At 53.2% G+C, this 117,345-nt stretch overlaps 5 protein-coding genes and 1 long non-coding RNA gene across 11 annotated transcripts; 4 read left to right on the top strand and 2 right to left on the bottom strand.

The window, feature by feature from the left end:
• The first annotated feature begins 25,904 nt into the window (after nt 1–25,904).
• Nucleotides 25,905–36,350, top strand: KCNA10 (potassium voltage-gated channel subfamily A member 10). Of its 2 annotated transcripts, none has more exons than XM_053963923.1 (2): nt 25,905–26,026; nt 34,641–36,350. In XM_053963923.1, exon 2 carries the CDS (start codon nt 34,715–34,717, stop codon nt 36,263–36,265), a length of 1,551 nt encoding a protein of 516 aa, XP_053819898.1. In that variant the 5' UTR covers nt 25,905–26,026; nt 34,641–34,714; the 3' UTR covers nt 36,266–36,350. The 2 variants fall into 2 exon arrangements, with proteins under 2 accessions (XP_053819898.1, XP_053819899.1); XM_053963924.1 differs by lacking the exon at nt 25,905–26,026 and adding an exon at nt 31,497–31,566.
• Nucleotides 36,351–41,199: 4,849 nt separating this feature from the next.
• LOC128799535 (embryonic pepsinogen-like) lies at nt 41,200–45,783 on the bottom strand. The gene is given in 10 exon segments (XM_053964024.1): nt 41,200–41,395; nt 41,583–41,681; nt 42,205–42,349; nt 42,827–42,911; nt 42,914–42,939; nt 43,282–43,481; nt 44,343–44,461; nt 44,873–44,990; nt 45,230–45,392; nt 45,728–45,783. Coding segments are annotated over 10 exon segments (1,149 nt in total). The 3' UTR covers nt 41,200–41,257.
• Nucleotides 45,784–51,714: 5,931 nt separating this feature from the next.
• On the top strand, nt 51,715–55,177 carry LAMTOR5 (late endosomal/lysosomal adaptor, MAPK and MTOR activator 5). Its single transcript, XM_053963960.1, has 4 exons — nt 51,715–51,792; nt 52,990–53,051; nt 53,556–53,673; nt 54,855–55,177. Exons 1-4 carry the CDS (start codon nt 51,758–51,760, stop codon nt 54,913–54,915), a joined length of 276 nt encoding a protein of 91 aa, XP_053819935.1. The 5' UTR covers nt 51,715–51,757; the 3' UTR covers nt 54,916–55,177.
• Nucleotides 55,178–57,133: 1,956 nt separating this feature from the next.
• On the top strand, nt 57,134–71,148 carry SLC16A4 (solute carrier family 16 member 4). 3 transcript variants are annotated; one of them, XM_053964188.1, is made up of 9 exons: nt 57,134–57,365; nt 57,827–57,942; nt 58,950–59,082; nt 59,808–59,951; nt 60,883–61,044; nt 61,566–62,111; nt 65,062–65,363; nt 66,385–66,478; nt 70,848–71,148. In XM_053964188.1, the coding sequence occupies exons 1-9, from the start codon at nt 57,356–57,358 to the stop codon at nt 70,988–70,990; spliced, it is 1,650 nt and encodes a 549-aa protein (XP_053820163.1). In that variant the 5' UTR covers nt 57,134–57,355; the 3' UTR covers nt 70,991–71,148. The 3 variants fall into 3 exon arrangements, with proteins under 3 accessions (XP_053820163.1, XP_053820164.1, XP_053820162.1); XM_053964189.1 differs by having other exon boundaries at nt 57,824–57,942; nt 65,155–65,363; XM_053964187.1 differs by having other exon boundaries at nt 57,824–57,942.
• Nucleotides 71,149–80,348: 9,200 nt separating this feature from the next.
• Nucleotides 80,349–88,833, bottom strand: RBM15 (RNA binding motif protein 15). Of its 3 annotated transcripts, XM_053964200.1 has the most exons (3): nt 85,892–88,833; nt 85,339–85,574; nt 80,369–81,541 (listed from the first exon to the last, which is right to left on the bottom strand). In XM_053964200.1, exon 1 carries the CDS (start codon nt 88,769–88,771, stop codon nt 85,955–85,957), a length of 2,817 nt encoding a protein of 938 aa, XP_053820175.1. In that variant the 5' UTR covers nt 88,772–88,833; the 3' UTR covers nt 80,369–81,541; nt 85,339–85,574; nt 85,892–85,954. The 3 variants fall into 3 exon arrangements, 2 of the variants coding, with proteins under 2 accessions (XP_053820175.1, XP_053820176.1); XR_008434786.1 differs by lacking the exons at nt 85,339–85,574; nt 85,892–88,833 and adding an exon at nt 84,955–85,332 and having other exon boundaries at nt 80,349–81,541; XM_053964201.1 differs by lacking the exon at nt 85,339–85,574.
• Nucleotides 88,834–91,321: 2,488 nt separating this feature from the next.
• On the top strand, nt 91,322–105,909 carry LOC128799653 (uncharacterized). The gene is made up of 3 exons (XR_008434787.1): nt 91,322–91,509; nt 100,798–100,983; nt 105,349–105,909. It is a non-coding gene; the product is annotated as an uncharacterized LOC128799653 (long non-coding RNA).
• The last annotated feature ends 11,436 nt before the right edge of the window (nt 105,910–117,345 follow it).

Raw genomic sequence — 117,345 nt, 5'->3', positions numbered from 1 at the left:
GATCCCTGCCGAGCCCAGCCTGGCTGGTCCTGCTGTGCTCACTGACCTACTTTCTGCCACTTTCCTTGCCGAGTGTCGCCTCTCTGGCAGCCAAAACCCCACAAAACCTCTCATGGATCCAGTCCGGAGCTCACAGAGACCCCCGAGGTGGGCATGGTGATGCTCTCCATCATGCAAGGATCACACTGCACAACTTGCAGGGGCTCCTCTCCCTGCCGAGCAGCTCAAGCTCTCCAACTCCTACTCATTTCATCGAGTAAGGAGAGGGATTCAAGTGCCAACAAAGCACTACCTTGTTCTCCTGGAAAGCTCGGCATGCTCAAACCCCATTACAGCCCATCGTGTGTGCCCCAGGGAGCAGCAGGAATTTTTAGCCCTCCTGACTGCCCATCAGCAAATCTGCTTCCATTTGGCAAAGTGGGCACTCGGATCCTGAAAGCACTTCCTGGGCCGGGGCTGGAGGAGGCCATTAACTGAGATGCTGAGAGTGGGAAAGGGAAAATGATCCCAGAGCCAGGGATGCTGCCGCCCTCCCGGTGGTGCTTTGTGGCTTTCTGTGGTGGTGGGGCTCAGGTGGGAGCTGGTGCTGAGTTGAACCAGCACTGCTGCAGTTCTGGTGATTCCAAAGAGCCTTAACCAGGCAGCTGGGTACAAAACATTTGCAAGGGTGGGCGTGTGAAGTGGGGCCCCCACAATCTATCTTTAGGTAACCTCTAGGCAAAGGTTTGGAGCTTGCACAGCTCTGAGATGAACATTTATCCTGCAGCTCTGGAAATCAGGCCAGGTCTCTCTTTCTCCTTCCCACTTCCTCCTTGCTCCTTCTTCTCCCTCCTTTACATTTGTGCTGGGTGTTGAAAAACCTATTCCTGGGAGCAGCTCTGTCATCTGCACCTCAGCACCCCAGTGTCCAGGGTGGCAGAAAGGGGGATTAGGCAAAGGAGAGCAATATTTGGGTGTATAAAATATGAATCTGTGCTTTTACAGAGGCAGAATTGAGTCTGCTGAGCCCCCACATCTACAGAGCATTAGGGCAGACAAATAAGATCCAAGGACTAAAGCCAGCTCTACCCAAATATTAGAGCTCTCCCAGTGCTGGGGCCCCTTGCTCCAATGTCACCACAATTTCATGGAGAAAGCACTTGGTGCTTTCCTCAGCCTGGAGTGCCGAGGTCCTGCTTGGACATCTCAGTGCCCTGAGCCTCCCTGTGCTGGGGACAAGCCACAGTGAGACTGCCTCAGCCTTTTAATCTAAAAAAAAATAGTGGGACAATCTGGGCCCAGGGGATGTGGGAAGTTTTTTCTCAAAGGCTCAGCAGAAGGTTTACCCCACTTCTGCTCTCTGTGGCTGCTGTTGCTGGGCAAAGCTCGCTCACCGCCCTGGGTGAGCCCAGCAGCTGTGGGCGTTGATCCATCCCAGAATTCCATGATGTTCCACAGAGGAGTCTTTGGGAGGTTGTTGGTTTAAAGGATGCCTTGCTGAGTTCACAGAGACCCAAGGGGACAGGGGCTGCAGCCCCCGTCTTTGCAGAGAAACCCCAGGGCTGGCGAGAGCTCAGAGTTTGTTTTGCTGCTTCTTTAATGCAGCTGAAACCCGCTCCTGGCAAGAGCTGCGCCGGGGTTTGGGGAGCTGGGGATGCCAAGGTCATCCTGCTCCTCACATCCGCACGGAGCCCAGCCTGGCACAGCCCACCCAGAGCTGCCATGCCCTCCCTGCCCCCCCAGCACCTCTCAGGGCCGCGGGCACAGAGCAGGGTCAGGCCCCAGGGATGTGGTTTTACCCAGCGAGAGGTGAAGGTTTGGGGCGGGCAAGGGAAGCAGAACAAATCTCTTGTGCCAGGCACCTGCTCCCTGCCTCCACAGAAGTGCCAAGGGCGCAGCGTTTGAGAGCGGAGCCTTTTCCGCTTAGGAGCGGGGTTGTCTTCCACTGTCCTTTTATCCTTGGCTAATTAAAGGCAAATCTCTGCTGAAGGAACGCAGTTCTTCATAGCTGAGCTTTAATAACTAGAAAGTGGCTGCAAATGCTTGGAGGCAGCTGCAGAAATCCTGGGCAGAAATAGCATTTTTATCTTGCAGCTTACCAGCTTTGGCTGCAGGGATAATAAATTTCTGAGTTGTAGAAGGAGGCAACAGAGGATACAGCCCCGTATTGTCCGAGTTTACAAAAGGATCAGTTGGATGGATCAGCTAAACTCCCAACTCCTCCCTGAGCAGGACAGCAGGGATCCCATGGCAGGGGACTGGAACAAGGTGACCTTTCAGGTCCCTTCCATCCCAAACCATTCTGTGATTCCATGAACCATGCTGAGGTGCCACCAGTCCCTGGAGGTGCTGTGGGGAAGGGCTTGAGTGAGTTATGTCCCAGAAAACAAAGGTGTTTGCTGCTCTCTGAGCAGCTGGTTCTGGATCCAAGTCCTCTCATCCCAAGGAGAGCTCTGCAGGCAGCTGGATCCCATCTGGAAGCAGCATCACCCAGCTCCAGTTGTTGCAAGGGAAGGTGAGGGAGGCTGGTGCCATGTCCCACATGTTGGGGGAGATGTTTAAGATAGATCCTGTGGAGCTCAAAACCAGGCTGGAAGGTGGAAAGCATGAAGGGAAGATGGATCATGACTCCTGCTTTCCCCTTTTGCAGCAGCTGCTCTCTGCCCCCTGCCAGCCCTGCACGGTGGGAGCTCTCTGCTCCAAACCTTGTTTTTTATCCCTGTGGGAGGACTGGGCAGGAGCAAGGGGAAGGAGCAGGGCTGGAAGTTGATTTTGCAGTTTCAGCTATCTAAACCCAAGCAGTCTGGTCTGCTGGGGCCACCTGGGGCTCAGTGTGCTCCATGGAGAGACTGGCACCTCAGAGGGATGGAGGGCTGAGGCTCCCCTTGGCTGTTGGCCTCCCTCCAGCAACTGCACAGATGGCTGCAACTTCTTCCACTTGCAGACTAGTCTGATCCATGCTCTTGAACATTCACATGCTGGTTGTTTCCACTCTGTAAAAGGCAGAAGAATTTAACCCTGAAGGACCTCCATCAAACCAGAAAGAAGGATGCCCTGCACTTGTATAACATCTCCCAGCCAGGCAGCCCACAGAACTTTAGTCACAAATGTTTTTAAAGGTTTTGGGTTACTATAATGCCCTGAAACCCTTAAGGATGAAAAAAACCCCAGAGCAATGGACCATTTGGTATAACAGGGCATAATTTCATGAAGACAGACACCAAAAAAAAAAAAAAAGGATGTGGCATCCAGTAAGACTGGCAAGGAGCAGGCACAGAGAGTAACTGTTATTATTCTGATGCTGATGTTGTGTGGCTCTTACACGGTGCTTTTCATTAGGAGCTCTAAAGTGCTTTAGGAAAGAAGAGACTCAGATGTCTGGGCCGTCTGCAGTGATTTCAGCAGAGAGGGCAGGCGATGGTCTGATGCAGAAGCTCTCACTGCAGTTCACTGGTTGCAGGGCAAGGTCCTCCTCTGCTCAGCTCCTAATGGCATTTTAGTTATTCTTCAGCTTCCAGAAGTCTCCCCGTGCTCCACACAGGGATGTGGTCCTGACAAACCAGTGCAGAGCTGGGGGACACCCCTCCTCATGAGCATCCCCCTCCCCTCCACCCCCTCAGCATTCCCATTCCACCTGCAATGAATGCAGCAGAGATGCTAAAACCCAGCATTTCTGATCCCTGCAATAGCAGCCTTCCCATAGTGGGAGGAGGCACGAGGTCCCTGGGGGAGGACACGTGGAGCACCAGCCCAGAGGGGTTTGTGCTGCGCAAGGACGGAGACAAAGGGCACCGCGAGCGCTCCTGGCACAGCTCTGCGGCACAAATTCTCCTCTGGTTTTCCTCCCCCGGCTCTGGCCGGGGGCCAGCAGGTAACAGGAGCTGCCCTCCACCGTGGCCCTGCCTGGCTCCCAGACACCCTGGGGCAGCAGCAGCTCCGGCCTTGCATTCCCCCCGAGGGCAGGGAGGAGCTGCTGGAGGAGAGCTGGGTTCCTGCCCTGGCTGGGGGGAAATACTGCTTGGGAAAGAACAGAAGCACAGCCCGGGGTGATCCTGGGGGCTGCCGATGTCCAGCTGGTGGGGGAAGCAGCCTGGATTGGAGGGACAGCACTGGAACTGCCCCTTGGGGGACTCTCTTGGGGGGTTTGTAGTGAGCTCAGCCTCGGCCTGGCCTCCCCCACCTGTGGGGACTGAGGCTTTTGGCTGCCTTTGCCATTTGGCTCCTGAAAGATTGGAAAATTGCTCTGGTTGGCGGGGGGTACCCCAGACTAGGCCACATCCATGGGACATGTGCAGGACACATTCCTGCACGCAGGAACATAAAAATATCCCAGTTAAATCCCAGTGAGCACTGGTTTGAGATCCCTCCATTCCCTAGTTCAGCCATAGTGATGTTAAAGGGGAAAATAACCCATGGGTTTAACTGAGGTGGTTCCCTGGTGGGATAGGGGCACTGTGACCATGGTGGGAATTGTCACAGGGAGAAAACAATCCCTGTCAGCTCCAGAAAGAGAAGCCAGGACACCTTTGGCCTACTGGTGGGAAAGGGTTTCCTCAGGTGGGCTCTCCCTGGCAGGGGCTCGGGGAAGGCTCGATCTGGCTCTGCTGTGAAATGTGGCTCCCTCATCCTCTCCCTTCCCAGCAGCATCCCAGGAACTCGCCCTCTCCCTCCCCAGCAGCAGCCGCAGAAGCGCCGGCTCAGCACAGCGCTGCAGCTCCACGGCTCGAGGATTAGCCACTCATTTGCCATAAATAGAAAATGGGGGGAATGTGTTTTAGTGTATGAAATATAGCCCGAGAGGCCGCTGATGCACGGGAAGATGAGCGTGTCCTATCGATCCCTGTCCTCATACCGCTCCCTGCCTCCCTCCCGGCAGAGGTGACCCGCCCGCCCTGTGCTGACCCCGGGCCCGACCCTGTGCCGGGAGCGGGGGATTTATCACCCTGGTGGTGCTCCTGGGGAGGGAGGAGCCCTGGAACCGGGCTCTCCACCGGGCTGGTCCCCCCGGGCACGTCTCATGGGAAGCATTCCAGGAGGGACTCTCCGATCTGTCTCGGTGTTGAGAGCCCCGTCATGGTCAGCAGAGAGAAACTCCTCCGCATGATTCATCCGGCTTAATTTAGCCATTTGCCTCGGGGTAAGAAGAGGAAAGCCTGAAAAGGACCTGGTTGTCTGTGTTTGTGGTGGAAGGAGTCAGAGGAACAAGCCCAGATGGACCATAGATGCCCACTCCTGGTGCAAGGGATACCACTCAGACTTCCAGGGCACCAGTGCCTGGAAGACCCTTATTAAGACCTAACTGTGTGAGGTGGGATGACTTTGACACGTGTCCAGGCAGAGCAGAGCTGAGATGTGGAGTTTCCATGCCTGTAACTGCTTCCCATCGCCAGCTCCATGCCTGGATCCATATTTTCACAGTGGAGCCGTGAGGACATTTCCCTCCACACTTTCAGCCAGTGCCTTTCATGCCCACAGAGAAGAGAGGAGACCCCTCTGGATGCTCCTTTCTGGGCTGCGTGCCTTTGGCGTGCTGGGATGTGCTTTCCCGGCCGCCTGTGCTCGCTCCGTCTGCTGCCGTGGCGCCGCGCCCGCCCGCGCTGCGCCCGCTGCTTCCCCACGGAGAGCTGCTGCCAAGCCAGGGCGAGTTCAATGGGCAACCAGCACAGCACTGCAGGTGGCCCCAGCAGACCAGACTGCTTGGGTTTAGACAGCTGAAGCTGCAAAATCAACTTCCAGCCCTGCTCCTTCCCCTTGCTCCTGCCCAGTCCTCCCACAGGGATAAAACACAAGGTTTGGAGCAGAGAGCTCCCACCGTGCAGGGCTGGCAGGGGGCAGAGAGCAGCTGCTGCAAAAGGGGAAAACAGGAGTCGTGATCCATCTTCCCTTCATGCTTTCCACCTTCCAGCCTGGTTTTGAGCTCCACAGGATCCATCTTAAACATCTCCCCAACATGTGGGACATGGCACCAGCCTCCCTCACTTTCCCCTGCAACTGTTGCTGTTGAGGCAAGGACGGGAATGAAGAGACTCCATCTTCAGAAGGCAAAGAATGAGTGTTTATTCCAAAGTACATCTTTCTTTTATAGAGAACGTCGTGAAGATTAATTCCATTGGTCTTAAAGTAAAAACATTTTACTTGGTTGGTACACTGGACTTAGGTCAGTGTGGTAGAACATGTCTATAAACAACATGAACAGAAAACAAGATAATAGATTGTTTACATTCCTCCCGGACGTTTTCCCAGGCTTAGCCTGGCAGAAATCTTTCTCTTTTCTCTCTGACTGAACTGAGAATATCCACATGCAACAGCTGGAGCTCGGTGTGGGCACTGGCCACAGGCCTCAGTGTGGGCATGGGGCACCGGGTTTAGGGGACAATAAAGTCCTTGTGTGGCTCTGCAGGGTGGCACCTCTTGCACCAACATCCACGGACCAGCTGAGCTTGTTTCCCTGAATCCTTTCACCAGGAATGCACAAAACCAGGTCTTGTTGAGGCTTTGCTGTTCTGCATGAACGAGCTTCCCTTGTCTGAACTGAGCTGGAGGGTTGATGTGGAGAAAGGCCTCTGTCTGTCGGCTGCACACGATGGTGCTCCTGGCAACACGGCCTGATGAAGTTCTCCTGGGAATGCCCTGGTGTGTGAGAGATGAAGAGATGAGTCAAGGGTTCCGTGTTCCCATCTTTCCCCACCCCAGAGTCATCTTCTCGTATCCTCGAGTCATCCCTGCTCGGAGCAGCGTTTCTGGTGCTGAAGAGGAACCCAGAGGAGCACCAAGGTCCCACCATGGCAGTGTGAGGGTCAGCAGGGCTTTGGGACAGCTCAGTGCTGCATCTTCTGGGCTACTGAGCTTGTTCATGTCCAAGCACACAGCTCAGACAGCCTTTGGTTCCCAGCATCCCTCTGGTGTTCCAACCCTGCACATGTCCCTGGATTTACTCCAGTTTTATGCCTGATGAGGCTCAGGCCTTACGCTGCCAGTTAATGGACCTTAAAATGCCTGGAGATCCCGGCCCTGCTTCCCTGGCTTCACCCAGGGTGGAGTTCTGCTGCAGGGGAGTGATGGTGGGAGTGTAGGTGCCCAGATCCCATGGGATTTGGGATGCTCATTCCTTTGGGTCCCCTGGGAGTGGGGAGGCTCAATCCTCTGGGTCCCATGGGAGAGCCCAGGCTCTGCCTGGAGGTGAATATCTTGCACACACTTCCACGCAGACTCCTACGTAGGGGCCACAGGATGTCCTGTCCCATTCCTTGCTCTCAGAATATTGGCTGAATGCCCACGGGATTTGCCTCATGGCCACACCTTCCCAAGCCAGGGTGTGTCCTCTCCACCAGATCTGTCTACAAGAGGATTTCTGCATCCAACAGAGGAGGAAAAGACATTGCAAGGGATCTGGTGAGACATCTGCAGGGAAATCAGGGTGAATCCAAGCGTCTCAGGAGTGAAGAATTTCTTTCTCAGCATGTCCTGGTGATGTTTCCACCCTGGAGCAAAGCCATTCATTTTTAGTGACTTCCTGGTTAGGTCTTAAAAGCATTGGGAAGGACTGGCAGATTTTCAGTGGCCTTGGGAGAGACAAGAAGTCTCATATGGTTCTTCTTCCTATTGATCTGGCCCTCCAGATAAGACTTTCCTTCAAGACTATTGCCTTGGCTGTCCATTTTTCCTCCCAAAGCCTCCTGCACGGACGTGGCTCCAGCGTTCTGCTCATGCTCCCATCTGCTGTTTCCATCAATAAAGGATGAGGGCATTGATCAATCACTTCCCTCCAACTCCAACTCTCTCACCCCTGACCATCTGTTGGCTTAAATGGAAACTTCTCCAGACTCTCCTAGGTGATACCAGATTGCAATTCCCCTTGGAACACAGTGGGAATGTTTAAGAATCAGGAAAATCTCTCCCTCCCCTTTGCTCATGTGGCTTTGACATGGGGCTGGTTTTACCCTTGCTCACTCACATACCCATGGGATCCCATTCCTCCCTGGAGTGGGATGAGGAGGTGGCAGTGGGGTGGATGTGCTGACCCTGGGGTCCTCCTTGTTGGGACTTGGCCAGGGCTGGGAGTACACAAAGGCAGGAAAGGATATTCTGCCTCTTTTCTTCTCCCTGGAAGGTCCTGGGCAAGTTCCTTTAGCACAATCCTCCCCAAAAAAAAAAGGACTCGGTGTCCTGGGAGGCTTTGAAAACCCCACTCCTGCAGTGAGTCACAGCCTGGGGGTGGGCAGGAGCCTGTCCTGGGCTGTGGCCCCCATCAGCCCCTGCCAGGTGTGCTTGCTGCGGGGGGAGGACGGGCCGGGCCAGCAGCCCCGGAGTCTGTCCCCTGTCCCCCTGCGTCAGCCTTGTACCTCTCACCACGGCTCATGTGCTGCATCTTCCTATTTAGAGGAAATCCATAAACCACTTAGTACAGAGCGAACCCTCCGAGGCCTTCTGCGGACAATTGATCAGCCAACGCTTTCAGCTCAGTGATTTCTTTTTTTTTTTTTTTGCCCCTTTTCTCTGTCTTTCTCTGTTTTTCTGAAGCCACCTGGGCTCCCCTTGAGCTCCATCCTGCCCCACCTTTTGTGCAGTGGTACAAAGGCCCACAGCTCATGTCCCTGTGCCCAGCAGGCTCTGCCCATCAGTCCTGGGATTCTGGGGACAGCTGGAGCCTGCTCAGCAGCCACAGTCCCATGGAATGGGAACTTGAGCTGCTGGTGGGCTCTGGAGCACCTGATGCAATCTCTGGGCCCAGAGGGGGTAAGGTGTCCCCGTGGGGTGCCTCAATCCACACAGGCTGGTCAAATCTCACCAGTGCACCAACCCTTCCCTCCCTCTTCATTTCCAGAGGTGGGAGGACAACCAAGAGCTGGGAAACCACTCCCGGCTGCCCAGCTCTTCGGTGCTTAGTCCATCTGCGCACTCTCCTTCTCCTTGGCAGGCTCCAAAATCTCTGTGGGTGAGTGGAATAAGCCAGGAGGGCAAAGCCCAGCGAGCCCCAAAGGTTGGAGATGTTGCCACCAACCTCAGAGGGAGGACAAAACCCCGTCCAGACAACCTGGACCTGCACCTACACCCAGGAAACCTCCACATCTGGCTGGGACCTGCCACAGCTGCTCCAGCCACAGGGTCTGGTGCAGATTTGTGCCATCCCTGAGCAGGGAAATGGGAAAATATTTATTTTTCTTCACAGAAAAAATGATGACTCATTGACTCAAAGCTTTTTATTGCTGTTGCTGTTGTGGGAAACATATTTTTTTGATTAATATCTTGGCTTGGGAATGGAGATGAGGAAAAAAGATTTGAAGTTATCAAAGCATCCCATTGGGAAAACAAAATCTCTTTTGTTTCAGATGTTAAGTTGGTTGAGAAAAGGCTTTTAAAAGGTTAAACTGAGTAAAGAGCTTGGCTTAAGAGCAGCAGTCCTTCAAAAACTCAACTGCAAATTGCTTTGGTGTCCCAAAGTCTTCATTTACTCTGATTCCAGTGGAGGGGGGCAAAGAGGCACCACAGGTGGGAAAGCTGTTCCATGGAATCCCAGAACGGTTTGTGTTGGAAGGTACCTTAAAACTCATCTCATTCCACCCCCTTCCATGGGCAGGGACACCTTCCACTGTCCCAGGTGGATCCAAGCCCTGTCCAGCCTGGCCTTGGACACTTCCAGGGATCCAGGGACAGCCACAGCTGCTCTGGGCACCCTGTGCAAGGGCTTCCCCACCCTCACTGGGAAGGATTTCTTCCTGATATCCCATCTAAACCTACTCTTTTCCAGTTAAAAATCATTCCCCCTTGTTTCCAGACCAGAAGTTGTCTTTAAGAAAGGATTATAGGGTTATTATTAGGATTATTCCTCTGTCGAGGTACCTTGGACCTGGTTTTTATCCAAGGATGGCCCCAAGGCCTCTGCAGTGATGGAGCTGTAGATCTCAGGGGGTCACAGGCAGGATTTGCTGGTGCTGCCTGGTCCCTGCTCCTCTGGTGACAGCTCAGGGACTGGGACACCCCACCAGCCTGTGGAGCAAGAGCACAACCCCTCCCCTCCTGGATTTTTTTTTTTTTTTTTTTTTGACCTTTCACTGGAGGATGATGAAGGAATTGGCAGTCAGAGCTCCTGGGGAGGAGGACCAAGAGCACCACGAACACATTTTCATGTGCTGGTGCAGGGAGACGAGGAAGAGCAAAGAGCACTTGGTGCATTTAAAACTGCTCTTGCAAAGCTGGAAAACCCCATGTCCTGGTGAAACCCACTGAAATCCCCAGGGGGAAAATGCCCAGAGTTCCAGCAGCTGAGCACATCCCCAGAAGGGACTCAGAGCCCTGGGGACAGTGGAGGTGTGGGGACAAGGTGGCTGTGGGACACATCAGCTTAGGACCAGGAGTCCCCATCTCTGCAGCCACAGTGGCAATAATTGCTCCAGCAGTTACTTGGTGTCTTGGTTTGAAAAGCCAGGTGTCTGCTAAGGAAGGCAGGACCCTCCCTTGAAATGGAAAATGTAAACACCCTCCCCCTGAATTATTATAATATTGAAATTAAGGGGCTCTCAGGCAAAGATATGGAAATAGGAATAACAGTTCTTTACTAGGAAAACTAAAAATACAAATGCAATAGTACCAAAAAAAAAAAAAAAAAAAACCAAAAAAAAAAACAAAACAAAACAAAACAGTGCCAGAGTGAGAGCCTGCCCTGGCAGGCTGTGGGTCAGGGAGGTGGCAGCAGTGCCATTCCATGGGGGCTCAGCCCTCCTGCAGTGCCAGCTGTGCTTCTGCTGGAGCAGGATCCTGGACAAGGCTGGAGTTTTCCTCTGGAGCTCCAGGGCTGCTGGAGATGGGCCTGGGCTTCCTCTGGGAATGCAGTGGGGCAGAAAGCTGCTCCTCTGGGAATGCAGTGGGGCAGAAAGGTGCTCCTCTGGGAATGCAGTGGGGCAGAAAGCTGCTCCTCTGGGAATGCAGTGGGGCAGAAAGCTGCTCCTCTGGGAATGCAGTGGGGCAGAAAGCTGCTCCTCTGGGAATGCAGTGGGGCAGAAAGCTGCTCCTCTGGGAATGCAGTGGGGCAGAAAGCTGCTCCTCTGGGAATGCAGTGGGGCAGAAAGCTGCTCCTCTGGGAATGCAGTGGGCAAAGGCTGCTGTGCTGTTCCAAGGTCAGATTGGATCCAGGTAGGAATGCTTGGCTGCTCCCCTGGGCACAGCCTCTCCCCATGGGATGATGGAATTTTCTCAGCCATGCAGGGACACTCAGTGGCCATGGACAGCAGAGATCTCCTGGAGGGAGGACTGGCTGTGGGAGAGATAAAGAAAACTGCCCAAAGAACAGCAGAGAACTGCCCCAGCTCTGACAGATGGGGATAGAATGCACACCCCCATTTCCAACCTAAGACTTTTGGGAAGGGCTGTGGGGACGCTGAAGTGATGCTGAAGCTGGAGAAGACGCAGCCACTCAGCAGCTGCCCAGGGCCGTGCTGTTCTCCACAGTGCCAACAAAACCAACACAAACCCACTGCTGGGACGGGGATTGTCCCTGGAGGGGGCTCCTGATTCCTGCAATGAGCTCCCAGATGTTCCCAGTCCACTGGGATCAGGTAAATAACTTGGGTCCAGGCTGGATGCTGCACTGGGAGCTGGGAGATAGCCCAGGATCACATGTCTCCGTTTTAATGTCAGATGTTGTTTTCTTGTTTTCCAGGTGGAGAGCGGGACGCAGGGAGTTGCAGACCAGAGGAATTTGCTGATCTTTTTTTTGGCAATCATAAATTGGAGTGAAATTCCACTGAGGTTTTGAGCCAGGGGAAGGCAGCAGAGGAGAGGGGAGGAGAGTTGAACCATGTCCTTTGGATAGTCCTGTTTTTTGGTTTTTTTTTTTTTTTTTTTGAAGGGCAGAAAGGCTTGGATATTTGCTCATTATAGAGATATAAATTAAGTTTTTCCCCGTGGAGCTCTCTTGTCCCTTCCCCAGTGCACACAGAGCCAAAAAATTATCCCCACGGCATCTGCCACCCATCCCCAGCTCATCCCCCTCCACGGCTCTGCTCAGGTTCATCCTCCCCAAGTTCAGCTCTAGACATCTTGGAGCTATTTAAATATTTACAGCAGACGGTGGTAAGAAAGATTGAACCATGAATTATTCACAGCTTCGCTTTTATCTTGGCAGGGGCTGCTGTGTTTAGCAGGGAGGATTCCTCTGCCAAGGGATGGGCCGTGGTCGGGAATGCGGGGAGGGAGGCAGGGTCTGGGGGTGGGCGAGGGGAAACCGGGTGGGCACAGTCAGGGCACGGTGAGATGAACCTGGCACCGGTGCCAGAGGGGTTTTTCCCTCCTCCCGTGCCTCAGTGGCCGGGGATGGTGCCCGGGAGGAGGCGCTGGGGCCGCGCTGACGTTCGGAGCGCGTCAGAGGTGTCGGGCTGTGGCAGAGCCGCTGGCACGGGGGCAAACCCCGCTCCGGGCTTGTCCCTCGGCCCGTGTGGCCACCAGCAAGGAGGTGACTTCCAAAGGGTTTATATCCCACTGAGCTGCCGTGGCGTTGGGCATCCCTGGCACCAGGTGGGCTGGGAACTCACCTGTGTGGCTGGAAAGGCAGCGGTTTCTGCAGGTACCGCTGGCCTGGGGAGCGTGCTGCCAGTTCCTCCGTGCTCCTGCTCCCTCCCGAGCGGTTCTCCCCGAGGAAGCTCGCAGAACGCATCACACAACACCCTGCAAGACACTTTTTCTGGGTCCCCAAGGGCTTCAATTACACCCCTGAGGCAGAAATAAGTGTTCCAAATCTCGGCTGCAAAAGGGGGCTGAAAAATCCTCCGTGCCTTTCTGTGCCTGGCAGCCTCTCCCGTCAGGGCTGACTCCCACCAGCCTGCAGATGGATTTTGGCACAATTTCGGATCCCAAGAGGAGCAGGTGACATAAAACGGAGTTTTGGGAGGGGAGGAGTGGGGGTGAAACACACTGGAAAAGAAAACCCACAGTCCTGCGTCTCCTCTCGCTGGGCTCGGGGCTTGCTCTCAAACTGGTGCCATCTCCTTTGCGTCCCAATAAACCTGATCCGGGACCAGTGTCACCAGTATGGCAGAGCCCAGGAGCATCCCCCACCGCGGCCCTGCATCCCAGAAACTGCGGCTGAGGAATTCCGGCGGTGCCGGCTGCGGCACTGCGGAGCTGGGAGCGCGCAGGACATCCCCGAGCCTCGGCTCCCGCCCCATTCCCATCCAGCATCCAGCCCTCTCCTCTTCCCAGGCTGTTGCATGTTCCCTGCCGCTCTTGGGTTTGCAGCTCTGTTTCCTCCGCCAGCCCTGATGAGACCAAAATTTAAATTTCGAGTTTTAAAGTAAAAAAAAAAAAATATCGAGATTTAAAATTAAAAAATAAAATTAAATTAAAGAAATTAAAATTTCGGGGTTTTCGAGCTCCTGCGTGCCCGCGGAGGCTGCAAATCCTTGCCGAGCAGCACGGGAGGAGTGGGCAGGCAGCAGCCGCTCTCTGCCCCTCCAGGGCCACTTTCCGTTATTCATCCTTAAAACTCCCCTCGAAGTCATCCCTGCCCTGGGAGCCAGCCCGACTCACCGGGATACCCCAGGTGGGTCTGTGGGAATTGGAGCCCTTGACCCCACTCCCGCCCGCACCGGGAGAATGAGCCCCCCATGCCTCAGTTTCCCTGTGTCCGGAGCAGACACCTTCCAAAGTTCTGGGGGATTAGGTTTACTTATTTATTTATTTATGTATTTACTTACTTACTTACTTATTATCAATTTTATTTAGAATTAATTTTATTTCTTATTTTTTAACATTTAGGTTTGTAAAAATAGGATTTTTAATCCCAACTTTTAATAAATTAAATCCTATGTTAAACAAATAGATAAATTAATTTTAAAATTAATTAATAAACTATTTTTTTTGAAATTTAATCCTAATTTTTAATAAACCACGGGATTTTTTAGCTTTTCCTGGGAGAGAGTTTCCTTGTGGATCCCCCCTGGAGGAAATTAAAGGCTAGAAGATGGAGCATTTGGATGCCTGCATCCCAAATTCTGGGGACTCTTAGGGAACAACACCATTTCCATGCATGGTGAGCACCATCAGAAGATGAAGGATTCCCTGTATTTTTGCAGATGGGAAAAGCTGAATTCCCCTGTTTGTGCACGAGTGGGCACATACCACCTCTGGGGCTTCCCTAGGAGGCCATTCAGCTCTAATAACAATAATAAAAAATAGTGGAGGGATTCTGCGTAGTTAATCCCAGAGAGATCTCCCAGCCAGGGCTGCGTTGCAGGGGGGTGGGAGAGAGGGATCATTCCTACTTAGCAGATGGAGAAATGAGGTGTCAGGAGCTCACTGGAGGAGGAGAGAAATTCCAGAGGTTGCTCTGAGGGTTTGCCCAGCCTCACAATGAAGGGCTGGCTGTCCTTTCCCTGGGAAAGACCTGTAATTATTTCCTTGCTCCCAGAGGAGAATTAGTCATTGCTGGCTGAAAAAAAAAAAAAAAAAAAGAAAAAAAAAATTCTTATTTTGTCTTTTCATTCCAGTGAGGATGGGGGGAGCCCAAGCCAAGAGCTGTCCCTATCTCCAAACCAGAAGAGGTTTGATGTGGGATTTCAAGGGGATCTCCCCCTGTGGCCCCTCCAAGTCAACCTCTGACTTCCCAAATTTCAGCCATTTGTCCCAGCTGGCATTGACTGGGGAATAGTTTTAATATTCTGCTTAGAAGTCTTTTCCAAGAAGCCCCCTGGAGCTGGAGGGATGCTGGTAGGTTTCAAGGTTGAAAAGGTCTGACATTGCGGCGGTGTTGAGCAGGGTGAAAATGAGGGGAAAATGAGTGTTCCTGCCTAATCCCAGCAGGATTATTCGTCAGGGAGCTACTTCCCACTTGGGAATTGCTTCTGGAGGGTCGCCAGGTTCAGCTCTCCAGGGGGTGCAGCACACCTTGCTGGTTTATGGGTGCAAACAGAGCCCCCAGAGCCCCCAGGAATGAGCCTGGAGCTGCCCGTGGAGGAGAGCAGGGATGGAATGTTATCTCCAGACCTTTTCCACGGCACATCTTTGGGAATGTGGGCCTTGGGGCCTGTGCTGCAGAGCCCTGCCTGGTTCTGCAGGAATTTACTTGGGGTTTGTGGGGCAGAGATGATGGGCCAACCCCCAGCGATGAACCAGCATCTCCATGGATGGTCCAGCATCTCTGTGGATGATCCAACATCTCCATAGATGATCCAACATTTCCATGGGTGATCCAATATCTCCATGGATGATCCAGTATCTCCATGGATGGTCCAGCATCTCCATGGATGATCTAACATCTCCAGGGATGATCCAGTATCTCCATGGATGATCCAGTATCTCCATGGATGATCCAGTATCTCCATGGATGGTCCAGCATCTCCATGGATGATCTAACATCTCCAGGGATGATCCAGTATCTCCATGGATGGTCCAGCATCTCCATGGATGATCTAACATCTCCATGGATGATCCAGTATCTCCATGGATGATCCAGTATCTCCATGGATGATCCAGTATCTCCATGGATGGTCCAGCATCTCCATGGATGATCTAACATCTCCAGGGATGATCCAGTATCTCCATTCATCATCCAACATCTCCATGGATGGTCCAGCATCTCCAGCATTCCTTTTCTCCCTCTGAGTGAAGCCGTGGGGACTGATTTTCTTTTCTCCTGAAAATATATCTGAATCAGCCTTACTGTGTGGAAGCTGAGTGCTGTAACCACGTTCCACTGGGAAAAGAAATCCTCATGGCACTCAGGAAAAGTGGTTTATGCACTGTGTTTTGAAATGCTTGGGAATGCGGTCACAGGACATCGGGAATATGGCACAGGTGAGACGGGTACTGAGCAGAGCCAGGGGAAGTTCAGGGAGCTGTATTATCTTGCACACGAATTTCATGATTTCCCCACTTCAGGAACTGGCAATGGAGAATGGGAAGGGAGGATGCTGCAGCCTGGGATCTCTGGGGTCAAACTGTGAGTCCAGCCTCATCACCTTTTCCTTCCTATTTTCTATCCAGTTCCTAAATTCTCACCCAGATTTTTACCCGATTAGCAGGAAAAACTGCTCATTTGCATTATCAGGGGATCTGGAGCCTTCCACAGCCCTGGATTAGTCGGGCACCTGAGGAATGAGGTGATAATCTGGTGAGCAGCTCCACCTGCCTGAGATTGGGAAAGGACCTTTGGCAAAAGGGAAACCAGTTTGGGAGCATCCCTTGGGCTTCTGGTCTTACTGGGACAGCCAGGACGTGCTGGTCTCGGGGTGGAGCAGGTGAGTGAGGCCAGGCCGAGCTTAGCGGGAGGAGTCGGGTTTAGGTGGTTAGGCAGGAATAAAAGCCGGGATGTGAGTGTGGGATCCGCGTGTCTCAGGCAGCGGTGCCGGCGATGTTGTGACAGCTCTCTGGCAGCTCCTGTCTCAGCGTCCTCCCCTGCGGGATGCCGGGAGGGGGAAGGAGGATTGTTAATGGAAGGGATGAGGAGAGGTGGGCTCCCGTGGGTTGGTTTGTTTTACACCAGTGAATTTCACTGTCTCGTTTCAGGGCACGCACCGTGGAGTTGGGGGTGGTGCTGCCTGCGGAGCTGGAGGGAGCAGAGGAGGAGTGGGGGGCTGGAAAGGAAAGTTGGGGGCAGCAAGGAGAAACCAGCCCCTCAGGAGCCAGCTGCAGTTAGGTAAATTAATTAAATTTTTCTTTTTACAAATGCTTATTTTAAAATATTTTACCCCAGGAAGGCTGAGGGGTGGAAAGGCCACTGGGGTGATGGATCTATCAGTGCCCAAGAGCTCCTGAGGATTTATTCATGTTAAAGTGTCACCTCTGCAGCCCAAGGGACAATGCAAAGTGAGTGGGTTTTCCCATTTTTCCCACAAAGAGGGTAAATTTTACAGAGGACCCTTGTCCCCCCTTCACTCCCAGGAGCAGCTGTTTAAAAGGGCAGGATTTAAACATCACACGGGGGATGGAGAAGAGGGAAGGGCCGAAGGAGGGTGGAGGGGCTCTGTCTGTCAGGACTTTTCCCATCACTCGTGCCCATCGGAGCGCGCCCAGGCCGGGCTGACGGAGCGGGATGTGACAGCTCCTCATGAGGACGTGCCCAGCTCGGGGACTTCTCTCTCTCGGCTTTTGCATCTCAAGAGCAGCGCTTGGAGAAAGAAAACAGCATTTTGGGAGGAGGCTGGAAAGCCTCGTCTCCACTGAGACCCTTCCTGAGCTGCATCTTTGCCCTTTGCATCCGGCCTCCGTCACAGGAGGGAGCTTCAGCGAGCCCCTCTGAGCTCTGGAGCAGCAGAAGAGTGAGGGTTTGGAGCGATTTGAGGGGGAAACGGGACCTTTGCAGTTCCTGCAGCACCCAAACATTGGTGTCTGTCACCAAGAGTCCCCTCTGCCCCTGCTCCAGAGGAGTGGGGTGGAGAAAACTCCGGTATGGGACAATTCTGGCTTTCCATCCCAGAGTGAATGACTTAGAGAAACAAATTTTGATTTGAGGTTCAGCATATGAAAGAGCTGTGAATCAGTATCTTGTTGCAGCACCTGAGAGCTGGTGCCAAATCCCTGGGACACGTTGATCCTAGATCCCTAAATGTGGTGATTTTTGGCAGCAGAAGGGTCTCTCCCTGTGTTTCCACCCTTGCCTTCCTCCCCAGAGCAGGAGCAGCAGCAGCACCCTGCTGCATGGCTGGGGCCTGGCAGGTTTCCAGCTCTGCTTCCACTTTAATCCTCATCTTTTTGACTCTAAGCAAGAAATTGCCCCTGCAAGCTGTGCCAGCCCCTCTGCCAGGGGCAGCTCTCCTCTTCGGGGTTAATTTTGGGGTTTGGAAAATATGCTGAGATGCAGGGAACAGAGTGGATACCTGTTCCTGTGCAGTTATATGATATTTATCTACGTATCAACGTGCATGTAAGTGTCATATTGAAATTCACTTTGATAGGTAGGTGTTTCCATTCTCTTTTGTCTCTGCCCACAAGAGGGACATTTCTGTCACATTATTTATCTCTTCCCTAGAGAGCTGCTGAAGCAGCTCCCTCCTCACTTTTGCCATCAGCTCAGTAACTCCTAATCTATCTGAGGCGAAAATTTTCCCCCAAAAGATGAGTTCCCTACATCCTCAGGTTCAGTCCTTGTTGCAGTATCTCTCTGCTCCCTCCCAGCAGCCAGAGCCAAGCCCTGCTGTAGCTGATGTCCCCTCGAGCCCTTTTGCACCCACACCTGGAGGGGTTTTGTCACTGGGAACAGCCTGGACCCCCCTCAGAGCCCGGGTGTGAGTTGGAAAGGGGGATTTAAAGAGCAAAGAGGTAACTGGAGCCTTTCAACCCCTCGTGGTGCAGCCCTAAATAAAACACAGGCACCACTGTCCTCTTCTGGCTGGAGCTGTTATATCACACCGAGATCTCCAGGAGCCTTTTTTTGGGGTGAATTTTCCGTGTTCCATCCCTGCAGAGGGTGGGGAGGTCCCTCTCCCTCAGCAGCACCGCCCTGAGCTTGGGGCTGGTGCAGATCCTGGGGAACACGAGGTGTACCTCGGGCTGTCCCCAGTGCTGATGAGCTTAAATCATGATTGTGGTGAGCTGTGCAAACCCTCCTGGATGGAGCTGCTGTGCTTCCCTCTCCCAGACAGCGGCACTGTTGGATTTAATTCCCGGAATTCCCGGTACTAACTGTTTTGTGATTTTTTTTTTTTTTTTTTTAGTTTACGGTCCACTAAATCTTCTCAGAAGGGGCACAAATTCCCCTGCAAGGTGAATTTAAGATTACTGACAGAAACTTTAATTTTCTTGGTCATTTTTTCAGAGTCACCCGTGGCCAACAAGACCCAGTAAGCACAGAGCAGACAGAAGCTGCTGCTTCGGAGGCACCAGCAAACACTTTGGGAAGTTACCAGGCTGCAGCTGCTGCAGGGACCTGATTTGGAGACTCAGCTGGAGAGCCCTGAACAGGCAGAGCTGTGGATACGAAGAGGAGCAAAGCTGCTCCTCCCTTGCCCCGTGGGAGGGGGTGTTTGGCAGCCCAGCCCTCTTGTGCCTCAGTTTCCCTACTTATAATCCTGCTTTGGACAGGGTTTTGTGATGATGAAGTGATGCCATGCTTGGCCTTGTGACTCCACGGAGCAGAATATCCACTCGGGGTGGATGTTGGCTCAGGGAATTTTCCCCTCCAGTGATGCTGATTCCAGCGAGGGCCCCAGAGCCTCCTCCTCACCTTCCTCCTGGCTGACCCCAGCACGTGCAGGGAGAAGAAAGGACACAGCAGAGATCCCAATTTCCCATTTTCCCCCTTGCTCCTCCATCTTTCCCTGACTTTCAGGGGCACCAAAGGGAAAACATTTAATTACCAACTTCCTCCAGCGTTTTGTTTTCCATCTGTGACTTTTTGCTGCCCTGATCATGAAAAGAAACCATTTCCCTCTCCTTTGCTTCAGCCCAGGGCAGCTGTGGCTGCCCCATCCCTGGAAGCGTCCCAGGCCAGGCTGGACAAGGCTTGGAGCAGCCTGGGACAGTGGAGGTGTCCCTGCCATGGCAGGGGACTGGAGATGCACTTTAAGGTCCTTCCCAACCCAAATTAATCTGTGATTCCGCATCCTTTGGCTGATAAAAAATGGACAAACAGCACCTCCCTCTCCCCCCGCGATGGAGGAGCCTGCTGTGGGGATTAAATTAGGGCTGGAGCTCGATGCTGCGGTGTCATCCCCGTCCTGGGGTGAGAGGCGGCTCTCCCCAGGGAGGGAGCAGCGCTAGGAGAGAAGTGCTGGGGGTTTCCTATTACTGATACAGAATAGCCCGATTTTGGTGACCAGGAGCTGCTGTGACGCCGGCTGGGGTTATCCAAACCCGCCCAGAAGGTGACAGGCATGGAAAAGGAGCCTGCCCGGAGCTGGACCCGCAGCGAGTCGGACACTGAGTCGCAGAAGCTGGAGCTGCAGCGGGGTCGGTGCGGGGTCCGGGTGATCGGTGACGGTGTTTGCAGACAGTCTGATGGGGGGGGTGGCGATCAGATTGCCCAACCCCACCCAGGCACGAGGGATAGCATAGCCCGGCCCGTGAAATCAGAGCGGGCAGAGAAAGTGATAATGGGAGATTAGAGACGGGGGAGTGCTGGGGAAAGGGGCCCCGGGGCACAGGGACCATCGTCCATCGCCAGGGGCTGGGATGCTGCTCCTGGCTCTGCCCTAAAAGCTCCTCACCTCCTCGGAGCTTTGGGGACGTGGCCGTGCCCAGACCTGTCCGAAAGCAGGAGCGGGGAGTTCCCCGTGTGAGCGTTCCGTGCTGTCCGTGCTCCCGCGGCTGCCGGGAGCCGGCCCCGGGCCACAGGGCGGGTGGGATCCGAGCGATTTAACAGAGCACACACTCGCCCAGCCTTTGGCTTCTTCTGGCACGCTGCGTGTGGTTTGGAGCTCAGGAGGGAGCATCTGCCGGGAAGGACCGCGCTGGCGCAGCGATCCCGCAGCCCAGAAGGGAAACGGGGCCGGGAAGGCGAGAGGGGAATTGCTGTCCCAGCTGAAATAGGAGCGGTGGCGGTCCCAGCCCGCAGCAGCCCCAGCAGCTGCTGCGTTATCCCGGCTGGAAATGCACTGCCAGGGCAGATCCGTGCCCTCCCCGGGCTGCGCAGCGCTGGGGCGGCGGCGGAGTCGCGCAGGGGACGGGGACATCCCCAAACCTCCTTTTACGAACTTAATCTCAGCTTTCCCTTCTCCTGGTCTGTACTTTGGGGGTGTTGGGAACCCGAAGTCCCAATACACGGAGGCGCCCCCCTTTTCTCCCTCTCCATGCCCTCTCCCAGCTTTCCCCGGCCCTCTCCGCCTGCCAGGGAGCCGCTGGAGCGTGGCCGGCGCGGAGCTGCTGGTGCTTGGCCGCCCTCGCCACGGGCAGCTCGGGCTGCTCCCGCCGGGCCGGGCAGATGGCAGGCAGGGCACGGCACGTCCTGCAGAAAGCCACGGTGGGAAGCTTTTGTTTTGCTGCCTGGAGCTTTTCTTTCAGGTTTCCAGGGCATCAAGGGGTCTCTGGGAGCGGGAGAAGAGTCCAACCTTCCCCAGAGAGGGCTCAGTGCCTGGTCCTGCTCTGGGATCACCCTGGGACAAGCTGGATTTGCCTTTGAAGCTTTTGGTGATGGGTAAACACATTTAAATTCCTGCCAAGTACAAAAATAAGAAGAAAGAGGCAGGGGGGACAGAAAGCAGAGAGCAGGGGGGTGATGAGGATGTCAGGGTGCAGTGAGGAGGGAGAAACCCAATCCAGCCGAGTGGGTGCATAATTTATTCCCCCATTAGCTATTAATAAGCTGGCCCTTTGTATCAAGTCTCCTGACGTCCTTGTAACAACTTCAGGCCTTTCTGTGGAGCAGCACCCTCCGAGGGTGTTCCTGTGCCACTTGGCCATGCGAACATGATTCTTGATGTGTCCTGCGCCTTCGTTACCACCATTCAGCAGAACCAGTAATTAATGAGATTCCCATGGCTGCAGTGTAACAGGAACCCCTGGGAAATACCCACAGCAGTGCCACCTCCGAGGGTGCTGGGCTTGCACAGCCCTGCCTGGTGCTTGAAGGATGGGCTTGGACTTTGGGGTTTCCTCCTGAGTTGGGTTAAAGCCGAGTGGCCAAGCCATGGACCTTTCCTCCAGCACCTGCTGTCCCTGATTTCTGTGGGATTGGGTGTGATACTGAACACCAAAGTGTTGGTCAGCTCAGTGTGGCAAGGAGAGGTTGGGGGAGACCCATCCATGGCCACACTGCAGCCTCCAGCCTGTACCTTCCTCCTGTCCTCTTCCCCCAGAAGCAGATGGGTTTAACACATCCCACATATTCCTGGGATAAAGCTGACCAGGACACCACCCCATAGGCTGGGAAGGGGCCATCAGAGCAGCCAAAATCTCCTACAGCACCAAGAGGTGCTCAGGAAATGAGGTGGGTCTTGGCTAAAGGGATGACCCTTCTGCATCCTTGGGGTTTTGGTCACCTCTTCCCCAGCTCTGCCTGGGGCTCAGAGCTGATGTGGGGCCCCTTTTCCTGTTCCCCACAGTGTGGGGTGCTCAGAGCTGATGTGGGGCCCCTTTTCCTGTTCCCTGCAGTGTGGGGTGCTCAGAGCTGATGTGGGGCCCCTTTTCCTGTTCCCTGCAGTGTGGGGTGCTCAGAGCTGATGTGGGGCCCCTTTTCCTGTTCCCTGCAGTGTGGGGTGCTCAGAGCTGAATGCAGGGCTCCTTTTCCTGTTCCCTGCAGTGTGGGGTGCTGTCTCCTGGAAGTCCCCTGAAAAGCTCCCAGGGCCTCTCTGAGACACAGACAGGTCTAAAGTCAACTGGTCCCCAAAGTTTTGGCCTCATGGCCCTAAAGCATTGCACGGGGAAGAGGTCAAGGCCAGGACCTGATCCCAAAGCCATGCAGCGCCCATTGAAGCCTTGGCCAGCCTTGGTGGGACTGAACTACAGCCCACACCTGGGCAGGTAAGAGCTCCTGGACACTTGGGTATCATTTGGTCTTAAAATGTAAATGTTGCTTCTTAAAACAGGCGTTGCTGCCAGGGGGAAAGTCCTCAGTGCCAGGGGGACTCCCTCCCTCCACGGGAGTCCTGCCCACAGAGCAACAATGGGATAAATCTGTTCCCAGGTTCTGAAGGGATCACTGGGGGGACTCGGGGGGTTGGGCTCTGGGAGGTGTAACCCCTCCCTTGGGGGTGGCTGCTGGGGGTTCGGGGTGCTTTGGGGCTGAGTTCCGCCGTGTGTGAAGCTGCACCCCAGCCCTGTTTGCAATTTCTTCCCGTGTTTCCTTTAAATCCAAGGGCAGCCAGGCAAGGTAGGGTTTCACTGGGGTGTAGGATTTCCGAATCTGAGTCTTTCCTGAGACAAACTCTAATCCTTACCTGCGTGTCAGAGACGTGCAGGGACCTGCCATGTCCAGAACCCCCGGGATCCTCCTCTTGCCTGAGGAAGGGCTGTAACCTGGGCTGCCTGACCAGGGCTGTGGGTGAGTGACTGGTTTTTATTGTGTTTTCTGTGCTTGTAGACACCACTGATGATATCATGGAAATGCAACTGAGCCCAACACCCAGCTGGGGATGTTCCCACCTATATTAAGCCATTTATTTTACTTTATTGTCATTAGGATGTGGAAGAATCACCTGGTTGAAAAGGTTTCCATTTTATCTCCAGCTAAATTGGTGCTGGGTCCGTGGTTTTAGACCAACTTGTGCTGATACAGGAGTTTTGGCTGCTCTTGGGTCGGTGCCCGACCCCAGACAGAGACATTCTGTGCTTTGAGCATTTGCAGCCTCTCTTTCTCTTCCAAGACTTAAATAAAGTGGTTACTTTTGGCTGTGATCTTTTTAATGGGTTTGAATGTTTTGCAAGGCTTCCATTAGAAAATCCTCAGCTGCTGCAATCTGCTTTATGGGAAAGTGTGCAAGGAACAGCGAGGACATCAAAACACTCCGAGGAAATATTTGTTGCCTTCAGCCTGCTCCAATTAAACTGTGAGGACCTGGAGTGAAATAATTCATCAGGATTTCTGACGGGCTGAAATCCATGGCTGCCAAAGAGTCACTTAAATTCCAAAGCATTGGGAGCATCCGTTGCATGGGGATGAATTAAACTGGGAGGGGATGGGGTGCAGGAAAGATGATGTCAGGTTTAGGCTGTAATAATAATAATAATAATAATAATAATAATAATAATAATAATAATAATAGTTAAAGGGATGTCTCTTTTTACGCTGGCTTGGGAATAAGAGGGACATTTTAGGTGACCTCAAAGAGGGAATGTGGGAATTCCCAGTGCACAGTGCTCACTCCAGTGACAGAGCTGGGTGTGGGGAGGGAATATTGGGTCAAAACTGCTGCTGGTTCCATGGATTTGGTACAGTTTGTACTTAGTGGTGAGGAATAACCTGATTTTCTGAGGGTCTGGTTTAGGATGCCCTCCCTGGTCCTGCGGGTCAGTGCAGGAGCCAGTCCTGGTGCTGGCTCAGCGCTCACTGCTCTACCAATGCTTCCATCCTCCAAATAACTGGAAAAGTCCATGGAAAACCAGGCACTGGGGTAAGGGATGGGTGGCAGAGCTCAGAGGGATCAGAGGCTTTGCTTTGGTTGAGGTCCAGCCAAGCACCACCCCAGGATTACTTGGTGAGAACTGATTTGTGTTTGCTGTGTGATGAGTTTCACGGCCTCAGCAGAAGGCAGTCTCTAGAGACTGCAGAAATTCAAGCCAAACAAAGCCTCAAGCAAATAAAGCTGAATTTTTGATGGGAGAAAAAATGATTGTCTTGCTTGATTCTCAGAGAGATAGGATTGGGGCTCCTGGGTTGAGGTGTTCCAACCCCAAAATGGCTTAAAATGGCAGCTTTTATAGGCAAGGCTCTGTGCCTGTGCCCTGTGACTGATCTCCCTTTGCATCCCAAGGTGGAATTCAGCTCCTGGGATGCAGCTGGGAAAACTGTGGCTTTGGCCTGGCTGTGGAGCGGGGACCAGGCCAGCCCATCCTGGGCAGCTGTGGATCCCCAGGCTGCATCTCTTTGTAAAGGTCATGGGAAGGAGATTGGGAAATTGCTCCAAGGCAAAATCAGCTCCAGCTTCCTGAGAGAGCCTGGGGCTGCCAGGGGAAGAGGGACCCACGGGGAGGCTTTTTGCCTTTTTTTTTTTTTTTTTTTTTTTTTTTTTTTTTTTTTTTGTGATCTTTTTTTTCCACAGTTGGGGTGGATTTTCCAGACCTGATTTTCCAGGATTCCTTTTATTTCCTTGGGTTTTCTCTGGAGCAGCACCTTTGGAAGACCCCAACCTTGCACACTCCACTGCCTCTGGAAGGGCTCAGTGCAGGCTGATCTCAATATTTTCCTATCCCAGTTCAGCAGCACAGCATGGAAACCTGCCCCAATTACACAGGCTGGAATAAAGCTTGAGGGAAAACTCTGCATCCCAAGATGCTGGCAGGAGGATTCAGGATGCAGATGACTTTTGGAGGTCAGTCAGGAAATGCCCTGGCTGGTGCTCCCCCATTCCTGTGTGTCCAATCCCTTTCCAGGGTGATATTTTTGCCTTTTCTTGGGAAGTTTTGGGGCAGGGAAGGAAGGCAGAGCTCAGTGACACTGGGGGAACACGTGGAAAAGGAAATAGTTGTGGTTTCATTAAATCCTGCTGGAAAAACGGGCAGAGGTTTAGAACAGCAGCTGGGTTGCCTCAAGTGGAGGTGGTGGGTGATGCTCACAGTCCCGATGGATCATTGGAATAACAGAGGGGTTGTGGCCACATCCAAAGCTCTGCCCAGCATCTGCTGAGAGCTGCTCTGGGCAGCAAGGCACAGCCAGGACCCACAGCTGTCCATCGAGGTGTGACAACCCCCACAGGGTCTCATGCATGAACAACTCACCCTGGCCATAGAAAAACAGGATGGGAAAAGCCCTGAGGAGGCAGCTCCAGCTCCTGGAGCTTCAGCACTTTGGGAGCTCAGTGCTGGCAATCACAGCTCCGGGAACAGAGGATTTTCCCGTGTGCCAGAGAAAAGCCAGACTCGGGTGAGGAAGTGCCTGGACAAAGGGCTGGAGGGGCCTGGGTGCCTCCACCCGCCTGGTGCTCGGTGTGTGTCCATGCTGGCTCTGGGAGCACTGCAGGCTCCTGATTTTCCAGCTTTCCTCTCTGTGGGTGCAAAGAACCAGGTCCCTGTGAACCCTGTCCTGGCTGCCTGTGCAGCGCACCCCAGTGAGCAGCCCTGCTCTGAGGGGACAGAAAGGGTCACATCTGGGCGTCACCTCCTCTTCCTCTGCTCCACGCTGCTCCTTCCTCACCCTCACTGGGAAAGCAAAGGCCTCAGACCCTTTTGTAGACATGAAAGAGGTGCGCCGGAGCCCTGGCTGCCGCTGCTGCTGCCGGGCAGGACCAGCGAGGGAGCAAAAACCCATTTCAGGCACAAGGAGAATGAGGGCAAGGAGTCCCACCGGGCTCACGTGGGTACCGGCATCGCCTTTCCGCAGGAGAGGCTGGAGCATCCCAGCGCTGCCCGCCAGAGGCGGAGGGGCAGCTCCGCCGGGCAGCCCCCGGCCGGCGCAGCCGAGGGAGGCGGCGATGGGAGCACGGGCACCCCGCACGCCGGAGGAGGATGAGGACGATGCCAAAACCGGGTTTGTTGCTCCCCTCTTGGGCTCAGCCGCCGTCGTGGCCGGGGGAAGTTTGGAGGCAGAGGAGAGGAGAGTTTTGTGGGTGGGTTTGGGGCAGTCGGATGCTGTTTTTCTCTTTTTTGGTGGGTGTTTTTTGGATGGTGGTGTCCAGGGGGAAGTTCAGTTTGTCCTTGGAGAAGCAGGGAGGGTGAAGTGCTCCTGGGCACGGGATGAGTGCTGCGAGGAACCCCGGATTTACGAGGAGTCAGAGGCTCTCACTGGCATCATCTCAATCACTTTAAGTCCTAATTACTTATTGTGGGTCCAAATTCCCACATCCTCTCCCGGGGGTACGTGGGGGTTGCTGGGCTGGGCTGGGGGCTGCCCTGAGCTCTGCAGTGGCTCTGGCTCAGCACATGAAGCCACAAGCCTGGAGTGACACCGGGACCCCAAAGCTGCCACCGGCTGCTTTCAGTGCTGCTGTTGCAGAAACCGGGATCAATGCAGGATCTGTCTGACCCGATTAGCGGCTTCCTATTGCTTTCCATTTATATCTTCTCTCCACTTTTGGCTCCGGCCGCCGACCTCTCCAGGGTTTGCTGCCAGTGCAGATTTTGAGGGGGACAAAGTCCTTTGTTCATCCCTAGGAGCAGACCGAGGTTACAGCACCGAGCTCTGGATGCTGGCTTGGGGGCGGGGGAGCAGGTGGAGGGGGGCGGCTCTGCCTCTATCCCAGCACTTTGGGACAGGCTGGGAAAGTTTCCCATCGATTTGGGATCGGATTCTTTATCGTGTTACAGGGCAGTAAGCAGGAGGGGGGCAGCGCGGGGGTGGCTGCCTGCCCCGGCCCCAGGCAGGCGCCCGGGCGGAGCCGGGATGCTCCAGAGGGAAGAGGTCACTCCACGCACCTCCTTTTTCACACCTCTGCTGGTTCAGGCTGATCAAAGCACTTTCCAAGCGCTTTGTGTCCGTGTGTCCGTTCGTCAGCCACTTCCCAGAGTGTGCCCAACACTTCGCAGCAGCAACTGTTCCGTGAATCCCAGGGGGACAGAACCCCAGCCCCCAAAGAGCCCACTCAGCATCCCCAAAAAGCCACCGCAGCACCTCACAGCCCAAAATCCATTTCAATCTTTTCCTGAATCAGGCTAAACCCCGGCTCGGAGTGCAGGGAAGATGAGCAGGGCTCAGCAGCAGCCAAGCCTGGCCCGGTCCCAGGCTGTCCCTGTCCCCGTCCCCGTCCCTGTGCCTTGGTTGAGCAGCCGGCACCACCGCAGGGCTGATTTCAGCCCATCTGCCTTTTCCTGCTGCCTGCGCTGGGCTGTGGCAGCTTCCACAGCACACCCGGCGCGGGACCCCGCCGGCTCCGTCCGAGCAGGAACTCGCCCTCGCTGGTTATTAAATTACATCCTGACCCGGTTAATCCATAGCTGATTAATTTTGGACTCCATGGCTGGGTATAAGAAAGGGTTCATCTGTCTCGTGGTGTGTACTGTACGTACTGAGCTCTCTGATAATCAGATTTTTTTTAATATAAAAAAATAGGGGTGGAGAAATCAGAAGGAGGTATGAAAAGTGGGGAGGGCTGTAGGGTGGACACGTCTCTGCCTGCCGTGGGGCCAGCAGTGATGGACACTCCATCCCAGCACCGGGAATCCAGCTGGGGATCTTCCTCACGTGCATCTTGTCCTGGAGAGCTCCTGCCTGGCTTTATGGCACATCCACCGCTCTGGGGAAACTGAGGCACGGAGATGGAAGCAGCCCACAGGAGCTGGTGGCTGCTTGATCAGGCTTATAATTTGTTTCCTGGTGCGATTTCATGGAATCCTGGAATGGTTTGGGTTGGAAAGGATGTTAAAGCCCATCCTGTCCCACCTCTACCACAGACATGGGCACCTTCCATGATCCCAGGGTGTCCAAGCCCTGTCCAGCCTGGCCTTGGACACTGCCAGGGATCCAGGGGCAGTCACAGCTGCTCTGGGCACCCTGTGCCAGGGACTCACCACCCTCACAGGGAAGAATTTTTCCCAAATACCTCATCTGAACCTACTCTCAGTTTAAAGACAATTCGTGTGTTTAAATGGTGAGGTTCATCCTGCCCCTCCTTGCCACAGACAAACTTTAAGCTCTGCTTTTAGAAGCAAAGAGGTTTCAGGTCTGGCTGCTCCTAAGCCCTGGGCTCTCCTGGGGCTGGAGAAACCCTGGGATTGCTCTGAGCCACACCATTATTTCAGTGTATTTTGGCCCCTTTTCCATTTCTCCACTATTCCCACAGTCAGGACTCGAAAGCAGAGGCAGCTTTTGCCAGACCCCATCATCCCCTGGAATATCTGAACTATTCTTTCCTGTATTTCCATCATTCATAAACTACCAGCACCTCCCCTCCTGCTCATTTCCACACATTTGCTTGGAATTTAGAGTTCAATTTGCAAACACCTCTCCTGAGGAGGAGGATGAGCCACAAGTTTTCGCAGCAAACCCAGCAGCTCCTCGTTTTCCTTCCAGAGATGATTCCTGCCCCGCTCCATCAGTGCCAGATGCCCGGGGCACCTCCCTAAGCCTCCAAGGACACTCCGTGCTGGAATCAGAGCTCGAATATTAATAACCCCAGCCCCAATCGAGGGCGTTCAAGGGTCTGGGGTGTGGTTTTACATACTGCACCCCCCAAAATCCAGCCCTCCTGATGCTGGGGGACTGTTGCTAATTGAGGGGCCCTTCAATTAGCTGGAATGAGAAATAGGAAAAATTCCCTTGGTGGAGAAGCCGCGGAGCCACCTGAGCTCCATCCCAGAGCCGCGGGGCTGGAATTACCGAACCCCAGGTAATTAGCGCTGCAAAGAGAGGACAATTAGCAGAGGCTCATTAGTGCCCTGAGCTGCTCCGTGGCCCGAAGCCGGTGCCGGGCGCACGGCAGAGCTCGGCTCACACGGATTTCACAGCAGCCTCTGCGGGGCACCGTTCTGCTCGGGAATTCAGGAAAAGCAAAGGAAGTGTCACTGCCCGGTTCCACTGCAGGACAGGACCTGCAGGACCCCTCCAGCCTCATCCTTGTTCCCACCGCGCTCCAGCTCATCCCATGCCAGATCAAAGGGAAGGGCTGCGATGAGCTGCTCAGTCTCCTGCGCTATTTCCCACAGGGAAAATTAAGCTCCCCGTCCAAACAATAATTCAGGGATCTGCTGCCAAAATTCCTCCTCTGCCAGCTAATCCCTCTCTGGTTTTGGACAGGCTCGGGGGTGTTTTATCTCCCCTCTGGTGTCAGAGCTGTGCGTGCAGAGCTGCTGAGCAGTGATCCCGTACCAGGACTTGCTGGATTCTGGTGCATCCCGGATGCAGGACACCCTCAGGGGCCAAATTTGTCTGTGGGATAAATCCCAGCAGAGCCGGTGATTCCAGGAGCAGGAGATTAGAGGGAAAGAAATGCCGGACGAGTGCCTGGGGCAGCCTGGCTGGAGGGGGGAATTGAAATCCTTCGAGCCAAGAGGGTGTTTGAAGTCACCTTGGCGGAATACAAAGGCAGAACCTTCCCGGGGGTGTCCGGGGTGCAGCCGAGCTCCCCAGAGATGAGGGAATTGTGTAACTGTCCCGTTTCTTGCAGGCAGTGATGTTATTCCGGGCATCTCCCCCGTACCCGTCTCCCCTGGACCACAGCACTGCTTTCACCCCAGGGATATCCCCGTTATCAGAGGGCTCTTGCTAAAGCTCCTCAGCCCTAGCACAACCCAGATCTGCTCCTCTGGATGCTTTTCATGCTCTGCATTTCCCTCAGCCCTAGCTGCTCTTTGCCCGGGTGCGGGAAGTGACCCTGGCTAGCTCCGAGTAGATTTGGGGAAAAAAAAAAAAAAAAAACCACCAAAAAAGGTCGGATTTTGCCTACAACTCCCATCACCCTGTGGTCAAAGCCCTTCCAAAGCTGGGTTTGGAGGAGAGATGGACATAAGCTGAATCGAGGTGCCAGGAATATAAATTTAATTATTTTTTGTTAATAGATGCCCTCGCTGGGATGAGGGTAAATTTAAGCACTGTAGTTTGTAGGGGTAGAGAAATGGTGTATAAAATGATAAAACCTCCCTGCAGGACCTGATCAAAGGTCTGGATAATCTCCTGTCCCCTTTCCATCACAGAAGGCTGTGATGCTCCAAGCCGGGCTCTCCTCCGGGACAGGGAGGTTTAATGTGCTCATTAACGTCATGAGAGGAGAAATAGCTCAGAGGACAGAAGAGGATGCTGGAGGGGGGGAAATCGAGGTGAGCGAGTCCCTCAAGAGCAAAGGAACGTCACCCGAGGAGGAATTCAGGAATTCAGGCTGAAGCCTGCGGGTAGAAATGTGCCACCTCCTCCTCTGCCTTTCTCCGTCCTAGGAGGGCAAGGAGGGGACGGAGGAGGAAGAGGAGGGTGGGAAGACAACCTGGGTGAAGGTAGATCCAGCCCTGGCTGAGGCCAACGGGGACGAAATCACTCTGGAGTACCCAAGGCGAGATGGCCGTGAGCAGTAGCAGGCTCCGGAATGGAAAGAAAATAAAAATAGAGAAAGAAAACACAAATCCCTGTTATTTTAACGACTCATGCCAACCTGCCTGGTCCTGTCCCCCCAGGGTGCTTATTTATTTATTAATTAATTCCTGGAGGTGACAAGCCCGCTGGCACCGGGGTCGGAGCCAGCATCCAGCTGCACCCAGGCGTGAGGAAGGGCCACGTCCCTCCTCTCCCTCGTCCCTCACCGATGCCCTTTGCTGGGCTGTGCCAGCTGTACCCGCTGCTGCGACTGGCCCCAGTCACCCCGGGGCGGGGACGGAGATGTCCCACGTGGTGGTGGTGGCACTGTGGCCGTCCCCTCCTGGAAAGGCGCCCGCTGTCCCCACGACCACAGGCGAGAGGTAGGTGGGCAGCGGGGGATGCTCCAACCCTTGGGCTTTCCCCTCCCCTCCTCTTTTTAAAGCCATTATTTTATAGTAATACTAAAAAGAGCCCTTTCGCCCGCTGTAAATCCCTCTCCCGGTGCCAGCGGTGTGCGGGTCCCTGTCCCCCCTCTCCGGCTCCCTCCCGGGGACCAGCTCAGACCTCGCCACGTCACGGACAAGACTGGTCCGCGCTGGACCATGCGGAGCATTATTGGGGATTAAAGGTGGCATCCGCCAGAAGGGCACGTCCTCCCCCGTCTCGCCGCCGGCGGTGGGGGCAGGAGGTGGGTGGCCGGGTCCCCCCTCTCCGGGCGAGGGGGAGTGGGGAGAGGGTGTCCCCAGCGCGCCACCAGGGCTTTCCCATGGAGCCCCGGCTGATTTCTGGGCTCCCAGGGGGATGGCGGGGCCGAGGCCCCGCACGGTGCCGGATCCCGCGGCCGCGCCTGCCAAAGCCCGGCCCCGGCTTAGGCGCGGGGCTGCCAATTCCCCGGTGAAGCCAAGAGAGAGGAGCCTTTCCAATGACATTGTCTGCGTTATCCAAAGGCGCCTTTCAAGGGTATGGCTGGACTTTTTTGCTCATCTCCGCTTTCCCTACACATCCCTGTCTGTGTTTAATAACTCTCTTCCCAGATGCAGAGAGCGTTGCCGCTTCCATGCCCTGTCCAGGTAAGTCCTCGTAGGCGCTGGCGTGGGCGGGCAGAGGGAAGAATCTCCTCCTTTCTCACCCCTGGAAGGGATGATGGGGAGGGAGGGGACAGGAGCGGGGAGAAGAGGTTCAGCATCTCCAGTAATCTGGAAAAACCTTGGGACTGGACATTGTTCACCGCAGGGTGGTCAAAGGAGGGGCTGGAGGAGGGGATTGCAGGTGGGAAGGTTTCACTGGATGCAGAGAGCCTGGTGGAGACCACAGCCCCAACCCACTGGGATGTGATGGGTAAAACACAAACTCTCCCTCCAAATGACCTTTCTCTTTCACCGTTGCTTTCCCTCGTGTGGTTTTTTGTTATTATTATGATTTTCCACAGGCAGGGATTTCCGCTGAAGGATATTAGTTAATCAGATTCTGAGAAGCAGATGTTGGGTGATTTAGGAGGAAAAAATGAGGCAACTTTCTAGTTCAAGCCTCAGCTGGAGCTTGGAGCACAGTGCAAAGCTTAGGGAGGATGTTTTGTGGCTTTGGATGCACCGTTAAATTTTGTTCTTAATTAAAAACGAGACAGATAAGGTGGTTTGGGGTCAGGTGGGGCAGCTCCTTCCAGAAATGGGACAGATGGACATCAGCATGCTCTGGGGCTGTAAGGTAAGGAAAGGAACCTCAGAGCCCTGCATCACATGGGAAACTGTTCCAAGGACTTGAAATGGAGCTAAAGTGCTCTGGGAATTTCATGGTCAGCTTTAGCTGCTCAGCTTTGTTCCACTGCCAAGAGGAGTTCCTGTACCTGTGGACCCCTCTGTGTCCTTCCCCTGGCTGGAGGTGTGGTGTCAGCTCACCGTGCCACTGAACACTAAACTCTGATTCAAACTTTATTTTATTCTGATTTAAAAATCAGCTTGGGATTTATATTAAGAAAAAACAAGAACGCAAGAAGGGAATGATGTGTGCTGCTTTTCTTCTTTCTTGTAATATTTATTTTTCCCTTGAAAGTGCTTTATCTGGGCCAGGTTTGTTGCAGCATCCCTTTGTAGGCCTCCTGATGCTCCTGAAACCAGGGTTATCCTCACCTCTGGGCTGCTGCTCTGATGCCACAAATCATCCTGCCAACACCAGCTCCTCACAAAGCCACCAAATAGTCCAGCCTGGGATGAATCCAGCCCCATGGAGAGCAGCTGCACCTTGGGCATGTCCGAGCTGGACATGGCTGGGGCTGGAGGACTCAGGTTTGGAGTCCTTGAGGCTCCCCAGCTTTGCCTGAGGTCACTTTGAGGACACAACCATGCTGCTGCTGCTGCTGCAGACATTAGTTCTGTTCCTTGCCCCAGCCACTCCTCTCTACATGTCCCCAAGAGGGAAATTCGGCACGAAGCCAGCCTGAAGCAGCTCTATAGGGCTGGATTTCTAAGAACAGCCAAGCTTTGTGAGTTTAGTTCAAGCAAAGAAACCTGGTCTGTAAATAGCTTATGATAAATTGTAGGATTTGTCCCCAAATCCAGAATCTCTTCCACTGAGGAGAGAGAGAGGTTGAGCCTTGTCTGGGACACGGATGCTGGGTCCTGTATGAACTTCTGCTGTCGGGCCTGTAAAGCTGAGAGGAGGAAAGAGAGGATTTGTAGCAAGTCAAGCTCTTCATGCCCATTTCTGCAACAGATTGGGGATTTTGGCTTGTCCTACCCCAGCTGTGTGTCAGCAAGGATGGATCCTCGGCTTCCGGGGAGGCAAAACCTCCAGCACCCCAAATCACCCCAGCGGAACAGGGAGCTCGAGGCACCGGGGGCAGCTCCAGCCCATGGGGGGATGGGTCCCTGCCCAGCACTGGAAACAAACCCAGCACTGGGGACTGTCCTCATCACAGGACTGGCCCCAGCGCCACTGCTGCTGCTCCGTGGCCTAAATTGTGTTGCTATTCCTGGCAGTTGAGGGCATTTGGGTTTTTTGTCTCCCTCTCTCTGGAGCTGGCTGGGTAAGAAAGCCAGAGTGCCCTTGGTGAGCAGCGGTCACGCAGAGCAGCTCCACGTGTCCTCCCGTGGTGTCTCATGTCTGGGAAATACATTTGGAGGGGAAATAAATCAGGGCGCTGAATTTACTTGGAAAGTTCATTCTGGGGAAAATCTCCACAGAGCTGTTCCCTGTTAACACCTAATTTCTCTCTGTGCTTCTCCCTGAGGCAGGACAGGTAATTTCCCAGCTCCATAACTTGGCCTGGTCCCTGGGCTCCTCTTTGACTTTGCTGAGTTCAGAATGATGTCGGTGTGTGGGGAGATGTGTGCCCGGGAATATTTGGGGATGTGGCGACTGTTCCTGAGCGCCTCTCAGAGCTGGGCTGGGAAAATATCCACACCTGAAAGGTGCTCTCCAAGGGATCCCAAGGCTTAGTCCTGAGCTTAGTCCTGAGCTTCTTCCTGGGGCTGGGAATATCAGGTCTGCTGTGGAGGAGGACTAGGAGAGCACTGGAAGGTGTCACCCCATCCTCTGCCTGCCCCAAGGCAAGGGGTCCTGTTCCTACCGCTCTTCCCAGACCAAAGGGGTTTTCCAAGGCTGGTGGACATTTCTCCTTCTGCCCTGCTTCCCCCTGGGCTGCATTCCCCAAATTCCAGAGTGGTTCCTGCTTGGGGAATTGTTTCCAAGCAATGGTTGACCTATCTGCCATGTGCCCAGGACCTCCTGGAGTTTGACCCAATGCCTCTCCTGCCTGGATTAAGGGCTGCTCTTAACTTGGGACAGCCGTGTTTAAAACCTCCAAATCCTGCTCGGAGCTTTGGATCTGCACCTGGAAACGGATGAAAGGACCCCTTGCTCTGGGATCACTGGGGAGAGGCTGGGTGGGACACCTGGATTCACCCCCATCCTCTGCTGCTGCCTGACCTTTCATCCTTGGGTTCTGTAGGTGGTTTGGGGAGGTTTAACAATGGCAAAGCCGTGCCAAAACGCTCTGCAGGATCCAAAGATGAGCGACTTGCTGGAAGTCATTTTGCTACTCAACGGCATTAATGCTTCCATTAAAAAACAGAGCAGGATTGTGTGGCCTCAGGTTTGTTTTACCCTGCATGTGCACAGTTCAGCTCTGTGTCCCTGTCCCTTGCAGATCCTCCTAGCGTGGGAAAGGCGCGGGCAGCCGGCATCGGCCGCGGGGATTTCTGCTGCTGAGCTGATTAGCGTATGATGGACGTGGCCAGTTGGAAGGAGATGGAGGTGGCACTAGTCAGTTTTGACAACGCTGATCAGATCGTGGAGGATCCCTGCTACTCCAACGACCTCAGCCCCGCCGGGCAGTCGCGGAAGGGCCACCCCAGCTGCGCCAACCTCCTGTCCAACCTGCGGATCCTCATCAACAGCGAGAACGCCAACAATGAGACCATCTTCTCCAGGTTCTCCGCCGAGTTCAGCGATCACCTGGTGGGGGAGAGGGTGGGCATGGATGAGGGGGACCAACGAGTCATCATCAACATCGCTGGGCTGAGGTTTGAGACATGGCTCAAGACCCTCGACCAGTTCCCCGAGACCTTGCTTGGGGACCCGGAAAAGAGGATGCGCTACTTCGACTCCATGAGGAATGAATATTTCTTTGACAGGAACAGGCCCAGTTTTGATGGGATCCTGTACTATTACCAGTCTGGGGGGAAAATACGGCGCCCGGCCAACGTCCCCATCGACGTCTTTGCTGATGAAATCACCTTCTATGAGCTGGGTGATGAAGCCATGGACCAGTTCCGGGAGGATGAAGGGTTCATCAAGGATCCTGAGACCCTCTTACCAACCAATGACTTTCACAGGCAGTTCTGGCTGCTCTTCGAGTACCCTGAAAGCTCCAGTGCAGCCAGAGGCGTAGCTTTGGTCTCCGTCCTGGTCATTGTCATCTCCATCATCATCTTCTGCATGGAGACCCTGCCGGAGTTCCGGGAGGAGAGGGAATTTAGGTCCACCCAGGAGCTTTCTAAGAATGTGACAGACACCTTGCTGTCCCACAGCACCTTCACGGACCCTTTCTTCGTCGTAGAGACTGCCTGCATCGTCTGGTTCTCCTTTGAGCTCTTTGTCCGGTTCATCGTGTGCCCCAGCAAGACCGAGTTCTTCAGGAACATCATGAACATCATCGACATTGTGTCCATCATCCCCTACTTTGTGACGCTCACCACCGAGCTGATCCAGCAGAGCGAACTCAACGGGCAGCAGAACATGTCCTTGGCCATTCTGCGGATCATCCGCCTCGTCAGGGTCTTCCGCATCTTCAAGCTCTCCCGGCACTCCAAGGGGCTGCAGATCCTGGGGCAGACCCTCAAGGCCAGCATGAGGGAGCTGGGCTTGCTCATCTTCTTCCTCTTCATCGGCGTCATCCTCTTCTCCAGCGCCGTTTACTTCGCGGAAGTCGATGAGCCGCAGTCCCATTTCTCCAGCATTCCCGACGGCTTCTGGTGGGCCGTGGTCACCATGACCACCGTGGGCTACGGGGACATGTGCCCCACCACGCTGGGCGGGAAGATCGTGGGGACTCTGTGCGCCATCGCGGGGGTGCTGACCATCGCGCTGCCCGTGCCCGTCATCGTCTCCAATTTCAACTATTTCTACCACCGGGAGACGGAGAACGAGGAGAAGCAGATGCTGCCAGGGGAGGTGGAGCGGCTGCTGGCCAGCGTGGCCACGGGCAACGGCAGCATGGAGTCACTCAATAAGACCAATGGGGGTTACCCTCGAGACAAGGCCAAAAAATGATGGTTGAGGCCCTGAGGGACTGGGCACAATCAGGTGGGATTGGCTGGAAAACACATCCAACACCTGCATGATTTTTTTTTTTTTTTTAATAATGTGCTGCTGCTTTTTTTTTTTTTTTTTTCTAGACATTTTTCAATCTCTGATTTCCTGTGGCTGTTCAAATAAATACCATCTTTCTTATCTCTCTGCCCTGCCCATCGGTCTGGTGTTTTTTATTTGATGCTCATCTGCTTGACATTTGTTTTCTCTGTCCCTGGTGTCAGAGTGGAATTCCCCACATGCAGAGATTTCCCCATTTACTGGAGAGGACAAAGGGCAAAATGACATGAAATGCTTGGCTTGGTGGCACTCAGCTGTCCGGGGATGAAGGTGGGTCCAGCTCCCTGCTTTGCTTAACCCAATTTAAATAGTTCCTCCCCACTCACCACTTCAGATCTGGGGGTCTGACAAATTCCCAGACCTGCGACAGCTCTGGCTGAAAAATAAGCTGGCAAAAAGAAATGAGAAGGGGTATTTTTAGCTGGATGAGTCCCCTGGTCTGCCTGACTAATTAACTTTGATGGCACAGCAGGGTGGGCAGTCAGGGATGGACCCAAGGCAGCAGGGGGGGATTTGGGGTTGCTGGCCAGGCACAGAGGCACAGCCACCCCAAAGGTTCAGGGCACTGCAGCTCAAAGCCCACCGGGGCTTCTGCTGGAAAACTGAGCTCTGAGAGAGGGAATGGGATTTCTCCTGCAACACATGCTCGTTATCTGGTCTACAAACAACCCTGGGGACGAGCCACTGTGACCTTGAAGCTTTTATTGTCACTTCTGGTGCTGCAAAAAGGGCACAGAGCAATGAGAGCCAGCATTTCCTGACAGCTCCGTTCCCTGTTGCAACAAGGAACTTCTGCTTTCCTAAAATGCAAATTTCCAGTGGCACTTTGGATGGGAGCAGCCAGCTCATTTTGCCATTCTCTCCAGTGCCAGCAGGTTTTCTGAGAAAAACATTTTGTTCCCACTTCACTGTTTCACTCGACTTTTTTTTTTTTTTTTTTAAGTTTCTGCCTTCCATTAAAACCCCAGCTTCTCATGCAGTGTGTCATCCACTCCGATGTCCCACACCTGGTGCACAGATGTCTCATCTCCTGACGGATCCCCGTGATCGTTACACAGCGTGCCAGCGTCCCTGGTTTGCAATTTCATTCAGAAAGCAGTGGTGGAACAGGGGTTGGATTTATTGCTCCTGCTCTGTTGGAAAATGTGGGTTTGGGCTCGCTGGGATTTTCCCTGTAGCAGAAATCCCACAGCCCTGGTGGGAGGGGGTTGTTATTTTGCTTTTAGGGGATTCTGTGCCCTGTCTTTCTGCAATGAGGTGTTTTGCACCCCAGGAGATGGATCTGAGACATGACCACTACAATTCCTTTTCCCTCTGGGACAAAGCCCACTTACCACCTGCTCTTCCTGTTGGTTTTTTCCCATCCCTCCACCATCCTTTCCCCCTCCCTTGCAGCCCTCCCGCCATCATCTCAGGCAGGAGGAACTGTCAGGGCTATTTAATCTCCTTCCCACTGTGTCCAAGTTCTGTCATCTGTGGGGACGCTTGGAGAAAGCACAGCTGGGCACAGCTGGAGGAGGCACAGCTGGGAACAGCTGGGAACAGCACTCAAACATTCCCAGCTCCTCTCTTTTCACCTCTCACTTCTCTCCAGCAGCTCTTTCGCATCACTATTTTTATTTCATAGCAGGTTCTTTCTCCTTTTCTTCTAGAAAACTTTATTTCTTTTTCCATTCTTTTGTATTTTTATTGCTCCCCTCCCAAATTCTCTCCCAGCCTCTCTAATTGGAAACACTTTTGGTGGTTTTTCCTTGGGAAATCACCATGAAAAACTCTGATGAGAAGGTTTGGGCTGGGAAATATTCAGCCTGATCAGCCATGATCAGCACATTTCCATTCCTCCTGCAAACATGGACTGTAATGGTGCTGGGATGGGTGGATGGATGGATGGATGGATGGATGGATGGATGGATGGATGGATGGACGGACAACCTGATTCTTATAAACTTGTAAACTATCCTCAAATAAAAGAATAAATGCTTCAAAATCTGGTATGCAGAAAATATTGTCTATTTGGACTCAACTTTTTTTTGTTCCTGGCTTTGTGCTGCTCCATGGCAATGCAATTCCAGCAGGGAATCTTGTGTGGGAGAGCTGAGACATGGGGCAATATGGAATCCCAGAATGGTTCGGGTTGGAAGGGACCTTGGAGCTCGTCTCATTCCACCCCCTGCCATGGGCAGGGACACCTTCCCCTCTCCTGGGTTGCTCCAAGCCCTGTCCAGCCTGACCATGGGCAATCCAGGGAAGGGGCAGCCACAGCTGCTCTGGAAAACAGATAAATGCAGCTCTCCAGCTCTGTGAGATGAGGACAAACTCTGCAGACTGGCTCACACCATGGTGGGAGACCAGGTCCAAGGGGGATCCCTGACTGATGCCATGGGAAGGGGATCAGAGGCATTAAACCTCTCCAGACACACCAACCTATTTCCAGTTTGCCCCGAGGAGGAGGAAAACCAGGCTATGAACTCCCAGTGTCAACACTGATGAAAACCTGCAGGAAACCCCATTTTCCTGCACAATTTGCAGCTTTTTCCCTTCCCAAACACAGGCCCAAAGCTCAAAGCTCAACAAAATCCATAGAAAGCCCTCAGTAACTGTCCTGTTCCAGAGTCAAGCCCTAATGAGCCAATCTGTCATGTCCTTCTGCACAGAAGGTGAATTCCCTCTTCCAATTTTTTACTGCCTCAGAAAAAGCTAAAAGAAGACAAGAACCCTCTTTGCTCCACCAGAAAGGTGTCCTGACCATGTTTTATCCTTGGAGCAAGACAAAACCTGCGGCCAGGTGTGAAATATTTGCAGGCAGGAGTGACTCCCTCCTTTGAGCTGAAATTCCCGAGAATCCCAGAATGGTTTGGGTTGGAAGGGACCTTAAATCTCACCCAGTCCCACCCCCTGCCATGGGCAGGGACACCTTCCACTTTTGCAGGTTGCTCCAAGCCCTGTCCAACCTTGGACGCTTCCAGGATGGAGCACCCAGGATCTCAGGTTTGGAGCCACGAGGTGGCACTCCAGGATCGGCATTTCCCTGCCACGGGAAATGCTCCCCGCTCTCCAAGGAAGCTTTTCCTTGGTTTATTCCTTTATTGGAATGCGAACCCTGCTGCAGGAAGGGCTGCCCCGGCCAGGGGGATGCTCCCGTGGAGGAATCACTTTGCAGGGAGGAGGATTTAGGGCATGGAGGCAGTTGGTCCTGCCTGGAATAGGGAGCAACGCGCCACTCCCACCCCGCTGTGAAAGGACAGGTCCAGCCCCTGGCTGCTCCTCCAGGTCTCGTCCGTCCTGGCAGGGCTGATCCCTGCATGGCTGATCCTCGGAGTCACCGTTCCCACTGCACCTGCCTCATTTCTTGTTGCTCATAGTGATGCCTTGTGCAGGCTGACCCAGAGCAGAGGCTGGACAGAGCTAAAGAATAAAGCAGGGATTTATTAGGAGGCCTCAATGGATCCACCTTGGGCAGCACAAGAGCCCAGCCAGGGCTGCACCCAAGATGAACCAAAATGGTCACAAAATGCACAACTGGCCAGGGGGTCTCTCACTTTTTAAAGTCCTGCTCCATTTGCACACTGGAGTTCATTTTCCAATTCCAGCTCCAGCCCATGCACTCCCATCCTGTTTGTTTGTCTCTCTCCAGCCCACGTTGTTTGTGCTCTTGGGCCTGAGATTTGGATCATTTGTCCTTGGTCCCCAGCTGGAGAAGGAATTGTTTTGTCTCCTGCTCTGTGCACAGAGCTCACCATCCCATTATGTGAAGCCCAGACCCACACACTAAAGCAGCACAGAATCTGAAACATAGAAAAGCTAAACCTGAGGCATCAATAGTAATGAGAAAATTCCTGTGATGGAGCTGAGGGCAAGTCCCACATGCCCAAAATCTGGGCCTGGGTCGTCACTCTTGTGCTCAGGCACAAGGGATTCCCACCAGCTGGGCTGGGAATCCCAGGGATGTGTGATCCCAGGGATGGGGGGCAAATCACACTCCCACCATCCCACATCACATCCTCCTCTACAGTCAGCTCAGTTTTTACAGAGTGTGAGCAGCAAATAATTAATTTCCAACCCAAATCACCTGGATCTCTCCCTCCACATCCCTGTTCCTGCTGGGTATGGAATCTCCAGGCCCCACCAGTGGTGGAGCCTCATTTACCAATAAATAAATAAATAAAGTCCCGTGTCCCTCAGCACTGCAGAAATGAAGACACAGCAGGGGCTTGGATCTCTCTCCTGGCTTCCTGCTGAGCAATTCCACTGCAGCTGCTCCTGGGAAAGAGGCAGCCTCCCTTTTAAGGGGTTTGGAGGAGGTAATTTCCTTCACAAACAGAACTGTGCAGGTTCTGTGCTTCTGTAAAAGCCTCACTGTGGGAGGCTCTGGGTGAAAGCCTTTTCCTGCCTGCTTGGGTGGTCCAAGGGAAATCTCCAGCTGAGCCATATCCTCCTGGGGGAACTCCCTGCCCTGGGGTGGCTTTGGGCTGTCAGACACCTTGCAGGGAAAGTGGGAACAAGCCCTGTGCCCAGGGATGGGGAGCTACCGGGGCAGGAGCTGGTGGGACGTAGTTGTGGGTCTGCAGGGGTCTGCTCTGGGGTGGTTTGTGTCTGGGGTGGAAATGTGGGGATTCCAGAATCACCCACTTGTGTAGCCCCAATAAAAGAGCCAATCTTGGCTTCCACCCCTCAGCCCTGCAGCGATCACAGCTCTCAAGGGCCCTCAGCAGAACTGTGATGACCAAACGGTCCTTGGCCACCACAAAGCAGCTCCTTCCTCACTCCTGTGACCCCATCAGAAACAAACACACAGCCAGCAGCTCAGAACCACCAACACTTTATTTGTGCCAAAAGCCGTGGTCGGGGTCTGGGTGTGGACAAAACCCCAGCACCACTCCCATCGTGGTGGATCTAAACAGCCTTGGCCAGCCCAACGCGGTTGTTGGCCCGGTCAAAGATGCTGTAGTACACCCTGATGAAGACGTCTCCCAAGATCCAGAGGTCCCCAGAGGTGTCCTGGAAGCTGCTCATGCAAGATTCTTGGTTCTGCTGCATTTGAGCACGAGAAGGAAATCGGGGAAGTGCGGGCTGGAATCTCTTCTTGCGTTGCCCTGGAGGCCTGTGGCCATCCATGTCCCAAGGGAATGGGAGAAGCCAAGGTGGCCAGAGCCACTGGAGAGAACAGAAGGACCTTGAGAGAGGCTCCTGCAGCCAGGAGCAGCTGGTTCCCACTTACCTGCTCGGTGTAGGCCACGGCAGACAGGGGGTACTGGACCCCATCGATGACAAAGATGACATCGGGCATGGCAGGGATGGAGCTGCAGTTCACGCTGTGCTGCAGGGAGCAGAGGGAAGGGGCTCGCAGCAGGGAAACACGGCCAGAGGGTGAGGAGTGAGGGGAGACCTCACTGGGGCCTTCAGCCTCCTCCCGAGGGACAGCGGAGGGACAGCTCCGATCTCTGTGAGCAGGGACAGGACCCAGGGAAGGGCTGGAGCTGTGTGAGGGCAGGGTCAGGCTGGAGATCAGGGAAAGGGTGCTGGGCACTGCCCAGGCTCCCTGGGGAACGGGCACGGCCCCGAGGCTGCCAGAGCTCCAGGAGAGTTCGGACAACGCTCTCAGGGGTGCCCAGGGTGGGGTTGTTGGGGTGTCTGTGCCGGGCAGGGGTTGGACTCGATGATCCCCATGGATCCCTTCCAGAATCCTGTGATTCTCTGTCTCGCTGACATGAACCAGAGAGCCCCAGGGTGTCTCTGCCGGGGTTGCCCTGAGCACAGGATGGTTTCCCTGAGCGTGGCAGCAGCCTTGGCTGGGCTCTGCTGTGCCAGCTACCTCCAGGGCCAGCAGGGCAAGCTCTCACCTCTCCATACTCGCCCTGCCTGGCCCCAACTGCACTCTGGATGTTCCTGATGCCCGAGGGTGGCCCGGCCACGAGGGAAGTGCCGGTGTCGATGATGGCCTGGCAGCCACCGGCGCACGCGACCTCCTGGCTGTTCACAATGATGCTGTGGGGAGAGACCAGCCAGGGGCTGTGAAATAACCAATGGGCCTTAGGGATGGTTTTTAACTTCTTTTATAGGAGTTAAAGCTGGGTAACCCCAAGTGCTGCCTGGGAGCCTTTTCCTGTCTGGAGCTGCAGAGCCAGCCGGGAATGCAGCCACCATTGCAGACACGGGCACTGAACACATCCCAGAAACTGGGACCTACTCCAGCCCAACAAAGGAGGTTTTGACCCATGGTTTTGCTCTCCTCATCACCAGAGACATCCCCTAAATCACAGGAACTAGGCTGTGCCCCAGGCACAAAGCATCCTCCTTTTGGGTGTCAATTACCAAAGCACTACAGAGTTGTCCCCTTATCCCTCTACATCCCTCGGCCCTGGGGTGGGGATGTCAGTGGAAGCCTCTGGTGCTGAAGGGCCCAATGTCTCTTTAGAAGCCATGCTTTGAGGTGGCCAGAGAGCAACAGAGCTGGCTTGTCACCTGTCCATGGAGATCTGCCAGTAGCCCTGGTAAGAGACAGGGATCCAGTTGATGGGGCCAGTGAAATAGGACTCATCGATGCCCCGAAGATGACCACGCTCCCTGCTGCCTCACTGGATGATGCAGGAAAGAAAAACAAGGGAGATTTGCCATGTGGTTCAGTGCAGGGCCGTGTGTGCCAAGGCTGGGACGCTGATGGTGCCACGTCCCCCCCTCCTCACCACAGCACAGCAGCAGGGCCGGGGCCTTTGGAACCAGGAGCCATGTGCCTGGGAACTGCTTCCCAGCGAGCCATAAGCCCTGTGGGGAGGCTGGTGGCCCCCAGGCCTTGCACATGGTGTCACAGACACAACATCCCATGGCAGCAGTGACAAGGGACGAGCCAGAGCCACCAGCAAAGGCCGTGCATGATGTGCGTCCCCCCTTCCCCAGCCCCGCAAGCCCAGGTGGCTCACTGGGACAGGTAGACAGAGAAGAGGTTCTCCTGCAGCAAGCTCTGGTTCACCAGGTTATCAAAGACCGGCGTGATGCCATCAGCAGCCAGGTTTGGGTATCCCAAGCCCAGGATCCCATCGAATTGGACGTCGACGAAGAACCGGCCGGGCTCGGCGGTGCTCAAGCCGAAGAGCTGGTTGGTGTCCACCAGAGAGGCCACCTGGGGACAGGGAGGTGCCATGAGGCCTGGAGCAGGCACTGGGATTCTGGTGTTAATCTGGTGGGGAAGGAGCAGGGGGTCTCCTGCTGCAGGTGGAGCAGGAGCTTCAGACAAAGGTTATTAAAGAAGCCTAAAAACCAAGGTAGGAGGGGCTGAGAGGGGCCCTGGCTTTCTGAGCCCCTCCTCAGAGACAGGAGTCTGGAGGCTGCTGGAGCCAATCTTACCTCAGAATATCAAGGGTTTGAATTCTGCAGCCTCGTCCCACAACTTTTAATGATGGCAAATCACATGCGTTTAATAAAATACGAGATATTTACCAGGAAAATGAAGAGACAAAAGATAACGGGTGAAAGATCTCCATCAGAATTACTGCACAGGATAAAACTAAAGAACTACAAATAGGTTCCAGCATAACATAAACGGTGCACTATAGCAAGGTACCTGAGTTAAAGCTGCTAGCAAAAGGAATAGGATTGATTAGAAGTTGGATGTAACTTGCCACCAAAACAATGATAATCTGCACAGATTCCTTCATTAATCCCTGAAGTGGTGTCCCCAGCCACAGGAGAAACCCCACACATTTCCAGGAAAATGTGCAGAGGATTTCTGCTTTGTGGAAGTTTGGTGTGGCTTTTAAAGCGAGTGTCTGTCAGTCACAAATCCAGCTTATCTGGCCAGATCTCACTTTAACAGTGAGATGTTCACAGGCAGCTGGGAGATGTCAGCCCCGTGTTGACCCCGTGGCTCCAGAATAAAGGACTACAGGACAGCTTGTCCTGCTTGGGTTCCCTGGTTAGCAAACAGGCCAGCTTAGGGGCTGGGATTTCCCCAGAGCCCCAGCCATGCCATGGGGACACTCACGGTGACGGTGTCGGAGCCCACGATCCCCTCCATCTCGCCCGTGCCGTAGCGGATGGACAGGCTCAGCCCCGTGCTCTTGTAGGTGGAGGACTGAGAGGGGTCAAACACCTGGTGGGTTTCTGGATAAGTGGAAAAACACGGAATTAAACCTTCGGGCAAGGCCAAGCCTAAGGGAGGTGTGGGAGGAGGAGTCCTGCTGAATTGCTGTTTATCACCCTGCCTTCAGGAATAATTCAGCTGTGAGCATTTGCTGCTCTCCCTTCCCCTCCTCCAGCAACCAGGGATCCACAGGCATTCCCATCCCCCGTGGGCAGATGGGGAAACTGAGGCACCAAGCAGTAATCACATCACCTGAGGAATGCAGCTCTGGGCAGCCCCTACACCCCAAATATTCACCAGTGCAGCTCATTGCACAGCTGCCATGGCCCCAGCTGGGTGATCCCCTCTCCCCTGGCAATGAGACCCAAATTTTTGGGCTCGGTGGAGCTGTTAAAAACCAGGACGTGCAGCTGGGCCTGGTTTCTACTCACGGCAAGCCAGGCTGGGGCAGGACACAGAGGGGACCCAGAGGTCGGAGGAGCCGGTGTCGAAGACCACGCTGAAATCCTGAGGGGGGGTGCCGATGGAGATGGTGCCGTAGTATTCCACCTGGGGGCAGCCAGGCCAGGGATGGATTTGGAGGCATGAAACCAAACCTGGAGCTTCCCCAGGCTTGGTCCCCTGCTTCCAGCAGAGCTCCCGGGGGACGTTTCTTTGCTCAGGGCCACCAGCGTGGGCAAGGAGGGGTGAAGGATGTGAGCTACAGGCTTTGGGATGAAGGATTTGGGTTTGGACATCCCACAGACCTTGCCAGGGCTGTGTCCCTGGGGATTGGAGCCCGTACTCACGTCGAGGGTGTTCAGCAGAGGCTCAGTGGCAACCCTGGTTCCATTGGGAAAAGCATGCGGGAATTTGGTGCCGATGTCGTAGTGGTGATGCTGGAAGAACTGGTGCAGCAAATCCTTCTCCCTGAGGACATCTCTCAGCTTCTTCCCCCTTTCCAAGGGCAGCCTGGCACAAACAACAAGGAGAAAAAAAGAAGGATGAGATGAGATTTTGCTGCCTGCAGCTCCAGCGAGCAGTGTTTGACACCTCTGATGTTCTGATCCAACAGCAGGAGCACAGGAAACTCCTCCAAAACTCTAAGTCAGGGATTTCCTCTAAAATCCCAAAACAACCCTAGAAACCAGCCCCTCCCAGGCATGCCCTCGTTCTCTGCACCCCTGGAGCAGCTTTCTGCAGCCTCAGACCTCACCTCTGCTCCCCAAAGCCATGAAAAGCCTCCAAATTCTCATTTCCCCCTCACTTGTCCCAGTGGCCCTGGCAGTGATGCTGCTGTGGCTCACCTGGTGACGCCCTGGCAGAGAGCAGAGGCAGCACAGAGGAGCACGAGGAACCACATCCTGCCAGGACAGCCAGGGCCAGGTCCTGCTGGTTTATAAAGCCCCTGCCCACCCCAGCTGCCGTGCCAAGAGCAGCCAGGACCAGCGGGAGCTGCCCCCTCCCCTCCTTTGGGCACCCGGCCAAGGCAGGTGACACCCAGGGACCCAAGGACACAGCACACACGAGCCACACGTCACCTGGCAGGGGGAGCTGTCCCCTAATGGCACCCATGAGCCTCTCCTGGGGACCCCGTGCTCCCCACTAGATCCCAAATCCGAACTCTCCATCCTTTAGGCCCCAAATCCTTCATCCAGACCAGGCACGGCCTGGCTGTGGGCATGGATCCAGAATTCCAGGATGATTCATGTTGGGATTTTAAATCTCATCCAGTCCCATCCTCTGCCATAGACAGGGAAATTCCACTGTCCCAGGCTGCTCCCAGCCCCATCCAGCCTGGCCTTGGACACTTCCAGGGATTCAGAGGCAGCCACAGCTGCTCTGGGCACCCTGTGCCAGGGCCTGCCCACCCTCACAGGGAGAATTCCTTCCCATTATCCCATCCATCCCTGCCCTCTGGCAGTGGAAGCCATTCCCTGTGTCCTGTCCCTCCCTCCCTTGTTCCCAGTCCCTCTCCAGCTCTCCTGGAGCCCCTTTAGGCCCTGGAAGGGGCTCCAGGGTCTGCCTGGAGCCTTCTCTGGATGTGGCACTCAGTGCCAGGGTTTAGCTGAGGTGTTGAGGCATGGGCTGGACTCGATGATCTTTAAGATCTCTTCCAGCCTGGTGATTCTGTGAATTCTGTGAGTTCTCCTTCCCAGGTGAGCACCCCCAGCTCTCCCAGCCTGGCTCCAGAGCAGAGGGCTCCAACCTTGGGAACATCTCTGGAACTGCTCCAGCAGCTCCACATCCTGATGCAGCAGACCCCAGAGCCAGAGGCATCATTTTGGCATCACTTTGGCCTCTCAGCGTGGCACCCAAGGCCCCTGCAGGGAGCACGGGGCTCTGTTTGCAGGAGTGTCCCCGGGCTGGCACGGGAGGGGCCCCTGCGGCTGCTGACGCCCGTGACCCCCCCGTTATCTGTGACCCCGGCGGTGCCGCGGGATGCAAACAGGACAAGGTGACCCCGCGGGCTGTGCCCGAGCTACGGGACCACCGCACGGCGTTCCGGCCCCTCCGAGCTCCGGCATCGCCGCCGCGATAGCGGCTCCGGAGCCGCCCGGCGCCGGGCAGCGCGGAGCGAAGGGCGCGGGGGATGCGGGACGCGGAGCCCTGACCGCGTGTCCCACCCGCTCCAGAGCCCCGGCCTCGCAGGAGATTTGGCCTCCTTGTGGATGGAAGGGAAAAGACTACGGATATTTTCATTTCTTTAATTTGAATTGTTTAATTTCCTGCGGGAATTGCCGCTGCTGTGAGGATGCTGTGGGCAAAGCCACTCCCAGTTTGGGGACTGGGATGTCCCCTCCACTGCAGGGACACAGAGCGTTTCCACAATGGAGGTGGCTCTTGCAGTGCAGTAAAGCAGGAATTTATAATGATTTATCATAACTTATAATCATTTATAACGATTGATAATGATTTATATAATAATACAACAGCTTACAATGATTTTTGTGCTGAAATTATCCAGGTGGTTTGTAGAGGACTGGGAAGTGGTTGGGCCATGGCAGCCAAAAATGCAACGAGGCTCATCCCAGTTTGGTGTCAGGAAGGAGTTCAAGATGGATTTGAAGTGTGGGAAGCCACCAGGATGAATTGTAGGAACCACTTTTCAACAAAAAAATTGCTCAAAAAAAAAAAAAATTTAAAAAAATTAAAACAAAAATTTTAAATTAATATAAATTATTGAAATAATAAATATATTAATGATATTAATATATAATGTATAAGGGATACTATTATTTCTAAGAAACTAAAAATATTATTATGTATTCTGTATTTTAACATGATATAAATCCATAAAACTCCTGAAGTCCAGTGAGGAAGAGACTAGAGTAGAAGAGAATAGAGAATTGAATATAAGGCAATTACATTACAAGAGAATTACGATATAAGATAATGAGAATAGAATAAAATAATAGAATGGTAAGAGAATTATAGACTAGAATAATTAGAGAGGAGAGAGGAGAATTAGAGAGGAGAAAGAGAAGAGAAGAGAAGAGAAGAGAAGAGAAGAGAAGAGAAGAGAAGAGAAGAGAAGAGAAGAGAAGAGAAGAGAAGAGAAGAGAAGAGAAGAGAAGAGAAGAGAAGAGAAGAGAAGAGAAGAGAAGAGAAGAGAAGAAGAGAAGAGAAGAGAAAGAGAAGAGAAGAGAAGAGAAAGAGAAGAGAAGAGAAGAGAAGAGAAGAGAAGAGAAGAGAAGAGAAGAGAAGAGAAGAGAGAAGAGAAGAGAAGAGAAGAGAAGAGAAGAGAAGAGAAGAGAAGAGAAGAGAAGAGAAGAGAAGAGAAGAGAATATTCCCCATGCTGTTTGGAAACCATCCATGAAATTATTTTAGGTGTGGAATATTCAGACCAGGATGTGGCATGTGTGGGTTTGTGACACTTCAGCTGTGTCCTGGTCACATCCCAGCTCGATCCCGGTCCCACCCCAGCCCCATCCCAGCCCTGTCCTGCTCCCATCCCAGCCCTGTCCTTGTCCCATCCCAGCCCTGTCCTGTTCCCATCCCAGCCCTGTCCTTGTCCCATCCCCGGCCATGTCCCGGTCCCATCCCAGCCCTGTCCTGATCCCAGCCGTGTACTGATCCCATCCCAGCCCTGTCCCGCTCCCATCCCTGTCCCGCTCCCATCCCTGTCCCGCTCCCATCCCATCCCATCCCTGTCCCGCTCCCATCCCAGCCGTGTCCTGATCCCATCACATCCCTGTCCCGCTCCCATCCCATCCCTGTCCCAGTCCTGATCCCAGCCCTGTCCCATCCCATCCCTGTCCCAGTCCTGATCCCAGCCCTGTCCCATCCCATCCTTGTCCCGCTCCCATCCCTGTCCCGCTCCCATCCCATCCCTGTCCCGCTCCCATCCCCGCCCTGTCCCGGCCTCTCCCATCCCGTCTGGCTCTCGCAGCCGGTTTCACCTTGGAGCAGAACATCAAACAGAGCCGGGCACTCGCACGTTCGGGCCCCGGGGGGCTCCTGGCTCCGTTCCCGGGGGAGGCGGCTCCGGGGATCAAAGAGCGCCGGGGCTCCGGTCACAGCCCGTGACTTTCCCTGTCCCTGCTTTGCGTCTCCAGGGAGAACTTGAAAGGATATTTCCTAGGATATTTCACATTTCCTAGAAGTTAAATTATATTTCCTAGGATATCTCCTATTTCCTAGAAGGTAAAAGGATATTCCCTAGGATCTTTCCTAGGATAATTCCATTTTACTAGAATTTAAAAGGATATTTCCTAGAAGTTAAAAGGATATTCCCTAGGATATGTCCGATTTCCTAGAATATTTCCCATTTCCTAGAAGGTAAAAGGATATTCCTTAGGATCTTTCCTAGGATAATTCCATTTTCCTAGAATTTAAAAGGATATTTCCTATTTCCTAGAAGTTAAAAGGATATTCCCTAGGATATGTCCTATTTCCTAGGATATTTCCCATGTCCTAGAAGTTAAAAGGATAATTCCTAGGATATTTCCCATTCCCTAGAATTTAAAAGGATATTCCCTAGGATATTTCCTATTTCCTAGAAGGTAAAAGGATATTCCTTAGGATATTTCCTAGGATATTTCCTAGAAGTTAAAAGGATCTTTCCTAGGATATTTCCATTTGCCTAGAATTTAAAAGGATATTTCCTATTCCCTAGAAGTTAAAAGGATATTCCCTAGGATATTTCCTAGAAGTTAAAAGCATATTTCCTAGGATATTTCCTATTTCCTAGAAGGATATTTCCTAATCCTAAATTAAAAGGATTTTTCCCAGGGGAAAAAAAAAAATCCTATTTTTTTTTTAACAAAACCCCCACTTCTGAGCTGCTCTCAAAGAGCATTTAGGGGAGCAAAACCTGTTGGTTTTTTGTTTGTTTGTTTGTTTGGTTTTTTTTTTGTTTTTTTTTTTTGTTTGTTTGTTTGTTTTTTTTTGTTTGGTTGGTTTTTTTTTGCTTTTTGTTTTTTGTTTTTTGGGAACTTCTCCATCACCTTTATTATGGACAGCTCCAGTTCACAGTGTGGAGTGAAGCCCAGCCTGCTCCTGCAGTGGGGGTTCCCTGGATGAACCCAGGGATTTCCCACTGAATTGTCACCTCCCAGAGCTGAATTCCCACTCCTGCGCCCTGGGAGTCTCCGGGATGGGAAGTGAGGGTGCTAAGAAGCTGCTAAAACGTTTTGTTTCTTTTTGTTGTGGTGAGGTCTGCTGGGAGAAAACAATTCGTGATATTTTCCACCCGGAGATGTCCAAAAATGAAGCAAAACCCCCCAAATTTTTAGCACTTTCTGCCCATTTCCAAGCTTGTGGAAGGCCAGAGGCACATAAAATAAAGTAGCTTAATAAAAGCTGCCTTAAAATAAAATAAAATATATAAATATATAAATATATAAATATATAAAATAAATAAAATAAAATAAGGTAGCTTATAAATGAGCGAGCTTAAAATAAAAGGTTTATTTTTAAACCTTTTAAAAATAAAAGGTTTAAATAAAATAAAATGAGGTAGCTTAATAAACGAAACCCAAACCATAAAATTATATATTTTTGGGTAGTTTTATGAATTATTGTGGGGGTTTTCCTGGATTTTCTCCTCTCTCTATTGCCATGGGAGCCCTTCCTGGGGGGTTTTGGGGAATCCGTGGTGTTCCCAGAGCCACGTGTGGGTACCACAAACTCACCGGCCTGGGGATGCAGCCTCCCCTCAGCGGGATTTTCTCTCACAAATAAAAAGCAAAAAATCCTGATCTTAAAAAAAAAAAAAAAAAAAAAAAAAAAAAACCAAAAAAACCAAACCGAACAAAAAAAAACCAAAAAAAAACCACAAACAAACAAACAAAAAAAAAAAAACAAAAACAGAAACAAAAACAAAAACACCCAAAAAAAACCCAAAACAAAACAAAACAAAAAAAACCCAAAAAAAACCCCACCACAACCCAAATAAATTCATCCTGGTCTTTTTATTTTCACCAAGTTTAGGACATTTTTGAGGGGGGGAAACAAGAACAGGGAAGTTTTTGCCAAGCCTCAAACACCAAACCCCAACGACTTCACGGGGGATGGGAGCACAGAGTCTGCCCGGGGGGCTTTACAAATAAATAGAAATAGAAATAAATAAATAAAATAGAAATAAATAATAAATATTAATATAATAATATGATATGATGTAATAATGTAATGTAATGTAATGTAATGTAATGTAATGTAATGTAATGTAATGTTATAATATAATATAATATAATATAATATAATATAATATAATAATATAATGAAATATATAGATAAATAGATACATAAGAAATAAATAGATAAATAAATAGTAACAAACAAACAAACAAATAAAAATTGGTGATGTTTGAGCACCAAACCCCCCAAACCCCACTGGCTCCACTGCCCCAGCTCCCAGCTCCACAGATTTTCCAGGAGCAGCTCTGCAGACACCCCAAATTAAACTCTGTGATTAAGCCCTGCTTCCCTTTTTTGTTTTTTTTTTTTTTTTTGGTGTTTTTCTGCTGTAAATGCCGATTCTTCTTTTATTTCCTCTCTTTATTTCTCCTTACCGCGGCTGGCGGTTGCTGCAGGCAGCCCCAGGCGCTCAAGCGGCACCCGAGGCAGGGCTGGCTTGGGGGGGCGGGTTTGCTGCGAGCCCCCAGAGCCGGGCACGGTGCCGGGGGGGCGGCGGCGGCACGGGGGGGTCCGGGGGTGTCCGGGGTGTCCGGGGGGGTCCGGGGGGGTCCGGGGGGTCCCGGTACCGGCGGCGTTTGGGGCGTCCCGAAAGCGGGGCAGCCCCGCGGAGCCGAGCGCGCCCCGAGCGCTTTTGGCCCTGCGGAGCCGCCGTCGCGGGGTCACGTGGGCGGCGCGGAAGTGGAGGCGGGCGGCGATGGAGGGAACGCTGGAACAGCACCTGGAGGAGACGTGAGGGGACACGGGGGGATATGGGGGGCACGGGGGACATGAGGGGCACGGGGGACACGGGGGGACACGGGAGACGTGAGGGGACACGGGGGACACAGGGGGCACGGGGGGACATGAGGAGATATAGGGGGACACGGGAGACGTGAGGGGACACGGGGGGCACGGGGGACATGAGGGGACACGGGGGGATATGGGGGGATACGGGAGACGGGGGGGGCACAGTGGGGATATGAGGGACATGGGGGACATGGAGGACTTGGGGGGGACACGGGGGGATATGGAGGATGTGGAGGAACACAGGGGGATATGGGGGACATGTAGGGGCTCGGGGACGGGGGGACACGGTGCCACAGGGACGTGGGGGGACACGGGAGGGACATGGGGGGATATGGGGGACAGGGAATACGGAGGACATGGGGACATATGGGGGAGACGGGGGATATGGGACATGGGAGGCCATGGAGACACGGGGGGAGATGGGGGACATGAGGGGACACGGGGGGAGATGGGGGATATGGGGGGACACGGAGGGACTCGGGGACAGGGGGGCGCGGGGGATATGGGGGGCACAGGGGGACGGGAGGATATGGGGGATATGGGGGACATGAGGGGATATGGTGACACGGGGACGTGGGGGGACAGGGGGGCACAGTGGGGATATGAGGGACATGGGGGACACGGGGGGGACACGGGGGGATATGGGACATGGGGAGATGAGGGACACGGGGGGTATGGGGAACATGGGAGGACATGGAGACACGGGGGGAGCTGGGATCACGGGGGGAGCTGGGATCACGGGGGACACGGGGCCGGGCCGGGCGCTGACGGAGCCGGGGCTGTCCTGGGGCTGTCCTGGGGCTGTCCTGGGCTGTCCTGGGCTGTCCTGGGCTGTCCTGGGGCTGTCCTGGGGCTGTCCTGGGCTGTCCTGGGCTGTCCTGGGGCTGTCCCGGGCTGTCCCGGGCTGTCCTGGGGCTGTCCCGGGCTGTCCCGGGCTGTCCCAGGCTGTCCCGGGCTGTCCCGGGCTGTCCCGGGCTGTCCTGGGGCTGTCCCGGGCTGTCCTGGGGCTGTCCCGGGCTGTCCCGGGCTGTCCCAGAGCTGTCCCGGGCTGTCCCGGAGCTGTCCCGGGCTGTCCCGGGCTGTCCCAGGCTGTCCCGGGCTGTCCCCGCTGCCGTTTGTGAGCGCCGCTGTCGCCCCCAGCATGAAGAGCCCGGCCGTGGTGGGCGTGCTGTGCACCGACTCGCAGGGGCTCAACCTGGGCTGTGAGTGAGGCTGCCCTGGGGGGTACCGGGGGGGCTCCTGCCACTGCCCGCTCCCTTAGAGCCCCCCCGGGCTGGGGGCTCCAGGCCCTGCCCACGGGGGGTTGGGGTGCCCCAGGCCCTGCCCACGGGGGGTTGGGGTGCCCCAGGCCCTGCCCCTTCCCTTTGAAGGGCACCCCCGGCCCTACAGCCCCCCCCGGCTGGGGGTACCCGGGGCTGCCCTGTGGTACCAGTGCCACTCTGGGGACACCTGCCCTGCCCTGCCCCTGCCTTCAGGTGTCCCCAAGGGCCACCACCTGCCTGTCCCTACCGGGGCCATCTCTTCCTGACACCCCAGTAGGGGATATTTGGTGGAGGGAGAGGAACCATTTGGGGAGACACTGAGTCAGCCCCAGGGAGGGAAATGGGCCGGGCAGGGCCAACCCCCTCGGCCTGGGGGGCAGTCAGGCCTGTCCCAGAGCACTGCCCTGGCACAGGGGGTTCATCCATGCCCTCCCACCCCTGCAGGCAGGGGAACCCTGTCGGATGAGCACGCTGGCATCATCTCAGTGCTGGCCCAGCAGGCGGCCAAGCTCACCTCGGACCCCACGGACACGCCCGTGGTGTGCCTGGAGTCGGACAGCGGGTGAGGTCCCAGCCTGCAGCTGCTGCTGGCCCCACCTTTGCCTTCCCCCAGGCCTGGGAGCCTCCTGCAGGCAGATCCCTGGAGCAGCTCCTCGTCTGGAGCAGCCATGAGGGGAGGCAGGCACTGCCACAGGCACTGGCTTAATGGGCATGTAAAAGCAGGGGGAAACCTTTCAGGGGCTGTGGTTACTGCAGCTCAGGAGCTCTTCCCCCCTGGGGTCCCTGTGGGTGACAGAGCCTGGGGTCCCTGTGGGTGACAGAGCCTGGGGTCCCTGTGGGTGACAAATCATGGGGACTGTGTGGGTGACAAATCCTGGGATTCCCTGTGGGTGACAAATCCGGGAATTCCCTGTGGGTGACAAGTCCTGGGGTCCCTGTGGGTGACAGAGCCTGGGGTCCCTGTGGGTGACAAATCCTGGGGACCCTGTGGGTGACAAATCATGGGGACCCTGTGGGTGACAAGTCCTGGGATTCCCTGTGGGTGACAAATCCTGGGGACCCTGTGGGTGACAAATCCTGGGGTCCCTGTGGGTGACAAATCATGGGATTCCCTGTGGGTGACAAGTCCTGGGGTCCCTGTGGGTGACAAATCATGGGGTCCCTGTGGGTGACAAGTCCTGGGATTCCCTGTGGGTGACAAATCCTGGGGTCCCTGTGGGTGACAGAGCCTGGGATTCCCTGTGGGTGACAAATCCTGGGGTCCCTGTGGGTGACAGAGCCTGGGATTCCCTGTGGGTGACAAATCCTGGGGTCCCTGTGGGTGACAAATCCTGGGGACCCTGTGGGTGACAGAGCCTGGGATTCCCTGTGGGTGACAAATCCTGGGGTCCCTGTGGGTGACAGAGCCTGGGATTCCCTGTGGGTGACAAATCATGGGGTCCCTGTGGGTGACAAGTCCTGGGATTCCCTGTGGGTGACAGAGCCTGGGGTCCCTGTGGGTGACAGAGCCTGGGGTCCCTGTGGGTGACAGAGCCTGGGGTCCCTGTGGGTGACAGAGCCTGTCAGAGTCAGTGGGGCAGCAGGGACGTCTCCATCACTGCTCATGGAGTGGGGAGATGGAGCAGCCGAGGCCTGGGATGGGGATGGGGCCTGGGGCTGCTCAGTGATTCCCCTGCCCACTGCCACCCCCAGCAGCTGCTGCTGGCCCGGCTGCCCTCGCTCAGCCCTTGCTCCTTGTTGTAGGAACATCATGATCCAGAAGCACGACAGCATCACCGTGGCAGTGCACAAGCTGCTGTCCTGAGCCCTGGGAGCCAGCTCTGCTCCCGGCTCCTCCCTGCACCGCCACCCTCCCTTTGGAGCTCCACACCTGGGATGAAGGCTCTCCCTCCCTCTCACCAGCTCCTGGGCAGCTCCCTGGCTCTCCAGCTCACATTTCAGCCCTTGTGCTGCTGGGGGTGAAGCGTGGGCACGCCCCCAGGCCCTGTAATGACCAGATCCTCCCTGCTGTATGTGGGGGGCCTCATTTGTTGGAGAAATCAATAAATGACCTGTAAAAAACCTTTCTTCCTTCTCTCTGCTCTGGTTGGGAGAGCTGGGCCTGGTGCTTCCTTCCCAAAGCCAGGCAAGGTAACTTCTCCCACTGCCTTCATTAGCATTTCTCTGGAGAAAAGCTGGAACTCGTGGAGGCTCCTCAGTAGAAAAGGTACAAAAGCTTTCCGAGGAATTTCTCCTAGGAAACATTTCGCCTCCTCAAGTTAAACATTCTGTGGGAGCTCTTGCTCACTGTGCCTTGGGTTGAAGTTCAAACCTGGCCCTGCCAGGGCCCTGGGAGCTGTGAAGGGATCTTGGCAACATCCTCACAAATCCAGGCCCCTCTTCCCCTCGCAGATTTGAAAACACTGCAGGGAAACAATCCTGCAGCCCGGTGGTTCCTGTGTGCTGGGGAGGGAAAAGGAGCTGGGCTGCAGCTGCTGGAAGGGGAAGGGAAACTTCACAGCAGAGCATGAGGGAAAACTTGGCTATCATTGTCACTGCTAAAAATGAAGGGATGGGACCATTTTCAAGCTAAGAACAATTTATTGCTCAGATAAACATCAGTGTCAGAGGCTGTGAGATTTTAGAGGAGCAAGCACTCAGCCATAGCTCAGGAGTAGTCACAAGTTTCTTTGTTATAAGGCAATACAGAACTTTCTAAACCAATAGAAAAGGCCACAGGATTTATTTTGTTTTTTTGACCTATCACCTTTACTCACTTCTGCTGCACTGCAGATAGTTTTATCTAATGGGCTTTTAAGTCACAAGTTTTAACTGAATGTTTCTATTATAACTTCCAAACTCCCAACCTACCCCGTACTATTTTATTACTACACTATAAACCTTTCACCATCTTACCAATACAGTTTCTCACTTAAGGCATGTTCTTACCTACAACTATAAAAATATAAGTTTATGATTTTTCTGCTTAATGTCTGTGTATTGTATTTTTACATCAATCCAAGCTTCTCCCAAGGCTGCACATCAAACCCTTCAGTGTCTGTGGAAGTTTCTGTTTTTCCGATTCCCACACTTGGGCTGAGTCAGTGAAATGACATTGTCACTGCTCTGACTTTACTCCTCGGAGCAGCTCTGTTGGGCAGTGACAGTCACAGGCTGACACAGGAGCAGCCCCTGCCCGGCTCCACACTCCCCTCCAGCTCAGTGTTCACCAGCAGCAGAGCCCTGATCTTGGCTTATCCCAGCTCTGTGGCGGCCCTGGGGAGTCCTGCTCCCCTCTCCCTCCATCCCACCAGGCTGGGAGCAGCTGGAGCTGCAGTTTCCCCCGAGCATCCAGCAGCTCTGAGTGCAGAGGCTGCTGCCCCTCTGCCCCCTCCTTCAGGCCCTTAAACCGCACTCACTACAAACCTCATCCTGCCTAAATAAAGCTCAGTGTACATATCAAAACCCCTCCTCCTGCAGGGAAAGCTCCTGCACAGGCTCCCAGGGATCCTGGGCTCCACCAGGAGGATGCAGCTTTTGCATTCTGTGCCAAGGGAGAGCAGAGAGCATCACTGTCCCCCTCTGTTGCCAGTTTTCCCTGACCTCGGGAATGACTGGGATCAGCAGGAAGCAGCAGGGCCGTGCTCACCCAGGAGCTGGGGCAGATTTACATCGCAGGCAGGAGCCAAACGCCGGGGCTGCAGCAGCGCGGCAGCTCTGCCCAGCTGCAGAACACCAAGTTTTCCAGCCTGTCCCCCCCACAGTGATGCTGTTCCCGGCCGAGGGCCCTGCAGGACGGGCAGGGCCAGGGCTCTGCTCCTCTGCACCAGCAGCAGCCCCAGGCCTGGCTCCATGCAGCCCAGCACTGCCAGCCCGGCTCTGCTCGGGCGGGATCCGGAGCTTTCCGCGGGGTTCGAACTTCGCAGGCTCCCCCTCCTTTTCCTTCCCAACAGGATTTCTGCTCCAAACGCCCCGGGTTTCCTGTTCCCAGCTGGGGAAGGGGAGGGACTCTTGCCCTGGGGCCTCACAAGCCGAGCTCTGCCTCCAGAGAGGAGGAGGAGGAGGAGGATGAGCTCCGTCCCCCCAGCGCTCGCCAGGCTCCATGTCCTGCTCAGCACAGACACCATCATCCTCACCGCATGGGAATGAAGGAGCAGCCTCTGGGGTGCCAAGTCAGGAAAGGGGGATTTAATCTCTGGAGCAAATGAAGAGACTCTGAAGAGATTCCTCTTTGCTGTCGACTGTTCGGGGGAGGATTTTCCAGCATGCAAGGCGGTAAGGAAAAGTTCCAGGATCATCACCCCAGGTGCTGTAGGGTCCAGCTGCCCCTCGGGCAGGATCCTGAGGCACGGGGTGGGTGAGGGGATGGAAAGGAGACAAGCAGAGAAAGCTGGAGTAGGAAGAGCTTGTACGGAGCTCCGAGGTGGATCCAGACAGGCAGTGACCCCGGGCTTGGGGCACAGCCCAAACTGCTAAAGCAGCACTAAGGCACTTGCCCGCCCTTAAAGCTGAAGTGGTTACAGTAATTTGGAGGGAATGAGAAAGGAGGGATAATTGGAATTGTCGGGAAGTCTGGTGGAAGCATCACCCGAGTGAGTGCAGGGCAGTGGCTGCCCCAGCCGCAGCCGCGGGGCTCCAGGGCAGCACTGCCCGCCCGGGAATGGTCGGGAATGGGAACAGGAATGGGAAGAGGAGCGGTGGAAGGTGTTAACCTGTCCTGACGTTCTCACCAGCAGGGGAGGGGAAGGAGGATGAAGAGCTGGAGGCTCCGGAGGCTCCGTCAGCTGGGAAGAGCCGAGGCACAGCAGCAGCCGGAGGGTGGGCGTGGGGAGTGGTGCTTCACTTCTTCCTGGTAAGCGGGGAATGAAGCAAACCCTCCCGGAGCTGGGGCAGGGGGGGTCTCCAGCCTCGCTCAGAGCACAGGACAGGCTGACCCAGCCATCCCAGGCACACCCCAGCCACGCCATTCCCTGTGGAATGACTCCTGCAAACGCCTCAGTGATGGACAGGAGGGTCCCCTTGCCAGGATGACTTTTCCCCACTCAAACACATCACCACGGGGGTGTCACACCCCAAAGGGGTGTCAAACCCCAAAGGAGTCTCCTGTCCCTTCAGCAAGGGCATGATCCCACCTCGGGCAGTGAGGTGGGAGCCAGGGACTGACTGGGAGCAGCACACACTCTCGGGTACTCTCTGGGAGGACCTGGCACCTCAACACCACTTAAAGCCACTAATTCCCTGTGCTCTAGGCTTTATCTTCCCACCAGTGATGAATCAAGGAATTGTGAAGCTTTGGGAAGACCTTTAAAGTCACTGAGTCCAACGGTAAAGAAGGCACCATCCCCCAAGCTGGGAAACCTTTCCTCCCTTCAAATCCACCCGAGTAACTCACTGCCAATCATTAACCACCTGCCACCAGGGAGACAACAGGAGCTAAAATTCAGGACACAAACTGTCTGTCCTTTGCCCCTGTGGTAGAGAAATCCTGGGAAGCTGTCCCAGTTAACCTCCATCCCCGCTGCCCTCATCCCCTCCCAGTGATCTCCAAACTGATCCGTTTTGACTGTTGCTGCAGTACAAAAAAGTAACTTCAGAGGTAAAAGCATCCTACAGGAGCTGAGCTCTAGGGTTACTTTGTTCCTTTCCTTTGGAAAATCAGTTTGCAGAGGGTTTTCTGAGGGTCTGCTGAGATCAAACTGCGGCATGGCCACGACCAGCCCACCCTGCTGGCATTCCCCAACACCAGTTCAAGTGTCCCCGTTTGTTTCTCCCACACCACCACAAAAGAAGCAGAAGGAAAAGCTTTTCCTCCCCTCCCAATGCCCTGTGGCACCTCACCTCCACCCCCTCTCAACTCAGGTCAATGTGCTCGTGATGGGGATGCTGAAGACCTTTGGGATTTTCTTCGTGGCTTTCCGGGAGGAGATGGGGGGATCTTCGGAGCAGGTCAGCTGGATCGGCTCCATCATGTCCTCCCTGCGCTTCCTGGGAGGTGAGCTGCTGTCCCGCAGGGCTGGGGCACTGCTGCAGCCTCTGTCTGACCTGGGGGCACTGAGGGTGCTCTGTGCATCCAATTCCCATCCCACACTGCTCCTAACTGGTCATGGCTCGCACCCACACGTGCCTGAGCAGGAATGTGCTCTAAATACTGGGCCATTCAGATGGGATAGGTGGGAGAAACTGGGAAGAAATCCTTTCCTGTGAGGGTGGGGAGGCCCTGGCACAGGGTGCACAGAGAAGCTCTGGCTGCCCCTGGATCCCTGGAAGTGTCCAAGGCCAGGCTGGATGGGGCTCGGAGCAACCTGGGAGAGTGGAAGGTGTCCCTGCCATGGCAGGGGTGGAACAGGATGAGCTTTAAGGTCTCTTCCAACCCAGACCATTCTGGGATCCCCTGAACTTCACTGCAAATTTATTGTACAGCTCCAGAGCAAACAACACTCTTGTACCAGCTGTGGAATAACTCGGAGCTGCTGGGCATGGTGTGATTGAGGAAGGAGGCTCAGGAGAGCTGAACCTTTGGGCTTTGTCTCCTTCCCTGCCCCACTCCCTGAGCTCCCAGGGTACAGGCAAAGCCTCTCTCCTGAACATTACCCCCTCCCACACCCCCTGTCACCCCCTGCCTCCCGAGGCTTCCCAGTGGTCCCAACCAGGTGCCCAGGCCCTGCCAAGCAGCCTTTGTCACCCTCAGCCTGAGCTGTGTCCCTGTTTCCCTTGCAGCCCCGCTGGTGGCCGTGGTGTGCCAGCGCCTGGGAGAGCGGCCAACCTCCATCCTCGGGGCCGGGCTGGTGGCCGGGGGCTGCCTGCTCAGCACTCAGGCCACCAGTGTCCCCTTCCTCTGCTTCTCCATGGGATTCCTGCTGGGTGAGATGGGCAGCAGCACTAAATCAGCTCCTTCAGCCCTGGGGGAAGGTCTGCAGGGGGAGCAGCCAAGGGTTTGTTCAGCTGGAGAAGAGGAGCCTCAGGTGATCAGGAACAGGACCCAAGGAAGGAGCTGTGTCGGGGTTGGGATGGGTATCAGGAAAGGTTCTTCCCCCAGAGGGTGCTGGGCACTGCCCAGGCTCCCCAGGGAATGGGCACGGCCCCGAGGCTGCCGGAGCTCCAGGAGCGTTTGGACAGCGCTGCCAGGGACAGGGTGGGATTGTTGGGGTGTCTGTGGGATTGGACTGGATGATCCTGGTGGGTCTCTTCCACCTCAGGATATTCTGTAATTCCATGAACCTTCAGTGCCAAAGCATCCCCAGCTCCTTTCTGTGAGACACCGTGTGAACTCCCAAAGCTCAGAATAAAACACCAGTTTCAACATTCCAGTCCCAACTAACCTTGACGTTTTTCCTGGACCTACACGGATCCTGGCCTTTTAAAATCCCTTATAAAAGGGCAGAGCCTCCAATCCCCCAGACACCAAACCCCACACACCAAATCTCGCTCTCCCCTGACTGTGAGAGCAGAAATCCCCTCCTTTCAGCCTGGGAACGCTGCAGAGCCAGGGACTGCCAGCTTGGGATAGCAGGACATGGAATCCCTACACGGGAGCCCCTTTTTGGGACTGCAAGGGGTTTGTGCCTTCCCTTGGCCTCGGTGGATGTTTCTGAGGAGGAGCTCTCAGGGATGGGTTTCTGCAGCCTTCCCAAGGCAGACGGATTTGCTGGGTCAGAGACATCTCTGCCGTGGGGCACCACGAGTCTCTGTGGTGGGAGCCTCTTATTCTCATTTTCCTCCTCCCCACAGGGATGGGGTTTGCCTGATGGAGTCTCTCTGTGGTGGGAGTCTCTCATTTTCCCCTTCCCCACAGGGATGGGGTTTGCCTGCCTGTACCAGGCGGCCGCGGTGATGACGGCCAAGCGCTGCCGGGCTCGCCTGGCCTTCTGCAACGCCCTGGCCCGCTCTGGGATGGGGCTGACCTTCCTGATGGCTCCCTTCACTCAGCTCCTCATCGAGGCCTACGGCTGGCAAGGTGAGGCATCTCCTGTTCCTTCCAATCCATCGGCGCTGAGAGGGAATTTGGGGAGATCTGGAGGCTCTAAGAGGCTCTCCTTAAAAATTCAGCACACCAAGGAATAACTCTGCCTCTTCTAGGATAGGCTGGGGACATCTTGTTAATAATTAAACACTTAATCACTCATTAAAATCAGAGTCAAAGCACAGAGCTCAGAAATCAAAATGAGAAATCCCTAATTTTATTGTAGTGATTCAAGACCATCTTGAAGGTCCATCATGACTTTAAATGAGGAAAAGCAAAACAGATCCCAGAGGTAGCTGTGGATTTGTTCTGTGCATCACAGCAAAATGAACTTCCAGCTAGGAAAACAGGAATAAAAATCCCTTTTTTGTTAACTCCTCCATAAGGAGAAGGCAAACTCCCTTCTCATGGCAGAACTTTCTCCATGGTCAGTGAAAACCCTGTTCTACAAAGGCCATTTCCTGCTGCTCCTCCCTTTCCAATCCAAGAACAAACCACCTTTTGCCTTCCCTCAGGTACTCTGCTGATTTTTGGAGGCATCATGCTGAACCTGGTGCCTTCCAGCATGTTGCTGAGGCCAATCAGCCCCCAGCCCCCTTGGGAATCTGCCAAAAATCAACACCGGGGCTCTTCAGTGGCAAAGAAGGATCCAGGAACTCCTGGTGGATGTTCAGATGGAAGCACTCACAGGGAGTTACAGCTTCTCCGTGCACAGGAGGCTCCCAGCACAGAGAAACTCGTGGTGCCCCATGGCAGAGATGTCTCTGACCCTGCAAATCCGTCTGCCTTGGGAAGGCTGCAGAAACCCACCCCGGAGAGCTCCTCCTCAGAAACACCCACCGAGGCCGAGGGAAGGCACAAACCCCTCGCAGCCACCAAAAAGGAACCTTCTCAGCCTCTCCTGGACTTCTCCCCACTGAAGGATCCCGTTTTCTTCATTTTCACCTGGTCTTTCCTGTTCAGCCACTTGGCCTATTTCGTGCCCTTCTTCCACCTGGTGGCGAGAGCCAGGACGCTGGGCATGAGCAGCAGGGACGGCTCCTACCTCATCGCCGTGGCTGGTAGGCAAAGGGATCCTTCACACCCACAGCTCGCAGAAAAACACCCCCAATTCTGCCAAAAACTGGCCCCAGATACCTCCTGGGATGGATCCTCCTGGCACAGGTTGAGTCCTTACCCCACCGGGGCGCTGGGTGCTTCTCCCAGTGCCAGCTGGATGATCCCACACCCTCCCTGCTCCCAACAACCCCAAAATCTCCAGTTACAAGGTGCTCTGTGCCCACCACAACCCCTGCTGTGCTCAAACCCACCAGAATCCAGAGGTGCATCCAAAAGCCTCCAGTTCGACCCAAAAGGGAGAAATTCAATACTGGGGGAAAACCCCCCACATTAATGTGGATCCAGGCACTTGGATTTGGCACATCCACCTGCAAGCAGGGAATAAACAAGGCACACTCCCCAAAACCCAAACCCATGCCTGGTTATAAGCCAGGATTAACACTAAAGCCATGCCGGGATAAGAAAGTGGCTCCAGCCTCAGTCAGCAGCAAATATTTTATTGTAGAAAAATACATTTTATTTCTGCAGTGAGGGGTTGTGGAGGCATTAGGAATTAATGGGATATTTGGAATTAAGAGTGGGAGGGACACAGGGGTCAGTGGGACACGAGCTCACTCGAGGGCTCCTTGATCTTTGCTTCATAAAAATGTACCAAGAAATGTAAAAAACAACTCTCAAAACTCCAACTCTGAGGCTGCTGAGCCTCTAAAATGTTTGGATTTCTAGGAAACGCCTGGGTTTTTAGAAAAATTAGATTTTAGAATTTAAGTAGAATCAATTTTAGAACAATTAAAATCTCTCTTAAAATTTAATTTTTTAGAAAAATTAAAATGAAAATTTAAATAGAATCAATTTTAGAAAAATTAAAATCTCTTCTTCATACTCAGCTTTTTCTCTTCAGCAAGTTCCTCTTTCCTGATTTAGGGCATTTCAGGGTGCAGACACCCAGAAGGGTGAAATTCCCCCTTGAAGGGTGAAATTCCCCCCAAAGGGAATTTTCCCAGAGCACTTTGGTGCCCTTGGGAAGAGCAGCACAATGGAACAGGGAAAAAACCAAATCCCTGGATTTTGTAACAGCCTAAAAACGTTTTGGTCATGGTCACGTCCTCACAATGAACAGGGAAACTGGGATGTGACACAGCCAATAACAGAAATAACACTAAATAATAGAAATAAGTAATCTTATAGAAATAAGTAATAAATAAAAAATATAATAATTTAAAACTATATAAATAAACATATAAAAATAATGGATATAATAATATAAAATAATACAAATAATTAATACAATAAAATGACTAGAAGAATAAATTATATTAGGGTTAATATAAATAATCAGTGTAACACGAATAATATATAAAAAATGTAAATATTATAAAATATAACTATATTAGAATATATAATATGTAATATTGTATTATAATGTATAGTAAAAATATAAAAATGTATAAAATATGCAAATTCTAAATAATAAATATAGTGATGTGAAGATAAGTATAATTTAACTATATGAAATATAGTTAATTATAGAAAATAATATAGTAATATAATATAAAACTATAATATAATATTATATAATAGGTTTATATTATTATTATATTATATCATATTCTATTTTAAATTATTATATAATATTCTATTTTAAATTATTATATTATATTATATTATATTATATTATATTATATTATATTATATTATTATATAATAGTGTATTAGTAATATAATATAATATAATATAATATAATATAATATAATATAATATAATATAAATTATTATTCTAATTAACTATAATAGCAACAATATGAATAATGTAAAATATAACATACTGTAAGTATCAATATAATACATATACTACAAATAATAAAAATAATCCAGTAAAATACTATAAAGTCGAGCTAAATTTATAATATCTAATAAATATCTAATAATTTATACTATCTAATAAACTGAATAATATAAAATATAAAATACTGTAAGTATCAATAGAATATATTCCAAACAATAAAAATAATCATATAAAATACTATAAAGTCAAGCTAAATTTATAATATCTAATAAATATCTAATAATTTATACTATCTAATAAATTGAATAATATAAAATATAAAATACTGTAAGTATCAATAGAATATATTCCCAACAATACAAATCATATAAAATACTATAAAGTCGAGCTAAATTTATAATATCTAATAAATATCTAATAGTTTATAATTTATACTATCTAATAAATTGAATAATATAAAATACTGTAAGTATCAATATAATATATTCCCAACAATACAAATAATCATATAAAATACTATAAAGTCGAGCTAAAGTTATAATATCTAATAAATATCTAATAATTTATACTATCTAATTGAATAATATACAATATCAAATACTGTAAGTATCAATAGAATATATTCCCAACAATACAAATAATCATATAAAGTACTATAAATTCGAGCTCAATCTATAGTATCTAATAGATAGCTAACAATTTATCATTTATACTATCAAATAAATTGAATAATATAAAATATCAAATACTGTAAGTATCAATAGAATATATTCCCAACAATAAAATTAATCATATAAAACACTATAAAGTCGAGCTCAATCTATAGTATCTAATAGATAGCTAACAATTTATCATTTATACTAGCTAATAAATTGAGTTATATTAAATATCAGATACTGTATCAATATAATACATATATTCCCAACAATAAAATTAATCATATAAAGTACTATAAAGTCGAGCTCAATCTATAGTATCTAATAGACAGCTAACAATTTATCATTTATACTATCAAATAAATTGAATAATATAAAATATCAAATACTGTAAGTATCAATAGAATATATTCCCAACAATACAAATAATCATATAAAACACTATAAAGTCGAGCTCAATCTGTAGTATCTAATAGACAGCTAACAATTTTACTCTGCTGCACTATTAGAAGCAGCAGCACAGGAATCCATGTCGAAACACCGGATTCCCGCGCGGCCCGGAGCCGCCTGGCGCTGCGGCTCAGCAGCTCCTGTTCCCGCAGGCATCGCGGAGCTGCTGAGCCAGCTGCTCTCGGGCTGGCTGGCCGACCACAGCTGGAGCAAGAAGCATTTCCACGTCACCTACCTGCTGCTCAGCGGGGTCACCAACCTGCTGGGGCCCCTGGCCACCACCTTCCCTCTGCTGCTCGCCTACACCGTGGCCTTTGCCACCTTCTCTGGAGGCTTCATGGCGCTGGTGCTGCCCGTGCTGGTGAGTCCAGACGTGCCCAGCCAGGGCTCTGGGTCCTGCCCCCCGTGCCAGAATCACCTGGAACACACAGACCTGCAGCAGGATCCTGCTGGACACCACCGGGATGCTCCCGGGGCTGGAGCCAGCCTGGGAGAGCTGGGAATGCTCAGCCTGGGAAGGAGAAGGCTCCAGGCCCCCTGTAGAGCCTAAAGGGGATCCAGGAGATCCCCTCACTGCCCCTTGCAGAGCCTAAAAAGGCTCCAAGAGATCCCCTCACTGCCCCTTGCAGAGCCTAAAAAGGCTCCAAGAGATCCCCTCAGTGCCCCTTGCAGAGCCTAAAAAGGCTCCAAAAGATCCTTCAGAAGCCTTAAAAAGATCCTTCAGAGCCCCCTACTGTGCCTAAAGGAGTTCCAGGAGAGATGAACTGGGGACAAGGGACGGAGGGACAGGACACAGGGAATGGCTTCCACTGCCAGAGGGCAGGGATGGATGGGATATTGGGAAGGAATTGTTCCCTGGGAGGGTGGCAGGCCCTGGCACAGGGTGCCCAGAGCAGCTGTGGCTGCCCCTGGATCCCTGGCAGTGCCCAAGGCCAGGTTGGATGGGCTTGGAGCAATCTGGGACAGTGGAAGTTCCCTGTCTATGGCAGGGGTGGAATGGATGGGCTTTGAGGTCCCTTCCAACCCAAACCATTCCAGGATTCTCTGATCCAGGTAGGAAGGCACCATTATAATTTGGCATTTCTTTCTGGAAGGCATTCAGAGTTCAAATCTCCTTCCTCAAAGTCTGGGCAGCTGGAAGGCAGAGAAGCATCTCCCATCCCAGTAATTCCCACACCTGCCTTAGGGAGGCAAACGGGTTCCAGGCTGGATCAGACCTACAGGGGCAAAGTCCTCCCAAAGCTGCAGCTAAAGAGGAAATTCCCCAGAAAAAGAATCAAATAATCTCTTGTGCATTCAAAAAAAAAAAAATTCAATTAATCTGTTGTGCATATGCATTCCTGTGAAGCCATTCACTAATTATCCATTTTGTTTCCAAACAGGTGGATCTGGTGGGTGTGGAAAAGCTCCACAGCTACCTGGGGTTTGCTGCTTTCTTTGCAGGGATAGCAGCTATGGGAGGACCCCCTTTAGCAGGTAAGTGATGTCATATAAAACACACACCCACCCCAGAAATCCAGGGATAATCCATGCTGCTGCTTCACTCTCCTACAGGGATCCATCCCAGGATGGGTCTTCTGTTCAAACAGAGAGAGAGAAAAAAAAATCCTATTTCAGAAATGTATTTTTATAGACAGGCAACTTTTTGCTTGGAATTTGCAAAATCCAACCAGCAGCTTGGAAAATGCTGCCTGGAGTATTTGGAAAATGCTGCCTGGAATATCTGGAAAATGCCGTGAAGCCCCATGTGCAGAGTTTAGCCCTGACCACAGCAGGATAACAAGCACATTACCATGGATTTTACTCCCAGTGGTGTTAAAATAACACTGAACTTGGACTGGAGGGACTGGAGGGGAAGCAAGGAGAGGAAGGGAAAGCAAGGACAGACTCAGCAAGATTCCCACCAGGCAGAGGCACTGAAACATCAGGAGAAGCCTCAGTAATCTCTTGTTTTGACAGAGATTACACAGCTCAGCCACCAGAGCTCTGGGCCCAGAGATAAGGAGCATGAAAAGCATTTGCTCTTCTCCCTCTGCCAGGAAACCAAGGCAGCTGTGAGGATTTGGGAGATTTCAAGTGCTTAGAAATGAGTGTCCAGCCTCTGCTAAGGAGCAGGGGACTTGTCCTCCTCCAAACAGCTTGGCCAGGACAAAGCTTTTCCTTTCCTGCTCCTGGGCTGAGTCCCCAGCAGGGGAGGGGGGATTCTGCCCCTCTGCCCTGCTCAGGTGAGACCCCACCTGCAGAGCTGCCCCAGCCCTGGGGAACAACAGCAGGAGGACGTGGAGCTGCTGGAGAGAGTCCAGAGGAGCCCATGGGGATGCTGCAGGGCTGGAGCCAGGCTGGGAGAGTTGGGGATGTCACCTGGACAAGGGAAGGCTCCAGGGAGAGAGCTCAGAGCCCCTTCCAGGGCCTAAAGGGGCTGGAGAGGGACTGGGGACAAGGGATGGAGGGACAGGACAAGAGAATGGCTTCCACTGCCAGAGGGCAGGGATGGATGGGATATTGGCAAGGAACTGTTCCCTGTGAGGGTGGGCAGGCCCTGGCACAGGGTGCCCAGAGCAGCTGTGGCTGCCCCTGAATCCCTGGCAGCATCCAAGGCCAGGCTGGACAGGGCTTGGAGCAACCTGGGACAGTGGGAGGTGTCCCTGCCATGGCAGGGGATGGAATGGGAGCAGCTTTAGGGTCCTTTCCAATCCAAACCATCATTTTTTGTTCCCTGCCCTCCAAATCAGCTGCCCCCAGCCTGCAGAGGTGCCTGGCTGGAAGCTGCTAAGGATTCTGTAAATTCCAGCTCCATGCAAAGTTCCAGCAACGCTGCTGCTCCACCAGCACAGGGAAAAAAAAACCCTTTATATTCCCAGTCAATATCCCTGGGCTGGTTATGTTCTGTCTGTGGATGCAATTTCAAGGAGCCAAAACATTTCATTGACAACGAGCTTCCCAGTGTCAGGGTGATGCACAGCCTGGATTCCAGATCCCTGCTGCTGGTACAAGGTGTACCCTGAGCACAGCAACCCCTCCAGCCCCTGAGTCCCCTGACACAGTAACATACAGCAGGAGCTCAGCACCGGGGCTGTCTCTTACCCACACTCACACTGCAGCTCCATTTCCATCCACCTGCAGTATATCTGCACTAATGGGAAGCCTTTTGCTTTCTGCAGTGGGTTTGTAAAGCAAGCAGGTTTCCTGCAAAAAGCTTGCCACAGAAATCAGGCTTAATAGAGGTGGGATAAATAAAGGCCAAATAAAGCCAAGGAGCAAAACAATTCCTGATCCAACTCATTACAGGCAGAGCAAGATGGAAACAATCCAGAGCTCAGGCCTTGGGATCCAAGATATCCTGATCCAAGGATCCAATCCTGATCCAGGCTTGGGATCCAAGATAAATTCTGTAATTTTCTCTTGCAATGCAGTTTGAAGTGTAAAAACCGAGTGAGACCAAAAACTCCTGATAAGTGTCCAAAACCATCTGCTCCTTGCAGAAAGCAGGATTTAAGTGCTCTGAGAGACCCTGGGGTTTGGTGCTCTCACCTCCCAAACACCTTGAGTTTAGAATTACAATTTCATCAAACTCAAGTGCTTTTATGCAGTGGAAAAAATGATAACAGATAATGAGAACTGCAAAGGTTAAAACTGCCTAATTTGCATATTAAACCAAACCCTAATGCAAGGAAAAGGTGACTTACCTGCAAATCTGTTCAGCTGAAAGCCCTGAAATCCAGGGGCAGCTGGCAGGACCCAAAGGGAAAGTTTGGAGTCTCCTTCAGAGCTCCCCATTCCACTGGCACCTCTGGATGCTGCCACGCTGAAAAAAACCCAGCCCAAACCAGAATAAATATTATTTTGGCAGCCATGAGCAAGCTGAGGAGAGAAGGGCACAGTTTATTTCCACAAGCAGTACAAATCACTGACTCAAAATGCAAAAGAGCTGAACCAAAGCATGTACCACAAATTCTAGAAGAGATTCCAGCCCCCAGAGCAGACTCCAGTCCCAAGAAATTTGGGTGGTCAAAGGGGAGAGGGTGGTCAAAGTCACCCAAAAGCTCTGCTGGCACATATATTTAGATGTTTTCTAATTTTTACCTTCACCTTCCCACTGAATTTTGCTCCTCAGGGCATCAGGAATAAATAAAACTTCTGATTAAAGATCAGCAGTACCATTTAAACAGCCTGACCCCGCTGGTAGCACCAGCGGTGCTGGGAATGTTTAGTTTGGATTACACTGCTGGGATTTACCAGCATTCCTCACAAAACTGCTGCTTTGCAGGGTTTGAACACCACGAGCTCCTAGTTCAGCTTTCTGCAGCAGGAGTGATTATTGTTTTGGAAATGAACTGGGGACACAGAGACTGGAGTTGCTCCAAAAGGTTGGGGTGTGATGGAAGTTGATGGCTGTGCTGCCAATGAGGCAATGCTGGTAAATCCCACTGCACCTAAATCCCATTCAGCACCAAAAAAAACCCAGGAAAAAAAAATAAATTAAGAAATATCCTGAAGGATATTTTAAGAAGAATTGCAATAAATCAGAGCTCAACTGGAGCACTCTGTCCTGTTCCCTTCACAAATAACTACGTCAGCATCCCCTCTCCAAATCCCAGAGACTTCCAGGCAGCAAAACCAGATCCCACCCCTGGGAATGAACCACTCCACAACAACCTCGGGGTCATGGCAGAGTCTCCCAGTGCAGCACCACGGGATGGATCCCACCACGGGATGGATCCCACCACGGGATGGATCCCACCACGGGATGGATCCTCCTCTCCAGCTGCAGCTCCTCAGCACGTGGCCCACAGGACATCCCTGAGGAGCAAACACAGGGACTCCCCCTGAGACAGCAGTGAGCCAACTGGAACTGGGCAAGAGCAGCTTTTCCTGTGCTTTATAAACCCTTCCTGTGGAAATCTACAGCAGGAGAAGGTCGGTGCCTCTGCTCCAGCACAGATCCCAAATCTCAGTGGCACCCTCCCTTTCCACGTGCCTGAGCCCAGGACCTCAGGGACTGTATCATGTCCCCTCCTGGGTTTAAGAACCCCAGGGCTGGGCCAGATCTGGTGTTTGTGTAAATCAGGGAAGCCCATGGATGTCTGGATTCCATGGATGTCTCCAGAGGAATTGCACTTCACACCAGCAGCAGATCTGGCTCAGCTGCTGCCCCACACCCACATATGGGACTGGATTAGGGTTTTTATGTGCAGCAGCATCTCCCACCACTTTGCAGATTTTAGATTCAAAGAGAGGAACTCTCCACCTTTCAAAGCACTGCCCAGACCCCAGATGATTTGCCAGGACCAAACCCAACACTTGGAGGTCACTTTAAAAGGCGACCTGAATCCTCCAGACATTCCTGAGGTTTGATGGAATTCAGCTTTTCCTTTTAAGTCCTCCCAGAGCTGCTTTTATCAAGTTCACTTCCAGCTCTGGCCTGGGGTCTCTCCTATTGGACAAAGGACATTAAACTGGGTCTGCTCACAAGAAGACAAGGCTGGAGAACAGGGGGTTTGCAGCCCAGATGTTGCAAATACCAACATGTGCAAGTCATCCCTTCAATCCAACGGGATCTTCCATCAGCCACTTTTTAAACAGGAAGAAAAAAAATCAGAGATTAAATTCGATCAAATTAAACACCATGTCCACTACAAGGATCAAAGCTGGCTCTGGGAAAAATGACCTGCATGTCATTTCCTTACAGGAAATGCTGCCCAGGAAGAGTTAAAATAATTTAAGGAAAATATCTGAGCAATTCTTAGATGAGAACACACATCCTTTGCCTCCCGCCCACCTCCTCGAATGATTTTTTTCACTGAGAAAAATCCCACAGCTTTAATAACAACCTTCTCTCCTGCAGGGTGGCTCTATGACTACACCCAGACCTACGTCTGCTCCTTCCTCTTTGCTGGAGCCTGTGCTCTCATCTCACCTATCTCCTTCTTCTTCGAGCCCGCAGCCCAAAAATGGAAGCTAAAAAAAGCCACTTTGAACAAGAGCTAAAGTTTTAAAGGCTGGGCTTTGATCACATCTACACTGGGAAAGCCATTGCCTGTACTGGGAAGGATCAACAGCAGCAACACTGAAAATTGGGATTTTTGGATGTCAGATTGAGTTTGGATTCCTGGATATTTGTCCTGATTAAAGCCTTCTGAGAAATGCACAGTGTGAAGTGTATGGGAAAAATGCAGCCCATGGCCTGGGTTTCACAGTGCCTCTGCTCCTGAGCTGGGTTTTTCTGCCTCTCAGATTTAATCCTCAGCTCTGTCCTTCCCAGAGCAGAGCTGACTCACTCACCTCGTGGGATGAGCTGCCAGGGAGCTCCCAGTGCCAGAGCACAGCCAGAGATTTCAGCTCATTCTATTCAGACACAAACGATTGGCCCTGGGGAGGGATGAAAGCAGGGACAGGGAGATCAGGGTGACACTTCCATGAGGATCAGCTGCTCCAGGAGCCCCTCTCTCTGGGGGAAGGATGCTGCAGTGGGGCCATTCCACATCCCAGGCACACTTATTGCCACAGCACAGAGGACCTGGAAGCAAAACCAGTTTTAATTAAAGCCAGAACCACGACACAGCAAAGTCAGAGACCAAACCCACCCCTCCCCAGCTTCCCAACCATCCAGAGACTGCCAGGGATTCCATGCACACACAGAGGCAGCTCCAGTGCTGAGCCTGGATTCAACCAGCATCCCACAGATTGAATTTGGATGGATAAGACACAACACAGCAGCCTGGACTTTCCTTCCAGTAGTGAAGGTGCAATTTTTTGAAATTTGGTATTTGAAATTATTATGTCAGCCTGGGATATTCATTCCAGCCAATGGCATTATCCTTTTTACCTTTCCCTTTTTTTAATTATCAAGGAGATTTAATTACCTTATTTTTTTTCTTACCCCTTTTAATCCTCATTCTTATTTTTAATATTAAGGCAGCAAGAGAGTTGTTTCCCCTATAGAAACACTCCTTTAAACTGTGGAATGGGTTGTTTCAAGCCCAAAGTGAGCTGGTCTGTCTTTAATAAAAAGCTACAGAATACTGTAACAGTTTCAAGGAGCTCCAACACTGTCACAGGTAAGGAAGTTCCTCAATAGATGATGGGCCAAACCCAGCAGTTACAGTTACACAGTGCCAAAACTGTGCTTAAATCAGGGAAAAATTACAGGGAATGGGGAATGTCAGTGCTACAAAACAATTCATTTTTCATAAGCTGTTTCACAGCTTCTCCCAGGAAGCTGCAGGCAGCAAGGGCTTTGGGAATGGTCCTTTTCCACTGTAACCATCATCCCTTTACACCTGAAACCTCAGCATCCACCACTCTGTGATTGGGATGGACCAGTGAGTATCAGTGAGGATCCCCAGGGGGGCATTTGCCAAGGCACCAGGATTTCTGGATAGATTATTATTTCTGAAGTGTTTAAGGCACTGGGAGTTGCAGGGGGATGAACCATACTCAGCCAATCCTGCACTGAGGCCTCAGCCAAGCCCTTCTGCAGCAGGGACAAAGCTTTCAAAATTTCAAATTTCAAAAAATTCGAGTTTTCACCTCATGAAACAATGAAGTTCCTCACTCTCGCCAACTCAAATATTACCAGCAGCTTTGATTTGCTGCTGTAACAGGAACCATGTGGGAGCCTTGCCTTCAAGTTTTCCAATCCTAAAGCTTCAGGATTTCAGCATTTCTTTCTGGAAAGTATTTTAGGATTTCAGGATTTTAGCTTTTTTCTGCATCTCCCTAAGAGCAGCTGTGCTTTTGGCTTTTAACAGAGTGGGACCAAAGCTCTGTGGGGATGGAAAGAGCCACCCCAGCAGCTCCTCACCCTGCTGCTCCCTCTCCACACAATTCCAACACCTTTGCCTGTGCTCTGCTCTCTCCCTCTCCCTGTAAATGAAGCCTCTGCTCAACACCTTCGTCCTTTCAACACAAACCCTGTGATATTTTCACCTCTTTTGCCACCAAGAAACAACTTGGCAGGATGTGGTGTCCACACCTCCCACCCCATCTGCTCCAAAAGCTCCCCTACAAACCTGCAGGATCTTCAGGAGAGTCCTGCCCTGCCTGTCCATCAGACCAATGTCACCAATTCCTTGCCCTTATTTAGCAAAACTGGAGTTGTTGTCCCCCTCCCTTTCCTTCTGCAGAGGAGCAAACAGCTCAGGAGCTCCCATTTCCCACATCCCAGCCCATGGATGGGCACCACCAGCCTTTATTTGCCCCCAGAATAATCCTGCACCCTTCTCCACAATTACCTCGTCTATCCAAAATTGTTGAGGAAATCAATTCCCACAATGAAAAACTCCTCCCAGGAGCCCTGCACCATCCTGTCAGTGGGCTGGGAGGGGGGTGAAGAGTCTTCAAATCTTTGTCTTTCCACAGAGCAGGCCCAGGCTGGTGGTCAAACACTTCTCTGCTCACACCTGGCGCTGGGAAGGCAAGCACAGAACAGATGGTTCAGTTCCCCTGGCAGCTCTGAAAACCAAAGGCATTTATTTACTGCAGGATATAACATGTGCACGAGAGAAAGCAGCAGTGAGGATGGGAACATGTGCCTCAGGAAGGTTTTTCCATCCCACTGAAGTCATCATGCAAATAATTTCCTAAAGCTGTTTTTGCATAGTGCAGAACATGACAGGGGTGTGGAGAAATGCAAGAGCAGGGCTTGCTGGGACACAATGAGGTTAAAAGCTGCAATCTGAGGTGGACTAGAAAATCCCTTTTGTCCCTACTCCCTTCACAGAATCCCAGAATCTCTAAGGCTGGAAAAGCCCTCCTGCATCATTGAGTCCCAGCTGTGCCTGATCCCCACCTTGTCCCCAGCCCAGAGCACTGAGTGCCACCTCCAGGCATTCCCTGGGCACCTCCAGGGATGGGCACTCCAAACCTCCCTGGGCAGCCCTTGCCAAGGCCTGAGCACCCTTTCCATGGGGAAATTATTCCTGAATTTTTTTCCCTTGCTCAAAGGAAATTCTTCCCTTACTCATCTGCAGTAGAGAAAATCAGCAGCAATGGCTAAAAATGATCCTCAGCACGAAAAATGCTTTGTTGAAGGGTGGTGCCCTCCCAGCCATCCCTGCTGGTCCTGGGAAGGCAGTGGAGAACTGGATCCCTCCTGCCTTCCAACCCTCATGTACCTCACAGGCAGCATCTCCACCCTTTGCATTGGAAAGAAATCACCAACAACCTCCTGGATCTTTCCAAGAAGATCATTTCACTCACAATACATCAAACCCCGTGGAACAGCAATGCCAGCCTCAGCACTGTGCCCTGAGTCACCTGGGGGAACATTTTCCTGCCCAAGCTCATTCTCTGCACATGGGATAATAAGCCATGGCCAGCTGGATCTTGATGGGAATCCACATTTGGAAGCACTTTAACCAGGATTCATTGGTTTAAAAACCTTCTAAAAATCATGGTGCAGAGAAACCAAACACTAAAGAATTCTCCAAAGATCCAGCGAGCTGCAGGGAACCAGAGCTGGCTGGAAGGAATCTGAGTGACCAAAGGAACCCAAGAACACAGCCTCCAATTTTCACTGTACCCCAACAGAGACCTGGTAAAACACCTGAGTGCCTCTGGGAAAAAAAAAAAACAAACTTAACAACTTCATTTAGATAATTTGTTTTCTGAGCACCAACAGACAGAGGACCGTGAATCCTGATTCATTTTAGCACCACAGGATTAAGCAAGCAAGAAGAAAATAAGGAAGTGGCTTCTCCAAGAAGACACAGCAGGTAAGGATCACTGCAGGGTTTGTGCCACCCAAAGCGCTGGCTGCAGGGTGCCATCCTTCCTGGGAAGGAAACGCTGCTCCATGGCTACCAGGGATTTACTCCCAGGTGTAATCCTGAAGGAGGAGCCTGGGCAGCCTGCAGGACCTGCTCCCAGTGCCTGCCAGGCGTCTTGGCAGGATTGATTTATGGGATGGGCACCTGCTGGGTCTTAAACCAGCTTCAAGGGATGTGTCGCATGCCAGGATAAAAAGCTGCTAAAACTCAGCTTGGGTCTATCAAAGGGATGGAAATCGGTGCAATTGGGGCTCACATCAGGGAGCACATTGCACCCCCCATACCCACTGGAATGATTTTACACTATTTATACATTATTTTAATTTATTTATACATATTGTTTATATTTTATAATATTTTAGATAAATGTTTATATATAAATAGTTAATTTATTTATACATATTATTTATATTTTATATAATTTTTATATACTTATATACAATTATTTGATTTATTTATACATATTATTTATAGTTTCTGTTATTTTAAATAAATTTTTATATATTTATATATAATTATTTAATTTATTAATACATATTATTTATATTTTCTATTATTTATAAATATATTTTATATTTATATACATATTTATAAATAATAACTAGATTATACATCTATTTATATTTATAATTTATACAGTCATTGTACACCCCGGAGTGTCCTGGCTACCAGCTGCAGGTTTCCCTTCCTTGTTCTGAATTCTGGGTCATTGAAAGGCAGGATGAAGCTGCTAGAACACGGATTTAGGCATTTCACAGCACACAAAATACACCTCTCCCTGCCCCACACTCTGTGGTCAGGCTCTGCCCTTGATAAAAACCATAACCTACTGAAAACCAAGGCTGTGACTTTCCCAGCGCTCCTCAGATGCCAAGAGCAGATAAAGCCAGGCACTGGACACAGGGGAAGCTGATCCCGAGGTTTATCATGTAATAAGGAATGATGTTTGTGTCGCAGTGAGATCCCCTCCGAGGGCTGGGCTGGGATTATTTCGGGAGTTTCTCCAACGTGCCCGAGCTCTGGGCTTGCTTGGAGAGCTGTGTGGGAATCCCACACCCCCTCAGCTGGCTGAGAGCAGGGTGAGGGGCGAGAACTCTGCCTTTAACCCAGTCCCTGGCATCTCCCTCTGGCCCTTTCCAGGGGTTGTCCGAACCCAAACCCACTGCAAAGCTTCTCCTCTGCAGTGCTCCCAGCACACTCAAGGGAAAATCTCCATAATTCCCATTTTAATGGAGAACAAGAGGCTTTTCCACAGCTGTGGCAGCACAGAAACCACCCCAGACAAGGTGCTTCAGCTACCAACACTGCCGAGGTTCCTGTGTTCGCCTTAAACCACATGAAGAAAGCCAAAAGCAATTTAAAATAACTGGGTAAGGATATGACACCGGGGCCTTCCAGCAACAGGAAACGTGGCTGTTCTTCCCTCCCCTGTTGGGCAGATACCTCGTGGTCTGGGCTGTTTACTCGCCCTCACACACACTGATAACAGGAACACTCTTTTTTTGGTGCTGGTTTCCCCCCTGGCCTGGAACATGTCTTGCAGCTGTGTTTATGATGAAGAGCGTTATTAGGCTGCAATTCACCAGAGCCTGAATTAAAAAGTTTCGCTTCTGAGGAGCTGGAAGCCTTCATAGGAGGAGGGAGTTGTTTGGAAAATAATAATAAAAATCTTTAGATATACCATAATGGTTCTCACTGAAGTCTATGGGAATTTATCAGCAACTAATGAACAAAAATGAAAGCAGATGTTGAAAACCCAAAAGTTTTAGCTTTAGCTGAGATCCTCATGGGAAAACTTTCCAGCCTGCAGAAACCACAAAGGGGATGGGAGCTCTTGCTCATGGCCATGAACAATTCCAGAAGTAATTCATGGGTCAAAGTCTCTTTTCCAAAGCAGACTTTGCCTCTGAAGCCACCACCAAGCTTTGCAAAACTTTCCCCTACAGATATCCCTCACGTGGACAAGATAGAGCCAGGGTTGCCCTCTGGAGCAAAGAGGCAAAGGGTGTCTTTACAACACCCCAGGGACAAAGAGAACACCAATAAACTGAGCTCCAGCCCCTCAAGCCTTTGGACAAGCTGGGAAGGAGTCACAGCCACCCTGGCTGGCACAAGGGTGGTGACACGGATGGGGTATCTGGGACTGGGCTCTCCCAGCCTCAAGCTGCTCTTGGGATGCAGCTCTGAGTGCCACGAGGAACAGCAAAGGCACCCTCAGGTACCTGAGAGCTCAGAACAGGCTGTGCCTTAGTGCCACAGGGGAAAGCTGGGCTGGCACAGGTGAATCACAAGAATCACAGAACCCTGGAATGGTTTGGGTTGGAAGGGACCTTAAAGCTCATCTTGTTCCTCTTCCTGCCACAGGCAGGGACACTTTCCACTAGCCCAGGTTGCTCCAAGCCCTGTCTAAACCTGGCCTTGGACACTTCCAGGGATGGGGCAGCCACAGCTGCTCTGGGCACCCGGTGCCAGGGCCTGTCCACCCTCACAGGGAAGGATTTCTTCCAGTATCAAACCCAAATTTCCCCTTTTTCAGTTGAATGCATTCCCCTTTGTCCTGCCAGTGCAGTTCCTGATGAAGAGTCCCTCCTGGTCCTCGTACACAGTCTTGTCTTCACCCACCCGAGAGGAGCAGCACGAGAAACATCAACATCCCCTTTTCTCAGCACCTGCTCCCCACAAACCTCAATGACAGCAGCTCGGGTGGTTCAGGACCTCATCCTGCCCTGAACCTCTGCCCAGGTCAGGGCTGGAGCAGCCCAGGCTGGCAATGACCAAAGCAATCCCTTGGCCAAGGGGGCTGCAAACACCTCCATGGCCCAAAGGGCATCTCTCCATGGGCAAACAGCTTAACAACCACCCCGGGAGACCTCGCTGGCTTCCCTTCACTCAAACCCTTCTACACCCCTCGTGTGTCCTCAGACACACATTTGTGTCCCCAGACATATCTAAAATGTGCAACTGTACAGCCTGGAAGCACAGCACATGCCTCTGAAAGGAGAGGCTGGCTGCAGGATCCAAGTGCTCTCCTGCACAAAGGGCAGCAACGCCAGGGAAAGCTGCCAGCTCGGGGCTGGGTCAAGCTGTGTGCATTGCTAAACCTTGGCCTGACCTGTCGCTGGATCTGGGGACAGGAAATACTGAAGAGAGCTGAAACCCTCCAGCCTGCAATTGCAGAACCAGGCATGAAGGTCAAGGCAGGCAGATAAGGAGATGAAATAGCTGTGACCCACAGTTAATCTTCAGCTCAGCTGCTCGTCTGTGGAGCCCACCACATCCCATCCCCAGCCTGGGACAACACACACGAGCTCAAACCCAAGAGCCTGGGCACAGGAGCTGGGCTGGGAGGTGGCAACTCATTAATGCACAGCAACAGCAGCATGTTTGACAGCATCCACAGCCTGGGTTCCAACATTTAATTAATACATCCCTGGAGCAGGGTACAAAGGGGGAAAAAAAATAGGCAGCCTTTGTGCCACCATCCACGTTCTCTGCTCCTACTACAGGCACCTCCAGCACGTGGACAAATAGGATGAACAGCAGGAGGCTCCTGTCAAACCCATCACAGCACGTGCACTGACCCGGTCCCTCAGAGCTTTGCCTTAGGAGTTTACCTCACCCAGTTCTCAAGGCAGCTCTAATTACACCCAGGCACAGGGCTCCGAGCCAAGAACCGCAGGAAACACAACGGGAATCACAAAGCCAGCAGCCCAAGAGCCTTTCCAGTGCTCTGCCTGTTTGACCAAGCCCTTTTCAGTCTTTGCCCCAGACCTAGGTGGGAGCATATCCTCCAACAGCATTTGCTGTTTCATAGTAAACCAGCAGCATGAGGCCAACATAAGCTTGTTACTGGCCAAGAGCAGAATCTGGGCCATCTGATGTTTTAAACTTATTAATTCAGCTGCAGCTGGTAAAAGCACAATTCTAAAAAAAAAAAATGTGTGAATTCAAATAACCTGCTCCCATCTAATCTGCTCGCATTGCTCTCTGCTGCAGTGCAGTTAATTAAATGGTTCTCGTTATAAATCCACTTTCCCCAGAAGTCTCATTAGCCAAATTAATATGATGCATACAGAGCACTAAACCCTTCCAAGAGACTGGTTTTAACAACAGCCTGGCTCTACCTGGCCACTGGAGCATCCCTCTAAGCCCTTCAGGAGGCAGAGGGGCAGACCCAGCACCCAAAAAACAGCTCGCTATGGCAAAGCGACTGTAGGAGAACCATCCCACAGCACATCCCACGATACCTCCGAGTCTCTGGAATAAATGCATGATGTAAAGCAGACAGGGAACCATCTCCCAGTGAACAGACAGTGAAATCTGCCTCAGAGAGGCAGAGCTCTTCTGGAACAGCCACTGACACTTCGAAGCACACCCAAAAAATGGGACAGTGCCCAAGCCCTGACACAAACACCTGGATACCTGAGCAGGTGACCAGCTTGCCAAAAAAGATCCCCTTTTTTGGGGTACACTGACAGACCACCCATCTCCTGTCAACATCAACCCCCCAACCCAGGCAAAGGGGCTGAAACACATCTCCCATTATTGCTACCAGCCCCAGACCTATCGTACAACACTTCAAAGGAGATTCAGAGGTTGTATCTTAACAGCACCAGAAATACATTGCAAAAAATAGGAATTTTAACTACAAGCACCAACTTCTAGAAGAAAAGGCATCTCCTGAGTCTCCCCTTTCCAATTCCCTTCCCTCATAACCAGCAATAGCTACAATTGCTCCCATTTATAACAAAAAACTTCATTTAAATTATTACACCAGCATCCCACAAACACAGACGATTTGCCGAATCATTGGCTTGGCTTTCCTTATCAACACATACAAATTATAAACACTATTCTGGGTTAAAGCAGTGTAAATTCAAGCAGTTCATGAAGTCAAAATAACAGCTCCAGCTTGCCAAGCTGAGAACACGTAGCTTTATGTGCACGGCCCTGTTTCTTAACGGGACACCCCAACAAACTGGGAAGCACATCCAAGAGTCGGCTCCTTCTCCCCCATTCCCGAGCGGGTGGAGCAGCACGGTGACTGAAGAAACCACAATTAGTAAGCATTAATAAACTGGAGAATCAAGACAACAAAAGGCGAACAACAATCTTCTTTTACATCACAACTCAGTCCAACCTCTTCCAGCCCCTTACCTGTTTTAGGGATTTACACAGCGCTTTGCCCCGGGAACAGAGACCTTGCAGAGCACAACCACAGCATCCGTCGGCTGAGAGGCATCTGCAGCCTAGCAAAGATCCTGCCCGGCTGCAGGGGGTTATCCATGGAAGTTAAAAGTATGTCAAGGCAAACAGGGCAAGCGTTCAAGGTGTCTTCATGGCACGTCACAGGAATTCTACCACGAGCACAGCACGGGAGCTCCTGAAGCCGACGACGCAGCAGTGGCAGCTTCCTCTCGACGGCCGCGGTCCTCAGGCGCGCCCCGAAGTCTCCTGCAGCAAACACGGAGTTGTGCTCCTGCACGGGAACAGCTTTCCAAAGCTCAGGAGCCCCCGGGACAGGAGAACTACAGCACACAACGTTTTTCGGGCCGCCTCCGGCTGTTCCTCTCCCCGTCTGCACTACACCGGGAGCGACTGCACGGAGCGCGCGGCGGGGCCGGGACGCGAGCAGGGCACATGCACATCCGAGGCGTGTGGAACCAATGGCTTCAAAACCGGTCAAAATAAGGCACTGAGACACCACGCAAAGGTTTAAATTACCGCCTCCAGCTCTCAGGAACTCTTCATCCATTCAGCACTAAACCCACAACTGCTGAAAAGCCCCTGGAGATGGAGGAGCGCCTCGCGTACGGCAGGAAAGGCTTTATTAACAGCATTTAAACACTTTTAAGGACTCATTTCTCTTTTTCTTTTGGCAATTTTGGTGCAAAGGTTTTACGTGCAAGATTCAAAGCAATTTCAAAACTTTTTTTCTTCAAAATTAAAAAAAAAAAAAACCAAGAATCAAAACTAAAGGCAAACATGTTGGGTGAACAAAATAAATCAGAAACTTAAAATTCAGGAACTCCGGCTCTTCCAACCAGCGAAGCCCCAGACTTGGCCACCGTTCCGAGGCGCAGGGTGGTGCTTCCCTGCTTCTTGCATGCCAGCAGCAGCACCGCTGCCCCGTCCCGCTGAGGAGAAACGCAGCAAGTGACCCCTTTTTCACTGCAAACACGGGGGCCACAGCAAGGCCATCAGATACAATTCTTCTGACTGGTACCACAGGTCGATCAACGCAAAAGTGTCGGTGCTCTCCCTGCTTCTTGCTCAAGACCCACAACTATCAGCTCAATTGGGCAGCAGCAGCAGGAACCCCTCCGCTGCCAACACAGGGGCCAAACGTTTGTCGTCAATTCACTTCCAGGCAGAAAAACCATTTTCCTCAAAAGAAACAATTTATTTAGAATGAAACAAAATCAGCTCAACTGTGAGCGCATGTTTGAGTGACAGCTACTTTTAAGCTGTGTGAGCCATAAAAAGGGTATTCCTTTACTTTTCCAGCAATCTTGTGTACACAGCACAAAGCAAAGAGGTCATTTTTTTTTTCCACTTAAAACACGGGCATTGGCATCACAATAGCAGATACACAACTTTTTTTTTTTTTTAAAGCTGCCATTTTAGTAAAATGCACAAATACTAAACAGATAAGCTTTCTTCCACCAGGAGGCCCATGTAAATTCCACATAAGCCACAGCTTCTCTTCCCAAAGGTCCATTAGAGCTTGGTATCCCATGCGGTTGTCTTCAGCAGTCCACCAGATTTGCTTGCAGGAGGAAAAAAAACGTTATTTCAATACAAATGTGTACACCAGATTTGGGTTTTTCCCCTCCCTACATTATACAGATGAACATAAAGAGCTACGAGGCCTTTCTGAATATTCTACTTGGACTTCAAAAAGCACCAATACCACCCATGGGCATGAAACCTCGGAATGAAGTTGCCTTCTAGGGATAGATGCAAAACAAGTAGTGCAGGGCTTCTTTCTGGACCAGGATAAAACTAGGCTTACAGTACTGATGATTACTCAACTTGCAGTAACATTTGCTGGGGCACATCAAAATCATTAACCAGGAGAAAAACCAACCTAATTCTTGCTAATTCGGTTGACTTTTCTCACTGGGTATTTCCTGAAGGCAACTTATCAACAAAACCATGAAATGTAGTGTTACACAGCTCTTTTGCTCTCGTTCTGCTGCGCAGTTCTAACAGCAGACAATGCCAATATTAAAAGGTCAAATCAAAGACACGCCCAATATAATTTAAAATTGTTACTATTCAAGTCATATCTCCTTGCCATCGTTTTCACACAATCGGAACTGCGGGAAGATGAATATTCAATGAACCATTCTCTGCACCACCCGGTCTGCTTTAAGCCTGATACAAAAATCACCTCATCGTTCAGTCTATCAATCATTGGAATATCTGTCCTTCAGTGCTATAAAGAAATAAACAGAGAGACAAAGGGGAAAGAACCCCAAAAGCTCTAGAGCCACACGGCAACCATTTCTTCCCCTCTGGGCACACAGCACTCCCCAGGAGCGCTGCCCTCAACACTGTTTTGCTTAGAGCCAGGAACTACCATTTTCCAAGGCATTTTTCCCTGAGTCCTCAGAGTTTTTGAACTTGTCTTCACAATTTTGATTCATTCCTCCTCCCCATTAATACCTCAGGCCTTTCACCTCAGTTACCATCAACCAGAGGGTTCCCAAACCCACACAAGAAATTAAAACTCATTCTTCATAAAACTTGGCTCTCCATAGAGGCCAAGAAAGTTGTCACCAAAATATTCCATCTTTAACATCCTTGTAGGAAACAAAAGAGAGAGAAGGCAAAGTTTCTCTGCTTGGCAATAATGCCCTTTTCTCTCTGGGAGGCTGACAAGGATGTGTTGGTATTTGTGCCCCTAAAACCTCTGGATTGAGGATAACCTCGGTGTTCCCGTGGCAAACAAAGCCACTGGCCGGGGGCCAAGGAAGTTGCGCAAAGTTTCCAATTGAAAGAAATAAACAACAAACTAAAATCTCAAACAAAACTACGAGTCATTTGAGGTTCTTTCCCCAAAGCATAAAGCACAAGGATGAAATGATTCAGGAAAAGGACATCCTTTTTCCAGGCTAATTCAACACACTAATGAAATAGAAGAACATCAGCTGCACACAAGGTCGGGAGAGAATACTGAGCTCTCGCCACAGCAATGTAATGCCAGACACGAGGAGAGAGCCAACAACTGCTACATCTGGTTTGCTCTACACACAGTGGTATCACCCACAGGCTTCTAAACCTTGAGGCCTGGCTAAGCCAACTTCAGTGGACAGTTACTCCAATGGGGAACACCTCAGACCAAGGAGGAAAGCACAGCCTGCCCAGCCGCACCGGCCGGGATGGCAGCACGGGAATTCAGTGCCGGCAAAAAAAAAAGCTTTCCAAGTTTTGCCACAAGAACCCTCAAAGGGTGTTAAAATCCTTGCTTACAAAACAGAGCAGCAACCACAAATAAATCAGATTCAAAGAAGCAGGTGCTCCATTAAATAAGGAACCAGAAAACCTGGAGTCAAACACGGCCTCGCCTGTTCCTTCTTGCCCTCCAGCACAGCACAGCACAATTTCACAGCCAGTGGCAGGTGGAACCAAGAAAATTCTAGGGTGATTTCCCAAGGGAAAATGGAAGTGCACCTAACATGCTCTTCCCAAAAGGCTTCCCAAACCAAGCTGGCTTTGACAAGCTATGTTGACCCCAAGTTTTATGGGTTTTTAGCAGGTGCCTCTGCGGATCAGTGGAACAAATGCTGCTCTCAGTGTCCAACACAAATTTAGTGCTTTTTCCCCCCCAGTTTTGGGCAGATTTAAATTCCCAGCTGTTTAAGTCTCTTTCCTAGAAAAATCTTACAAGTGATTTCTGTCAGATGACAGAAATCTCCCAGAAAACTCCCTCTGAATGCAAGCAGCACTTGCAGCATTGATCACCTACTGACACACAACAGGCACCTGCTCCAATTAAAACATTCTTTGCAATAAGTGGTAAACACGCCGTATCTTCTTAAACACAGTGATTTGCATTTCTGGTGTGATTCCCAAAAATTCTCGTTGTTAATAGTAAGCTGAACAGCTGAATTCTGCCATCTCTTACATTCACATTGAAGGGCAACCCAGAAATCCTGGATTTTACTCTCAAATTTAAGAGCATTAAATGAGGCTTTCACCTTTTCATTCAGAAAGAAAAGTAGCTATAAAAAACAAAATCTGTGTTTAAGAGATGCTGCCACATTGGAATTCTCAGTTCACCACAATGTTTGGGATGCTGGGTCCACTCATTCTGGGCAGAGAGAGGAATCAAAGCCCTCTTAAATCACAGCCCTCTCTGTCAAGTGGTGCAGTAATAAAAATTCCTATTTTTGTGACAGAAACTCAAGCAAGTTCAGTTACACCCAAAAAATACATTCAAGACATTTCCGCCTTCATCTCCTATTTGCATCCTATTCCACACTTTGAATTTGATTTTTGCCATGCAAGTTGCAAGAGAAATCAACTCATGCCTGTAACAATTATCCAAGGAATCTATTGGAGCATGGACTGAGCGAGGCAGCGTCGCTTCTCCGTTGCCCAAATCCCTGAAAACATGGCTAAGTGCAAGATTACATTCTGGGTTTAAGTGCAAGATTACAATTTTAGGGCCTGTAAAGAGATACAATGAGATTTACACCTCAGTTTAGAAGCTGCTGCACCATCCTTTTGGTTGTTATACAGAGTATCATGGAATTAGAACACATCAGGGATTGAGATCCCTTCTCCCCTCCTAAATGCCTGAATTACCAAAGGTGGCTGAGACAGCTGGAGAAAAGTGCCCAATGATTGGGGAAATATAAGAAAAAATTAACTTTTGTTCTTTGAAAAAAAAAAAACAAACAACCTGCAAACTGTTTCATCCTTGAATCACAAGAACAAGAGCTCAAACCTCAGTATCTCGGAGTATTTTTTAATATTTCTCCAGGATGCTAAAACCACTTTACTCCAGGTGCCCATGATAAACCTCATGTAATGCCCAGTGCACACTGTACCTGAAAAGTCCCTAGCAGACAGCAGTTCCTTGCTATTAACAAAGAGGTAAAACGTTAATGAGAACTTTAATGTAATTAAATTATCACAGAATGAAAAGCATCTCTGGAGAGAAGCACTTACTTGCTCAGTTTGCATTGTGGAACCAAACCCCACTGAACCTGCAACTCTTGGAAAATAAAACAAAACAACAAAAAAAAAAAGGCAGTAAAACCAAAACCCCACAATATAACTCGAGTTCTCCTTAAAGCACCTCCTTGTTTCCTGCACACCAGAGTGAGCACAAGACATTCGTGGTTTGCAACAAAGTCCTCAGCTCTTGACCAAACCTAGTCACTGCTACAAACCCAAAGTGCACATATGGGATACACCAGGAAATCAGGGAAATGCACCTGTTAAAAATCCCAGTTTCAGTGCATGCACCTGGGGGGGCTGGATGAAAAAGGAATCCCTTTCCAAAAAGGAATTCAGTATTCTGCTGTGTACCCGAGAGCAGCTGCTGCTCACCTGAAAAACGTCGACCTTGAGCCACGCGACTCAACGGGGAAACCACTGCGGCTCCCGAGGGAAGGGATCCCACGGGCCCAAGGGCCGCTGGCCTGAGGCCCACACGGAATTTCAAGGACTCAAAAGAGGAGGTGACACCAGTCTGTTATTAAAGTATGGATTTCCATCTCCACTGAGTGCTTTAAATCTGGTCTGTTCGGTTTGGAGCTCTCTCGAGGACGAGCTCTTGGGACTTGCTTTAAAATACATGAAATGAAAAAAGGACATGAATCTAAATTAAGAAGACAGGAGTTTTTCTTTCCCCCCCTCCCTCCCCACCCCAGTTTTTATTATTTTTCTATTTTCTGTAAATCAAAGCAGGCTGAGCCTCCCTGCTGTCCCCACTGATAGGGAATTCTCAAAATATCCTATTCACGCTACTCCTAACCAACCTCTCTGGCTTCTATCTTTATAGAAAAATGTAGTAACAGAAAATCGGCCCGGGAAAGTCACCTACAAACAAAGATCTATTTAAAATAACGACAGGGCTGGCTAAGGCTGTATCCCATAGCACCTGGCACACGCTGGAGGGGCTGCATGGAGGAGTAGGCAGGGTTGGGAACAGAACACGAGGGCCTTAGGATGCCCCACGGACAATGATCATGACCAGATAGTCGTCCTCTGATTTGGCCAACGCCTTGGCCGTGGAGTCCAGGAACTGCTGGGAGAAGTCGCAGGGCGGAAAGGCGTGCAGGACCCCGCTGTTCTCCTTGTCTTTGTTCCCCCCCACAGGGAGGCTGATCACCCCAGCAGCCTGCTTTTGCTTTAGGTAGGACACCAGATTCCTGAGCGGCCTCTGCGTGGAGGTGGTGGCGGCCTCGGCAGCTCCGGCTGCGGAGCGGTTGTCTGAGGCGCCGGGCACGGCCAGAAGGATGGCGTATCCATTGGGACCCGCCACCTTGATGCGCCGGTTGACCTCGTCCAACTTGGGCTGGTCCAGACGGAGACGTTGGGTGATCTTGAGCTGAGCCACTTTCCCCCCAGTCGCTCCCTCCACGAGGAGGCTGCTGGCGACTCCGAGGTCCCCCTGGAGCAGGTGCATGTTGGACGGGAAGTTGCTGTTCTTCAGCAGGAGCATCCCCTGCCAAGCCAGGCACAGTTTGGGCGCTGCCCCGGCCTGCGCTGCTCCATCCTGCTGCTGTTTCTGGGGAGGAGGTTTGAGCCGGGAGCCTCCGCCACCTCCCTCCGCCGCCCGCTCGTCCTTTTTGGCCGGACTTTTGCACTCCTGGGCGGCAGCGGCGGCGCGATGCTTGCGCTCCCGCTCTGCGGAATTCTTGCGGTCGCGCTTTTCGTTCTGCCCCCGCTCCAGGCTGCCCCGACGGGACTCCCGGACGGGGGAAGGTCGCTCCAAGAGGAGCAAGCGGGATGAGCGCTCAGGGTCACTACTGTAACGCTCCCGGCCTCCGAGCAGCTCGGGGCTGCGGTCCGGGGGAGAGGTTGTGGCCAAGCAGTGGCGCTTTCGGGAGGAAGAGGAGCGCTCGCTGTCAGGGGAACGGTCCAAGTGCCGGCCTCCATCCTCCGCCAGTCTCCGTTTCCTAGGCTGATCCCTACTGCTACTGCCCAGCTCCCTCTCCCCGCGGTCCCGCTCCAAGGACCACCCATCCCGGCGGCGCTCCAGGCTTTCCAGTGGGTCATAGGCAGCTGCCCGATTACTCCGGTCCCGCACAGGGGGCGGCGGGGGCACCCACTCTGTCTCAGGATAAAGGTCTCTGTCACGGTCTCTATAGAGCAACGGTGGCGTCCTGTCCCGGGCCCCCCGGAGAGGGTCGGGGGGGGCTCCCCGGTGAGCCCCAAAAGCAGCCGCCTCCGCCACAAGCTCGTAATGAGCCGGGGGCGGCAAGGGCAGGGGCTGCAGGTAGGGCTGCTGGTACCGATGCTCCGTGTCGGCAAAGTCTACGCGGAGCCGGCGATCCGGCCCCCCCAGGGGGAACCCCCGCATGTGGGTGCAGGCTGCCTGCGCCGCGTCCAGGCTCTCGTACTGGATATAGGCCCAGGAATCCCCTTTGCGGTAATCGATCGTGCGGATGGTGCCAAACCGATCAAACTCCCTGGCCAGGGCGGCCAGGGGCACCCAGGGCCCCAGGCCTCCCACCCAGAGCCGGGTGGTCGGGGTGGCTTTCCCGTACCCGATCTTGATGGGGTTGCGCAGCAGCACCTTCCCTGACATGGCCAACTTGGCCCGGTGCGCCATGTCCAGATTCTCAAACTTAAGAAACCCATAGGTGCTGGTCTGCCCACGCCCCGGCCTCTTGATGTCCACCTCAGTGATGACCCCAAAACGGTCGAACGCTCGCCGCAAGTCCGACTCGCTCACGGTGATGTCCAGGTTGCCCAGGAACAGCGTGCGGTTGGCTCTCTGGTCATCCTCAGGGCTGATCTCCTCCTCAGCGGCCGCTCCGGCACCTCCTCCTCCTCCTCCACGGAATCCCCCGGCCGCCGCCACGCCGGCCACGCGCTCCAGCCCGTAGGCCGGCCGCACCCGCGCCTCGTAGAAGCCGCCATAGTCCCGCTCCCTCTCCAGCTCCCTCGGCAGCGGCGGCGGCGGGAGCCGGCCCAGGGCGAGCTGCTGCAGCCGGTAGTCCCGGTACCCCAAAGCTCCGCCGCTGCCCGCGGGGGACAGCGCCCGCTGCGCGGCCCCGGCCGGCGGGTGCCGCACGGCGGCCGCCACCGCCCCGACCGCCGCCGCGCCGTAGGGAGACTCCTTGTCCAGCAGCGCCGGGGAGCGGCTGCTGCGCCGGCGGCCGCTGCCTCCGCCGACATAGACGGCCTCGATCTTCAGCGGGCGGTCGTAGAGCACGAGGCGGCCGCGGGCGTGCTTGGCGGCGCGCGCGTCCTCGGGCCGGCGGAAGTTGACGAAGGCCACGCGCTCGTCGGCGGAGCCGGCGCCGGGCGGGAGCCGGCTGATCTTGACGCTCACGTCGCCGAAGCGCTTGAACTCGTGGAAAAGCCCGTCCTCCACCGCCTCGTCGCTCAGCGCCGAGCCCAGCTCGCTGATCTTCAGCGTCTTGTACTCGCCGCCGCCCGGCTCCGACGAGGAGGAGGAGGAGGAGGCGGCGGCGGCCGCTCGCGATTCACCGCCGCGGCTGCTGCTGCTTCGCGACGCCTCCGCGGATTTACCGCTGTAGCCGTGCCGGCCCCCGCCGCCCGCGGCCGCCGCCGAACCGGTCTCGTACTCGCGGCTGCCGGCGCGGCCGCCCTTGTCCGCGTGGGCGCCGCGCCGGCCGCTCCCGCTGTTGCTCTCGCCGGACGCCGCCGCCGCTTTCCCGCCGTTGGAGCCTCCGCCGGACGAGCCGCTCGGCTTCTTGCTGCCGCGCGAGGAGGAGGAGGAGGACGCCGAGTCCTCGCCGCCCCGGGAGCGCTTGGCCTTGGCGGGCGAGCGCTCCTTGCCCTTCATGGCGGCGGCGGCCGCGCTCCCGCCGGGCCTCCCCGACCGCCCCGCTCACGCACCCGCCGCCATCTTGGGAGCCGCGCCGGCAGCGCGCGCCGCCCCCCCCGCGCCCATTGGCTGCCCAGGGCGGTGCCCTCGCCCATTGGCTGCCGCTGCGGGTGTGCTCCGCCCACCTCCTGGCGCTGCGCGTTCCCATTGGCCCGCTGCGCTGTCGGTCTGCCAGCCAGCCCCGTGCTCCCGCGGGGGGGGCGGGAATTGCCGCCGTCGCGCGCCTCCCAGCCCCGCTCGCTCATTGGGCAGTTAGAAAGGGCGCGGCGATCTCATTGGACGATCGTACCTGTCAATCGTGGCTGTTCAACCACGGGAGGATTTTCGCTGCCCATTGAACGATGGGCCGAACTTAGCTCCGCCTTCTGATTGGCTCTCCTCCCTGCCAGTTACAATAATCGCTCTGCGGCCCCGCCCCGCCCTTTGCCATTGGCTCTCTCGCTTAGAGGTGGGTTCCCATCGTACCTCTCAAAATCTCGCGAGTTTCTCTGTCCCCACTCCATTTCCTCATTGGTCACTAGTCAACACATCGCACTGATCTGATTGGCTGATCCATACGCCGCTCACGAAGGATCGCGCCCTGCCCCCAAACTCCGTTCCTTGTTTATCATTGGGCGAGAAAACGTCCCCAGGCGTCTGATTGGGTGCATGCAGGCAGAGTGCTGATTGGCTAGCACAAAAATCAATCAGGCTTGTTCTGGCTCCGATTGGTCGCCGCGGGGAGGGGGGCGGTCCCCGGCGGAGCTCGCGGTGCGGCGGCGGCTGAGGGCTCAGAGCGCGTTTGGCGGTGGTGAGGAGAGGAGGTGCGCCAGTGCTCCCTATGCCTGCTCTCAGCCCGCCAGTGCACCCACCAGGCTGGGCTGAGCCCACCGCGGGGCGAGAGGAGGAGCTCGGCTGCATTCAGTGCCTGTCTCACCCTCTCCGTTTCCTTGTGCGTGTCCGCATGAGGGAATGCAGGGAAGCGCTCCCGGCGGCTGCGGCCGGGCCCGCGCTGCTCTGCCGGGTGTGGAGCCCTGCGTAGCTGCAGGGACTGTCTGGGAGCACGGGAACTCCTTGCTCCGGGACAGCAAACCGCTTGAGATATTTCCCATTCAAAGCTTCACATCACAGTGGTTATCCTGACACATTCCTGCTCTCACCAGCAGTCCCATGTTTCCTTGGGGAGTTGGAGCTCGGAGGGTCTCGGAGATGAGGAAGAGGTTTGGGTTAGGTGTGAGGTGAGGAGGCCTCGGAGTCAGGGAATCCCAGCTCCTGTGGAGCGCCTCTAATCGCTGTGTTTTGTGAGGGTCCCTCCATAATCCCTGTGTTTTGTGAGGGTCCCTCCATAATCCCTGTGTTTTGTGAGGTTCCCTCCATAATCCCTGTGTTTTGTGAGGATCCCGATGCCACCTGGGGCCCTGGGAGCTTCCTGCTCTTTCTCCTGCTCTGCCTGTGGGAAATGTGAGGAGAAAGCTGGAGCAGGGCTGGGTCCCTCAACCGTGCTGGAACTGCTGCCCCTGCATCCTACAATCATATAAATCATCCCCCTAAACACCAATTTTCCCCAATAAAACCATAATTTCAGCAGCCAAACAAATTTCACCCTCAGCCCTCCAATTTCACAACCGAGCTGGATTCCTCCAACCCCCAATTTCACACTCCAAACCTTCGTGTCAGCCCCTCTAAACCTTCACTTCTCCACCCAAACCTGAAATTCATCCCCCAAGCTTTAATTGTCCTGACTAAGCTCCGATTTCACACCCCAACCCCAATATAATTTCTCCAAACCCCAGTATAACCCCCCCATTCCATCCTTCAAACCCCAATTTCATACTCATTTCACCCCTAAATCCTAATTTCATCCCCTGTAACCTAATTTCACCCACCAAACCTACATTTCATTCTCCCAAACCCTAATTCCCACATCCCAAATCCTGATTTCTTACCCCAAGCACGAATTTCACCCCACCAGATCCTGTTATTAATCCTAAACCCCTATTTTCATCCCCTAAACATTAATTTTGTGCCAACAAACCCTAATTTCACCCCAGCATATTCCAATTTGATCCCATCAAACCCTATTTTCACCCTCCAAACTCCAATTTCACCCCCACAACTGCAATTTCACTTCCAAATATCAATTTCACCCCACCAAACCACAGCTTTATCCTCTCAAACCCCAATTTCACCCTCCAAACTGTAATACCATTCCACAAACCCCCAGTTTCACCCTCCAAACCTCAATTTCACTCTCCAAACTCTTAGTTTCACCTTCTAAACCTCAATTTCACCCCACCAAACCCCAGTTTAACCCCCCCAACCCCCAATTTCACTCTCCAAACTTAGTTTCACCTTCTAAACTCCAATTTCACCCCACCAAATCCCAGTTTTACCCCACCCCCCAATTTCATTCTCCAAACTCTTAGTTTCACCTTCTAAAGTCCAATTTCACCCCACCAAACCCCAGTGTGATCCTCCCAACCCCCAATTTCTCCCTCCTAATTGCTATTTTCATTCCTCAGGGCTAACTGGAGAATTATCCCATCATTCTTGTTGTCTGCCGTCTAAACACATCGGAGTCCAGCAGCTCCTGAGCAGGAATTCTCTGGAGCTGCTCTGGAGTGGGAAGGACTCCATGGAAAACTGTGATGCTCCAGCTCCTCTGGAGCATGTTTGACAATCCCAGCCCAAGTGGCTGGAAGTCAGGAGAGCAGGAGGTACGATGTTCCCTCACTGCGTGCAGTGCCCTCGTATCTCTGTGTCACCCCACGGAAATCTGATGGCTCCCAGGAGTTAATCCAGCACAGGGATGATGGAATGGGATTGTTTTAGCAGAGGCCGTTAGTCTGTGGCTGTCCCTGCCCTGTCATCTTCTGGGGACAGAGGCTCCTGAAGTCCTGGGAGGGTTTCAGTGGTGGGTAAATGGCTGATTGTGAAATCAGTCAAGGTTGGAAAAGCCTTCCAAGACCATCGAGTCCAAGCTGTGCCCAATCCCCACCTTGTCCCCAGCCCAGAGCACTGAGTGCCACATCCAGGCGTTCCTTGGACACCTCCAGGGATGGGCACTCCAAACCTCCCTGGGCAGCCCCTGCTCACCCTTTCCATGGAGAAATTCCTGCTGATGTCCAGCCTGACCCCAGCCTGAGGCTGTTCCCTCTCCTCCTGTCCCTGTTCCCTGGGAGCAGAGCCCGACCCCCCCGGCTGTCCTCTCCTGTCAGGAGTTGTGCAGAGCCACAAGGCCCCCCTGAGCCTCCTTTGCTCCAGGCTGAGCCCTTTCCCAGCTCCCTCAGCCCCTCCTGGTGCTGCAGCCCCTTCCCCAGCCCTGTTCCCTTCCCTGGACATGCTCCAGCCCCTCAATGTCCTTCTTGTCACGAGAAACCAAAACTGACCCCAGGGCTGGAGGTGAGGCCTCAGCAGTGCCAAGAACAGAGGGACAATCACTGCCCTGGGCCTGCTGGACACACTGCTCCTGATCCAAGGCAGGTGCCTTCAGCCTTGTTGCTCCCCTGGGCACACCTGGGCTCGTGTCCAGCAGCTGTCACCAGCACCCCCAGGTTCTTTTCCAGCTTTCCAGCCACTCTGCCCCTGGCCTGGAGTGTTCCAAGGGGCTGCTGTGATCCAAGGGCAGAACCCAGCACTTGGCCTTGTTGACACTCAGCCCATGGATCCAACCTGTTCAGATCTCTCTGCAGAACCTTCTTGCCCTCCAGGAGATCCACAGATCCACTCAACTTGGTGTTGTCTGTGCACTGAAAAGGGTGTCCTTGACCCCCTTATCCAGATAGTGGATAAAGAGACTAAACAGGACCAGCCCCAGTCCTGAGGCCTGGGGAAGCCCACTAGCAACTGGCTGCAAGTGGATGTTGAATCACAGGATCCCAGACTGGTTTGGAAAAGACCTTCAAGCCCCATCCACTGCCACATCCTGCCATGGGCAAGGACACCTACCACTACCACTTGCTCCAAGCCCTGTCCGACCTGGCCTTGGACACTGCCAGGGATGGAGCAGCCACAGCTGCTCTGGGCACCCTGTGCCATGGCCTGCCCACCCTCACAGGGAACAATTCCTTCCCAATATCCCACCTAACCCTGCCCTGTGGCAGTGGGAAGCCATTCCCTCTTATCCTGTCCTACCAGTCCCTTGTCCCAAGTCCCTCTCCAGCTCTCCTGGAGTCCCTTTAGTCTCTGGAAGTGGCTCTGAGGTCTCCCCGCATCCTTCTCTTCTCCAGGCTGAGCATTCCCAGCTCTCCCAGCCTGTCTCCATGGTGGATATGCTCCAGTTCTTTCAACAACTTCATGGCCTGCTCTGGACTCCTCCAACAGCTCCCAACATCCTTCTAATGTTGGGGGCAGCAGAACTGGATGCTCCATGATATTTAAGTACAGACCTTGGAGTGACAGGAATTGTGTTTGGAACATACCCCGAGCTTCTGAAACTGAGATTCTTCTGTGGAACAACCTGAACCCAGCAGAGCCAGACCTGTGGTGGCTCAGGAGCTCGGTGTGTGTGGATCATCGTGGGGAAGCTGAGGGACACAGATGCAGTTGGGTGGATGTGATCAGATGAAGTGACACAAAGATGTGTGCGGGAGGAGCCGCGGCCGATCTGTGGATCTGTCACAGGGCTTGTCCCAGCTGCTGCTCCTGGCTGGATCCAGCTGCTTCCCACAGAGACACAGCTGAAGGATAAAGCTCAGGCATTATGGTTTCCCTCTGGAAAAGTTGTTATTCTGTCAAGGTGGTACTGTTTGACAGCAATACCTCCCTTCCAGAGCTGCTAGAAAGGGTTTTGGAGGCCAGGTTGGAGTTGACTGAGGAATGAGACGCAGCAGGCAGCATATTTTAGGGAGCAGAATATCCCAATGTACAAGAAGAAAGCATCACTGCAGTCTGGATCAGATGCCCCCACATCCCATGCAGAGATCCTCCCCCTCCAGCTCCTTGCTGCATCTCCGATTGTGTCTATAGGATTATGGAACCACAGACTGGTTTGGGTTGGGGGGACCTTAAAGCTCATCTCCTTCCACCCCCTGCCGTGGGGAGGGGGGTGCTTGTGCCAGGTGCCACTAGCCCAGGTTGCTCAGAGGAGCTGAGGAATCTCTCAATGAGGTGAGAGAAAAGTGCACAGAAAACCATAATGTGCCATATTTCAGCTTCATCTGAAATTTTTTAGTTACATCTGGTAAAACCTGGCACAGCTCCATCCATGGCTGAAGAAGAAATGCATCACGTTAACAACAAATGATGGAGACTTCTGTCTCCAAGGTCCTCTCCTCTTCCCAATGGTGCCTGGGATTGGGAGAGAAAGACAGGGATTAAAATTCCTCAGCAGATGAGTCACAGGGTAAAAGACACCTTGGGGGGGAGCACTGGGCCACATCACCACAGGAACGGGGCCCTCCTGATAGACATTTTATCTGATTTCACTCCTCCTGAACTGCTCCTTCCAAGGGGAGACTTCTCCTCCTGGATTTTTCCACCTCCGCATCAGCTGCTGGTGATGTGGATCTCTGTGGATCTGCATGGATCTCTGTTTGGCAGCGCTGGTGTGTTTTGGAGCAGGTTTGGTGCTGGGAAAAGGCATCGCAGCACTGGGAAGGAGCTCTGGAGAGGATCACGTTTGTCAGGCAATGAAAAACGATCTGGCACAAGCAGGAATCTTCCCCTGGGCCCAGGCTGGAGAAGGAGCTCTGTGCTCTGCTCTGCCTGTGCTTAGATAAAAGTGTATGAATAATTCAGGTGCCAGATGGCCCTTGAGCCCCTGGCCTAGATCTAAACATCTAATTACAGCTGGTGTCCCTGGGACTTGGGCATCCAGGTCCCTCTGCAGAGCTGGGCTCATCCCGCAGGATACTTGGGTGTCGCAGAACCACAGAAATTGGCCATTTCCTGGTGAAGGAAAAAAAAACCAAAAACAAAACAAAAAAAAAAAAAAAACCCAAAAACCAAAAAACCAACCCCCAAAAAACATAATCTTGGGGTTTAACTGTGTGTTTTCCTTTCCAAACCCAGCTGGAGCAGATCGCAGAGGAGCAGGTGGGCCTGATGGGGGAGGAGATGCAGTGGGTTCCTTGGATGGATCCCAGAGCTCCCTCTCCGATCCCACAGATCCAGGCGGGCTCGCGAGCACCTCTGCTGGGGAGGCATTTGCCTGTTTGCAGCTTTGCATTCAGCCGAGCTGCCGAGATGTGCTCGTATCCCAGCTGGCTGTTGGAGACATGGAAATCCATTAGCTCCACTTAGGCGAGGCCACAAGAGCCCTCCCGGGAGCGGAGCTGCCACGCTCTCCGACCTGGAACCGAGGCACAGCTTCCCCTGGAATGGTGGCTGCGATCCCCGCAATGGCCCGGACCTCGCCGTGGCCAGCAGAAAAGAAACTGGAGAACATCCACGCTGCGGGATGGTTTGGCAGCGAGCAGCGAGGCGGCACCTCGAGGAAAGACGGGAGGGAGCAGATTTCTCCCCGCAGCCGGGAAAGCGCTGCCCGGTTCTCGCTGCCCGGCGGGATGGGATGGAGACAGCTCAGGATTCCTCACCCTTGCCCGTGCCGCTGCCGGGTTAAACCTCTGCTAAAGCCAAGTTCGTGTTGCCATGAGCTCTGCTCAGCATCGTTCCCGAGGGCTTTGGGTCCCCAAGCAGCGACTTCTGCGGAGCATCCTCAGCACCAGCAGCCCCCGACACCCCGCGGCTCCCCAGACTCGTGGCCCCGAGCATGCCGGGGCTCTGCCCGCAGAGCAGGGAGGGCAGAGCAGGGAAGAGCAGGGAAGAGCAGGGAAGAGCAGGGAAGAGCAGGGCAGGCAGCCCCTGCCCGTCCCTCTGCCGGCAGAGGGCAACGACGGCCCGTGAATTGTCGCGTCTGATCCGGCCCAGCCACCGCAGCCCAGCCCGAGACCCTCTACCCTGGCTCCTCACCCTCCTCCGCTCCCTTTTCTTCTCCATTTCGTCTCTTTTCCTCCGCTGCGTGGGGAGGGCTCGAGTTTAATAAGTAATGAAGGAATTTATGGAGCCATTAGCACGGTAATTGTTCGCTTTCCACCTAATATTCAGAGATTAATGGAGAGGGAAGAATAAACCCCCAAAGTACAGGGAGAATTAAGGCAGGATCAGGGATTGCATTGCAGGGCCACATCCTTCTCTAAAGCCTGTGTCCTGAGGAGACCTAGTGCACGGACATGAACCCAGAATTCCAGAGCTTTGGGCACCCAGGGATCCCCCGTGCTCTTGGTCCCATTTCCCTCCCAGGGACTTGCTGAGAATGGCCCCACTCAGGACGGTGATGTCTGTACAGGATGGAGATACCTGATTTTGGGTGCCCTGCCCCGATCCCTCGTGGCCGGGCCCTGCGGCTCCTCCTGCAGGGATGCAGCCCGAGGAAGCCAAGCGGAGCCCTGGGAAGCTGCACACATCCACGGGCTTCAGGTGCTTTGGCTCTGCTCTGTCTCCGGTCCATCTGCCCCCTGCAAGCTGCTGCCTTTGCCTTCCAAGCGTTACCTGTGCTCAGAGGAGCCCAAATTTACATCCTGCTCCCTCACAGAGACTTCCACCGAGAGGCAGGGACCTGGTCCATCGCCACGCCGTGCCTCAGTTCCTCCCCGTGCTCAGGAGGAGCAGCAGGCCCCAGAAGGACTCGGCCCATCTGTGCTCCCGCAGCGATCCTGGCAGGCAGGCGCCTTTAAACACTGGAGCCTCCTCTGGAGCCACTTCCATGTCACCACACGGTGACACGGCCAGGAATGACGGACGAGCTGGGGCTTGCTGGGCAGACACCAAACAGGTGGCAGCCCTGGAGGGGGCACATCACATAACCGTAAGTGCCCAAAACGACCCAAACACCACAGACTCCATCCCAGCCAGGGCTCTTGGCTGCCTTTGGCAAAGGATTCTCCTTGGATAGGGAGAGGGAGGGAAAATGGGGGAGACCCTCCCCACCCCCAGCCCTGATCTGAGCTATAACGTCACCGCTGCGTGTGACGTGTTTGCAGGACAAGTGGCACTTGCTCTGGGAGGGAGAGGCAGCGCTAAGGATGCTCTGAGGAGCCAGACAGCGAGACCAGCAGCGAGACCTGCGCCCTTCCCTGTGTCCCAGCGGGGAGGAACAAGGACACAGCCTGCGGCAAAAGACATTTTGCAACCATTTGCACAAGCAGCCGGGAAGGAAGGCGCTGGGCAGGAGCCTGCGGAGCGCCCGGCACTCACACAGAGGGACAAAGGAGATGGCCTCAGGAGACAGCTCCATGTGCCAGCCAGCTCCAAGCACCTCACACCTCTCTTCCACACCTCTAAGGATCATCCCCATCTCCCTTTGTCTTCAGGGTGTCACGTCTGGCAGCTCTTCCCTGTGACAGGCTCCAGCCACGGGGGAGTGGAGCACGCCATGCTAACCAGCACGTCCTCCCCTGTCCCTGTCCTTGTCCCTGTCCCTTCAGGGCCTTGCCTGCAGCCCTGGAGGAGAACAGACCAAATCCTCCTGACACTTTGCTTTCTCTCCAACACCTTCCCAAGTGCAAAAGGTGGTGTGCTGAGATATTTCACCCCAGGACACAGGTGAGAGCCCAGAGAAGGTGCCTGGGATCCCTCTGCTCTGAGGACACGTGCTCACCACAAAACTCCAGGATTTTTCCTAGTTATCTTCCCTTCCCATCCCCCGCAATGCACAGGCAGCCCAAAACTGGTTTCTCATCCCATTCACCTGCAGACAGTTTCCCACCTCCCCCTAACCAGCTCCAGTGCCTCAGTTTCCCCACACTGGGGGGGTTCAGGGAGCCATTTTTCCATATGCAGGGGTGGGTGATGCCCCCACCAAACCCCCAGCACATCCTGCCTCAGGTGCTCCAGCATGGATTCATCATGTCTTTATATCACCAGGAGAAGGGAAAAATGGCAATTAAAATAAGTCAGAGGCTGGCAGCTCCATTTATCATCTCGAGGGGAACAGTTCCAGCCTGGATGGGGAGGGAACTCAGGCAGGAGACAATCAATAAGGCCTGTAGGTCTGTAAGGAGACACCCACCAACCTTCATTCGGGGCCCCAAAGTCAAAACCTCGCCTGACTTTGCCGTTGGAGCAGCGCTGGACCTGAGGAAGAAATGTGTGAGTTCAATTCCCTCAAGATCTTGTGTTTCCAAGACGACAGCTCTGGGCAAGGCTGTGCTGCTCAAGGAGACCCTTCTCCAGGTGTAAGGGGATCCTCCACCCTATGGAGGAGCTGTGAATAATTCATGGTGCTGGCTGGTGGAACAGCTCCTGGGCAGACCTGGGCGCTGAGGGCTGCTCTCCAGGGGGGTTTTAGCCCAGGATGATCCAAGGAACAAGGGAATCTTCTCATTTCCAGAGACCTGGAAGCTGGGAAATGCTTTGGGATCTCAATCCCAACTGATACAAAGAGCACAGTGTCACTCTGGGCCGCCCTGGTGATTCACACCCACCAAGCTTCATTCCTGTGGTGGCTCCATGCTCTTCATCCCATGGGACCATACCTGCCACTTGTGTCTCCTCATGGATATTGCATTATGGATTTAATTCCATGTTTTTCCATCCCTCTAGATGGTCCATCAGCAGTTCACTTCCAGAAGGGCTGGGCTCAGTCCAGCACCTCCTCATGTGCTCCCAGCCTTCACGGGGACAAGGACCCAGGCAGAGGCACCAGGAACTGTTACTCCCGAAGGAGAACCATGAAGGACAGGGTGATGTCACCACAAACCTGCCACAGGCAGGCTGGTGGGACCCACTGGGTCTCCACAGGTTGGGTGCCAGTCTTACCCCAGCAGCAGGACACCTGCTGGGAGATTCTGGTGGAAAAGGATCTTGTTTTAGAGACCCAAAAGGCTCAACATGTGGCTTTGTGCAGTGTGGGGGCAGTTCACAGGCACGGGAGCAGCCCTGCAGCCTCCTCCTGCCCTGGGATCTCCCTCATCTCCATCCCATCTCCATTCTTCCTTCTTCCCCTCTAAGCTGTGATAAATCCTGTGGGTCTTTATCAAAAACCACACTGTCTCATTTGGTGCCTGGAGCTCCTTCAGCCATGGACTATGAATTCTTGCTAAATATATATTTAAGGCAGTCATGGGGATATTTTTAAATGACCCCTGAAGCTATTTCTGCTTAATTTCCCTCACTTTTTCTCTGTGTCTCTCCCTGATCTTCTCCTCCAGAGAGGACGAGAGCTCATTTTCATCTCTCCTGTCTGGGAGATGGGGTGCCTGACTGGCTGAGGACAAAAAACAGCCCAAAAAAGAGCAGACAGGGCTGAGCAAGAATAGCAACAGGGCTGGCCCAGGGCAGAGCACAGCGGGTCCGGCCCCCCTCTGGCTTCAGGGTGCTGCTAATCACCAGTCAAGAGCACCCAGGGTGGAATATTCCCCTCTGCAGCCTCGCCCAGGCACCAAACAAGGCTTTCAGAACCTCTGTAATCTTAAATTAGATTAAATCTACATGGTCAGGATAAGATCTACTCCTGGTCCTGATGCTTGGGGCCAGCCCCTGCTCAAAGGCAAAGGCACATTCCAGCCTGCGGTGAGAAAAGAGTGGGTCCAGCCATACCCCAAACCCAATTTATTTTCCACCTTGGGCCAAGCTGTTTCTCTGCTTTACATCTCAATTTTCTCATCTGACACCTGTGGAAAATCACCCGTTCCTGGAGCTAATAAGGCCCTGCAGATGGAAGAGGTTATTTTCCAAGGCAGCCCTCGGGGGAAGAGCAATGTGTGTGTGCATGCACACATGGGTTAGTGCACTGAAACACTGCCAGGGGAGAAACACAAACCAGTGCAAAACCCCAGGCTGGTGCTGAGGAGAAACCAGTTCGTTGGTTTAACCCTTTCATCTCCACCCGCTGATGTCTTTGAGAAGCCTTCATTCATCTGCAGCCATTGGCTCATTCATCTTCCCCGCGGGCGTGATCCGCCCTTCCAGCTCTGCCCCTCACCCTTCCATTCTTTCCACAGGTGATTCATTCCCAGCCCTGAGTTTCATCCCACCACAGCAGCCTCCCCCTCATGCTGACCCGTTTGCTTTGGGCATTTCCATGGGGATTTTGTCTGGCTGAGTGGGAAGATGCAGGATTGCCTGTGGGCTTCCAGCAGGAAAGGGGGAATGCTCCTTTGCTCCTGGCTTCTTCTCCATGGCTTTCCATCTCTACCTTCCCCCAAATCTCCTTACCTGCAACTCACTTTCAGCCTTTTTGTGGCATTTCCCCGGCTGCTCAGGCATCTCCAAGCCTTGTGAATTGTTGACTCGACAGGATCCGGCAGAAAATGAAGACAAGAGCACATCAGAAAATGGGGATCCCTCTGAGGGAATAGATCCCTGACGAGGCCCTGCCTCCCAGGGAGCTCCCCAGCCCCAGCCCCTCTGCCCAGGCAGGATTTTAACCTGCACCTGTGCTTTGCTGGATGATCAGCCCCAGTGTTTCACTGGTGAGATTTATGCACCAGAATCCAGCCTGGATTTCCATTAAAGCTCCTCCAAACTGTCCCACAGGCAGGTGGAGTAGCACAAGTACAGGAGCAAATCCCAGAGCCTAAAGATACTCAGAGCTTCTATTTTTCTTCAAATCTCTCCAAAATGCTTTAAGAGACCCTGGCTGCTCCTTTTTGATGCAAAATGACCCCAAAGTTGAGGCTGCCAACAATCAGGTTCTAACCACGGTAACCACCAGTGACACACAGAGCATTCCCAGCAAACCAAACTGGGTGAGCTGGTGCAGCCCCTTCCTCCCTGAGCTCTGCCTGGGCTCTGCCTGGGCTTTGCCTGGGCTTTGCCTGTGTGCTCAGCATTTGGCACTGAGGTGGTTTCTCACACCTCAGTCAAATGCAGGCTGGAGCTGCTGTGAGGATTTTGCTGTTGTTGGAGAAAATCTCCCCAAATCCTGCCTGGGAGGTGGGACAGAAGAACAGAGGATGGGAAACTGTGGCTCACTGTAAAACTTGTCAGCTGGAGTCCTTTGAAAGTCCTGCTGCACATTCAGTTCTGGAGATTCTCCATCAGCTCCTGTATCTGTATTTCAGCACAAATCCCTCTGGGATGGATCCAGGATCCTGGTCTGTCAGGAGCTCAGCAGCATCCATGAGCTTCAGGCTGACAAACAGATGGGGTCAGATGCCCCAAAATGCACCTCAGGCGGAGAGTCTGACCCCAGGAGACACCCAGGACATGGAGAGAAGATACTACAGCTTCAGAAAATATTTTATCAGGTGAGTGTCAAGTGCCATAACCTGGACTCTGGATATGACCCCTGGTCAGTCACTGGGACAGCCCCCACTGACCCCTCGGACCAGCCAGCCCGGCTGTCAGGAGCTCTGGGAAGGTGGATTGCTTCCAGATGCTCTTGGGGGAGGTCCAGGACACCCAGAGCTGCTGCAAGCCAGAGCTGGGCACGTGGTCTGGGGCAGAGCCAAGTCACAGCTCCTGCCCTGCTCAGAGCAGTGCAGGTGTGAGAGGGGTGTGGAGGGACAGAGGCCGAGGGAGGAAACGTGGCCTCGGTCACTCTTTACAGCATCATTGGCCAGGCATTATCCTCCTCTCCTCTGCTCTGCTCTGCACAGGGGCAGCCTCACCTCCAGTCCTGGGGCACTTCTGGGCAGCACAATAGAAAAAAGATGTGAAGCCACTGGAGGGCATCCAGTGGAGGCCATGAGGATGGGGAAGGGTCTGGAGGGGCTGAGGGGACTTGGTCTGTTCAGTCTGGAGAAGGAGATGAGGGAAGACCTTGTTGGTGTCTTCAACGTCCTCCCAAGGGGCAGCAGAAGGACAGCTGTGGTCTCTGCTCCCTGTGACAGGGACAGGAGTCAAGGGAATGGCTGGAGCTGTGTCAGGGGAGGGTCAGGCTGGATATCAGGAAAGGTTCTTCCCCCAGAGGTGCTGGGCACTGCCCAGGCTCCCCAGGGAATGGGCACAGCTCTGAGGCTGCCAGAGCTCCAGGAGTGTTTGGACAGCGCTGCCAGGGATGTACAGGGTGGGATTTGGGGTGTTGGGCTTGGGGTGCTGGGTTTGGGAGGCTGAGTTTGGGGGGCTGGGTTTGGGCTGCTGGGTTTGGGTGGATGGGTTTGAGGGGCTGGGTTTGGAGTGCTGAGTTTGGGGGGCTGGGTTTGGAGTGCTGAGTTTGGGGGACTGGGTTTGGGGTGCTGGCACAGCACCAGGTGCTGCACTGATGGAGAGGTGGCACTTGGGTGTGTTGCTAAGTGTGACACAGGCTGAGAGAGCTGGGAATGTTCAGCCTGGAGAGGAGAAGGTTATGTCGAGACCTCACAGCTCCTTCCAGGGTCTGAAGGGGCTACAAGGAAGCTGGAGAGTGATCCCTCGTCAGGAACTGGAGTGACAGGACAAAGGAAAATGGTTCAAGCTGTCAGAGGACAGGAATACATGGGATATTGGGAAAGAATTCTTTCCTGTGAGGGTGGCGAGGCCCTGGCACAGGGTGCCCAGAGAAGCTGTGGCTACCCCTGGATCCCTGGAAGTGTCCAAGGCCAGGCTGGGGCTTGGAGGAACCTGCAATAGTGGAAGGTGTCCCTGCCCATGGCAGGGGGTGGAACAGGTTGAGCTTTAAGGTCCTTTCCAACCCAAACCATTCCAGGATTCCATGAGACTGGCACAGGTGACCATGCAGCGTGGCAAGGGCAGAGGGCATTCAGTGAAGCTCAGCCAGGGGCTGGCAGCCCACGCTGAGGGGAAGCAGGGTCTGGGTGAGCCTCTGAGCTGCCCAAAGAGAAGAGGGTCCCTCCCCATAACCATGAGTGCCCACCCAGGGCAGGCTGAAGACATCCCCAGAGAACCAGGAAGATAAAAACCAGGGGGAATAGGCAGAAATGAAGCAAAATCCCACCCTGGGCTAAACTGAGTCCTGCTCCAGCCTCAGGCTGTCGTTCCCCATGGCTGCTCCAGCCCCTCTATCCTGATAAAACTGCCTCCCCTCCTTTCTCCAAGCCGCAGCATCGTGGTGAGAGCTCTCATCAGTTGATCTGGCACTGCTGCCTGGGAAAGGACTCCCAAGGACACCAGACAGGGAAGGGCACACCACGCTCAACTTGATTAGATGGATTTGAGAGCAGGTCTGAACCCTCCTCCAAGGCCAGTGGAGCAGGGCTGTGATTTTCCCAGGTGACTGGCTCTTGGGATACCAAAGGGGACATCACACCCATCTCCATGGCATCCACATTTTCCTCAGGGCCTGGGCCAGGGGTGCAGCGCTCCAGCATTCCCCCTCCCCTCTGGCCACTGTTTCCACAGGGAGAGGAGCAGCAGCTGAGATAATTTACCATTTAATGTGACCAGATGGCTTAATTTAAACCAAATCAGAAGGGAGAGAAGCTGGTCTGAATGTCTCCAGGAGTTCAGCCTGTCCTCCCGCCTCTCCCTCTCCCTGCACTGCCTTTCTCCAGCAGCAGGGAAGGTCCTGCAGGACCTGTTGCAGGACCTCAAAGCTCCTCAGGTCCTGTCATCCTTTCTCCTCCCTAGGCACGACTATGCAAGAGGGAGGAAAAATATATCCAGGTGTAGCAAAAATTCCAGCCTCCCCCAAAACCCTTTGCACTGAGTTTTGGTCTACAGAAGTCCTGGAGATCATCACTTTAGGGGTCGTGTTGACTGGTGACACGTACTGGTGTGGTTGGAGGTGGTGGCACTGTCACCCAGTGGTGCAGGGGCAGAGCTGACAGCCATGGGGAAGGGCCAAGGTGGGCAGAAGCCTTGGAGGTGGGCACAGGGAGCAGAAGGATGAAGACCAAAGCTGTGGCTCCTGTGCTAATTCCATCCTGCTCCTGTCCTGCTCCTGTCCTGCTCCTGTCCTGCTCCTTGGGAACATCCCAGCAATCATGGTGCCCATGATTCCCTCCCCACACTGCCCTCCAAGCTGTGCTGCCCCGACCCTGTGCCCATCCCACTGCCAGCTCTTACAGGACTATGGAAGGGTGGGAAGGTTGGTCAGGCTTGGAAGATCTGGAGATCACCCAGTCCAACCCCCATGCCAAGGCAGAGTCACCTGGACACAGGAACACCCAGGTGGGTTTGGAATGTCTCCAGAGAGAGAGGCTCCACAGCTCCCTGGGCAGTCTGTTCCAGCTCTTCCCTCTTTTAAGGCTTCTCCTGGCTTTTGCCTTCCACCCAGAACCAAATCCCACTCTGCCTTTGGCCTCGTGGGTCCCATTTTATGCCTTCAAGCCACTCACACCGTAAGATCCTGCCCAGACCAGAGCTTTCAGTGCTAAAAATCAGCGTTCTCTTGGTCAGCAGGGGCAGAGGAAGCAGCTCTGAGCCCAGACCATCCCCAGGGCACAGTGTGAAAGCAGAGGATGATGGGGAAAGGTATGATCAAGAGTTCAGCACTGTGTTTTCCTACCCAGGAATTACCCCAGCACGGCCCCTGTGCCCACAAGGAGAGCCAGCCAGCCAGCCTTGCTCCTGGCAGGCATCACAGGAGCCAACATAGCTCCTCGGGCTGCCAACCTCCACCATCCCCACCTGCACGAGGAAAACAACCCTGACATGGTGGGGAAACACCTCCAACAGCCGTGCCGACCCCCCTAATTTCCAGAACAAACACACCGGGCTCTTCTCTGTCAAGAGAGGTTGATTTTCTTCTAATTACCAACATAACAAATTCATCCTGGTTATGCAGAGCTTTCATAACAGGTTGCATGGCCGTAGGTGATTGCTTTAAAAAGCTCCCCACCCATGGAGCTGCGCTCGCCGAGCCTGTTCCCTCCGCAGTAATAAATGCTAATAATAAGGCTCAGCACCACGCAGCATTTTATGGCCTGTCTAATGCAGGAAGTCGAAGTTACTGAACACAATGGGCTCTTCTAGCCACAAAAATGAGCAGAATCCAAGGGGAAAGCCAAAGCAGCCTTTTGGAAGCGGCAGAGCGCGCCAGCAGCCTTGATTTGGGCTATCAAAGCTGAATCTGGGAGTTAAATGATGCGCCCGAGGATAGAAAGTGCATCGGTGGCAGGACCCGGGGCTGGCGATCTGCCCCTCTCCCACCCGTGTCCACGAGCCTGCCTCGGGCACAGGAGTGGATGGATGACTCCCATTCCCTCGCAGCAATTTTCTCCCCCATTAGGCTAATTATCCCCCCCCAGCCCAGCAGATCCCGCTCGTTCCCAGCCCGATGTGCTCGGCCGGGGCTCTCGGGGGCTGCTCGGTGCCGTTTCAGCACGGAGCAGCCGCTTCGCCGCCGCTCGGGGCGGTGACCGGCGGGACTGATCGCCAGCCAGGGTGTGCTGAGCCGAATTTCAATCAGGCCAGGCAAAACCCATCCACCTGCATCCTCCGCGGGGGAAATCTGGAGGGAGAAACCCGGAAAATGTTTCCTGTCGCGTCTTGGGAAGAGCGTGATCGCATGGAAATGCAGCAGCAGTGGGGTGTTGAGGTGGACAGGGCTGTGGTGGCGGTGGGGAGGGCAGCTCCGGAGATGATTTTATCCTGCAGGCTGAAAACGTGGAGGGGAAAAGCAGCAATGAAATGTGGGGAGAGGAGCCAGGAGTAAAGGTTGGGGCTTACAAAGGATGGAGCTCACAAAGGAGGGAAGTCACTAAGAAAATTCTCTTTTTTCCTCCCTCCAGTGAGGTTTTGAGGACGGGCACAAACCGTGACTACCAGAGACAGGAGCCCTTCCCTCAACAGCAGCTCTATGCCCACTGTGGAAGTTGAGGATCCCTTGTTGCACCTCTTTTAGGATCAGCTGGCAGCAACGAGGCACTCGAGCGCCTCGGGAGCCATCCCGATTTACCCCTCGCTCCTGCCCGTCGCCCTCGGGGCGGTTCCGGCTCTGCAGCACAGACAACGGGATTAGCATCGATCTGCCGCGAGCAGCATCCTGGGCACGGGCTGCGCACGCTGCCCGCGGCCGGGAGCGCCCACCGCCCCTCCCTGCCCACAGCTCTCCCCCGCAGCCGGCAGCAGAGTCCTCTGCAGAGTGTCTTGGCCCCATTCGGCCCCCAGAGCTGTCCATCGGAGGGGACAAAAGCGGGTCCTGACCCAAATAAACCATGGCCCAAACAGGCGGTGCAGATTTGAGAGCTGAACCCCCCCGTGCATCACCTCCCTCCCGCTGGCTTGGCGTTTGGTCACAGCTGGTTTAGCACAACGGCCATACCCACCAGCAGCTGCTTTCTTACACACGAGAGAGAGGAAAACATCCCTGTTTTATCCCCAAATGCCTCTCTGGCTCCAGTAATATCTATACAGTTTCAGAGGGAAGTGGGGAGAGGGGCTGAACATGAAAATAAGATAATTCCTACTGCATGCTGCATTTTGGGGTTGGGAGATCCCAGCCCAAGGAGCTCCTGCATTTAAATTCCTTTTCCTAGGAGCTGGGTCCCCGTTGTGTTGCCTGGGGGCTGATGAGGAGGGGAAGGAGCAGCATGGCCAAGGCTCTGTTTAGAATCATGGAATCCTGGAATGGTTTTGGAGGAAGGCACCTAAAGCCCATCTTGTTCCAACCCCCTGCCATGGGCAAGGCTACTTTCCACTAGACCAGGTTGCTCCAAGCCTGGTCACTGCCAGCAATTTCAAAGCGGTACTGAGGAACAAAAACCCTTGAACATTTTTAATGATGGATGTTCCCTGTCGGCTGAACAAGGAGCCTTTAAAGTCGGGCTCCCTTTGATTAGACAAAGGACCCAGGGAGAAAGAAGTGCTTCTCCTCCTCCTTATCTATCATCTACCCTCCTCCATACCCATCCTGCCCCAAAAGGGCTAAATTTAGAAGCAAAAGCCCAAGAATTCCAAGCAAGGGGCAGGAGGGGCTGTCCAAGATCAGAGCAGCAGCCCAACAAAAATGAAGTTTTAATCCACAGTGCCTCCTGAGGGGTTTTAGCAGAGGATGGGGGACATCAAGGGGGGCTTCCTCATCATCTATCCCAAATTTATCCCCATCATTTTCTGTGACACAAGAGCTCTCATTCTGCTGCACAGACACAGCACAACCCTCCATCATGGCTACAGCCAAGACCAGAGAGGAGAACTTGCCCCTTCCCTTCTCCTCCTTAATCTCTTCCAAAGTGCTGCCCCAGATGAGTTGTTTAATAGCTCCAGCCCCTTAAAAAGCCATTTCTCCCCACAAATCCCAGCCCTGCCAAGCTCCTCAGCTCACCCTGGCTTTCAACATACCCGACTGGCTCCAAGGACACTAAACCAGTGACAGGAATGTGACGTCCTTCTCTGAGAGGGACAACACCCGGGAAGCACGAAGAGCCCCCAGCTGCAGCTGACTCCCAATTATTCTGCTCCGAAACTGCTCTGTGGTATTTTTTGGAGTTGTTAACATCCCATTAAAAGTGTCCTGTTGAGCAGAGCTGGCTGGCAGGGAGCAGGGAGGGTGCACGCCTGGAAGGAACCGCAGCTCTCCCGTTATGGTAAGTTTTCCAAAACCCACTGGTTGTGTCCCTAAATAGTTCCCTTCCATGAGCAGTGAGATGGTGTCAGCTGCCTTTTTTAAAATGAACAGCAGAAAACAACAAAAGAGCTGCAAGTGGCAGCTATAAATTCAAAGCAGGGGCTGGAGGGGGTTGGGGTCCTCTGGAGAGGGACCGGGGGGGTTGCAGGGAAAGTGGAAACACATCCAAAGGGGACAGTGCTGGGCTGATGCTGCAAGGAGCTGCTGCAGCCTGGCAGAACTGCTTGGGCACCGTTGACCTTCCCTTGGCTGCCGGTTTGGGAGGAGATGGTATCTCTTCCAGCTGGAAACACCCATCCACCCCTGGAAATGTCCAAGGCCAGGTTGGACTGGGCTTGGAGCAACCTGGGCTAGTGGAAGGTGTCCCTGCCCATGGCAGGAGGTGGAATGGGATGGGATTTAAGGTCCCCTCCAACCCAAAGTGTTCCATGATCCATAGAAAGCTGCTCCATGGACTTCTCCACTCTTCCCTTGGCCACATCTCCTGCACCCTCCGTGCTCAAGGGGGGACTCTGTGCTCTACTGCAGAATGCTTCTCACCAGGACTTAAATACATCGAGTTTATAATTTACCTCTGCCCACCCCTGTCTGGCCATCCCTGCTTCCCATCACTGCTGGGAATCACAGAATCACTGAGGCTGGAAATTGCCTCTAAGAACGTTGAGTGCAGCCTTTGAGTGAAGCTGCAAAAACCTTCCTTTCTCCAGGAAGGGCCACAGGCTCCCAAGGATAATTCAGCCAGGTTACTGAAATAAAGTCACTGGATATCTGGAGTGCCACAGTTTGGTTTGGGCGGTTGGTTGGTTGGTGGGTTGATTGGTTGTTTTCCTTGCAGGCTGTTCCACAAATACAATTTTCTGGGAGCAGGAAGCAAAGCCAGGGACTTGCTCACGCTGAGAAAAAAACAAAGGCTGACAATGGAGCAGCCCGGGCAGGGATAAGAGGGAATTCATTTGCATGTGTTTCATGCAGCCTCAGACACACATGAAATGAACCCCTGGTTACCACAGAGCTTCTGGCAGCGTTTAGAGAATGCCCTTGGCACATGGTCCCTGACCCAGGGAGAAGGGGACTCCCTGGGACACTCCTGCTGTGGTGGCAGCATTCCCAGGGGATCGGATCACACTTTGCATCCCAGAGGAATGCCCACCCCAGCAGCACAGAGAGGGCTGGCCCTTTCCTGACCTGTGCCAAACCTCGGCCAAATCCATGATCCAAGAGCTGAACCTCCAGCATCAAAGTGCCTCTGGTGGCACCCCCTTGACTCCATGGGGAATGACACAATTTCCAAGACTACAAAAAGCTAGGAGCTGGGCAGAAAAATGACTTTTTTCCTCTTTTATTACAGAGAACAAGGAAAACATCCCATTTTCTGAGCATGGCCTGAATAGGAACAAGTCTGCCTAAATTCTCTGTGAATGGAGATGAACTCCCATCATGTCAGCTGTTTCCAATCCTGGAAAATAATCCGTTGGAAAGGAACAGTTTCAGGCGTGCTGAGCTCAGGGCAGGACTGGGGGAGCAGCTATTAGTGCCAGTGGAAGTGATTCTCAATTAAAAAAAGCCGATGACAACAGTTTTTAGATCAAAAGAAGCCTTTCCACAGGACGTTCTCTTTGCTTGGGCAGAAATGTTAATCAATCAGGCTGAAGGAGCTGCAGCAAAAATCATTTGGTTTGGTACAAGTTTGTGAGTTGGATTTGGCTCGGAGGACATGGGATGTTAAACACCCATTGCTCTTCTAATGAAAACACCTTTGAGAAAGCAAGGAAGCTTCTCCACAGATGGGATTTCAGGATTTTTCCCCAGGTAATGGATGGCAAAGCACAAACTCTGCTTTGAAAATGGAGCAATCTGTTCAACCGCAGCTACTCATGACTGGTTTGGAAAATCAACATAATGAACTGTGCTGTGGACAACGTGGCCTTGAAGTGCCTGATTGCACCGGATCTTTGGTGGCTCGTGTCTGTCTGCAGCCTTCTGCCTCTCCTTGGATCCCACCTGCTCTCACACACAGCTCTAAGAGATCTCAACCAGGACATCTGGGTCTGGGGAGCCTTCTGCTCCCAGGAGCAGCTCATCCCCCAGAGATCATCCGTCCCTGGTCCGTCCCTGCCCAGCAGTTGCACCATTTCCGTGTCACCCATGGGCTGTCCCTGCCGATGCAGCGTTCCTGTGCAGGGAGGCAGTGCTGGGGCTGACCAGGAGCTGGCCTCTGCTTTGTCCTCAGTCTCATTGTGCTTTTCAGCCTCCCTTGGGGCAGCTACAAGTGGCTCCAGGTCAGGTCTTCAAGGTTCCCACATGCTGGATCACCACATGGAAAAATCCCAGCATAGCAGGGGAAAAACAACTGGCAGGAAATGCTGTGGCTCCAGCCTGGATCTCAGCGGGCTCAAGGGTGTGGCTTGTTTGGGAATCATCCCCAGGCACGACCCCAGTGCTGAGCCACATGAGCAGAGATCAGCTCCTGGGTTCAGCATCTCACCCATGCCCACATCCGCAGCAAGGAGGGCCGCCAAGAGTGCCACTGGATAAGTCCTCAGGTCAGTCATGCTGTGGTTGTTGGGAAAACCAGACAGGCATCTCATGGCCAGGTCCCTCTTGCTGAATCTTCTCCAGTGCCACACTGGGAGCACTGGGTTTTCTCCCACTTTGCCACCCAACACTGTCACTGCAGCATCTGGGGTGAGTCCTGACCACAGGGCTGGGCACAGACTGGAGAAGTTAGAGAAAATTCCTGCAAGAATGAAGAATTTTCTCTTTTTTCCCTCCAAATTACCAAGGAAGATTCAGCAGGAAGCGGGGATGAAGGGGGAAATGTGCCAAGCTAGAAAATAACAGAGAACCCAACATTTTAGTCTCTTCTCCATGGGAGAGTCTCGTGGTTGATGTCTCTACGATGGCCAACAAGCAAACCAAGACAGCCCTGTGGTGTGACCCTGGGCCACCACCTTCATCCTCTTGTCCTCTGAGGGCATTTCTGCTCCTGCACATGGGACTGGAGACAAACCTGCCCCAGGAAAGCCCTTTCAGAGATGCCTCAAAGGCAGAAGACGACACAGATCCAACATGGGTAAGAGAATCTTCTGATTTAGCTCATTACATTCCTGGGCATGGGGTGACAATTCCTGTTCCAACCATTCCAAACCAAACCTCGACATCACAATGCCCCTTTCCTCCACAGCAAAACCCTCCAGGAAGCACACCCAGCCCCCAAAACCCACCAAAGGGGCATGGGGTGGATCGAGCAGACACCCAACCACCTTTACCAGCATTTCCCACCCACACCCACATCTCTGCATCCCAGCAGGAAGGGATTGGGATTTACAGCCACCACCTTCCTCCTGGAGCCATCCCATGGCCAGCCCCTGCGCCCGCACTCTACCTGCTGCCTTTTTTTTTTTAATTATCATTATTTTTGCTAGGAAAACGGGTTGCCCTGGAGCTGGGTCTCCATGGAAACTTGGGCTTTTCAGACACTCAATGGAAAACGCTGGCACGGAGACGCTTGTGCAGGAATACTGATTCAGCCCCAGCGTCTGTAACACTGACTGCATTTTAATCCCGCTCCGCTACCCGGAGAGCTAAAAATACCCTGTGAGCTGTCGCCTCCTGAACTCGAGTAAACAGCTTAAAGCAACACGGCGCTGCCAGAGCAGAAATCCCATGAATCAGCTAAAATAAAAGGGGTGGGGGAGGTAATGGGGGGCTCTCAGCCCTCGAGGAGCACCAGCTTGGTGGGGAAGAGCAAATCCCCACTCCAGGGATGGAGAAGGAGCCACTGAAGGCAGCAGACGGGTCCCTGGGGCTTTGTTGCACCTCTCCAAGATGTCCTTTTCCCAGTGTAAAAGCAGGAAAACAAGGCTCTCCCTGGTCCCCAGCTGGCTGGGAGGAGCACTGTGTTCTCTGCCGTGCCAAGCTCAGCGCGTGGCACTGACACGGGCTGGGAAGGAGCCAACTGTCCCCACCAAGGGGGCTGGGGACAGCTGAGGGAGGGGTAACCTTGCTGCCACACTGGCACCGTGTTTTTCCTTCTCCCTCCTGTCATCTCTCCAAGAAAAAGACATTGAGGTGCAGCAAAAGGGGTGCTGGGGCTGTGGGCACTGCCAGCCCCTCACAGTGCCCGCAGCCCTGTGCCAGCCCAGCCTTCCCGGGGCTCTAACAGGCAAATAAAACCCAACTCTCCCTTCCCAATTAGCTGAGACTGTCCTCAGCTGACTCCCAGAGCTGTTTTCTGCAGAATACACAAACACCTCCTTATTTTTTTTTAAATACATTCTCCCAGCAGCTCAGCATTCCCCAGAGAGAACACCCAGATGGGGAAACTGAGGCACAAGCCTGCTTGCTCAAGAGCTCACTCCAAGCTGGGAGTGAATCCAGGTTTCCCAGCTGTGTCAGGAGCTGGGATCAGGCATTGCCCTGCAACACCCCATCAAGGAAACTCTCCTACCCTGATTAGTGCTGCCTCCTAATTAAAAGGCTCTCAAAAGCCCATGGCAAGGGCATGAAACCACATCCAAGTGGCTTTGTGGTGGCTCCAGCAGCTGGCTGCAGAGCTGGGATTGATTTTTCTAGGGAAACTCTGCATTTATACATTTGTTTTTCTTCCAGCTGTGGGGAAAACAGGCAGCATTCCCAGGATGCTGCTTTAAACCTTCCTTTCTAGCAGGATCTAGAGAAGCAGGGAAAATGCCATCCCCAGCTCACAGTCAGACAATTTAGGGTGGGTGATAAATGGGGTTTTGCAGTGGAAAATTCCCCCCTGCCCTGCTCAGTGTGGGAAGAGCCTGGTTCCCAGTAGAAACCATTCCAGGGCTCAGCCACTCCCAGAACCCCAGGCACCCCTCCTGAGCCCCTCCTTGGCTTATCTGGCTGTTCAACACATCTTACAATACTGCAAAGCAGGGATGAGGGAAAAAAAGAACATCTTAGGTCAGTTTTTGTGGGCTCTAAGCTCTCCCTTCAGCAGGGATGGGATTAAGGCCATTGGCTCTGAGTAGCCAGAGCAGTAAAATAAATCTGTGCAAGGCAGGCATGGCCTGGCCAAACCCAGGCTGCAAGGCTTCTTCATTCCTTGACGATAAAGAAACTCTGTTTGGGGCTTGAGTTATTTATTAGACTGCATCTCATTAGAAGAGTGGGAACTGGGCACATTGAACACCTCCAGCCCTTCCCCTCCACCCTGAAATCCTCTCTCCCAGCACTAAAACTGGGAGCCTGGACATCTCTGGGGAGGGGGGGACGTGCAGGGATGTTGCAGTCAGGGAACACTGCTGAGTTCAGCAGCTGTAGATCTCCGTGGGATCAGGCTGGGATCAGGGGATTCATCCCCCCAGCCCCACAGCTGGCTCAGCACCTGTGCAGGGAGCAATGTTTGCCAGGCAGAGCTGTGCTGGGACAGAGCCCTGGAGCTCACTGGGCACGGGAGCACCACTGGGGAGAAGCCCTGGACCAAACTGGTTCCAGTGGGTTAAAGTGTGGAGATGTTCTGGTGGAAATAGGGATGGTGGGAATGTGTGGGATGAGATGCTGGAGCTGCTGGATGAGTCCAGAGGAGGCCACAGAGATGTTCTGAGCCCTCTGCTCCAGAGCCAGGCTGGGAGAGCTGGGGGTGCTCGGCCTGGAAAGTCTCCAGAGAGAGCTCAGAGCCACTTCCAGAGCCTAAAGGAGCTCCAGGGGAACTGGAGAGGAACTTTGGACAAGGGCCTGGAAGGACAGGACACAGGGAATGGCTTCCACTGCCAGAGGGCAGGGATGGATGGGATATTGGGAAGGAATTGTTCCCTGTGAGGGTGGGCAGGCCCTGGCACAGGGTGCCCAGAGCAGCTGTGGCTGCCCCTGGATCCCTGGCAGTGCCCAAGGCCAGGCTGGATGGGGTTGGGAGACACCTGGGACAGTGGAAGGTGTCCCTGCCCATGGCAGGGTGGGACTGGATGAACTTTAAGGTCTCTTCCAACGCAAACAATTCCATAATTCTGTTCCATGACTAAAGGTTCCAGGAAGCTGGACCGAGGCTGGACTCAGGGGTCTCTGATCACCCCAAGCTGGGGGAGGGGGCTCCACCTGATGCCAAGATACATCCAGCACATGAGGCTGGGGCTCTGCAGGGGAAAGGGGTTTTATAGGATGCCACTGATCCCAAACTGAACAGGACAGCCCCTTGAATCCCATCCTTTACCTTCACCATCCTCGCTCCAAGGCTGTGGCCAGTGACATCAACTGCACCAGAGACTTGGGTGGGCTGGGGAGCTGCTCTGGGGTGGCTTCAGAACCCTTCCAGTGCTCCCAGCCCACCCCCTGCAGCCCCCCGGCTCCCCAGGCTGCATCCTCGACGAAGAGCTGGGATTAGAGCAGGGAATCAACCTCCTCATCTTTCACAGGTGTGCAGTGGGAAGGAGGAGTCACACCTGGCTCCAGGGAACCTCCCCCTTCCAAAATCCCCCGGCAACGTCCCAGAGGTGAGCGTGGTGTGAGGCCAAGGCAGCCCCACACTGCGTGGAATGCAGTTTGAGAGGAGGATACAGGGATTCACCTGCCCCTGATGGGGATAGAGGGTGCTCCCCATGGCCTGGCCCTTCCTGAAGCTCTGGAAACCCATCCTTGTCCAGAGCTGGCCCTTCCTGCTCACAGCTGGATGCTCATGGTGCTGCCAGAGCAGAAACCCCATGAATCAGCTAAAATAGGGCAGCTCCTGCTGCCCTTCTCCCAGGCTTTGCTCCAGGCTTATCCCACATCCCATAAGAGGGAAAACAGCCCCTCTTTATCCCCCCCACCAAATCTCCCCCTCTGAAAGGGGTGATCTCCACTTTGGAGTGGGGAAACCGAGGCACGAACCAGCTGTGGAGAATCCCAACAACCCCACAAAAAGCACCCATCCCTTTCCCTGCAGCTCCTGCTGCAACAGCACCCACAGGGTGGCCTGGCTCCGGGGGAAAGCCTCTCACAGCTCAGGTTTTCCCTGGCTGGATGCAGCTCCTTCCCCGGCCACATCCAGGCCGTTCCCTCCTAGCAGGTACTTTCCTAGATTAAAAACCCTGCTCTCATCCCTTGGCCTGCTGCCCCAGAGCCTCGCACTTGTTTTTTCTGACAGCCCCATCTTTTGTTGATTAAAATTCCTTTAAGTGCACCTGATGGTTAGTCCCATGCCCAAGCCAGGGATGCTGTCACTGTCCCCCCCATCGGGCCTTTCTGCCCTGCTCCCTCTCAGCCGTGTGTCCCTGGCTGCTCCATGTGTCTCCTTGGCTTCAAAAACAAAGGAAAGGAAATAAAAATGCTCTGGGATGATGGGGAAAATGGTAATTTTTATTTGGGAAGAAAAAGGGACTGGTGTCAGGCCGTGCCAGGCTCTGTCCTCATCCCTTGTCTCCCTTCTCCCACTTGGCTGGATTTACACCTAGAGGGATGGAGAGCCAAGGAACACGGGCCAGGAGCAGAGCCGTGCCAAAAGCACTGGGATCCAAGTCTTGCGGCTCCAAACAAGCGGCGGCAGTGACAAAATCCCTGCCAGCCCCGGGCTGGGGCTGCCGGAGCCGGGCGTGCCTGGGACTGCCCACCGGTGAGGATCATCTGCCCCGCGGGGATGTGGCAGTGCCAGGAGCATCCCACTGCCCAGTGAGGGGGCGGATGCCTGGGTCCGGAAAAGGTTTGGAATCCTCTGATAAACCGACCTTTCTGCTCCCCTTTGGGATTTCTGCTCCCTCCAGGAACTGTTGCTCTTCCACACCTGATCCTGGCGCTCCCCCAAGAGGGTTTTGGCCCACCTGAGGTTCAGCCTCCCCCTGCTCCATTCCCCCACCTGCCGCGACATTCCCGTGTCTCCGTGGTCTGTTGGGAAGTTGAGTTGCCCACGGCCTTGCCCAGCAGCCCCGGCCCAGCCCACAGAGCTCGGCAAGCCCTGCACCCATTGGAGCTGGGATGGGCTTCACCCCCTCCTGCATTCCCACACCCCCGTGGGCTGAAGGACCTTACCTGGCTCATGGATCACGTCACCTTCGTGCAGCTTCAGAGAGGTTTGGCCGTTCATCATCCGCTGCCCCCAGACTCAGGCTGGGGCCACAATTCCCACGCTGCAGCCCCAGGGTCAGGCGTGGAGGGATTTTGCTCTCTCCCAAAGCAGAAGGAAGAAGGAAGAAGGAAAGGGGCCCGTGGGGATCCATGCACAAAAATTCCTGCCTTGAGTCACCTGTTTGTTCCTCCTGCCTCATTTTTTTGCCCAGGGATCAGAGAGGAGCAGGTGGCAATCGGAATGGTGACGGGAAGAGGCTGCGTCCAGGCTGGAGCAGGGACCTCACCCTGCTGCTGGGGATCATCTCCAGCCACCTCTGTCCCAGCCACCCACGCCCCTCCCAAAGGCCTGGGCCGTTCCTGTCCCCTCGAGGTCACCTGGGGGCACCCCGGGCAGGTGCTGAGCTCTGCGGAGATGTTCCAAGCGCTCCCGGTCCCTGACAGGACCCCGGGGGATGCAGGGAATGTCACCATGACCAACACCCCTTATCAGCCGACCCTGGCACCCAGCGTGGACCCCGTGGTCGATCCATGCCCACGGCCACGTCGGAGCAGGGCCTGGCACAGCTGGCAGCACCACGGGGCTCTCCCGAGGACTCTGCAGCCACAGCAGGCAGCGAAGCCTCTCGGAGAAAAGCTCTCTCTTCTCTCTGTAATTGCTCTTTGGCCCCCCGCCACCAATCACTCACTTTTGGGAATGTTTTCTTTCCAGTCTCGGGGCTGCTTTCCAGTGCCCTCGCTGGTTTTGCCCATCCCAGCCTCTTCCCACACCACCACTCCCAAGTAAGAGACCTCACGCTGCCAAAGGTGGAGCCCCAAGGTGTCCAGAGAAGGTGGCAGCTGCAGCCCCTCAGCTCGTGGCAGCGGAGACTGGAGCACCCGGGGGGGTCAGGGTGGGGCCAGGGTGGGGCCAGGGTGGGGCCAGGGTGGGGCCAGGTCTCTGCAGTTCTCCAGGGGCCTGGGAGGAAACAGCCCCAAAAGGGAGGGACACAGGAACCACGGGGGGCAGCTCTGCGGGGCCCTTCCCCCACCGGGGATGTCACGGGGATGTCACAGGGGTGTCACATGGATGTCACAAGGATGTCACAGGGGTGTCACAGGGGTGTCACAGGGATGTCACAAGGATGTCACAGGGATGTCACAGGGATGTCACAAGGATGTCACAGGGATGTCACAGGGGTGTCACAGGGGTGTCACAGGGGTGTCACAGGGATGTCACAAGGATGTCACAGGGATGTCACAGGGGTGTCACAGGGGTGTCACAGGGATGTCACAGGGATGTCACAGGGGTGTCACAGGGATGTCACAGGGGTGTCACAGGGGTGTCACAGGGATGTCACGGGGATGTCACAGGGATGTCACAGGGGTGTCACAGGGGTGTCACAGGGATGTCACAAGGATGTCACAGGGATGTCACAGGGGTGTCACAGGGGTGTCACAGGGGTGTCACAGGGATGTCACAGGGGTGTCACAGGGTGTCACAAGGATGTCACAGGGGTGTCACATGGATGTCACAGGGGTGTCATAGGGATGTCACGGGGATGTCACAGGGGTGTCACAGGGATGTCACAGGGGTGTCACAGGGATGTCACAGGGATGTCAGGGGAATGGCACAAGGATGTCACGGGGATGTCACGGGGATGTTTCTGCCCTGGGCTTTCCCATGTGATCTCCGCTCCAAGCCATGTGAGAAAACAAGGAGAAAACAATGGAATCCCAGAATCCCAGACTGGTTTGGGTTAGGGTTAGGCTTAGGGACCTTAAGGCTCATCCAGTCCCAGCCCTGCCATGGCAGGGACACCTTCCACTCTCCCAGGTTCCTCCCAGCCCCATCCAGCCTGGCCTTGGACACTTCCAGGAATCCAGGGGCAGCCACAGCTGCTCTGGGCACCCTGTGCCAGGGCCTGCCCACCCTCACAGGGAAGAATTCCTTCCTAAAATCAAACTTAAATTTCCCATTTTTGGCTTTAAGTCATCCCCCTTGTCCTCTCACTCCAGTTCCTGATGAACAGTCCTCCTCTATCTTCCGTGTAGACCCTTCAGGCCCTGGAAGGTGCTCTGAGGTCCCCACACAACTTTCTCTTCTCCAGGCTGAACAGCCCCAACAGTCCCATCCTGTCTCCATAGGGGAGGTGCTCCAGTTCCTTTATCAACTTCA

Source organism: Vidua chalybeata, chromosome 24, assembly GCF_026979565.1.
Source record: "Vidua chalybeata isolate OUT-0048 chromosome 24, bVidCha1 merged haplotype, whole genome shotgun sequence".
NCBI classification, from domain to species: Eukaryota; Metazoa; Chordata; class Aves; order Passeriformes; family Viduidae; genus Vidua; species Vidua chalybeata.
This window is presented reverse-complemented; position numbering and strand designations above follow the sequence as displayed.

What these genes read in the sequence shown, in the direction of transcription:
- SLC16A4 (XM_053964187.1), top strand. An exon ending in CTCCATGGGATTCCTGCTGG is followed by an intron (nt 59,952 to 60,882) that starts GTGAGATGGGCA and finishes CCTTCCCCACAG; the next exon opens with GGATGGGGTTTGCCTGCCTG. An exon ending in CGCTGGTGCTGCCCGTGCTG is followed by an intron (nt 65,364 to 66,384) that starts GTGAGTCCAGAC and finishes GTTTCCAAACAG; the next exon opens with GTGGATCTGGTGGGTGTGGA.
- KCNA10 (XM_053963923.1), top strand. Translation starts at nt 34,715, where the DNA reads ATGATGGACGTGGCCAGTTGGAAGGAGATGGAGGTGGCACTAGTCAGT.
- LAMTOR5 (XM_053963960.1), top strand. Translation starts at nt 51,758, where the DNA reads ATGGAGGGAACGCTGGAACAGCACCTGGAGGAGAC. An exon ending in GCAGGGGCTCAACCTGGGCT is followed by an intron (nt 53,052 to 53,555) that starts GTGAGTGAGGCT and finishes CCACCCCTGCAG; the next exon opens with GCAGGGGAACCCTGTCGGAT. An exon ending in TGCCTGGAGTCGGACAGCGG is followed by an intron (nt 53,674 to 54,854) that starts GTGAGGTCCCAG and finishes TCCTTGTTGTAG; the next exon opens with GAACATCATGATCCAGAAGC.
- RBM15 (XM_053964200.1), bottom strand. Translation starts at nt 88,771, where the DNA reads ATGAAGGGCAAGGAGCGCTCGCCCGCCAAGGCCAAGCGCTCCCGGGGC.